The sequence below is a fragment of the Onychostruthus taczanowskii genome, unplaced genomic scaffold, assembly GCF_017590055.1.
Source record: "Onychostruthus taczanowskii isolate IOZ18803 unplaced genomic scaffold, ASM1759005v1 scaffold3, whole genome shotgun sequence".
Lineage (NCBI taxonomy): Eukaryota > Metazoa > Chordata > Aves > Passeriformes > Passeridae > Onychostruthus > Onychostruthus taczanowskii.
In genome coordinates, this window is record NW_024500349.1 from 2,470,759 (window position 1) to 2,614,937 (window position 144,179).

Sequence of the window (144,179 nt, forward strand, 5' to 3'; positions counted from 1 at the left end):
AAAAGAACAATCATGATGACTCTATGAGGCAACTCTCTGTCACTGCATTACTGCTGATATTCACTAACTGCTGATACCCTCATGTCTGAATTAATGCACAATGGCAAGTGTGAATCCTAAACTGAGAATTTAGCATGCTGTACACACCAGTGCATTGCAGCCTATGTAATTTATTTTACCTATTAGCTCAAAGTTTCCTTTAAAACGGTCTGAGAGCACTCCAGAAAGTCAATTGTGCAATAAAAAAATAAAATTCCTGAAACTTTACATATTGAAAACCAAAGGTAAACCTGAAAATTTCAGTAAAGTCAGTGATGCCCTGACAAATCAATTTCTAGGGCATATATGTAGCAAAGCCATTTTACTTTGCTCAAGATCACTCAGGATGCCTACAGCAAAGCAGGAAACAGGAAGATTGCCTTACTATCAATCCAAAACTTCAGTCAGAAAAACATTACTCCAGTTCCCTGGCATTATTGCTGACATTTTGCACTGTTGAATTGGAAAAACAAAGTCTCACAAACAAATCATATTAGCATACAATGTTTATTATCATCTATTAATCTGAAGTCAATCATTTTGATATGACTAAATTAATTCTGAAATAAACAGACATTTTTAAATACACATGAAGATGATGGGCTTTAACATGAGAGTACTTAGTTGATCTGCACTCTTAATCCACATGCAGGATACATAGATCAAATTATTGTACATATCTTTTCACTTGACACTGAACTATAATACAGCACAATTTCTGGAGGTGAAAGCAGGGAGGAAAGAAATAATATTTCCAAGTAGCTCTTTTATTTAAAAAGAGTATCAATGATACATTAAGCCATTGTGTTTCTCTCTGATTTTGATTTTACTTATAGTATACACTTTTGTAAAACATACAGCTCATCAATGATACACAGTGGCCCTTAACTAAGGGCAAGTAACCAAAAAAAAACAAGAAAAAAGAAATATGACAGAAAAGAATTCTACAGATTAGAAAAGTCATATTTTAGAACATCGTCACTTCACAGTGCCCCCAATGTTGCCAAGAAAGGTCATGCACAACATTTCTAATGTTGTCATTAGTCCATGAGAGAAATGTCTGCGTGCTTCACGTGAACAGAGAAAGGTACAAGTCAGAAAGAAAGCAGCTTTCTCCAGTTATCTCTTAGGCCTGTCTGTGTCATCAATGGTAGCTAACAGCTTCTGTCTTGCCTTTTTGTTGATGTAGGTGCCCAGACAAATATTCACCAGATTGGTCAGCTGCTTAGTGGAATATTCCTGGCAAATAAAAACAGATCATGTTAAGGCAGAATAAAACACCAGACAAAGACAGAAAATTTTAAAACACACAGACATACTCAGTGTGGATTTCACAATTGATAGAAGCATCAGTACACAGGGGAGATTTAAAGCTATAGTTCAGTCATGTCTGGATAGTTTTCACCGTTGAGGCAGAGGACAAAACTGTATTTTGCTACATGGTGGCTTATAATGGAAAATGCTTATGACTTTAAAAGTACTGGAAAGAGTTCACATAAAGTAACTCTGTGAACATATATATAAATCAATTTTTAATGTATTTTCCATTCTTTGCGAGGCTTGGTGGGAAAACATATGCAAATGATTAAGCTTTCAACACAAAAACTTTTTTTGTTCACAAACTGTGATAAATGATGGTGATCTTTTTTATTTTGACTTCCCATTTCCAATAAGCTTCTAAATGCTTCTGTCTGCAGAGCCTCCAAATGATTTTGATTTCAGTATATGACAAAGGAGGAAAAAATGTCAAAAATGTGAAGAAAACAATTCTTAACACCTGTGGAAATACCATATTTTCCAGTATTACCTTTATGTCTTAACACTATCCAAAACATAGCTTCCACCAATGTGTTTTAATAAAGGTTTTCCCTGTAGGTCATCAAACCCTGTAGCTCACAATCTCTCTCGGGGTTCCAGGCAATACAAGGAAAATTCAATCAAAGACATATTTCTTTCCTCCATTTCTAGTGGGATTTAATCCCAAAATACAGATTTCAAGTGCTTCACTTTAAAATACTTTTTACTTCAAAGATGGGTGTCAAAATTAACAATACTTACACAGAACTGTTATAACTGTTAGTTCATGGTAGAGTGAAAGCATCTGAATGTTTTCAAAACACAAATATAGACTTATCTCAGCAAGAAATGATGATTAAGCATTATCAAATGAAGAAAGAAAAAGCAATGACTCTTCTCCATTGTGCCTTACAACTTAGTTTAAGCAATCTACTCCCAAAGGCAATACAAAACCAAATGGTGTTATCCCAAAACGTAATTCTTGATGATCAAGTTGTGCACTGTGGCGAATTCTGAAGAGCTCACAAATGTTTTCAATTTCTCTTTTCTCTAGTTATCTACACTTTTTGATACAACAGGCAGATGTGACTGGCTTAGTCATCCTCCCCAGTCATCACACGATGAACCAGGTCAAACACATCCTAATTTCATTTGATAAAAATGAACACATACATACACACATACCTTTATATTTATACTGCTTCCATTACAAAAAATAGTATTATAATAATATTTATTATAATGAAACTTGCTGTAAGTTTCATTATAATAAAAGAAAATATAGTTATATATGCCTATATTCATTTTTAACACATAGAAGGATTGATTATTTATAGTTGTTAGCATGTTTTTATCATCAGAGTGAATTTTCTCAATAGAGAGGAAAAGAATGCAATTTTAACTCTTACCCTATGTTCTTTTATCCAGGATTCCATGTCATTTTCTGTCAGGTAGTATGCTTTAATGTAGGTCTCCACAAATTCTTTATCTGGAATAGGCCTAATGTCTGTTAACTTTTCTAGTTTCATTAAGAACTGTTGAAAATCCAGTTGCATCAAGGCACGTCCTTCATTGCTGCACTTCTTTACATTGGCATAACTAAAAAGAGAAACAGTGCAAAGCAGAACTTAGAGAGAAATAAAAATTAATTTTGCTTCTCAAAGTTAACTTAGTATTTTGAACCTTGAGGAGGAGCAAAATTATGGTTTTAAGTCAAAAGCAGACAAGAACTTCTCTTAGGAGCAGACAAGAACTTCTCTTAGGATTTCTGCTGCAGAGCTTTATTTGCATTAGCACAACACATTTTAGCTCAGTTATCAAACAGAATCCCACTGCACCCAGTGATGTTTAGAAAAATCACACCCTCCTCTCCCAAAAGCCATAAAAAATCCCACATTGAACAGCTTACTGTAATTTAGAGGAAATTAAACCAATGCTAATTAGCACACTGGACTTTTCAAGTGATCACAACCACTGGAGTCTGAAAGGTACCACAAGAGCTTTAGGAATGGTCACCAGGAGCTTGCTGAACCAAGTGGGAGCAGCAAAGATACAAAGCTACTTGTTCAAAACCAGCCACAGCAACCAGAGGATGAAGGGTGGCAGCACTGGCTCATGTCTGTGAGAAGTTGAGGATTTAACAAGAACAGGTTGACAGAAAACTAGTGACAGGTTAGAGGAGACAGTAGATGAGTTTAAGGGCAGGGTAATACTAGCAAGGATCACAGTGGAGTGATAGGCAACAAATGAGGAAAACTATCTTTGCAGTTCCTCAAATGGATAAGGAACTGCATTTGTCAAGATCAAAGGAATTGACACTGCAATGCCCTTAAGAACACCAATTTCAACTGTGTACAGGGTGGGGGGGCACCATGACTTGAGATACTTAATCCAGGTCATCCACCAGTTGATCCCACAAGTGACAACCCTGTCTCACTCTTCCCCTCTACAAAATCTAAAATAAGCTCAGTTTTTCACTGGTTCGTGAAGTTGATCCTAATTATTATACACTCCCTAGATGATTAGGTTTGATGCGAAATAGGCAGCAGAAACATGCAGCTGGAAGCTGGATACACCGCAAGGTCAGGTTAAGAATATGAAGAAATTTCACACTTAGAGTTGGTACACAGAAAACCTTTGCAGAATGCAAAAGTAACAGAGGCAAAACAAGAGAGGGCCAATGCAAAAGTCCTCTGGAGCTTCACAGAAGACTAGCAGATGATTTTCAGTAGGCTTAAGAAGCCAGCTAGGAAACAGGAGAGAATACAGCACTAGGAGATAGGGAAGGACTAAATTTAAAGAAAGATACAGCTGACTGCAGTGGAGGTAATTCTTCATTCAGTGAAGAGCCTGATGAAAGCAATTTCAGTTGACTGGATGAGAAACATCTCCTTCATGGCTTTTAACTCCATACATTCATTGAATGCAGAGATAAAAGAAGTTACAAATTCAGAGAGCCAGCTATTCAGAACATCTCCCTTCCATTTCCACAGTGGGAAAAGCACCTACAAGATATGTAAAAATAACAGAACTGGCCAAGATTAAGAAATTACAGGCAAATATTTGGGAGAAGATGATAACGAGTACTTTTTACACTCTCAGAAATGGCACAGGACAAATTATATCAGGAAAGTATTCCTAGTGCAACCTGCTTAGGCAAAAGTAAAGGTTAAAGTTTCATGCTAAGTCACAAACACGAACCTGAACTGCAGCATGGAGCAAGACATATGAGTGATGATCTTCACAGATAAGGATTAAATGGTTCAAAGCTAGGAGAGAATACAGCACTAGGAGATAGGGAAGGACTAAATTTAAAGAAAGATACAGCTGACTGCAGTGGAGGTAATTCTTCATTCAGTGAAGAGCCTGATGAAAGCAATTTCAGTTGACTGGATGAGAAACATCTCCTTCATGGCTTTTAACTCCATACATTCATTGAATGCAGAGATAAAAGAAGTTACAAATTCAGAGAGCCAGCTATTCAGAACATCTCCCTTCCATTTCCACAGTGGGAAAAGCACCTACAAGATATGTAAAAATAACAGAACTGGCCAAGATTAAGAAATTACAGGCAAATATTTGGGAGAAGATGATAACGAGTACTTTTTACACTCTCAGAAATGGCACAGGACAAATTATATCAGGAAAGTATTCCTAGTGCAACCTGCTTAGGCAAAAGTAAAGGTTAAAGTTTCATGCTAAGTCACAAACACAAACCTGAACTGCAGCATGGAGCAAGACATATGAGTGATGATCTTCACAGATAAGGATTAAATGGTTCATGAACACTGAAGCCACAAAAGATGAATGAGATGTGATGTAAGAAAAGGAATCAAGTTGAAAACAAACAAACACAAAGGCTGAGGTAGAGGAGTTTGATAGTGACTGACAGTGCTATCGACTTGAAAGGTAAGGGGTACAGAGAGAAGACAAGATAGGCCTTTGTTTCACTTCCTTTTATTTGAAAGTAGAAAATAAATTTAAAAAGGAGAGCTAGTTGTATAGGCCGTATGTTATATGAAGGAATTGAGAAGTCAGAGACAGGTCATGGATAGATTTAGTTACCCTGCACTTGAAACTGATCTCTCTAGAGACTGCAAAAGGATGACAGCATGAAAAAAATGGGCAGGAGATAAAAAATGATGACTTTATTGAAGCAGTGGAAGCTGATGATTCTCAATAGGCAGCTAACACTTGCAGAAGAAGGGTGGCCTTTTTTGAGGTCCTAATTTAGAACAGACAGCAGGAGAGTGGGATGGAAAGAAGTAAAATAGGTAGTAGGGAGTGAATAGGCTAAAGATAACCAGGAAAGAAGTATGGAAACATATAGAAGGAGTGGAAGACAGCACATATTCTATGATGCAGAAGAAGTTCTGGTAGGAGCCCAATCATATGTAGCAGGGGGACAAAACCATAAAAATAAATGCAGGGGATAAAAACACTACAATACTCAGGTGACAAAATTGAATCCAAAACCACTGGGACACTGATTACAAGAGTAAGGGATGAGCAAGGTGTAGGTTCCTGACTAAGGTGCTCAAGCAAGCCAACTAAGACATCTCTCTGTTCTTGATGAATTTGGAAAAATCATGTTCCATGGCTACTTTAAGAAAAGTGATAGTGTTGATAACTCCATCTTTCTTCCTGGCAAAGATAAATGGCACCACCATGGAAGTACTGACTATTATATTGTAACTTCCTTCTTTGCTTTGCTGGGAAATGATAGTTTTCATACCAAAGTTTCTCTGAAAGAGTACTGTATTTTCAAATGCTTCAGTAAAACATTCAGTGTCATTCTTCAGCAGTATCTAGGATCAAGACCACCCTCTTTAGGCTTAATGCTGCACCAGACTGTGAAACAACTGCTAAGGAGTGTGTTAAGCACTGATAATTTTTAAGGTCCCCAAAAGCTCATGAACTCACAAGGACACTATAAAATTAGAACTTTTAACTCTATAAAATAAACATTATCATTACAGACATACCTACCCAGAAGCAAGACTTTCATAAATACTTACCCTTCCACAAGAGTTCTATTGGCCAAGCGTATGCAGTGCTCCCAAAGGATGTTGGAGACTGGCAATGGAATACGGACTCTCTTAGACACATCATTCAACCTCCTGTTAAATTCTTCAAATTCCTAATAGAACATAAAAGATGTTTATTCTTTAATGTAACAATGGATCATAGTCTATATATCCAACAACAGCAACAACTAATTAGAAATGCACATGAAAGAGTATACTGAGAAGTAAGAGCAAAGAAGAGAGGCTTAATAGGCACAAACTGTAGACAACTCAATGTGTAAAGTAGAAAACATATCACTTTCTAGTATATCACTCACAACATTACCTCAGTGATTTTTTTAAAGGAACTGTTGCTCTGTTCCCCAGAGCTGTAGTTCTCTGTGAAACTGACAGCTCTGAAAACGAACCAAGTAGCTTATTCTTCAAATGCTATTTCCATTGCCTCACCCCCTAAACTCATATTTAACTTCTTTAAGTCAAAATATAGCCACTGAAAAAAATCCAGTGATGATCTCTTTAGCCCTCTAAATACCTACCCCACCAGTTTTCAAAGAGAGGCTCAGAAACATTGTAACCACTTTTCATTCTTCAACCTTTCACATTAGGTAATTCCTCAGTGCTTTAGAAGGAGCTGAGAGAAGCCAAATCTAACAGTTTAGGACCACATTGCAGCACTAGATAACAATTCAGGTCAAAGGAACGCACCTATTTCCACATGAATCATCAATGGCCTGGATGGATTCCAGCTGATGCTTTGAGTGAGAAACTAGTCATAACTGAATGCAATTACTGCTACAATGATTTCTGTGACTTAAAAGTGAAACAGAAACCCTCTGCCAATGATTCAAGTATTTATCATATAAAAAGTATCAAATTACTTCAATATCAAGCAGAATGGTAATAAATTCCTCTGTATAACCAGCAAAAGTCATTTGCTGTGCAGTCTTTTAAGACCATACTTGCCCAACAGAGATTTTATTTCCAAGGCTGTTAACATAGGTTTTTTTTCTCTTTTCTTACAGACCCTCTCAAAAATTCAGTAAGTGAAGAAAGTCAGAAGAGAACTTCAGTAACTGGCATTTAACACAAATTTTCTGAAAGATGAATTTGGCAACAAGATGCAGGGTACCACAATGTCATGCTTTAACTGCCATACAACTCATTCTTCTAAAGATAAAGATGCCTAATGCTCTATAACCTATTTCTTCAACAATCTTCTTTCCCCACTTTATCTGCTTCCAACATACTGTGACTGAATATGGAACTTTGTGTATGTATGACTGAAAGTAGTTGATTATTACTTTCATCACTGCGCTCATATCTGATGTTCCTGGAGTCCCAGTGTACACAGAAAACTCATTGCTTATCAGTTATTTAAAAGCTTTTGTACCAACTAGTACTAGCTATAGAATAGAGAGACTAAAATTGGTTTTAAATGGTATTAGCTCTGATTGTCCTGAAGCAAATTCATCAGCAGCTGCATACTCACAGAAGAAAAAAGTTTCGCCCCAGAGATCAACTATTTTAAGCACAAACTGATATCAAAAATTCACAGTAACATAAACAAGAATAATCATAAAGATTCCATCAAATTCAGTGCAATGATCTATCCTCTGTCAAATTCTTCCTTCTTTGCCTTGATTTTTTTAGCAGAGAAGAGCTACAAAGTATGAAGGTGTTATCCAAACCGTTATTCCACACAGATGTGTAGCTTTTTCTGTGATTCACACTTCACACATCTTTAAAATAAAATTTTCAGTTTCTCTGAAAATAATTAGTTATTAATATAGTCTAATTAATTAGCATAATTCTACCACTGCCAGAAATTCCCTCTGAAGACCTTTAGAAACATTAATTAGGCATATATAAAAGGATGAGAAAGGGATTGTCCCAAGAACTAGTCCTGTATGCCATAAGACATGGCAATTGTATAATGACACCTACTGAATGCAATTGACAAGTTGGGTGAATAACTTCCCTTTAGCTTCTTTTTCAAATGTTAACTTCTAATATAGCAACTTCAATTAGATACTGCATGATCATTATTGGTGCTGATTTGACCTACAGTTCCTATGATACATCTCAAAGACAATCAGCAAAATTATTCAGAACAGCAGGTAGTGTGGTTTGGAGTTTTTTTAAATAATATCTCTGGCCACAGAATTTTCCTCAGTGTTACTCTATTTACTACACATTTCTCTACCAGTCAAGACTTAGACATGAGACTCATTAAACTTCTTCGGTCAATTTCATCACCATGTAGTCAAAAAATCATCACTGAAAATAATCCTTTAGAAGCAAGAATAATAACGCTTCTGGACAGATCTCAGGATCTTAGGATAGGAAATTACTATGAGAAATTTCCCATTACAAAAGGGAAATTACAATTTCCCATTTGTAAGGATAATGTCTTGTCCTAGCCATTCTACTTTAACAGTTTTAGCGAAGTATTACAGCAAATTCATTGTTTATATAAACTCTAACACACCATTTCCCATAAACTATTCACCTTTAAAAGAGCATCTACATATACGTTGTGCTGCGACATGATTTCCTTCACATCCCATTTCACATTAGCCATGAGAAGAAGCATTTGTTCATAATCAATGGCTTTAGCAGCAACAATCCAATAAACTGGTTTACGTAGTTCACTGGCAGTTGACACTGTCTGAAATAGAAAATAAATAAAATTCACTTCAGTAAATATCTATGATGTAGAAGTATTGTCACCATAATGTACAAGTTTCAAATCTTCTGTAGAAAATCAGCTGTGAATGCCACAATTCTGACCTGAGAATAGAACTGCTGAAGAAAAGGCTTCTTGGCAGCTGGCATCACTGCATCAAGATGAGGCTGAAGAAATTCAAACTGCTCAGCCAGAAATACCCTTTGAAAGCAAAGAAAATTTACTGTGAACTAAGTGTAACATTTGGCATGTCTCTTTACAATTTTTACTCTACAGCTGACATATCTGGCAATAACAATATGCAACCTTGGAAAATTTAGTCCTGAGAAGAACTGTATCAGTTGTGTGCCAGCATATCAACTAGCAGTCTCAATTCTGACAATTTTAAAATGTATTTGCAAATAAGAAAATATTTAAATAAAGAGACTAAGACTTGAATATCAAAAATTCATATTTCTATTTTTCTGAGGATACACTGCACAAGTCTGGGCCAGGGTCTAGTAAAGTCAGTGACCAAGAGTCACATCATTTACACTGCAGGACAGTCAACATCAATATTAATAAATCCATCTTAGAATTTCAAAATAACATTCCCAATTAATGTTATGCTAGTGATTCTCTAAAACTGAACTTGATCTCATGTTCCTCCTCAGGGGTAGAATTTGTTAATAACTACATTACAAGGAAATATATTTCTAACTAAGCATAAATGATTTTTTTTTTTAAATTAACTCCTAATCTTGAAGTGTCATCCTTGTGAGGAAAAAATAATTCCTAGCTGACTCTTACTATTATTTTTCTCAAATAAAAATAATTTTGCTACAGTTGCATTAATTCATTATTATGTCCTCTTCTCCTGTGGTATGATACAGATACTCTTCTATCCATTGCAAAGAACATGGTGATTCAAGCCAAACTGATATGAACTAAGGAGTTCTGAGGCAAGTATTTAATATAAGGTGAAAATGAACCATACAGATTAAATATTCCCACTAGCCTCTTTGAAATTAAACTTTTTTTCCTAATAGATTTGGTCATGTATTGTCAGAAATTACTGGATCATCTGCAGTAAAATTTCATTTCTTGTGTTTACATGTTGCTAGACCAAAGAATTAGACTCCAGTACCTTCAAGAAAGAAACCACCTTTATCACTCATATTTAAAATCACATTGAGAGGTAGGAATTTTTAACCCGTCAAGAAGGCTTTGGATTATAACCACAATTTCTTAAAGAATCAATAGCTTTCAGTGATCACAAATACAGTGTGTACAGTAAACAACCTACAAGGATTCTGTGGCCACCACTCTCTCTGCCAAGCCATACAGCGAATTGCCAGATGTCAAAACTACGAGATGACTGAGATGTGGGCTTGGAACCTTCTCTTTTCTCTCTTCAGCAGCTGTGAGAGTTCCTGAAGGATCAGCAGACACCTCCTGAAACAAAGAATTAAACAAATTAAACTCCACAAAACCAGCAAGGACGGCTCCAGCTGAACAGTTTCAGATGCCAGACAAGATGAAAGAATGTTTCAAACTCTAGGGTGTAATTCAAATCAAGCTTATTTCTATTTAAACAGTATAGTGAAATGGGTGAAAAAAATCAGATCATGTAAATCAGTAGCCAAGGGAAAATAAGTTAAAACAACAAGGCAGCAAACAATCTTCTCACTACACAACACTCAAACAAGCTTTAGCCCAAATGCCTTTTGGGAGACTGACTTCTCATCCTTGGAGACAGTATATCTTCAATCTGACAGCAATCAAATAAAGAGACATATCAAAGAAATGTTACTTCTGCATGGGCTTTACTACTTATACGAGCAGTGACTAACTTAGGTAAAAAACAACTGATGTTCTCAATCACAGAATCACTGGATTGGAAGAAACCTTTAAGATCATCAAGTCCGACTCATGCACTAACACTTCAACTAATCCATTCCATGAAAACTTCTACCCTGAAGACATCTTGATGCTAGAAAGCAAGACAATATTCACAGCAAAGGAGTAGAATCTGTAGCGAGAAACAGGTTATACCACTGCCTTGTTCCAAAATTAAAGGGAAAAAAAGAGGAAAAATTCTACCCCCACATTTAAGGAATCTAACTACAGGGTACAGTTAGAAGAGGAACCATAGAAGGAAGAAATTCCCAGAGCAGGTGTACAAAGAGACACCCTCTGAAGCCTGGCTATTTCCCAGTCTTCAGAGGGTTTCAGGGCATGAAAACATAAAGGTAGTTCTGCTTGGCTTGAATTAATTATTCATACCATGCTTATACACAAGAAGATGAGAAATGCTACAAAGGAAAGGCACAGCACCCAGAACAGGTAAGAAGACAGGAAGGATATGGAACTGATTTTAATAAGAGCCTTTCAAGACCCTGGGGATAGAAACCCTGGCCATGGTCTACAGTCTATGGATGCTACAACATATCAGCCTGTAAGTATGGAATGAAAACAAATAACAGTAACAGCAACAAAGTAGTGGAAAAAATAACTTTTACGAAAGCAAAATCAGTGGTCCAACATGGCCGCTGTAAACAGCATAGGAGCAACCAATCATTATGACAATAATAATGCTTAAACATAACATTTATGTTTGGACTCAAAAAAACAAATTAATGTAATACTGAAATGGTGGTTAAACAAGGGAAAAAGATAAAGACAAAAACAACATAATGAAAAAAAGCAGCTTTCAAGTTTGTGAATTGTTTGTTTGTTTCAACTAGAGAAAGAAATAAAACCAGAAGAAATTGCAGTGAAGTAACTATGGACAGAGGGAGAAAAACAGACTCAAGGTAACCACAACAATAGCCATGAATTTCTTCTGGGCTCCACAACACAGAACAAATGTGAGAAGCGACCTGAAATAGAAAGCCTTTATTCAAAAAGGTTTCGTTCAGACACTTCTGCTTAAGGAGAAGAGGAAAGCAGTGAGCACCTGAAACAATTGTGGAAATTAGTAGTAGTGTCACTTATTCTATATGTCAGGATTGAGACAAAGAGGAGTATTTCATTGCAGACCTTGAAACACCAAGAGAAGAAGTACTGCAGATAGCTGAAAACTGGAAAATCAACAGGGCAGTTATTCTGATAGCAAAATATCTGACAGACCTGTTGAGGTAGTGTTGCAGCAATTAAAGGTAGGGCAGGTGAAAATTGATTATGTCAAAATGTGTAAGGACCTGGTGAGAATTTAAGTGATACAGGATGAGCAGAAAGATCAAAACTTTGCTGCTATAGACAAAGCAGCACCAGAATGTGTTTACTGTTTGGATGAATGCCAAACCAAAAGTGACATTAAGAATATAAGACAACTGAGAAGATAATAGCAGCCAAGCTGTTAAAAGTGGTTTGAGGTGTGGAGGAACAAAAATTCACAAGTTCCACTTTAACTCTCTGAGATTTTATTTGGCAGTTTCCTCCTGTGGTGTGACGGCCCAAGGCAATAGGAGGTGGATTTGTTAAATCAGAAAGACTCTTTCAGTTCTGCATCTCCAGAGATGTCAAACACAAAATAAAAATGGCCTACAGCAGATGGAACAATGCACAGTCTGGGAAAGCAGAGTTCTCACTAACAAGGATGAGGAAGTACCTTCAGACTTATTAAAAAAATATTGTAATTAGGTTACAGATGTAAAAAGCCAATAAAGCAGGGAACCTTGATGGTTCCCCACAGAAATTCTGACACTAAAAACAAGGACTGCTGAATCATTTGTAGCACTAAAAGATCTCACAGAAATACATCAATGAGCAGAAGATAAAACTTCTAAAAGAAGCTTATGGCAAATGTGATCAGATATACCTGCACTGAGCACAGGAACAATTATAAAGGCTAGCTAAAATGTTATGTCAGAATGTGTTTACTGTTTGGATGAATGCCAAACCAAAAGTGACATTAAGAATATAAGACAACTGAGAAGATAATAGCAGCCAAGCTGTTAAAAGTGGTTTGAGGTGTGGAGGAACAAAAATTCACAAGTTCCACTTTAACTCTCTGAGATTTTATTTGGCAGTTTCCTCCTGTGGTGTGACGGCCCAAGGCAATAGGAGGTGGATTTGTTAAATCAGAAAGACTCTTTCAGTTCTGCATCTCCAGAGACGTCAAACAGAAACATAAAAATGGGCTACAGCAGATGGAACAATGCACAGTTTGGGAAGGCAGAGTTCTCACTAACAAGGATGAGGAAGTACCTTCAGACTTATTAAAAAAATATTGTAATTAGGTTACAGATGTAAAAAGCCAATAAAGCAGGGAACCTTGATGGTTCCCCACAGAAATTCTGACACTAAAAACAAGGACTGCTGAATCATTTGTAGCACTAAAAGATCTCACAGAAATACATCAATGAGCAGAAGATAAAACTTCTAAAAGAAGCTTATGGCAAATGTGATCAGATATACCTGCACTGAGCACAGGAACAATTATAAAGGCTAGCTAAAATGTTATGTTATTTGAAAAATTAATTTTCATTGCTCTGATCTGTGTTCACACTCAGCCAGATAAATCTGGAATGAAACTGACTAGATGCTTCACAATACTATGAAGTTTGCATTCTGTTGAGGTTATCAGAATGGATAAGCAAGCCAAAGGACCTGGATATTTACTAAAGATCCTGTGACCTCTTTCAGAGAGCTCTAAAGGTACTTCCTGAGCACATCCACATGGTCACTGCAGATAGGCAATGACATCTAACCATCTAGCCACAACAATCAATTCTCTAAAAACATTAACTAAGGCAAAGACAATAATGATTAATTACTAAAATTCTCTCTTTATCTGTCCACTCTTTTTTCACTTCATTCCATTCTCAAAAACTCAACTAAAAAAAAAAAAAAACCAAAAAACAAACAAAACAAAAAACCCAACCAATCAAAAATTAGAAAAAAAATTTTGAAATGTTTACACATGACAAAAGTAGCCAAACCCACAGCTCATCAAGCAATGCTGTATCCTTGGCAGTGCTGGGGAAAGAGTATCAGTAGTAAACATTTACGAAGCTTTCTTTCTTTCTTTCTTTCAAAGACTAATTACAAATTATGTAAAAACCAAGTATTATGGAGACTTCATTTTCCATTTATCTCACTTCAAAGTTGTCTGCCACTTCAAACACATTTTAAACATTTTTTTCTTCTGTTTTGCTTCCCATGAAGGTAAATAACATCTTTTAAATGCCAAAATTTGTCTTGCATCTGAAGAATACAAAATGTACGTGAGAACTGGCTAAGTCCAAGACATGCTACCTTCAACTCGGGAGTCAAACTCTGGTTCACATATCATGGCCAAACAGCATGAGCATTTCATTCTCCCAATTTGTTCTAAAAAGCAGGCACTGCAAAAGCATGTTGATAGCAAAAGGCAAACAGCCAGTGTGCCAATACCCCAAAGAAGCACAGGATCACTCTAAAAGGCCCTCAGTGATGCATGTGTTTTTTCCTCCTGCCTTCATTAACAGAAATGATCCAATGACTGAAAGAGGAAAATAAAGGGGCAAAACACACAGGCTGGAACAGGAAAAAAAGGCTACAGACTATTTAAAGAAATCAGATGTTTTTCAGTGTACTGGACTTGTTAAAGTTAACCCTTCCAGTAACAAAGAAAATCTGCAAGAAAATGTCTGTTGCCAGAGATTCTCTTTGTGTACCATAGCAAACAAGCAGAGACCTGTAAAACTGCCAGCCTCAAGAGGAAGAGGAGAGGAGCAGAAGCTAGAAAATTAAATAGCAGCCAGTCGAACTTTAATTTCAAAAAATGTCAAGTTACACTGAGAACATCTTGTAGCACCCAGCATTAAGCATGCAGAGAGCAATACTAAAGCAGAATAAACTTGCTTAGCTCCTCCCTGCATCAGAGTAGCAGGTCTTGCTGATCCAACAGAACTGGGATATGTCAAAGACCGATCACAGCCCACACAACATCCGTGTAAGAAAACTGCACAAAATAGACAAAATAATTTCAAGGTATACATGTACGGAATGGAATGGTATGGAATGGAATGGTATACATGGAACTGGTGCAAACTACAAGATGCTCTTCTCCTTCCTTGCCAAAAAAGAAAAAAACCCAAGGTGTTAAAAAAAAATTTAAAAGAATATTAAAAGCATCAGACTGATCTGAACAATAACCACAGCAGGACAGGTTAACCAGTATTGCCTGCAGACACCTTACAGTAGGTCTTACCTATTAAATTTTCTCTAGTTTAATTTCCTCATACTGTCAAAGGAAAAGAACTGCACGTTCTAATGCTATGCATGAAAGGCATACCCAACTAGCAATTATTTTTAAAAGCTGCTTTGCTACAAAGACCTGAAAATATCAGGATGAAGTGTTAAAGCAGGCTTATGGCTGCTTTGCCTATTTAAGGGTTGCTAATAACAGTAGTATGAACTACAGTGTATGCTTTGGGAAGTATCTTTGCAAGATACCTACAGTTGAGTTAAAATTCATCTGGAACATGTTTTTACAACAAAAAGGTATGTATTCGCAAATAACAGGTATCAAATGAATGGGAGTGTGATATTGTTTAATTGTTGGGTATTTCACTTGATCATTTAATTCTTTACATGCAAGAAGAAAATTTTTTATGAACAGGTAGAAAAATAAAATCTATCTGTGTAAGGAACAAGCCTCTTCTTCAATCTCATCTAAAGATGTCACCTGTAACAAGCGAACATTTACATTTCAAGTTTGGCTGAAATCAGTGGCAAGCCTCTGTTAAGCCTTCCATCTCAATGGGAAGAGGAGACTGTAAACTAATTACCTAAACTGGAAGTATAAACTATCTAAGACAATTATCTAAGTTAAAAATTTGACATTCAATTTGCAAGAGACATTTTTATAGGGCTGATCTCATGAGAACAGAAACACCTTTGTTTCAGTTATCCAAAAGAACTTATGACTGAAGCAACCGATTATCTGCCAATTATGGTGAAATAGTTGACAGTTAATTACAATCCTCCACCTCCACTAACTTTAAACAAAAACCAGTAAACTCCACAACCCGTCCCCAGCACACGAAGTTCTGCAATCACACTCATAACTAATAATCTTTTAAAATTGCTCTTCTTCTAGCCTAATACTTTTTGCATAAGATTTCAGTTTCAGAATTGTTTAAATATACATACACAATAGCAAAAATTTTAGGTTTGATTTTGCAATAACTCTAAATGTTACTGAAGAAATCCCAATTTTAAAGGAGTAAGTGGTGTTCAAAAAGCATTGGCAAAACTGTACTATCTGAAAAGGCTCTGGCAGTAGAACAGTCTACAGCAGCTGCGACATACCAACACTTCTGGCAAGACCTTGATGTGTGCTGATGGACAAGGAAAAGCAGAATAACCCCAAACATTTATGTAAAACAGGACAGCTCCATCATCTCTGTTTTAAAAACTGTAATTAATAGTTTCTGTAATATCATGAGCATCGATTACAAGAAAACAAACTGATCAAAGAAAGCATAACTTCTTATTGTATTCAAAACCTGATAGAAAATAGTTCAACTAACTCCAAGTTGATGCTTAATATACAAGAATTTTTTGTCATAAGAAATGTACTGAAAGCAACCAATCAGGCTTTTTTTTTCTCCCCTTTGAGTTTACACATCCCTAACTGTTCTTGAAGCTGAATGCTGAAAAGTACAGGTAGGGCCAATTGCAAAAGCAAATTGCTTTCAAGGTAAAAGTACTTCTTGAATATGTTGCAATTGTGTTAAGGTTTTAAATGGTATTTTATAATACTCCTACTAGGTTTTAAGTTGCAAGATCAGTATTTTCTTGCTGAGGGGCACAAAACTTACCAAGCAGGTAATCTTGCCTCAACTTGCAAGAAAGTAAATCAAACATAAACAATGTAATCGCCCCTCTACAGGCTTTAAGAAACCAGATCTTTAAAAACCAAACTACAAACCATCTTGAGAAACCATGCTATTAATTTTCCATTATTTACAATCCTTTTCAAGCAAATGGTATCTTTATAGCCATTGCTATATTGAAGAGCCATTAAAGGGATCTCCAAACTTCCCAACATTTACAGTGCACACATTTCACATTGTCCTCAGGGTTGAATTGATAAGCATTGCCCCACAGCAGGCATGAGGTTCTAGTTTCAAGAGTGGGGATCTTCCATGCTCTTTGTCACAAAACAAGGATGTCCCAAACCTCATTTGGGTCAGTCCCACTGACTTCAGTAAAACAGTTCAATTAAGTTTGCACCGAAACTTCTGGGATCTTTGACATTGATTTTTTTTTTTTTTTCAAAGGTAAATGGCAGACCTTTTGCATAAAAAATTTACAAGAATTTGGAAGGTTTATTTAGTACTGGTTGTCTCAACCAATGCAACAATGTCTCTATGAGAAACCACTGTGTGCTGACAGACAACTGAGAAAATGAGTCATGAACTATGCCCTAAAAAAATAAATAAGACTCCATAGAAAACCACATGCACAAGCAGCATTAGAACCTGAACCACTACCTTGCAAAAAAAAAAAAAAAAACATAAGCTGGTCTGGTCTGCTCATACATATTTTTACTGCACCACTTTCTTGTACAAAGAAATTTTCTCAGGAAGAGCTGCTGCTGATTCCCAGGTGCTCAGCTTTGACTCTGTGGACACCTGCACCCCTCTGGAAACAGCCCATTTTTGGTGTCCAGCAAGAAGAGTCTGAAGTGACAAAAATGAGATGCCTCAGAGACTGCTTAAAGAGAGACCAAGCAATTGCCAAAACCCAGAAAATATATCCAATTAAATAAGCTCAAAAGCTTCAGTAAATTACTCCAGTCTACTTGGTAATACAGTCAAGTAAACAAAAAAAAGCTGTATGAAGAACTCTAAATGAATAACATGAGGAAGTAAAACACCTACTGAAGTCCTAGCATAATTTCAAAGTGCTTGTTGTGTCAGAACTTTGTATACACAGAGTTCTCTTCCCTTGACAAGCAATTCATACAATGCCTTAAAAATTGTCATTATGTACACTTAGAAATCTCTTTTAAAGAGGGGAAATAGAAAACTCACAAACTGTGTTTTATTCTTTGGTTTTTTTCAGGTTTTTTTTTCCTTTTAAGCAGCAGGAGACCAAGCATGGATTAGAAATGTTGCACAAGATCTTCAGCTAAATAAAACCTCACCAAGAATCACAGCTACCATTTCACTGAGGACCTTAGCTGTGCCCTTTAGAAGCTGCATCCTGTGCTAGGCACAGCCCTGTCAGGTAAACAATTCCACAGCCAAGAGACTCCAGAGATTGCCACTAATATTTTGCCAAACAATACATAACAGGGAACCCATCCACACTATGTAATGCAAACCTGTGATGTGACATTTTAAGTAAAACCAAGCTATTTGTTTCTGCAACTGAATTGTACCATTCCACAGGATAAAAGAGTCAAAGCCAAAATGGGATGGGAAGTCAGATAAGAAGAAAAAGAAATTATTCCTACCCATCTTTATCTTATTTGTATATCTGAAAAACCTACATTTTCAATCTCTGCACCATCAATCTCTAACCTGACTCTGCCAAAAGACTCCTCCTGGGGAAGGAGTCCAAAAGCCAAAGTAAAGACAGATTCTAAAATACACTGACCCATACTCATTTATATTAGTAATTCCTTCCATCTACTCTACCATACATTGTATTGCAATGCTTAGATACTTTACTACAGTGATTTTCTACTGCTGTAAGACACAGTAACTTTAAGAAACTTCATTCTAAATTTCAGTTTTGCTTGAGCAAACCTGTTTGCAATTAATTATTTATGAGTATTCCATGGTTATTTGGTGCCCAAATCTCTTTTTGCAGCAATATCACTCACAGCAGCTATTTACATACACGGGACATTCACAAACAAGATAAAGGAAACGGCAATATCACGATTACATTACGTTTTTTGAAGATAAGGAAGCTGCTTAAAAACAGAAAAAGCAAGGAATCAAAAGTATTTTCCTTCCAAAGCACTAATTATTCCTACCAAAGCACACAACAAACTGATTAATGCCTTGTACTCAGGGGCTTAAAGCTCACAGTGAACTAATATGGACATCATTACTGTGTAAAAACACATTCCTGTTAGAAATTACAAACACAAGGACATAATGTGTATAGGTACCTCTACACACTGACTAGAAAACTGCCAGTGAGGAGATACAAGCCACTCAAAAAAGGGGCTTGTTTTGATGTATTTAGCCTAATCTAAGCCACATCTGAGTGAGGCTGAAAGAACAGCACATCTTCATCCCCTTTTCAGTCTTCTCTTTCTGTGTTTTCTGTTTAATACAATCTGCTTATATGAATGAGCAGAGTGTTTGTAGAGTGCTACTTCTGGAGGATCCAGAAATAATTATTAAATTACTAACTCTGAAGCTGCTGCATAGCAGAAATCTGTATGAAAGCTATTCTGTGCTAGATGTGCAAAGACCCGACGATGAAGTTCAGATACACATATGAAGTTCAGTATGGTGTGGCCAAATAAATCTTTGAAAGTCATACTGTTCTCTTAACGCTCAGAAATTAAACTGGACCCTAAACTACTTTAAAACAAATACTCACAGTGCTTTTGTTTCTTATACTTTTGATTTAGCCTAGAGGTATTTCTTTAAGGTAAAGACAAGGAGGTTACATACAGAAAACAGCTTACTCAATCACTGTAAGCTGTCAGCACACTTCCACAAAACTTACTATAAGAAAGCAAATAAAGGTTTGCTAATTGGTAATCCCCTTTTATTTGTTTTTAACTAAGTCTGTTTACCAAAATAAAATTCAGATCATACTTAAACCAGTATCTGTACTAGCAGTACAGTGTTTTAAAAAGAGCCATAATTGGATTTCATTATTATTAAATTTGTAACAGTCTGAGATTGGAAGCACATCTAAAGCACTAGTGTTTTAAGAACCTGCTTGCTCAATTGTAAAGAGTTAAGTCCTTTTATCATTGTCATAATGAAGACCTTCATCACTGTCATTTTGATTACACCATACAGAACCTCCAAAATTTTAAGAAAAGTTCAAATAAAAAATGATTTTGCATCCCAATTACGACCAGCAGGAGCACATTTACTACCAACTGAAGCGGTTTGGTCATTGTTTATTGTTTGGGGGTTTTTGCTTACTATAAGGTGGTTTATCATTTATCAGTGTAGGAGAGACATACTGACATTGAATAATATGTATCACAGCTGAGGTCACATCATTGCCTTGCAAAGAAATTAACAGGACTAAACACATGTTCACATTTCAGCTATTTCCTGTTCACTGTGTCAAACATTAATCTAAACTGCAGGAGAACTTGCTGCAGTTTATAGAGTACAGTTGGTTTTGCTATGAAGTATTAGACTGCAAAAAAACAGTGGAGAATTGATTCAGCTATAGTTGAATCCTGCTCAGAGGGGACAAGGACCCCCAGCAGAAGCAGGAGGCACGTGATGCATGAGAAGGGATGCAGGGAAGAGTAGAGGAAGTGCTTCGGATTGCTGCAGCCTTTTCCACACTGGCCACAAGTCAGAAATCCGACTTAGTCGCTCAGCAGTCCAAATAAAATCCGGGATAGTACTTCTTTTCCAAGTATGGTTAATATACTGTAAGCACAGTATATATTAAAGGACAGAAACTTCTTGCACTGTAATAATGGGAAAATAGAGCAGCTCCATAAGGAGTTACAGGGAATGCCTCCAATCAACCCCATACTCTTCGTACTGAACACGCTACAAAAATGCAAGAAAGAACACTTAGTGCTTTAACTTGCCAGAAGTGGAACTCCCAATCCACATCACTTTTTCCTTAACAAAGGAAACTTAAAATCCAGCTGAATAACAACAAAAGTACTATTATTTTAAAAAAAGGTATCTGGTATAAACTAGATAGCATTCATTCAATACCAAACAGAAATTACCAGAATTCCACACATAGCTGGAGGGGGTGGCCACTCAATCCTCCAATTATTCCTCTAACTCCTGACAATAAATTTGAGCAAAGAGGCCTTCATTCACTCAAATTGAGAAAGTCCAAGAGGAAAGCTAGAAATGATACAGTCTAAATTACTGAAGAGTCTTGATATAGATCATGTAGCTCAAACTTCACAGACACTGACAGATTTCTGAAATTCTGATCTTGGCAAGTCTGGCCAAGTTTTGGTCACAGACTCAGAATTGTCAGATTCAGACTATCTTTATGGAAATAAAACATTGATGCTGCCATCAGGAACTGAAATGTGACAGAAATTAACCTCTTAATAAAGCTACCATGGGTAGAAGACAAGGCAACAACCCTAAATTCCCAGGCCATGAAACCAAATGCCACAACACAAACATGAATACTTTCAGAAAGCAATTTACAAAAATTTAAAATAAGATAGGGGAATCCCTTGAGCAGTTCAGAACCATCCATACAGTCTTGAGAAATGCCCTTTTTATGACACAATGAAAATGAACCTTGACTTTCACAAACTCTTAAAAATAAGCAAACAATAAACAAAAATATCCAGACTACTTTTACTTCCTCATAAATAAAAAAGGGAAAAACTTCCATTTACAGTATAAGATTGGCGTAAGTTCATAAGATATTCATAAACCTCATGAAATGTCTTTAAGCAGTTAACTAAGATTTCTTTCTTCTTTCAAATCTTACATTGAACATAGCTACTAATTTCAATTGGCAATAACATTATCTATTACAGTACTATTAATGACTGAGGAACAAAACAAACTGCTGTTATTTTTCCATTTCACTCCTAGAATTTTGTTTTCAATTATTTAACCTACTAAAAAAAATGAAGTCTGTAAAGTACTGTCAGAAATCATCACTACAGAGAAATTTAAAGAATTAATTCCATAACTTGCCATTTTTCCATAATCTTTAACTGATTCATTTGCAAGTACTCCCTGTAATTAATTTTTCTTTCTGCATACACTGCCTTTGAGAAGAATATCAAGAAGCCTTTTTCTCCTTTACAGAGGCCTAGGGTTATTAGTTATCTTATGCTCCCTCTACTGACTGTATAAGAAATGGTCTCCAAGCCTTTTAAGATGCTTCTCTGAGAGAACAGTTTAGGACTGGATATAATGATTCAAGGAATTAAAAAAGCATAAAGTACATTTCTTGGAGTGTCAAATCCTTGTGCAAGTCAGAGTAGAACAACTTTTTCTTCTTTCTAAGATAGAAGCCTCAGAAAATAAAACTTTCCTGTAGCATCCATGGTATTAACTACAACACAAGCCATTTATGATACCCTGAGGAAATTTCTTCACAACATTTCAAGGGTTTTATATTTAGGTAGAGTATGAAAACTTCAAACTTCCATTTCTGGTGTAGTTTTTAGCAATACTTCCTTATAAACTTTGCTGTCCAGCTGAATCCACAAAAACTACCTACAGTCTCCTTTACCATCCTCCTGTGCAGGACAGTAATCTACTACCAGTGTGACAAGAGCACCATATTTACTTTTCACACTTTGAAAATAAATCACAAAATGACCAATGGGATGTAATCTAAAAAATACTTTTTGGAAAGTTCCCCAAAATTAAGGAAGGTCTTAGTATACAACCTCACCCTGAACGGTGAACAATCTTCAGGAGAGCTTACTTTTTTGCTATTATTTTACTGAAGAAAAATGAGTCATCAATTTCTTTTTATAAAATGTCTCTTGGTAAGGATAATACTGAATGTCTCTCTTTATTACATGAATCATAATAGAAGATTTAAATATCGAATTTCACTATTACATCTAGCAAAATCTATTTAATTCATTTTGCTGTATATCGGAAAAAGTGATTTCATACAATAATAACCTCTACCTCAAGAAACTAAGCCTTTTATGAGACAACTTATTAGATACATTCACACTGAATGTGAAAAGAGGAAAAAAATCAAAAAGCCATGATGAAATACAATTCCTGAATGCCGTACACAGACCTCTATCCCACTGAGCATTAACAACATCCAGGTACTTACCAGATCAATCAGACTCTCCTGGATTCTGTTCAGCGTGGTGCGTAATCTGCTGCTACTGAGGCCCAGTCCTGTTGATTCAAACTGGAAGAAATACATTCTACTTAAGTTGGGAAAGAAAATCTCTTTGGTTTAAACTTTAGTGCTATACAGCAAAACTTCAGCTTGCAAAGACTAGCTACAACTTACTTACATTAAAATTTTAGCACAGAATCTTAACCACACAAAATTAAAAGAAAATCAACAGAGGTCACAGCACTCAACTCTGCACTGGTGTGAGGAATGACCAAATTATCTTCCATGAAGATGACAGTGTATCATTCATACCAATAAAAGATCCAGTATCTTTTATTGTTATTATGTATTTATCTGCAGGACTCTAGATTTTCTCATTTGGGTGATAAGCCTGGAATGGTGCCCCCACAACACCATCTCTGAGCCTTGCATTCACACCACACCTAAGTCAAATGGTTTTCACTCCTCTTTCTAGCTATACAATATCTCGTAATAATCAAATATATATCTTGCATATGTAAAAATTATAACCACTTATATTTATAAACAGTCATTATTACTTAATGTCTACAAAGATCTAACTCAGAAATGTGCCATCTTCATGTTCCCGGCTCAGGAGTGTATGGGGCTGATGCTCAGCTGGGATATATAGTTATATACATACAACTATGCTATATATACGTATTTATTTTATTTGTATATATATACACACACATATATATAGCTACACTAATTTCCTGCTGAGTGCAATGGATTATAACAGCTGAGGGTCTGATTTAACATGCATAATTATTGTAACTTCTTATGTTCTACTGTTAATAAAACCCCCCAACAAACTAACACAACAAAGAAAGTGGATACAAACTTGGGACATGTAACAAACACAAATTTAAGTCAACAACCTGGAAGGATTTGAATACAGTTCTGGTATGTGATTCACACCAAAAGGCAACTTGCTGAACAATATGTAGGGCACTGTTGTATGCTGCATTATTAGACTTCTTTTCAGTGGGCTGAATCAGGAAAGGAAGTATTTGAATTTACGTGACCTCCTCCCCTCTGTTTGAATACAGACAGGTATAATTTAGGTCCCCATTTACTGCATCAAAAGTTTCCAGTTTAAAATGTCCATCTGCCCCAGTCCTTCTGTATATTAAATGACAGTTTACATCTGAGTTGAAGTCCCACTGGAAGTACACTCTGATGAAATCTATAACTTGATCTAGGAGACATGTTCTTAAGAACCAAACCTCATGGCTCCACCATGAACATTTCACTCATCAGTACAGCTGACTCAATTCATACAATTTTTTGCTACTTGATCTAGGAGACATGTTCACAAGAACTGAACCTCATGGCTCCACCATGAACACTCATCAGTACAGCTGACTCAATTCATACAATTTTTTGCTATTTCTATTTGCAGAACTATAGAGTTTTAAATTCCATAAATTGATGACCTAGTAAGGCTAGTAAGCAGAGCATTAAACAATTTGCAGAATAATTCTGTTCATCACCAATTTCACCTCTTATCATTAACCTCTTATTGAAATTACCTCTTATAATAACCTCCTATAGTTATTTTTAAAAGTAAGTTTATAAATTAGTGCAATGTCCTGACAAAAAAAAAAAAAAAAAACCACCTCAATTTGTTTCTGCTAAGGAAAACTATTTTGTGGCATGTTCATGAATGTCTTAAATTTTAGTGAGTAGATTTTAAATACAGGCATTCTTTTAATCTTTTCTTGCTCCATAATTTGAGACAAGGCAGGCTTAATTTGCAGCCCACAAATAAAAAAAGTTTTGAAAGCAATTCTTGTTACAACACTGTTTAATTTTTGGCAGTGAAGAAAGCTAAATACTGATTACATAGGATAATGATTTGAACGAGATCTGAAAGCAGCAACAGCATCATGAACAGACATAGAACTCAACATATGTATTTTGAAAAAAAGAAAACCCACCTCAATTTGTTTCTGCTACGGAAAACTATTTTGTGGCATGTTCATGAATGTCGTAAATTTTAGTGAGTAGATTTCAAATACAGGCATTCTTTTAATCTTTTCTTGCTCCATAATTTGAGACAAGGCAGGCTTAATTTGCAGCCCACAAATAAAAAAAGGTTTGAAAGCAATTCTTGTTACAACAGTGTTTAATTTTTGGCAGTGAAGAAAGCTAAATACTGATTACATAGGATAATGATTTGAACGAGATCTGAAAGCAGCAACAGCATCATGAACAGACATAGAACTCAACATATGTATTTTAAATCCCTGGTTTTCACTGAGCTGGCAATGAACTCTGTATAGCCAATCACACTCCTTATGCGTGTACTAACTCACATATACCAAATAACCATAATATTCACAAATAATTTTAAACATTTAAGGAAGTTATACCAGCATACTATAAGAATCCCAAAGATCGGAAAGCAGCAACAGCATTATGAACAGACATAGAACTCAACATTTGTATTTTAAATCCCTGTTTTTCACTGAGCTGGCAATGAACTCTACAGCCAATCACTCTCTTTATGTGTGTACTAACTCACATATACCAAATAACCATAATATTCACAAATAATTTTAAACATTTAAGGAAGTTATACCAGCATACTATAAGAATCCCATTTGACATTATTTTCTGAACAAAAATAAAACAGGAACTCTCTGAGTGGTCTAAATCACATACCATCACCCATCTCTAATTTCTAAAGGTTTAGAAACACTATGGGGAGTGAGGACATTTAAGCAGCATTACAAACAAGAGGGTTTCTTCCAATCATAAACCCTTGTGTTTCCCATGGAAAACAATCTGTCAAAACAAATACTAGGCACAGTACAAAAACATCACAATTTTACCACCCATCTGCTAGAACATTTACCTGCCTAGCACTGTGCTGTTCTCTGTTAGAAGCACAGAGTGAGGAAGCTGGTATGGGCTTTAGAAACACAAAACAGAAGGTGTAAAAAAATAACAATAAATGCAACACAATGTGAATAGCACAGCAACTAAGCCAATGGAAATCCATTATCTTAAGAAAACAAAACAAACTAGACCCCAAACAAACAAAAAAAACCAAAGCAAAAAACCCAACAAAAGGAAAAAACTCTCCACCCATCTTGTAAACACAAATTGCAAATACAGTTGTCCTGCCAAACAGTTCAAAGCATTTTAGAACCATATGTTGAGTTTGAAAATTCATTACAATTTGCCAACAAATGATGATGAATTTGGAACCCCTCGACACTGTTACTTGTGCAGTAATTTAGGGGCCAAGATATGAGAAAGTTGTTTTTACATGCAGCTATTGACAGCTGATCTATGTTAGGTAAAGACATTGCCAACAAGCATTTTTTTCAACTACAAGATCACTCAAAAAACCACTGTTTTCATTAATGCAAGTAGTTTGGCAGAAGAATACTAGATATGAAAAAGTGTCTTTCAAATTCCTTAAACTTGAGTTACTACTTAACTTTCATGGCCCCCTTTTCCTAAATTTGCTGTTCTTATGTAAACTAGAGAAATACATACAGAAAAATTCAATCACCTTACACTGTCTAGGATCAAACCACCCTCCTTCTGCAATCTCCTTTGCTACCTACTCTTTACCACCACTTCTAGGTATTTCACATTGTCTTTCCTCCTTTTCAATAGTGCTGGATATAAGAATAGAGAATCTATCTATTCAAAACATACTATGATTAATGTCTCACTAACAATAATGCTCCCAGTACTTCCTTCCCTTATTGCTGATCTAATCAGCCTTTTCTTACTCCTACATTCAAATCCATTTTATTGCCACTAATTTTTCTGGGAATTACGTATTTTAAGCAAAGAGATCTCCTCTCTATTTTCATTCTCTGTGTACAGTGATACTTGAAAATGAAAAATGCTTCTACCTACCATGTCATTTCGGCCAAAAAATGTATAGACTGCATACAGATAGTAATCAAAGAGCTGGGACATGAAGTGGATCACATCAAATGCAATAGGTTTCAGAATATTCATCATCTGCATGTATTTCCCTTAAAAATCAAATACAGAAGATCAGTTTCCTCAGCACAGGTGCTACAAAGACAGTTTAGACAAATTCAAAGCCAACTTTACCAAGGGTATTATGTAGCCTTCACTGTTTATTAACAGCAATTAATAATAGTTTACAGATTGGAAAGGTTTAAAAGCAAAGCTAAAACGATGGCTTAAGACACCACAATTGTTCCAAGACTTCTCAAAATATAGATGTTAATCCATATCAAAATGTTTTCAACTGTTTTCAGCCTTCTGGTACCAAATTCAACACACAACTGTCTGGATCCTCTAAATGAAGTTTCAGCTTCATTTAGGTAAAAAATAATAATCTGCTAAAGCAGTGTCTGGCAAATGCTATAGAGAACCACTGAAGATTTTATGCTTGAGTGTGTTTATGTATGCACATACAGATATTTTTCAAGAAATAGAAAAACACAGTATAAAAATGATATGTCCAAGGTTGGATTTTACCCAAGAACTGTAGGGTTATGCGCTTCACATCAGTGATACAGCATTTTCTGCTCTCCTTCCCTTCTATCCTGTGGTAAGAATCTCAAGTAGTTTTATGTTTGAAATGTTTCCAAGAGGAGAGACTATGAGTAAAGAAGGATGTTGGTACCCTGGCACATCCAGGGAGAAGAATAATTCCTTCTCTTCCTTACTATTCTCTGTTGTAACACATTTGACTTAGGAAAATTTATTTTTTTAAAATAATTTAAAAACCCCACCCTCAGGATCTTCATCCATATGTTATCTGAATCAAACTGATCATAGGATTAGGTGTCCAGAAGGGGTTTTTCCCTACCCCTACAGACCTAGTTCACAGGGCTTGCAATATTCACTTATTTCTGTTTCCAGCATAGGAAATGGCTCTTCATTGGGTCATAAAAGAAGCACACTTAATGAAAACCCTGATATTCCAGAGACCACATATTTCCTGCTGACTACCTCAAAAATGACATCCTGCTTGCCCTTTTAGTGTTCTAAAAACATGACATATAACAAATGTTATTTTGTTACCAACAAACTGTTTGGTTATTACAGTACAAGAGAGACAGCAATTTTTAAACCAAAATACAAATGTAGTCCACCCCAGCACGTAGGATACAGCAGGTCATTTCACAAATTGTCATCTTCCAGACATGTTTACATGTGACAAGTTGGAAAAATTACAGGAAGGTGCTAAAACAATTTCTTTTTCCTTTAGTCAACAACACTCATCTTCAAGTTAATACTATGCATAGAGAAGTAATCTACTAATAGACAGAGAAAATATTGGTTTAATCAGAGAAACTGGGTAGCAAAGAAACAAAAGCTAGCTTTTAATAAAAGGGGAGTTATTTGAATTTTTCAAGGAAGTAATTGTGTAGGTCAGCAAAGATAACTAAGTTGAAACATGCATGATACAGCTACATACCTGACAAAATGGTAGAACACTAGAGTAAGAACCAAACAATAGCCTGACATTGCTACCTTCCAGGTTTCTATCTGATTTAGACTCCTTATTGAATACTACATGACTGTTTGCTAAGACACACAAGAATATGTTTTGTTATTTTTAGAGATTTGACACAGGTTGTAATAATTCATATTGTCACTTTAGCCCTTTTGCTAACTCTATACTACTTAACTACTAATGCTTTGACCCATAGCATTATGAACAAACTGAAAAGTGGACTTAAAAAATTCTATTTGACTTCTAAAAGGGAAAATCAAATGCACAGTCCAATGTGTAAATTTTTGCATATTTGTGAAAGGATGGTGATGGTACCCTAATTAAAGCAAGTGCCACCTGCATCCATACTATCTGAATATTCTGGATTGGACAGGCTGACTTCTTCCACTTACTCTGCGATAAACATTTTTTGAAGTTGCCTGCAACCCAATGTGAGTGGTAAGTCACAATCTGGACAGTTAAGATTTCCAAGCATCTGTGCAGCTGGCATCAATACTGGAGGTAATCTCTTGGGCAGTGTCTTATACTTTTCCAAAGGGCTATGCACTACACACTGCCCAAGTACTGTACCTATAAAAATCTTCCAGTGCCAAGAACATTTCTCTATTACGACATCACTCATCATCTCGATACAACAAGTGTTCCAAGAACATTTCCTCCTCATTGCTCTCTCCAACAGGACACCAGTTTTTAATGTCTACACATTGTTACCTATACTTGGGCTGAAGTTACTGCTCTGGGTTAAAAAGGGATATATAAGAATATTTTCAAACAGCACACAGTCCAAAGCCATATCAAAATATAAATTTCCAGAAATACTTGAACACTTAAAGTTTCAGCAACTGAAAGTAGCTTGAATTTCTAGAGGCTCTAGACAGCTTAAACTGCGGGACATTTGCCAGGTTTCTTTTGAAGTATTGCTTGCAGAACTCCTTCTGTCCATAAGGATAGCAAGTAGAGAGCATTCTTTACCAGACTAATCTATACAAAACTGATGCACCTCACAGATTAGCACACAAAAAATTTTGCAATAAATCTTTACCAAGCCAACCTGGTAAAGTGAGCTTTAAACTAGGAAAGATGGGGTAAGGGGAGAGTTACAGTGACCATGCACACAGCAAAATAAGGTTTAAGTGGGGATACCTCCAGCAGGTACAAGCAGCCAAAGACATAAGACAGGACTATGGGACACCCCCTTGCACTCCCCCTGAGATACTGACACACTGAAATACCTCTGTGAAGTGCCTGTAGACAAATGCACACAGTAGGAACAAACAGAAGGAATTACATGTGTATGCAGTCACGGGGCTTTGACCTCCTTGCAGTTATGGAGGTATGGGATAGCTTGTGTGACTGGAATATTGTCATGAAGGGCTACATGCTTTTAGAAAAGACAGACCTGGAAAGCACAGTGGTGGATTGGTGCTGTATGTCAGGCAACACCTGGAATGTATCAAGCTCTTCTTGGGGTAGATGATGAGTGAGTCCAGAGCTCAAATGTTAGGATAACAGGGCAGACTAGTAAGGGTGACACTGGGGTGTTTGCTACAGGCCACCTGATGAGGAGAAGGAAGTGGATGAAATCTTTTAACAGACAAGTAGAAGCAGCCTCATGGTCACAGGCCCTGGTTCTCACAGGGAACTTCAGTCATCCTTACATCTGCTAGAACAACAAAACAGCAAAGCACCAAGAGTAAAGCACTGACAACTTCTTGACAGAGATGGTGGAAGACATCAATGAGGAATGGTGTGTTGCTCAACCTTATACAAATGAACAAGAAGGCCTTCTTAGAGGTGTGAATGTTGGGGACAGCCTTGGCTACAATGACCATGAGATTGTGGAGTTCGGTATCCTGCATGAAGGAAGCAAGGCAACAAGCCAAATTGCAACTCTTGGCTGCTGGAGAGCTAACTTTAGCATCTTTGGGGATGTTTTTGGAAGAATCCCATGGAGACAGGCTCTGCAGGAAAAAAGAGTCCAAGAGAGACGGTCAATATTCAAGCACCACTTCCTCCAGGCTCAAGAATGGTGCATCCTGATGAGCAAGAAAGTGGGCAAAGGGGACAAGAGACCAGCATGGATGAACAAGGAACATCTATCAAAACTCACTAAAGCAGGACATATACAGGAGGTAGACGTAGAGACAGGCCACTTGGAATGAATATAGAGATGTTGTTGGAGTGAGCAGACATTAAGACAAAAAAGCTAAGGCCCACCTGGAATTAAAACTGGTCAAGAATGTCAAGAACGAGAAGAACTTCTTCAAATATATCAATAATAAAAGGCCTGCTACTAAATGGAGAAGGAACCCTGGTGAGGGGACACAGGAAAGGCTGATATACCAAATGCTTTCTGTGTATCAGTCTTCATTGACAAGACCTTGGGAATCCCCGACCCAGGTGACTGGGAAAAAGACCTCCAGGTGGAAGGAAGACACACATTAAGAGCCAAAATGCTGCTTTGAAGGAAGAGGTGCAAAGTCCGTTGAAAGACCGTGTGATTTAAGGTTTTTAAGTCACAGGAGGTTCTACGTTATCTTATCAGTTACTCACTTCAACTAACTTCTGCTGTGAGGTTTGTCATCACTATTATTATTTTCTTGCAAGGTAATGGGGTTTAAAGTAAGCACAATCTAAGAATTTGTCCTCAAAACACATTCCTAACACAAACAAAAATAAGGCCAAAAAAGCATTAAAACCCATCAATATAATAAATACCCATTAAACTATTTCTTAGGTCAGAATGATATTAATTAAGAGATCACTGAATCAATATACACAATGACACAGTTATTATTAATTACTCTTGTTGATATATAGTGCTTAGTCAAACTATTCCATACAAATTTAACACAGGTTTATTCTTCCTTTACATTTTAAGTCAACATGCAATGGCTTGATAGGAAAAATTAATCTTATAAATTAGACTAATGAAATTAGAAAGAGAACTAATTACCTTAATTAATATAAGAGAAATCTGATAAATTGAACTGTTCACTTGAGATTCAAACACAATTGTAACTGCTCCCACTTCAATTACACATTAGCAACTCATTTATGTAGTTTATAAATCTTAAACTACTCTTTTTTTTTTAATTCATTTAGCCTCCATACAAAGCATAAAGCACATAGAAATAGTTCAAAATGGTTAACAAACACTTCATACTCATTCAGTATGGCACAATGGGCACTACTACTTTCCTAATAGTGGGCACTACTACTTTCCTAAAAAGTAAGGCAATTATTTCTGTTATTTGATTGGGCAACTTAAATCTATGTCTTCATCACTATGACTGAAAAACAGCAAAGAAAAACATATTAAGGAGGGAAAATAGTAATCCAAATAACTACTGATCCACTGTTTTAATTTTTAGGATGCAGAATTTCAGATTGTTTTGAAAAAAATTATGGAAATGACAGAAACAGAAATATGGAGGCAAAATTAAGAAAAATCATGGATCTAACAGAAGTGAACTGTACCAGACACTGCACATGAGCCAGAACTCACGATTTTCTACACAAAGGACACAATACATTTCATCTATCTAGGATTTGGTAAAAGTATTAATATAACAACATTGCACAGTAAATAAATGAAGCTAGAGCATGTTGAGTAGGAAGGTAACTAAAAAAAGCTACCAGTGGACTTCCCAGCAATCAGCAATCTCTTTAACATTTTCTTTAATTACTCTGGCACAAAAATAAGAGTGATAATAGAAAAAAATAAAGAGACACCATCAAAAGAGAAAAGTACTAACATAATGTACAGGAGCACTTGATGATTGTAATAAAAATTGGACTAAATTCAGTAGCACAAATTGTAAATACATGCATTTAGGGGACAATTAATTAAAAAACATGCATCTTTCTACTATTAGCTAGCAGCTTATCTCTTGGAAAAAACTGGGAAAGTGAAGGATCTGCTGGCTATACAAGATCATCACACTCTACAAGGAAGCTGTAAGAAATCTAAAGAGGTGCAAAATGGAAGGAATTTAGGACCACGATGCAATGATATAAGAATTGGACAATGCAGCAAGATCTCATCCAAAGTACTGCATGATTTTGGTAACAAGAGCAGAAAATTTAAGCTTCTAGTGGATAAATACAGAGGACACTAGAAATCTTGGCACATTGTTTAGCACATCAAAGACAGAGAAGAAATAGGACCACTTCCTGTGAAAACAGCAGAACAGTATGCATTGAAAAAGAAAATGATCTGTTAAACCTCAAAATTTCTTTTGTCATAAGATCAAGTCAGCAAAAAATAGGAAGATAATTTTTTTTTTATTCTTTGGGCTGACAAGGCTTCTGAAATAGAATTCCTGTTAGAAACAGTGCTGGGAATAGAAGTATTTTTAAGCTGGAGCTCAAAGCAAGCATATTTACAGGCAGTACTAAATGATATCTTCCTCCCACAGGAAGTCCTTTCCAATTCCATGTTTTAAATAACACTACTATCACTCATTACCAAAACAATATAAAACACCCCAAACAGCAGGAAATTTTCAAATTAATAATAATTCCAGAAGGAGATGAAAGCATACATATGAGCTTTAAAAATAATGTTTAATTTTGGGGTTATCAACATAATCCTCAAATAGGATTCCTTACGTAAAATTGGAAAATCAGAACTACTGCCTCTCGTACTGGTACAGTGTTTCATGGCAGGGACAGAGGCTGGAGTTTGCATGAAAGTGCCATGAGTGGTATCTATATTCAATCCTCCATTTTCTCAGAGCAAAACCTTATAGCAGAAAGAGCAAACAAATCTCTCCAGCCTAAGTCACAGATCTATCACAGAAAAGTTACAACTGAATGAACTCTCATTTCAGGTCTATATTGTGAATGCTTAAGGAAAAGAAAGGTTTTAGCAAATCTGCCAACAAGATTTAGAAAATTAATTCCTGACTTTTATGCTGCCCTTGAAGACAGCAAAAGGTGCTAACCAGGTGTTGGAGTAACCTTTTTTAAAAGGGCTTACTCTGAAGTGCAACAATCATTTTCAAACGTTGAAGGCAAACCTCATTAATGCAACACATACAGAATTCCTCTATCTCCTGCCTACTCAGATATATTTAGGCAGTTACTTCCCCATTCCCTATAAATAAAACAGAAGTCAGTAGCAGAAAATTGCTATCGTAAATTCCATGTTTTAAATAACACTACTATCACTCATTACCAAAACAATATAAAACACCCCAAACAGCAGGAAATTTTCAAATTAATAATAATTCCAGAAGGAGATGAAAGCATACATATGAGCTTTAAAAATAATGTTTAATTTTGGGGTTATCAACATAATCCTCAAATAGGATTCCTTACGTAAAATTGGAAAATCAGAACTACTGCCTCTCGTACTGGTACAGTGTTTCATGGCAGGGACAGAGGCTGGAGTTTGCATGAAAGTGCCATGAGTGGTATCTATATTCAATCCTCCATTTTCTCAGAGCAAAACCTTATAGCAGAAAGAGCAAACAAATCTCTCCAGCCTAAGTCACAGATCTATCACAGAAAAGTTACAACTGAATGAACTCTCATTTCAGGTCTATATTGTGAATGCTTAAGGAAAAGAAAGGTTTTAGCAAATCTGCCAACAAGATTTAGAAAATTAATTCCTGACTTTTATGCTGCCCTTGAAGACAGCAAAAAGTGCTAACCAGGTGTTGGAGTAAACTTCTGCAACAATCATTTTCAAACGTTGAAGGCAAACCTCATTAATGCAACACATACAGAATTCCTCTATCTCCTGCCTACTCAGATATATTTAGGCAGTTACTTCCCCATTCCCTATAAATAAAACAGAAGTCAGTAGCAGAAAATTGCTATCGTAAAATTATCTAGATCATCACACAGAAGTCATGATCACAGAAAATCAATCCCATCACATCTAGAATTGGAGGCCAGTGTTTTCACAGAAAAGTCTGGCAAGGAAAGACCTCAAGAAGTGGCCTAGTGCAACCTCCTGCTCAGAGCAGGCCTAAAGACACAAGGCTGCTCAGCAGCCTGACCAGTCACATCTTGATGACCCTGCAGCGACAGAAATTCCCTAAACTCCCTAGGGATTGCTAGCATGTATGAGAGCTCTTTTCTTCTAGTTGATTACTCTGTAGTAGAAACAGTTATTCTGACTGTGAGAATTTGAATAATGAAACACAAAAAAAAAATAGTTCTAAAGTTCTTATTTTTGCAACTATTCTACTTGAAATCATTTCATAAAATACATCAGCAACATAGAGCATTAATCTTTTTGCTTGCTATATCCACTCTTCTAACACATTCAATATTTCAAACAAATAAACTACCATTACTGGTTAAAACCAACATATGCATGCAGATTAATTTTCCAAGTAAAAATAACTCACAAGATATAAACAAATTTGTCTATTTAATTTAATATTTTTTTAGTGTTTTATTTCTATTTTATTAATATTTTCAAAGAGCAGAAATAGCGTCCAACTAGGTATATTCTTTAGGGTCTTAAATATCATTTAACATATTTGCTATAATCCGTAAGTTTGCAGAAAAATCAAAAACACTTATAAAAAACAATTATTCTACATACCAACTAGCCTTATTACATTCAGTGTAGTGTTGGTTAGAATAGGTGCATTCACTTTATTGAGGTTATAATCTGATCTCTTTCTGCTCCTCAGAGTTTCTCGAGAAACACTTAAAAAAAAAAAAATACAGCAAATATGAAAACATTCAAAGACATACAATGGAAATTTAGTGGAAAATGTATTATTCCTCCCCCGTTCTTTCACATGACAGTATGCCTTCCAGTGTAGAGTTTTATTTATGCCAAAGCACAACAAGGTTAGGATTCTAACATTTAAGAAAGAAGCCTGATCTAATTCACATAGAATTGTGCTAGAGAAAGAATTTTGACTTTTATTCTAATACTGGAGTTATTGGCCTCTGTCTTGCCCCAACAGTCATTTTAGTCACTCTGAATCAAATTCATAATTCATTAAGAGAATAAAAGCAACACAAGTCACAACAAAACAGAGGCAGATTTGCCAGCTACAGCTGAAAGTTACTACCTAGAAATAGAAGCAATTTTGAGGAAGGTGAAACTAAAAAAGTCATTAACTTTTTCATAAATTTTAGTCCTGAAAGAGTCAGAAAGTTGGACTCGATATTTATCCAACTAGATACATTTTAATTTTCTTTCAGATAAACCCTCTGACAGCTGCCAAACCCTCTGACAGCTGCCATACCTCAAAATTACATTCTTCCAAAAATTTCAATTTCACAGTACAAACCTATGGACAGCAACTCTTGTTTGCTCCAATTAAATTATTTTTAAGTATATCTCCACCACTTCTATGAAAGGAGGCAGTTTACATGGTATACCTTATAGAAAGAATCATGCTAACAATATTTTATCCTAAAAAGTTATTTTGTAACTACTCTGCTACTCTGCTTTGATCCAAGCGATGGCATTCTACTTGTCCTGCAAACCCTACATAAAAAAATGTTAGCCTGCTTCACAAAGTCTGAATGCACATCTAAGTTGTACAGTGTCCTAGACAGAAACTTGTTTTCAGACCCTTTTAGAGGACACAAAGTTGGCTTTTTTAATATGAATATATAAATAAAATACTTTTTTATATACATCGAAATAGAATATGTATATTCATTTATATGTGTCTATGTGTGCATTAAAGAAAAAGAGAATTTAAAATTCAAAAGTACCATCTTCAAGCTATGGAATAATCTTATTTTTTTTCTTAACCTGTAGAAGTTTATTGTTCTGCAGAAGCAGAAGCCCAAAACTCAAAGCATTTGTCTGCAAATTTTTGAAACAACAGAAAATACACATATACACAAGAGCTGCTATAGAAGGATCTTCAGTTAACATCTAGTCCTTACTAATCAGTTTTCCACTACCTGCTTCAGAGATCCTTTATTTGTTTTCAATATGTTCCTTTCTTCAGGTTTTCTCTGCAATAATCATGAGTGGTTTAATGTTCCTCCCCACTCTGGAGATCTAAGTGCTGAGCCTTCTAACTGTGCAGGCAGCATAATGTTTATTTGATTATTATTCCACAGTTGTAGATTACAGAAACTGAACTAATTAGAATACTGAAATGAAAAGCATGTGAATTAGACCAAGGACCCACACAGCCTACTTACCTTTTTATTGGGGCATCTCCTGTCTGCTCATCCACATAATCTCTTTTCAACTCCTCAGGAACATCACTGTCACTATCATACTCTTGATATGCACTTTTTTCTTGTTCATCTGATTCATACTGGTAAAAAATAAATAAATAAATAAATTGACTACCATTCTTTTTCTTATAATATTATCACCCATTTAATGTTGCACTTGGGTCACTTTTTGGCTTTTACCTTGATTGAGATACAAATAACTTTGCTGGTTGAAAGGCTGCTGTCAATGTTCTTTAAAAATGCAGCAGGCAAATTATATTATGTTGATTAGTTAAATACCTGCATCATTCTATTTCAGCTACCAATAATTTGTATTGCTTTCTAGTTGATGTATAAAGTATCCACATATTTGAGCTTTTATTATTTTCTTATAATCTGAAAAAAAACAGTAATAAATCCTCAAAATTCATCCCTACAGTGGCAGTAAAAAAAATTAAAAAAAAAGAAAAGAAAAAGCCCTGGCATTGCATAATAGCTAATTATTATTGCAAAAAGAACTAAACTATTGCTTCACAAAAATACTTCTTTATATTGCACACATTTAACTAAGAAAATAACCCAATACCAAAAAAATAACTTGTAGCTACGCAGAATGCACCTGCATTTGAAGAGAGAAACTTTTCCTTAATACACAGACTGCTTTGAAGCTACTGTAATCACACAGTGACACAGGTAACACACTCTGGCTCCAGGATACTTAAGAAATAGCAGCCAAAACACACTAGGACATGTATTTTTTCAGTCACACGTGCCTTGGCCCCCAAGTTGCTGAGAGTTTTCAAGGCTAGCACAATGTATAAAAGCAAGAACCCCACAGTACAAATTCAAAACAAAAACAGCTCAGGTGGAAAAAAAGAATGTAGTATGAGACACTTGAAAGAAATGTTTAGACCATTAGTACTCCCAGGCAAAATATCTGCATCATGAACATTTTAGACAAAGGAAAGTTGTAAAGACAGCAGCTCAGTTTATTTCAAAATAAGCCGAGGTCAGCCTTAACTAAAGACAAAAAGAACCACAATTTAACTAACTTGGCTGGAACATTAGCACAAAGAATTACCACCACTTATTATGCATTAATAACGTGCTGATGTGATTAAAACTTAGTGACAGTAAAAAGATAAATTTACCACAAATTGTTAACTACAATTCATATTGATGTAAGAATCTGTCAGTTGACATTAATTAAATGCCTTAACATCATAGAATAAGAGGGATTTTGAGAATTTATTTTTTTAACATGGAAAAACACTTTTATTAAGTCTCCTTCAATCTAATGCTATTACTGATCTGGAACAGCTATTTATAGGATAAATGCATTTGTATTTTAAAATATGCATTAAACCACAACTATTAAATAGTGACCTCAATCTGAAGAGACTTTATAAATCTATTTTGAACATACACAGTCTGCAGTAAAATTTTGAAGTGGTAAAACGAATTCAGGTATCCTGTAGCAATAACAAGTTAAAGTGTTAAGGCAATCCACTCAAACCAACTCACAGGAAGCTGTAAGATTCATCAAAGCTGGAGAGTGTTACAATACTGGAAGTTAACTGTATCACAACGGACACATTTTAAGAAGCTACAGAAAAGGGGCATAAAGCATCTCACCAAAGCTCAAGACACAGAGCTGAGCTAATTGGGTCCACGGGCCCCATTTTGCAACATCTAAGCACTTGAAAAGACTTGAAAATTCTCAAAATAAATCCTGACAAGTCTTCCAAGCCTACAGATAAACTGACAAGTAAATTAAATGTTTATGTCCTTATCGTGCTACTTCTTTCTATATTTGGCAACATGTCTATATTCTCTGGAAACAAAATTTTGCAACCTCCATCTGAAATAACTCCAATTTTCAGTGCTAAAAGGTGCCTCCACCTTAACCAGTCAGTCAAGACACTGAAACACAAAACCTTAGTAAAAATTTTATCCTGCATTATTTAAGTAGGTTATCTATCTTTCCATGGCAAATCACATAGGAGTGATCAAAGACAACATAAGGAGCAACCCACAACGATTCTTTCCTATGAAGCCAGAAAGCAAGTCGTAAAATGATAAAATTACCTCCACAACGAAAGCTAACTTCAATCCCTGGAAAAATACTAATTTAGGTGGAACATGTCTTGCTAACCTTCAGGAATACTTGACTTGAGTGGAAAAAAAATGCTCATTTAGTGCAAAACAAACTGAACTTTAAACAGGAAGCCTGGGTTTCTGGCACTTGTAAAAGCAGAGCAGCACAGTATTGCAGGCAACAGAATCTTGTAGTAAGACACTTTACAATCATTGCCTCACAAAATAAATCATCATTTACTGAAAGCATTATTTGATTTTTTTTTCCTGAAACACTCCATACCCCATTGGAAGCTAACACGTCTTCTGTCTCATCATCTTTGCTGTCGGCCTGGATTTCGAAGGGGTTTCCTCCGGCGCAGTACTGCTCAAACAGCGTCACCGCCGACGCAACTGCAGAGGCAGGCTGCTTACTCGGCGACACGGACGGGGAACGCGACTGCTCCAGGAACTTAAATTCCTTTCAACAGAAAGAAATCATGTTTTCATCAGGCATTTTCAATATTATTATGACTCCAGTTCCATAAAAACAAAGGATAACAACAAACTTGTGGACAATTAACTTTTAGCCAAAGTTTGCTGCTTATTTAAACATGCTTTTCACACTGGCTCAAGTTAACCTCAAAAGTGACAACCTTATGCTGTTTGTTTATGTACTTTTAGGAGTTTTCTGCTACAACATGCAATACATCTACATTCTGAAAGTATTTACTGTCTCAAACTAGGTGAAAACTAACTGTGGCTTTTATTTCACGAATTAAGGAGATAAAAAAGACTAAAATTCCATCCAGAAATGCGGTTCTCTTTACACAAGTTACCTAGCAATTTACTAAAGCTGAAATTTTCTTGTTGATATTTTATTTTTTAAAAATTGTCGAGATTTTTTACTTCTCAAACCCACTACACAGTTTCTGATCACTGGGTGAGTGCACAAACTTTTGCAAGTGTATGGACCAAGTAGGATCCAAAAGGTGTATTTTTTTTTCCTAACCAAACACATCATATCTCAGATGACATACCATTTTTACCTATTAAACTCTAGCTATCAACACTCATAACGGTAAAATGTACATTTTCATTTAACTAAAGGTTCAAACATTAAAACACATGCAGCTAAAAGGACTACAATGTTCGATTTCTGTTTGCTTAAACAAATCAGTAACTTTCTGCCATTTTCTGCTGCTCCAGTCCCTTGAGCAGTATGTAGGGATTTAGAATCCCATTTCTTTATTAAAAATATTATTTCTTTTGCTGCTGGATGCTGCTGAGAGTCCTCCCTTCCTTATCCTCCATACTTTTAGTGACCCAGTAGCCTATTGCTTACTTCTACAGTTAACTCCACAGAGGCTGCAAAATGATCTTGCTCAACACTGGTGTGCTAAAACATTTCTGAACTTCACTCATAGCTTTAATCACAGGCACTATGTTTTATTTGGCAGAACAAGTTAATTTCATCCACCACATGCTATAAAATAAAAAAATCACTTCGGATGATTAGAAGGTAAGTACAGTAATTACTTGCTTTCAGTTGGACTTCACCACAGAAGAATATTTTTTTTTCCTGTCCAAATGAGGCGGTATGACCTATGTTTCCAGAAACAGATGCCAAGTTGGTACAAGCCAGTGAGTGCTCATGCAACTATTTTCAGGCACTCATGTTTTAGCATCTTACTGTCAGATAAATAATTTAGAAATTAAAAACAGACACATTACCAGTACATTGAAACAGGAAAAATAAAGGCTAACATTATGCTTACAACTCTAGCATCTTCCATAAAAACCTCTGCCTGCCTGAAAAAGAAACACTACTCTTTCAAAACTCCTAAGTTTCTAATATCATGAAGTAAAACCGAGGAGCTTTTAGAAGCAATTGAAAACATTTGTACAGTAGTTCATGGATCTTACTACTTCTTAGAACACCGCAACTCTTAGTTATTAAAGTAATAATACACTTGTGCATTTTATCCATAGAACGTACATGAAGCTGCAAAATACTAAAGCTTGATTTAACAGGACAAAGTTCCCAGGTCTCATTCTCCAAAAACATTCTTAGCTCTTCAAGACGGGTTCTGAAACACAAATGAATACTCTTAATTGGCAGAAAGAGTAAATCACAAAATTGGCAATTACTTCACTTCTGCAGTGAAGTAATTCTAAAACTGAACAAAAAGTTACACTTTAAAACAAGTATTTAAGCAATGCTTCCAACCGACAAAATACTCAAAAGCTGTGGCTACCAAAGCAGTGTATTTTTTATGACATCTCTGCAGAAAGATATTCTTTGAGACTATCTCCATAAATCTGTAAACTAGTTCTTTTAGTCAAAACTATTACAAATTATAGAGGGACACCTACAATTATGCAGAAATACTGGATCTTCTTCCTCTGTAAACTGTAGAAAACAATATAATATACACAAACTCTCCACTAGCACCACAACAGCTTCTGAGAGCCCACATAAGACATATGCTTCTTTCAAACACACTGAAGCCAACAGAGAGCAAAAGCAAGTGGAAAGAAATAATATTCTACAGACATACCAGCCTTTCAAAGATAAAACTTAAATGGCTATTAGTCTCTAATTTTCCTCACAGCTTAATTTTACTTTGGTATCAGTAATACAGTAATAAGGAAAAGTAATCAAGCCATTACATCTCTGCATTTCTTCTGTTGCTTTTAATCACCAGAAAAGCCTCCACTCTGTCATAAGCAGAAACATCTTTGATAAAGAAAAAAAATTTGTCACATAAATGGAACATATAGGAAAAGACAACAATGAATGTTTTTTGGGATCATATTGCTCTATATTTTCCTCTTAATATAGGGCATATTGTTTTGTTTAACAAGTAACAGTTGGTAAATTATGCACTGGGTTTCTAATTAGGCAATAAAATATTCTAGGAATACCATAATTTCAGTAATAAACTACAACCATCACAACAATTAAAATTTGCTTGCCATGATGAGATAAGCAATATGTTGAATTCTGACTACAGTTTGCTGTGTCTATTTAAATTCCTCAGTTAAATACAAATGGACTTTAAGTGCTATTTTCAGGGCATTGAGCACCCATACCTTGCAGATCTTCTCACAGTAAAGCCAACAGAAAAAACAGACAGAGATGCTGTGAAAACCAGCATTAGAGATTAAAAGTGTTTGTGAGGGAGACTGAGGTGAAAGTCATAGAAAAGCAAATATTCAAAAGCCACACAACAGGTTTTGCAGCATTTAGAATCTGAAGCTCTAACAGAGTACTTGAACAAATCCTCTTAATTTTTACCAACATACACATCTAGAAAGGGGAATGCATGAAGACCTGATGCATTCATTCTCTGAAAAGCTTAATTGTATCAGACACACTTTTTTACAAGTGTATCAGTACAAAAGCAAATTGCATTTCAAAAATCACCTTACTGATGCTTTTGCCAAAAGCCCATTCTGATTTATCAGAACAATCAATTGCAACCAAAAAAAGGCTTCCTGTATGCTCTAGTACTATGTTCTCTCCTATGCTTTTTGAATCACACAGCCAATTCCTTTAAATATTTTCTCTATATTGGCAGTGCTCTATAACATCACACTGCCCAGGAGGCTACGTATGTCAAACTACACAAAGAACTGATTACTCCCGGACTCTAAGCATTCATTCAGCTTTCATGTACTAATGCATCCTTAAAAGCACTGCTGCTTTTTTTTTCCCCCTCCAATTAAATGCCCAAGAGAAGTGAGAGCCACATTAGTTTGATCTGAAAAGGCAAGATGCGTAAAGCTTTATATAAAACAACCTAGGGGATATAGCTGTGTGACAGGGTTTTTAATGTTTTTTCTTCTGAGAATGAAAACATCAGCCAATTAATCTTCACAATACCCATGCAGCATAAAACACATAGAAATTATTAAAAGTTCTCATATAATTTAATTGATGTCAATAAATATTTAATTTTATTTTCACAAGAATTACATTATCTTAAAAAACACAAGTTATTACAAAAAATTTATATTTCTATCCATATTCCAGCAGTGTTCCTTAACCTTTTTTTTGCTAAAAAATAATTCAGAAAATTTGCCTGTAATTACTTAAAGCTGTTAAACATACACAGAACTGTAACAGTCAAAATTATGTTTACTTGACCCAACAAGGCATTATGTGGTAAGTCAGTGTAGTAAAAGATGGTTAGTTAGACCAAAATCAGTTCACAAAATTCTGTCTAGGATTCAGAAAAATTTCAAGAAATAAACAGGTGGCATCTCCTGACAAGACATAATGTGGATCTGATTAAAGCTCAAGTTTTTCAGACAACTGGAACTGAGGTCTTCATCAAATGACAAGAAAGAATTCCTAGCTACAAACTACCAAAGCTGGAAGAAATTCCAAACCACATTCTCATCTTCTGAATTTAGGCACTGTTTCATGTTCTCCTGCCCTAATTTTCATACTTCATGGACTTTAGGCAGAAAGTCTCTGACTTTTCAAATGGCTCTGGATGTATTACTTGTATGATAGCTCCCAAACAAGAGGACAATAGATCAAGACTAGGAAAGTAGGCATTTCCTAGAGCATGGAAGGCTGTATTTCTTCTCATATCTTAGGTTTTACACCCAGAAAGAATATAATGCTAGATGACTAGAATTAAAAAGTTGTCAATCACCCAAACCAAAACATTTCTAAAATCAAGACAATTAAAACAAACAGAAAGATAAGTCTTGATGCTGTTATAGCCATATATCACACCTCAGTCCCGAGAATGCCTGTCCATGACAACACATGACTGGCCTCATGGGATATGACATTAGAGCTGACTGAAATGAATTACATCCTGCCAACGAACAAGCCATGAAGACATGACTCAAAAAGATGGACTCAGTCCTAAATATCTTACTTGATTCAAAACAGAATTGCATATTGAAAAAACATTTCATAGCAATATATAATGAGTCTTCTAAAGCAATTGCATTGAAAAAGAAGACACAATTTTGCTACAAAGTACGGACTTCAGAGGCATTCCTTCCCAGGATGCCAGGAGACAAGAGACAACCTAAAAAACAACTGAAACTCTACATTAAAAAGTTGTTTGTCTTTATCTGACTTGCCTGCTGCAGAACTACAGTTTTCCACAAATACAGTGGAAGCCAAGGCTTCTCTATCCTCTCCCCTTCTCCAGAGTTCAGAGACCTTATTCTCATCAGGAAATATACTCTACAGTCAACCTCAATGCATGCATGATGCAGTGGAATTCCTTTGGAAAGGAATCTGTTTACCCAACAACAATAAATGGCATTAGAATCATCTACTGCACATATAATAGTCTCACCTGTGGTATGTTTTGAAATAGTTAACACTTTGTTTTCTGATAGATTCTTGCAAAACTTCAGACTTACTGCCACAAAATTCTTCTCCAACCTGCATCAGCCTAAAGTAATAAAACAAAATTTAGACATATTTATTGATTTCTTAATACTGCTGTTCTAACTGTGAGTGTAGATTTATCTTCATAAACACAGAGTACCAATGTTACATTGCAACGTTAAGGCTGCATTTCACAAAATTCAAATCCTACCATTGTGTGCCATATGCATAGAGACAAAGAGCCATAAGCAAAATAAATGTATTTTTAAGAGCTGTCAGTTCATAGTCTCAATGTGCCATTTTATTGTCACAACAGAAGGATATAATATTGTACAGGCTGGCAGTACCACAGTATTTTTCTGCTTGACTCAGACACCCTTTAAAAGCTCTTAGAAAAAAAATTACTAGGCCTGCACAGTCCATATCTTAAAAGGAGACAATACTGAAATCATATCACACTTAAGCAGCAAAACGGTTCATACTACCTCTCCTAAATACATCCTCATAAACTCTCACATATAGAATTGCTCTTCAAGCTATCAGCACATTTGAATGAAATTGGCATCAAAATGCAAGTATCAGCCTTAATCAACAGTGGTATCTGATCAGAGCTCATCTGTGGACATGTACTTAAAGCTCTTACAACCACACCAGCATACCTGCTGATAACATCAAGTACAAATATGAAGTCATCATATTTGAAGTTAGACAGATCTGTTCCCAGAAGATATGTTTTCACTTTCAACTGAACGTCCTACAAAACACAAACAAGTTTTTAACAAGTATAGTTAATACACTGAAGAAAAGTGAAGGCTTGGATGCCTGGCTCATTAACACTTGTTGGCTGCTTGCACTTACAAATAAATTCTTTTTTTGAGACTAAGAATAGAATTTCACTTTCTGTAACATGGGTAATTTCTCTAAATCAATTTTATAATCAGTTTCTTTAGCACTCTATAACACAGACAGAGTCAATCCTAGATGCTTTGTTGTCAATAAAAAACAGAACTCAGCTTTTTCATCATACATTTTGGGTGACACTACACTCCAAACTGATCAAGCAATCACACCAGGAATACCATGAAACCAGCCAGGTTCAAAAGGCTCCAGGTTCTCCAGAGCTATGGTTATACCAGAAATATAAAGCAGTATACAGAGAAAAGCACATGAGAGGAAAATAGACTGTGTGGCAGCACACAGGTTGAAAGAAATGGGATCAGACTAAAAGTCCTATTACTATGTTTTGGTATCTTGACTGAATTTGGAAGCATTGCAACCACTGAGTCATAGAAATTAATTTCTGTGGTCACTTAAAAAAAATCTGGAGACATTTCTTTAAGAACATTAGTACAAATATAACCATAATTAATACTGGAGAGGTGGAACAAGGGGGAATAAATACCTAGGGGGAAACAAAATTCAAAACCCATACCTGCCATATTCGTGAAAGCCCATGCTCCAACTTCTTTTTTACATAGTTGCGGTCAAAACTGTTCTCTTCAGTTCCAATCACATTGTTGCCATCTGAAACTTCAGGTTAAAGGCATTATAAGTATTTCCAAAAGCTTTGAAAGTTATCCTACACAGAATTACATTTCCTTAGCTATTGACATATTATTATTATACAAACTCCAGAAGAGCTACTTTTCTCTAAACTTTTGAACAGAAACGAATAACGCATATATAAGCATGTAAGCATTACGTGCAAATGCAGACCAGGAGAGTTTCATCCCCTGCACACCAAACACCCATCCCAACAGTGTTCCTTAGGCAGTAATGTACTGCAAGGATCACAGTGGGAGCCAGTCCTGACTGATCCTTGCAGTTGTTCATTACTAGGCTTCACAGCTTTTTCCAGAGAAACTCCTGGCTTAGCTCCACCTTCCTTAGAGAAAAGAGCAATTTTTCATGTCTAATTTTGTTGTCTTCTGAAGAAGAGTCTAGAAACATAAGCGTACATATGTCATCCATCTGTCAGCACCAAGAAATTTTTATCAACAAAGTAAGTGCTCTTGCCTTGTCATGACTTGCTCTTAATCCAGACCTTGCAGTCTAGATGAACATTATGTAAATATTGTGAGCACCTTACTAAAGAGGGCAGTAAGGAATGGGACACTGGATACAAGATTTTTATCAGCCTTTTCAGATGTATGCAGAACAGACCCTGCAGCATTGTCTGAAATACCACATATTTAAGAGAACAAAAGAAAAAAACATCCACTAATAGGAATTGTTATGATTTTATTGGACACTGACAATTCAATTAAACCAAAATAACAACAGAGCACAGCAGTCTGACCATGTTTTGATTGTATCTTCTTCAGATCATCCAGTGCTCACTGTCAAGTGAGCAATTTCCTTCTGTAACAATCACCAATTATAAATACCACTTATCAGTGCCTCATTCTCCCAGTCCTAGGCCAGACTTCTTGTAAGTAGAACAGTGTCATGTACATCATCCTTCTCCTCATCAACCATCTGGTTTGAACCTTTCCAGCGTATGATTCTCAGAATAAAAACTATTGCCTATTATAAGAATGTTTAAATAAGCTTAACAGGAAGAACAAAAATATTTTATCTTCTACATCTGTATCTCCATTTAAATTCAAAAAACAGACATGGGGAATATGAAAATTGAGAAGGATGCTGGCCTTGCTTGATTTCTTTCAGATGGAGCCATAAGGTGTGGCTGGACATGTTATTAAATTATGAACTTAGTACCTAACACTGAGAAAGCTTTATCTGTACACTAGGGATTACAGCAGTGAACATACAAACACTACCAAAAACTAGTGGCAAGCTAGTTGAGCTAGTGTGCCCACAAAGTTGGAACTCAAGAACACAGAACCAGAACAATAACCAGCCAGAATGTGAAAGCTCTAGTAGTGTGAATTGAATAACTCCTCATCAAAATTAAAAAACATAATAAAATACAGTCCAGAATTTGGATTTATATTAGGGATATTCATTTATCTATGATATTCTTCATAGAGACTGCTTTTGCAAGTTAACTGAGAATCTACCCTAATAGCTCAAAATAAGATGATAAAAGGCTGTTTTATGTGCAAACAAGACATAAACATAATTCCATAGTATATCTACTGTTGCAAGGCATGCAAAAAAATGTTCCTTATGAAAGAAAAATCACAAAACAAATATCACCCACTGCCTACATAAATCAAAATTTACTAACTGTACCTAAATATGCTCATCTTCTGAAAGCAATAATTCTGACAAATGCATTTTCCTGATCTTCCATGGAACATTAAATGAAACGCAAACAGAAAGAATCTAAGAATCTAATTTCTATGATCAGAAAACATCAAAGTGGATTTAACCTTTCCCAGACTATCAAGGAAACAAAACCAGCAATCACACTCTTTGTGTGTTTCTACAAGCTCCTCTCTTTCGAACATCTGCAGACTGAAGGCAATGCTAAACAAGTCAGTGTCCTTGACCTGTTCTCTAGATTAAAATCATAGTCCCTGTACTCCCAAACTGCCATTCATGAAGGAATGGCTGGACAGATACTGCAATACACATGTTATTGTTCACTAAAAAAACCAATGGAATATTCTCTGTCTTTCTCCCAATGGTCTTGGTTTATGGACACCCATGATAAGAGGTCTTGTTTCTAGTCTTTTAATGAACTGCACTGCAGCTAATTTCACACATGCAAATGCATTAATTTAGGATAACTTCCTTGAAAGTCAAGGACTGCACAAGCGTTTACACATTTTGTATTGAGGAATTTGGAACAGGCAGAGAACATATATATTCATAACTACACATAAAAATAAGGATCAAAACCACTCAGGAGTTATTATTCTAGATGCCTGATTTACATACAGTGATTCTTCAGGTTTTTCAGTATTTCTCAAAATTCAAAAAGGCAGCTTTCAGTCATAACAAAAGGTTTTTGTTTAATCCCTGCACGGTAGAGGAAAGCAAAAAAAGGGACTCAATCAAATCTCTGTCTTCTAGCTTCGCTCATTGAATACTAAGCAGGTCTTTCACAGAATTTACAGAGAACTATAAAGGAAACATTTTGAAAATTAAAATGGTTGAAATTGAATTTATATCCTACATCATTTTCTTCTCGCTTTTCTTTGAATCTTTTATAGATACTAGAGCTGTTACCAACTTTTACCCCTAGGATTACACATGTGAAATCAGAAGTTTAAAAGCTATAGTGATCATTTTACCACTCACTTTCAGGTCTTCTGTTAAATCATTGTCTCACGAATACATGTAAATTACACCAACATTATAGTAAATTTCATGCTATGTGAAAATCCAGCTGAACCAGGAAAGCCCTCACACAAACCAGAGTGACTTCGAAGATCACTTTGCTTTGAGCAGGGAAGACAAAAATTATCTGCATAGGTCCCTTTAAAATTAATTTTCTGTTTGATACTTTACTAAAACATAAACAATGCCCTGACCACAACAAAACAGTGTAATGGAAAATTTTCCAGTAAGCAGTTTATTTAGAGGGATGAAACCCCATCTTACAGCAATTTGCTGTTTAGCATACAAATAACAAAATCATAGACTAAGCAGTAGCTCATTAAATATGACATAGATATAGATAAACACGACATTCATTTCATGTTATGTTGATAATTTTAGTTCACTAATTTTATCTTCAGTTTGATTAAACAAGTTCAACATATAATTAATTCTGTCTTTCCAAGGACTTCTTCTGGATAAGTTTCACTATTAAAATATAAAGAGCTTTATAAATAATGTCTTTCAAGTCCAACTTCTCACTTCTACAGTTATACTTGTGCCCTAAGATCAAGAGTCCCTTGACACATTTAAGGTACTTTCTAAGAGTGCTGAGATTAACTGGGACAACACTGGGACAGCCATGAGTTCCCAAAACTATAAAAGCCAGACATAGTGGTACATCTGCTGCTCCAGTCTGTGGGGCTTATTTAAGGAACAACTTCAGCATAATCTCCTGAACTGCCTCCCTCGTTCCCTCTGACAGACATATCCATTTTACAGGAATTTTACTCTTTGACTTTACCACATATCACAGTCATCAAATCAGTAAGTATGAAATAAGAATTCCATGTACAGTTTTAATAATTTTAGTAGAATAAGTAATGAGTTTTAGAAAAAAAAAACAACCAGTAGATACTTACAGTCCCTATGAAATTAAGGTGCACTTCTAAAATTCCCTTCTGTGTGCTTTATCGTTACTGAGGTATTTGAAAAAGTGATTCAGCAGATCACTACATTTCAGCTGTACATTGTAGCTAAGCCATATGTCCAGAAAATTAAAAACTGAGTAACAGAAGGCTAGTAGTAAACATACCAAAATACTCTGGCATGCATTTAAAAGCAGTGCATCTAAAATTATGCATCTGACTGTATAGATCACTTTATTAGGCTTAATGGCTCCTGTAGAAGGCTTTAGAGTGCAGATTCTTTTCTTTCCTCAGGATATCACAAGTAACAATTCTAAGGGGAGCGAGGTTTATAAGTGCATATGTGGCTTAATTAGGAGTATACTGTGATCATTTTTCCATAAAGTAAGTTCTTTATGGTACCTGCTTGATTTCATGTCTGCAAAAACCACAGCAAAACGGACACAAGAGAAGAAAATGTAACTATCTTATTTGAACTGTAAATGTAAATATTACTGAGAATGGGCAATTCAACCAAAACTCTAGAATCTTTCTTCACATCACAAAAGCAAATATTTCAACTCTGAATTTTACATCTGATACAGCTATAAAAACTTTCAACTCAAGCAATGGCTTCAACTCAAAAACAGCTCCAGCAATCCAAAATAATTTTTTTTACTGAAAAATATTTTTAATGATCTTTTTTTAAGATAGCACACCATAGGGGAAGGACATTTCCCCTAAACACTGTTTGAAATAAAATCATTTATATCTGCAAGACTGGCACATACAAATATTCATTAAAAAATTAATCTTATACTGAAGAGTAAAAAAAAACCAGTGAGTGCTTTAGTCCTTACTGCACACTATCAGCAAAAATGCTAAAGGCACTGAGTCAAGAACACAAAGATACCAACACATAAATTCATAACTTGAGCACCAGAAAAGTTATTTCCAAATACCAGAAGTTTTGTTCCCAGAGGTTTCTTACCAGAAGACACAACTGCTGCCTCATCTTGGTCGTGGTTCTCATGCCACTGCATCGTTCGGTAGTAACTGAGCATGACTTCCCAGAGGGCTTTGCAGAGATCAGCAAGGCATGGAATGTAGCTGTCTGATGTAATGTGCTACAGAACAACAAATAGCATTGGGAAACTTCAAAATGGTGTTCATTTTTTGCTGCAGCAACACAAACCATAAGAAACTCTAAATTCATACAGCTGAGCTGACATACATCAGTTTCATTTTCAAATGTATTTTAAGATGTGACAAATTCCTGATTTTGGTCAACTAATCAAATGCTGTCCAAAAGCATAAAGTGTTTTTGTTAGCATCTTGTTTTTAATTTTCTCAATTGGCCTGTATGCTAACTACCTCTTACGTTTATTTTACAGTGACAGAGATGCAGAAGTAAGGCCATCCCACTATCAGAGGGATGCAGCCACTCCTATGTGTCAGTTCAAGGACACAGACTTTTGTACAAAGAAGCCTTCCTGGCAAATATCCCATTGGGTTAAATGATTTTTAAAACAGTAGTTTAAAAAACCCCAAAGTTGCTGATTCAGCAATTTTCTCTACTAACTTATCAAGAAATGTTATTCTTACTGGATTTCAGGGCTTTTAGTATCTAAAATCTAAAGTTTTCTTGTGCAAATCACTATACTTGAAGACATATTGACTTTCAGGTGGACAGGAAGAAAGGATTACTTACTAAATACCAAGATAATTCAATTTAAAGTAAGGAAACAACTGAATTTCTTTGAGCTTATACTAGAATAAAGAAAACTAAAACTTGAGACTGAAGCAGCAAACCTTTGCCCTGCTCCAGAAATATTCAAAAAGAGAAAACATGAAAAAGCATGGCATATTGCTAAGAAAAGAAAGACTCAACAATGAATCAGTGACTCTTAGTAGACAGGCACTAACTTTCATAAAGGCTTAAGAACTTCTGAAAACATTACTCTTTTTTTAAAGATTGACATTATTATAATATCCATATCTGACTTCCAAAAAAAATGCAAACAAAACAAAGAAAAAAGCCACTATAGTCCCTCACTACCAATGTACAATGGAAATAAGCTAGATGAGTTCATTTTGACAGATTTTCAGAAACACACAGCAGCATACCTGCCTCAAAAGGAATACTTCAATTTTACACTCCCTTGCTTAATTAGAGTAAGTACTCCATAACCCTTCACAAGTTAAGGGCATCCTGGCTTAACAGCATAGGCAGCCTGACGAGGGCTCTCACTTCAACTAAACGAAGAGAAAATGGGCTCATATTTCAGTCTTGAACAATTTGTTCCTCAACAAATGAATGCTTGAGATGAAAACCTGCTGTTTTTTCTACAGGAAGTTAGAAACTGAATTGCTATGATAGCTCATCTTATTCAGCACCCTGATTTCACAAATGTATTACAACAGGCACCAACACTGAACAGCATGGTGAGACCAAAATCTCCCATCTACAGCCTGTCCCTAAATATCTAATGGTTACCAATATAGGAATGAAAAATTTTAAAAGTAAATTTCAATGCAATTGCAGCAATACTCACAGTAGAATAAAATCTCAACATTTGAGTACCTTCATTTATACAGAATGCCAGCTATTGCAGGGTCACATTAACTTAAGCATCATGTCAATAAGACTTTGCATAAGTAAAGACTAACAGAAATAATGAGGTAATAATTTTGTAATCATGCAGTTAAAGCCACCCTCCTTCTGTGTATTACAAAATGTGGTATTTCCAAGTACCTGAAAGATTCCTCCACACACTCAAGTATAAGGATAAACAGCAACACACAACCTGGATTTTCGAACTGCTCAGAAGCAACTCAGTAGTAGTTTCTTAGTGTAAATAAGTGGGCTTATTTTCATTAGTATTAGCAGCAAGTTAGAAATGAACTGAAGGATATACAGAAGTATAAAAAAAAAAAAAAACAACCTTGGAAGAGAAGTTCATTAGAAACTAAGAAACAAAAATAAAACCTCACTCTGAAGGCTTATAGAAGAAAGATGAAACTCCAGACTACAGTCTGGAGAACACAGATCAGGGTTTGCTGGCTTTCTGCAACTAGAATTCATCTCAGTGAATTGGAAATACCAACTATCCAGAAACTTACTCATTATGTTCATGAACACTTAAGTCAATTATTCCCAATAAATTTATTTTGCTTATCACACTTCTACTTATATGAAGGTTCTTAGATAATATAAACTTTTTAAGTCAAAGAGGCACCTCTTTACAATGAAATGGTTTACAATGCAGACGTGTTGATTACTAGTGGCAGTATAATCCCAGGAGATAAGAGAAGGGAAAGAACAGAAAATGGACCAGAATATGAACTTTAATCTCCTTGTGAGTGTATTTCAATTTAATAAATTGCAGCTGATGGGATGGGTCCTTAAATTGATGAAGTATGAGGGATTCGTCTGTGACTGACAACCAACATCCTAAAGAACATTCAAGATAGAAACATAATTTCAAATTGTAATTCAACATTAGAACCACCTAAAATACCTCACATTCTTCTTCCCCATCACTGAAGTTTTAGAAAATTTCTCAGGATGTAACAGTAAAATCCCAAGTGAAAAAATTAAGAGAGTGAATTAAAAAATGCTACATTCATTCTAAAAACATTACAAAATATGCAAGAAACTGCACTTAAAATTTGCAGTAGAGGAAAACATATGTATATTCCCAGCCCATGATCTGCCTATCATCAGGCTTTCATATCTCAATATTATAGCTGTCCCTTATCCTGTTATCAAAAGTGCAAAAGTACATGTGAGAATGAAAAGTGAATGATACAAAGCTAGGAATAATGAGAAGACACCAATTAAATTAGAGTCTTTACAGGAGTTCTTACTGAAATGCAGTATCAGAGAAATTGTGAATACTTCCTAAAGGCACTGGAATAAAGTTCAAAGATAACAGTTATTCCACTAACAAGTATATCATACTGAAGACACACACATTTTGAAATGTTGGTATTTGTTAGATGGAGTGCACAAAATCTCCAAGGTGCTAAGATTTATGCAATCAAAACCAACATTAAGTTATGAGTGACAAATATCTCAAATAGTCATAAGCTGTATTAAGAAACTAGAGCAGCTATAGGGTTAACAAATTAGTCCCTACTGACAAAAGGTACACCTACAACAGTGAAAAAATTCAGATTAAAAATAATACATATATGCAAGAATTACATACTGTACAGAGGTCTTTGTACTGTAACTTCTGAAACTTGGTGTCTGTGTTTCCAGCACACAGCTCCACATACCCAAGGACTACTTGAAACACAGTGTTGTGAATGGCTTGGGTGAAGTGCATGTGTAACTGGTCCATTGCTGTCTGAAAGAAATAGAGTAACATAAAACCAAACAGTAAAACTCAATTTGTCATGTGCCAAACCATCTTTTAGCCATTTTAGCCATCATCTTTTAACATACATCTTTTTCAGTACTGAATACTTGTAAGCATGTCCTCCAATCTCTGTCTCGAAAATACCTAACACAGATCTTGACAATATTACAATATGGTCTCATAAAAGAGTTCAGGTATTGCAAGTAAAATCAGTTTCCTCTGCCATCTTCCCTCTTTACCTTTTTTTGTACACTGTCACTACATATTAATATAATATAGCTAATTATAGAATTTACTCACTCATTTAGCCTCCTCCCAATCACTGACAACATGTCAAAAATAAATTAGTTGGGATTCATGCTCTTTCTCCCACTGGAAACACTGCCAACTAAATCAAAAATATTGCCTTTGCAATCATTAAAATTAAAAACACAATCACAAAGGCCTCATCCACTTGCCAGAGTGAAGAACCAAAGTACAATTAAGCATTACAGAAAGGCATGCACATCATATAAATAAATTTCCTATAAAACTCTTCTTTTTGGTAGGGAAAAAAAATACATTTGTTTAAAAAAAAAGGACTACCTTTTCCAAGGAAAAATAACATGTACTATGGACTAATGACTATGTAACATATTCATTTTGCCCTAATCATGTCTGAGTTTCAGGTCAGGACATTTCCCCAGTGTCCCTGTTCCTAATAAATTGTAAGTAACATTATTTCATTTCAGAAACTGAATTTTCTCACTGTTTTCACACACATGTAATCAGCAGATTTGAAAGTGCTCAGTTTCACTACTTCCTATTTGACATTTTTAGCTACCAACTAAAGCTGAGAACTCGACCACTCCACAAGAAATGAAGAAGCAATTCTACTTAAATCCTATTGATAACAGCCCATTTTCTACAGGTAGTCCAAACCGAATTAGCTAAAGAAAACAGAATGACAAATTAAATAATGAAAAGTACTGAAGATACTGAAGGACCTTGACATTTTGTTTACTGAGAAGAAGTCAATATGGGAGAGATTTCAATAAAAAATGCAACTAAATTATTTTCAGGAAAAGTTCAAAATACGTACTTTACTAGTAATAAAAAGAATGCCAAAACCAAGTCTCTCTATAATGGAAAAAACAAGCAAAACCATGCAGTAACAAATAACATATATGTTCTGTCAGAAACTTCATTCCTCTCCAACAAATATCTGCCTTTCTCAACGTGTCATGTACTTATTTTTCTTCAGTAAATGAGAAACTGAATACAGAGCACTAAAAAAATGACAAGTCTAATTAAACTTCTCCCCTGATTTTAAGTTGCAGTCTTTAGGCATCTCAATAGTTCTGCACATTAACAAAGCATGGAAGAGAAATCCCTTTCTATCCTATTGCAGACCTCCACTGGTTTTACAGTCAAGCCAAGAAAAAAAGAACCTAACTTTGCTAGAAAGGTTCTAATTAGAAAGAAGGAAAACAAACAAACAAAAATTTAAAACAAGAAAGGCAATCTTATATCAGATATTCTCCTGAAATCAGGAAAGAGCATTAAAAAAGCCAAACATAATAAAAAATTATTTGGGTTCTTGTCCTGTCTTCACCAGGGGACAGGTGCTTTGACTTGATCTTTAGCAACTAAAGCTTTCTGGGGGAATCTCTTCCCTAAGCAAATCAATCCCTGTTACACTGGCATCGCCACATTCAGCCTGTATTATGAGCACTGATCACTGACAAACATGCCTCCAAGACTTTCATGTCTCCTTATCCCCCTTACTCCACAGGACCTTGATATTAGCTGCCATACTTCATACCTTCTGAAGGAAACTGTCTAATTGCCTCCTCAGAGAAACAAACTAATATGAAGCCTCAAGACAGTGCACCAAACAGAAGAGAACTCCATCCTATGGGAGAACCTAGGTCTACTCTTATATACACATAAAATGCTCTAGGCACACACAGATGTAACTTTCAGGACATGTCCACAGTATGTGTTTGACATGCCATGGGATGTATTTTGCTGCAAAAATATATCTCCTCACATGTTACATTGCCATCATGTTAACAGTACAATATAAAATGGAAATCCTCAAGGCAGAGGTAGTGCACAACCCCAAAAAACAGACTTAGCTATAAAAAATAGTATTCACATGACCAAACAGAATGGGTAGTGCAAACAGCAGTATAAACAGAGCTGAAATATGTAACTGTTACTCTTATAACCTGTCCAAAAATTACATTTTGCAGTAACACACAGCTTACCTTTAGCAAATACTCTTAAATTACGTGAGCATTATAAAAACCTTTGTATACATATATTTGGCAAGACCCACCAGCATTAGTGTGCTGGTTTTGGCTGGAACAGAGTTAATTTTCTTCACAGTAGCTAGTATGGGGCATGGGCTATGGTTTTGATTTGTGCTGAAAAGAGTGTTGATAATTCAGGGATGTTTTAGCCATTGCTGAGCTTACACAGGGTGTGCTTCTCACCCCAACCCTCCAGAGTGGGCTGGGGGTGCACAAGGAGCTGTGAGGAGACACAGCCAGGACAGCTGATCCCAACTGACCAGAGGGAAATTCCACAACATGTGGTGTCATGCTTAGTAATAAAAGCTGGGGCAAGAACAGGGGGATGTCTGGAGTGATGAAGTTTGTCCTCACAAGTCACTGTTACACATGATGGATTCCTGCTGTGCTGGGGATGACTGAACACCTGCCTGCCCTCTGACTTTGTCATCACACCAAGGACGAAGAAGCAAGCAGCTGTGTGGGGCTTAGCTGCCACCTGGGATTAAACCACAACAATTAGGAAAATAAATTTCCATCACAGTACTCAAAGCTTCATGCTATGACATGACTATTCTTTGTGATTTCCTCAGAAGAGAAGTACTAACCTGTGTTTTTCCAAGCAGCCTGTAAGCCTGCTGAACCTTTGTATAATGATTGATATCAAAATTCTTGCATATTTTGGAAAGCGCTACGTCCAGTTGTTCCTATAAAAATGGAAGAAAAAATGCATTAAACACTACAAAAAACAGGCCAAGTAATGCATTACTTAAACAACAGCAAGTGAGGAAGATGTTTATTTAAGCAGTGTGATAATTATGGTTGTAAAGTAACTAAGACTTTGTGTGACTGGACTGCTCTGAGGTGCTTAAGTGTTACTTCTTGCAGCGTAAGTACTTCAGTGTCATCCAAAGAGTTCCACCACTCCCAAGAACAAGCAACTAAACAGAGAACATTAATCTTTTCTGTTACACTTGTCAATAGTTCCTTCCATTAAAGCCATCCTGTATTTGTAAAAGCCATCATTATTTGTAACTCAGTATAAAAGTAAGATCTGTATTAAAACCTAAATTAAAAAAATATTTAAAAAATGGGAAAAGGAATGCACTTAAGTAGAGGCACTCAACTATTGGAAAGACTCATTATGGAAATCCTAACTAGCAGAATATTATTGTATATTAATTAGACCATGTATTTTTCAGCAATACTCCATGGACCCCAGGATGACTTATGTTTCTTCCATATGCACAGGCATAACTCCAGTAAAAAATAAGATATTTTCACAGGAAGAAAGTATTTTTATAATTTCACAAGTAATGAATAAAAATCTTGAGCGTGATTATTTAGTTAGCTGTGAATTGCTTTCACCAACCAATTTGGCACATTTTATCATATTTTGATAAGATCAGATTTGCTCTTCAAAGCTGTTACTGGAAGGAAGTAAAAATGCATGTCTCTTTTTAAGCAACATCAGTATTTGCTCACAAGGGAAAAATGAGTGCTCATTCTCACACGGCCTGTGGTAATGTAGGAAGAAAACAGTCATTCACCATTTGTGAACCAGACATGCTCTGAATAAAGTACTATCTGAGAATGACTAAAGGAACAAAAAAGTGCTTTGCATAAAAGCTGAAGTACAAAGACATAACTGAAGGAAATTGACAACATTTTAATTTTACAGGGAATTAAATAACAAGGTAGGATAAAAGAAGTGGTAGTCTGACTTTCTGAACAGCATGTAACAACAGGTGTAGACAGCTACTCAAATAGCTAATTCAGGTTCCTGCTAGACATTACATGTGTATGCATTACATGCATCACATACACATTATACATACCTACATTACTAGACTTCCTACACAAAGTTTGCCAAGTTCCAGCTCAAAATTACCTAGTAGTGGAGTTCAAAGCATTCCCTTTTTTTCCACCAGTTTCCAGGAAGAAACTTAACATTTTATATTCCTTTCCTTTTGTGATACTATCTACGAACTTAAACCAGCCTTAGTCTCTTCCTTCAAGAAGAGACTTTCAAGTCTTATTTCCAGCAGCTTAGCACTGGTCCTATCCAGCAGCTTCCAGTTTGCTGACCATACACATTCTATAATTGCTACCAACACTTTACTAGAAAGCTCTAGTACTTAGAGATTAAATACTAGCACATACTCAGACGTTAAATATTAACATATACTAAACATCAGTATATTAATTCTTACCTCTATTTGTTCCAAGGTGTCTTGCAGTTTTGAATTTAACTCACTATTGATGAACAAAAAAATGTTCAGAATAAAATTACTGATTATATAAACATTTCAGACCATTTCTTAGTTCCAAAAACCCTGCTACTGAGCCACAACATAGCATTTCATCATAAACCACTAAGCTATTGCTGCTGTGTCAGACTAGCACCATCACACCACTGCTATGTTGAAAAGTGCATTATTCTAGGTTTATAAGACAACAGTGTTAAGAGGGTCTAGACAAAACTCCATCCTGCTAGGATTTAACTAAGAATTCAAAGACATTCCCAACACCCAAGAAACTTGCTTTAAATGTTTTTGCACTGTGGTCCACAGCAGAACGTACCCAGAAGGGTCAGGGCTGTCAAGTCTTTGCAAACTACAGTAATTTTTATTTGTTGCTCAGGAACCCCTTGCAGAAATGCTAATGGAAAAAGAGAATTTAGGCCTTCTCAGAAAAAAAATTGAAGTTGGTATAAAAAATTAACTGAAACAGCTACCATAAGAGAAACTATTTAGGACAAAGAAAGGCACCACTGCACCTTTGCAACAACCAGCTTTAAAGATTTCATAACAGCAGGAATAAAAAAAGAAAAAAAAGACTACTATGTTTTTGTTTGGAAGGGTCAAAGCAACAAAGAAATAGGCAGGATATTATCTTTTTGCACAGAAAGCAGTTTTCATTAAATAATCACCATATCTGATTTTAGACAACTACCCTCTGTGCTGTGAATGTTCTCCTTAGGAGCCTATATTAATTATCAAAAGACGGATTCTAGCATCTCTGCTTAGTTCTTCACGCTTAAACGATACAACCATCACCCTCCTTTTTCGTTTCCTTTAGACAAATAGGGTACAACACCCTGCAAAAAAAGCTTAAATGGAAAAAAAGACATCAAAAAGAACTGCCATTAAACACTAAAGAGAGTAGCCAGTATTGCTTTATTGTTTCTCCACATGCAATGAACCTTCAAATAGAAGGGCTTCCATAATACTTACGCTTTTATAACTGCCTCAATTTTACTATTCTAAGCTGAAAATTGCTCTTCAATTAAACTTTCTTTAGAGAATGAGAATCAATGATCACAAACAAAATCATAAGAAAGCTGACATCTGCACAATGTCATCCTACCTTATACAACTGTAGTGTTTGAAAGTGCTGGCAGCTTTCTGGCATTCCAAGCAGAGTTGAATAGCTCCTGGATAATCCTCTTCCTTAGGATAAAATACAATTGAAAGCTCATCTGAAGCAACAGCGCAATACCCATTTTTCTTGCATGCTTATGTATAAACATTAGGAATAAAACATTTTACCTCTCCTATCTCCACAGTAAAGTTAAAGAGTGAGGGTCTACTGCAGCACTTGATGTGCAGGTAGATTAGAATTAGCAACATCTGAAAACACTAGGTATTACATTACCTCATGCAAACAACTTGCTGTATTAAATACATAAAAATACATCACCAAGTTTTTATTACAGAACAACTAACATCTTCCCAGTAATCTATTAATGGGCATGGAAAGAGGTTAATTCAGGCACTGGCAGCCTATTCCCATCCTTTATAAAACATAAAAGGAGACAAGGAAGACACTCCCAACAATATACCCAAATAAACACTATTTAAATTGACACATCCAGCTCATTAGAAATTAGCTTAAACACAATTGACTCACAGAAGGCCTCAGGAAACAAAGAATACACTATGGATGCATTTTCCTAATATATAAGAATTATATAGGTAGACAGCTCAATGAGGAAATATTATGAGGATAAAACAAAAACATACACACAAAAATGTAAAACCCAAGGATCCTACCAACAAGACATGGGCATTGCCTCAGATATACTTATTATTTTTGTATTCTATTAGACATGAGACCAGAAAGAACCTTGGAAGAAGAGAAACTATCTTTAATAGTTAAGAGCTTCTGGGTTTTGTCATAATTACATCTGTTATATTACGTGCTTTAGAGAGCTCAAATGCAAAGCTGTTACTGGAATTTCAATCATTGATTGAAGAGCAAAAACGCAAGGGTAATCCATATTCAGCTATTATCATAGAGGAGTTTCTGAAATGAAATTGGTTTTACCAGAAATGTTCTAATGCAGATCAAATTTAACTAAAAAACATTAAAAAACCCTAAATACATTATCCATTAGATGAAAACAGAACAGCACACTAGTCTAAAAGGACTGCTGCATTTTTAGCTCTTTATATTTCTCTCCACTGGAAACCTAGTACTTGCTCCATTAAGTCTAACATGGCTCACATCAGAAAGCCTGCTTGCATAAAATATATTACTAATATATTCCAGATGCAGCTCAGCCCTGTAAGCTACCATAACTTCATTCCAGGTCTTTTTTTAATTGGGAACCCTTTCAAAATGCTCTTCTCTGAGTGGCTACTAATATCTCTCATGCATATTCGAATCAACCTACTAACTTCTAGGAGTACAGAAAATAAATGGGCCAGTAGCTGGAATAACTTACTGGGAGCAGACACTGAGCACAGCTCTACAACCACACTCTGCCAAAACAGCAGTTCCAGCCCTTAAAAATCACTGAGCAATTATGGTAATCAGACATTAGGGTCTGTGTGTGAATGTAACAACCACACTTCCTCAGGACAACTCCTGCCAGTAGACAGTGAAGAGTTAATTTCCTGGGAAGCAAAACACAGCACAGAAATTAAAAGAAAATCATCGTACAGAGCAGAAAGCCTTTATGCCACCTGAAAATGAGTGCCATTTTGCTTGGTAAAGAGTAAGAAAGTTTGCTGACACAAGGTGACTTACTCAAGATGGAATTTAATTCACAGAATCTTGAAAGCTGAAACTATTAAGATTCCATTTCCAAATTTAATAACTGGGGATTGTCATCATGACATTCCTTCCAGTATTAGCTGAAAATATCTGGTAAACTTGTAAGTCGAAATTGTTACACTACAAGTACTACAGCTGTCAATAAAATCCTGAGGCTTCCTTTCATACAATTCATCACCTTAAGACAAGATCCTATTTTCCTCTGTACACTATCTACTGCATTTTTAGCCACTATATATAACAGCATAAGAATTTTCAGTGTCATGGCCTGCATGTTGCAATGTTTTCTACAACTGAATTAAAAAGCCAACCCAATGAATAAGGACAAAAGGCTACTGCATTTACAAATAAAATGCTGAGCAGGGAGCCCATCTATAGATTTACATTGTAATATATCAATAGAAATTCTTGATACAGACCCAGCTTATCAACAATCAGGTAAATCTCTCATCTTTTTTTCTTCCCCAAGTATCAAGCTAAAGAAAACAGGTATAAGTTGAGAGCAGAGCTAAGTGAAGACCGCACAAAATTTTACTGAACTAACTCAAGCTTCAGTGCCCAGACGTAAAGGAGGAATGAGTTTTTGATAGAAAATACTGTCCCCCGGCAGCAGGGCTATCTAATTTGATATATAGGTTTTCTCAGTTTAAAAGAAGAATAAAAATATAATTTTATCCCATGCACACACCCTGTTTGCAAGACAAAAATTAAGATGACTACAAATGTAGACGTAGAATAGCTTCAAATTATACCAGTCTGCTGGGGACTTACCTCCAACATCTCACTCAAACGCACATCAGTTCTTTGCTAAAAAAAAAAAAAAAAAAAAAAATCCAGTCATTACTATGCAGGAATTAAGAAAAATATTTGCTACTGAACTAAAACAACTGTACATACCAGTGTTTTAATTGTTCTCAGAGATTTCAGCAGTCCAATAAGCAACTGTCGTTTCCTCTGATTTGCAAGGAGCCCCAAACTAGTTTGTGTGAACCCTTCCTTTGCTATATTCAGGTGTCTGCAAGGTAAAAATTAACATAATCTTCAACAATTCATAAAATAAAACTTACTTCCAATCAATTCTAACAAGTCCAACAAAATACATGGTAGAAGATAAGGCTGTCAGCATTGTTAGGGGAACTCAGAAAATGAGATTGTACCAACAGAATGGTACAATAAATGTACTAAGAAGGTACATCCTCCCTTCTGCACTTGTCTGTGTATCTCCAAAGCTTTCTGCTTCAAAGAAAACTACCAACTGCAAAAGTGAAAGCTGCAAGAGTTTGCAACTGTTTTAGTATCTCTAACTACTACTGCTAATAACATTCAGCACATGAACAGGAAATGTCATCAGCTAGCAAACTTCCTGGGTTTACAGATTTCCTGTTAAATACTTCCCCACTCTCAATCTCTGTAGTTCCTTAAGGAAGATACCTTCTTCCATTTGTGCAAATAACTGCTGCTAGCTGAAGGCCAGTCTGCAATGACGTAACACGTTCAAGTTCCTACAGAGAGACAACAGGTTAAACAAATATACAAGTTAAACAAATACAAAACAAGTTACACACCAGTGAAGACTACTGATTAGTACATTTCTCTTGAGATATTATAATGACTTTGTGGAGTTACTTCATATATTATTTGTTTCATCATTTTATATACACTAAGTACTGCAATGTAACATTCACATAAACTATATTTTGAAATACAATTCTCTTTTGAAGATAAGACAGTTGAAATATGTTTTCATTGCAGTGGGGCCCTCTACATTTATATATTGCACATTTAGTCTAAAAACTTCTATACCATTAATGCATCACAACAGAATGATCAAAGCTTCAGGGATAGAACCACAGGGTTTAATTTGCATTAATATGCCTGAGAGCAGCAAAACAAAAAACTCAAATTATGTTTCACACAGCATCTTCTTGTTTAGAAGCACTTGTGTTCCACCAATTTAATAGATGTCACATCATAATGAATGTTAATTGTATCTTGTTGACTTTCAGCTGAAAACTCTTCAGCAGAGGTGACCTGAATTTAGCTTGATTTTGACTTAGGGAAGTGCCTAGCATAATCTCAACTCCTTGAAAAAAATAAATGTTTTAATATAATTATTAGGATTTCTTTTGTTAGAACAGCTCTGCAGAAAAATGCATTCTTTCCCCAGGCTACAGAAAAAAGAGTTTTGTTTGTTTGTTTGAGGGTTTTTATGGTTTTTGGGGTTGGTTTTTTTTGGCAGGGGAGGTTTATTTTATCTTTTAATTCTGCTAATCAATTCAAAATATATCAAGTGCTTTCCATGAGAAGCGAGATTTTCACTTTGAAAACTCATTTAATTCTAATAATATGACAAACAAAAATGAGTTCAAAGTTCAGTTCAGCTTTAGATCAGCTCCCAGTCAGTCTCCAAATCACTAAGCTGCATCTTCCACCACAACCTGCTCCTTTATGTTACCAGTGTTGCCTTCTTATAAATGACAGCCTCGTTGCTGATATGCAAAATATCTTAAGAAACCAAACTTGAAGATTACTTTCCTCAATACCTACTTCTCCCTAAAAACATACTTTGCAAATACCACAGCTACTCAAAAAGCCATTGTTCCCATGTTCATGAGGAAACACATACAATAAGGAGCAACTCCACTCCAGTCCTCCTTCTTGCAAAGACTCTGTAAAATCTCTTTTTCAAACACAACTGGATGAAGAGGAATGGGAAGAGAGTGCAGTCTAAATGTTCCCAAAGAGGGAGTCTTCTGCCCACCATTTAGGGCTGAATACAATTTTCCTCTTCTCAAAAACAGTCTTTCATCCAAGAACAGAAAACTGTAAATCCCTTACCCTGCCTCTGTGCCATGCATCTTGTGGCCACAGGAGTGCCTGTTAGACCAGTACTTCACATTAGGCATGGGCTTCAAACCATAATACCCCTAAACTACATTTTGCACAGTGAAAATGTGTCCAGGATATGTGTTCAATTGCATTTTTGGTTCTTATAATGATTTGTTACTGTAGTTGAACTGGAGCTGCCATTGCAAGTTCACACAGCACAGCAGGAGGTTCATTTAGTGAATCAGTGGGAAAGTGATTCACTAAATGCCCACCAGAAATCTCCAAAAAGTCTACTGACAAGAATAATTCTGTGCAGGTCTGTGCCTGTAAGTAACACTGAAGGATTATTGACTTAATCAGGCACAAAAGCATTTAAGGAAAGGTTTTTTTAAGATTTTTACTGGCACAAGGGATTTTTAACTGTCTTTTGGAATATCTGAAAGCACTTCTAGGTATGAAATAGGTTCACCTCACTAAGATGTCTGCAATAAGAACATTAGCATTACACAGCAAAATGCAAGAACATTTGCTGCAGTTCCATTATGCAGTGAGAGGTTTTCAAGGTGAAGCTGCTGGATTCAGGAAAAGCAGCACTCACTCAAAACTATCAATTCCAAACCCACACAACAGTGAAATAATACCTGAATATTTTTATACCATACAATTACCCCTTCTTCCCCTTCTACATGATCTTGTGAAGACTCAACCAGTAGCTCTTACTGTACAGTTGCACTTACCAGCCTCTTTCTGCAATAGCCTCCCACCTCATCACCCTTTTAACTAAAACTGAAACAACTTTACTGTTACAGCCTTTTTCTTCCACCTGCTATCGAAGGAGATGATGCAAGCAATGGTCACTTCTCCCCTCCCCACACTGTTCTTTAAACAGCAGCACTCCTTTCCCCAGGTAATGATGCCAGAGCACAGATGGCAACTTCACTAAGGCTGGATGCACTGGCCATAAGAGCAAGAGAACAAAAAGGATGTTGTGTCCTCTGGATTATGAGGAAAATTACTGCAGCTCCATGACATCTACCACAGGTTAACAGCCAGGAAGCCATCTTTGCTCTTCCACACTCTCTCCAGCTTCTTGCCCAAAGAATTGCCATAATCACCAGTACAACAATGGTGATGTAAGGCGCTGTACACAAACAAAAGTATTCACCATTCTCAGACTAACTTACTAACAATCACCATTTTCACTTTGCAGAATTGTTTGGACATTACTCCCGGGTACACAGTGTGACTTTAGGGGATGGTTCTCTGCAGGGACAGGAGTTGAACTTGATGATCCTAGTGGGTCCCTCCAACATGACATATTCTGTGACTCTGTGATTCTCACAACTGCCTGTGATTAGTGGCAGGTAAGTGATCTTAAGAAAGATCACTACTGCTTTCTCTTATGGAATAAGATGTGACACCACTCCTAAACAGGGGCAATAAAGCAGCTCCTGCTCCAAGTCTGTTACAGGTATTAGCTAATCCTGTGAATTCCTGAATTCTTCAGAAGGCCTTGTAAAATGACCATATTACAGAATCTTTATCATCTTAAGGACTTTCAACTCAATACACCGCTGGTTTTCACTATAGAGACAGAGCTTTAGCATACAAAAGAGCTGGTTCTAACCAGGCACTAGCACCCCTACTACAAATCACTGTAACGACAAAACTGCAGCATTATAACAGCACAAAATTGAGCAGTTTATTCTTGAAAATTGTTAGTTGTCTTACCTCAACATATGCAGGCTGTTTTTCAAGGATTAAATCTGCAACTTTTTTAGATACCTTAAAAAGAAGAACACTCCATGTGATACATAGCAATCTCAATTACATAGGCCATGCCCACAATAAAGTTCTACAAGCTTATGATTCTCTACCATTACATTCTGCATTTATTAACATTCTGCATTTATTAACAAATATTCCACAACAACATATAAAAAAATTGTAAAAGTTATGATGAGCTTTCCTTAGAACGAAGATAAGAGAAATGTTCACAAGTCCATCTAGCAATTAGTGCGCATTTTTAGACTACTCACTTAACTCTCTACTTGTTAATGAACATGCTAGAAAAGCAAATAGAAATAATTTGGGGTACTGCAAGTGTTTACATTTTGCTCATGCTATTGCTACACTACAAATTTAAGCTAATGACACAGCATGGTGTGCTGGCTTGGGCTGGGGTATTCAATTTTCTCCAAAGTACTTGAGCTGAAACCATTTTGATAACACAGAGGTGTTTCAGTTGAGCAGTGCCTGCAGAGAATCAAGGCCTTTTCTATTCCTCGAACCACCTCACCAGCAAGTGGGGTGGGGGTGCACAAACCTCTGAGAGGGGACACAGCTGAGGCAGCTGACTCAACTGACCCATGGGATATCCTAAATGTACGGCGTCATGACCAGCACATACAGTTTGGGGAGAAGAAGGAAGGGAAGGATGCTCAGAGTGATGGCATTTGTCTTCAAAAATAAATGCTACACATGATAGAGCCCTGCTCTCCTGTAGAAGGCTGAACAGCTGCCTGCTCATGAAAAGCAGTGAATTAATTCCCTGTTTTGCTTCAGTTGCTTTTGCTTTACCTATTTTTAGCTATTTCTTCTGCATTATCTACCTTTATCTCAACCCATGAGCTTTTTCACTTTTACTCCTCCCATTCTCCCCCCATCCCACTGGTGGAGAAGTGAGTGAGAGGCTGTGTGATACTTCATTGCCATCTAGAGTTAAACCACAACACATTTAACATAAGAACACTTATCTTTGAGACCGATACTGCATTAAAGTAAAACTATGCCAAAATGAATATGCATCCTCTACATATTATACCCTTTCTTTAGAACACAGAATATGTATATTTTAAAATTTTCTCCATTCTCTGAGTATTCTAAGTAGAACACTCCTGAGAGCTGCTGTCTGTATTGAATTTAAAAACTGGGCATTGCTACCTTAATCAATCTCTTGTCCACAAACACAGAAGCTTAAAAAGAAATCCAACAGTAACAGTCTTATAAACGCCAGCTTGAGAATAGTGTATTTAGTTTTGTTTTCCATCAGGGACTAAACATATTTAAGAACTGGTTTCATACATGACAAAGGAATTATTGGTATTGCTCTATATCCTTTTGGGGGAACAATACTCCCAGAAGTGGAAATAAAATAAAACTGGCTATGACAGCCAGCCCACAATGCACTACTGGCAGAGAGAAACAAAGAGGTTTTTGTAAACTTGACTGCTTGACTGCTATGTTTGCCTAAACATAGCACAGATTTGAGCTCTTCAATCAGCATTCCTGAAACAATCTTATGTTGGCTCCACCAGCTCAATTCCCATCCTCTGGAAGAGCACTTGCACATAAATACTCTTTGCAATATTCCAGTGTCATCAGGGACAAGGAGCATATACCCAGCTATGTTTTCCTCTTTCCATATCAAAAGCAAGCCAGACGCACAGAGCAATTTTAAAACTGTTCAGTTGTTCTTAACCTTTTAGTTGTTCCATAACTAATAAATCCTTCCTCTGCAGGACAGCAGAAGAACCACTCCAGAGTGAGGTGGGGTCAGGATAGGATATTATCAAGCCAAATGCTACACAAGCCAACATGACCCTGGGTCTCTTAAGAAAATTTCTTCACTCCAGTCTATGCACTGTGAAATTTTCACCTTCTTTTTTCAACGTATTCTTCATTCTAGTCCTGTACCTGTAAAAAACTTTAGAACATGGATATATCTGCTAGATAGTCAATGCTCTAGTACTGTTAAGCAACGTTCAAGCAGTATACATGAATAAAAGATACATTTATTTTCAGTTTCTACACTCTTTTTGTTTTGCAAGTCCTCAGTTACCCTTGACTAATAACTACCTCAACACTAACAAGCACCTGCCACAGGCACTTTTTTTTCTTTCCCAGTACTTAGTGATACTACTTTTCTTTCTGAGGGTCCAAGCCCTCAGATACTTTTTCAGATGAGCAATACTATCGCCAGATACTTCATTTATTTCCAAGCTGTCACACCCCTTTTGGCATCTTCCATACAATTGTGTTGTGCTCAGTCTTGGAATCCTGAACTGCAGCTGCTAGCACTGAATGTGACCGTGGTTATCAACGCCTGCCAACAACGTTTGCTGAAGGGACAAACAATTTTCTCTTTCTTAATCACATCAGTAAAAAGTATTTCATCTCCTAAGGAAAAAACAACATAGCGAAGGATATGAGACCACTAATTAAAATGAAGTCCAGCAGACATACAACTAAAAAGCCTTTCTAATCCAAATTGTCTGTAACAAGACAATTACAAATTAAAGTTGTTATGATACATACATTAAAAAATGTTTGAGCAAGTTGGGATCCTTCCAGTGGAATGGAAAACTATTGAGAAAACTACAGAAAATAAGTCTATAGTGACCCTGAAAACAACAGGATGACCAAGATCAGCTGTGCAAAAGCAGTAAGTTGTTAAAGATCAGAGCTCTAGCACCTGTAATTCACACTCATATAAGTGCTTTGCATTAGAAGAATTTAGAAGTTGGTATTATCTCCAAACTATTATTGTAAATTCCTCTGCCAGCTGCAGGTACAGACACTGAAGTGAAAAAGGCAGTATTTAGTTTTTTGCAGAAGCAGAGCCATTGCGTAATATGTCAACAGGCTTCTTGAATCCTCTACCTAATAATCTATTCACCATTAAAATATTTTTAGGACTGAACTAACAACATACAACATTCTGCAGTTTTGTCTTCCGTGAAAGACACTAACGTCCTTTAAGGCAGACAGTTCTCTAAATGACCTATCACAAGATAAATGTATAATAACTGAGACACAAGAAACAAACATGCAACAGTCTCTCACACTCAACCTGAAAATACGACATAAGGACACAAAACACAGCATATAAGAAATTTTAGCACTTTGGCACACGCTCAAGGAGGAAATAATTCCTTCCTATACCAGAAACACATTTTGATGAAATTAAGAAAGAAACAAGCAAGGACCAATCCTGACTGGGGGAAGTTGGTGAGGGAAGAACTGGGCACATGTTTCTTGTCAAAAGTTTTGGCTTTGAGAGCTTTTGCCTGTTTGTATTCTAAAAGACACATCTGGCCATATTTACTGGAAGCCTTGTGCTCAGTTCTCTTTCCTATTATTCATTAGCTGCATGCACATTTCAGTTCAAACATTTCATGGCAGCAGCCATGCCCTGAAACTACTCCCTCAGCTGCAGCCAGTTCGCATCCTGCAAGCAAAAAATGGCCAAGACATTGACAACACATATCAGGATTATGCAGCATAGCTCACTCAAGTTGTCTCAGTCTTGAGAGCACTTTCTTGCAAAAAAAGGTCTCCACATGATGTCCTCTTAAAATTAAAAAAAAAACCCTACCACCATCACATAGACAAACATTCCAAAAAAATTACTACCTCTCATGCACTTCCAATTTCTGTCCTTACAAATCTTGGTGAGAAACACAGAATATTCATTTCCTCAACTTCTTACTACTCTTTCACAAAACTTCATAGGTGTATTATGGGGAAAGCAGTTTAAGGCAGAAGGCACTTGATTTATGTATTGTTAACAACGCAAGATTCTCTATACATTTCATTTATTTGAAGACATGAATTAGGATTATTACTTCTATTTTACTTGCAGATACTCTCCAAATGCCACAATTAATAGATTTGTTTCCTGCACCATGTTATTCATCTCAAAAGAGTAACAGAACAATTAACATATGAATAGAAAATTTAAAATTCTGCAACATAACAAGCACCTTTCAAATGCTGCAACTCCAATTTTGCCTCATACCTCACAGTTACTACTCATTACATTTCATTTGGTTTATTACATAATAACTGTATCTGTGTTCCCTAGAAACCCTTGTGAACAATTAACATATTGGCAAATGAAAAGTAAGAGAAAATAGCATCTTCAAGGAGAGAGTTTTTAAAACATTTTAAGTCTTACATTGCCAGAAATCCCTCATTGCCAGAAGTCCCACTAGTCCACTATTCAGCACTGTGTTGAACATTACAAGATAAACTTTCAAAAAGTCAAGTTTCTAAAGAAATTTAGCACATTTGCTCTTTGTTACAATACTTAACACTAAGATTTACTTTCATCATTTCATATGATTATATGATTTAGTGATGATTTTCCACTATAAAAGCACACAACATGATGTTAAAAAAATACTTAGTTTAAAAAATCTGATGTGTTAAGAAATCAAATTTTTTTCAGTTACATTTCTTGCTAGACTTACAGACAAGACAACAAATTGTGTAAGAGTACAGAGGAAAAAACTTTTACTTACAGCAGCTTGCTGTTGTTTTAGTTTATCTCTGTACTCTTCCAGTTCTTGAAGACTAAGTACTGGAGGAAGCCTCTGCATTTAATAAATTAAAATCAGTGAGAATTAAAGGTTGTTAACTCACACATAGCATTAGCTAGGCAATCAGTTTCATTAAAGAAACATTCTTGTGGCTTCTGTAATCTAATTTGCAGAATTAATCCATTTTTTTCAAATGATGGATACTGCAATCAATTAGTGTTAAAATATACAATATATGATCATAATTGCTTCATGCAGTATTATAATTATCTCAAAGTTACTCTATTTTACGTCATATATGTATACACACAACCACCCAATCACAGAAATTATTGTCTCTGTCAGTTTGCTAAAAAAATACACAAAATATAGAAAAGATTTGTTTCCTCACCTATCTTGACTTTTTCACTTCAGTTTAAATTACAATATGCCTGTTAACACACTCTACTGCATTAAAAGAAGAGACTATATACTATATATGTGCACCAATAGTCTATGCTAGAAGCTGCACACAACTGCAAGATGACGTAGGGGAGTACAGTGTTGTACTCATACAAGATCTAAGAAACAAAAAATAGCCCATTGAAACAAGCATACTTTTGGTCTTCATTTTTTGTTATGTTACCATTTTTTCTTTCAAGATGATAGCTTACCTCTAATTCATACTTCACAATATCAAAGGAGTCATTGGAAAAATAAACTTCTTCAATGCTGTTAATTATTTCCTGTTGTGCCTGAGGATCAGTTGGTTCTTCATGTAGTTCTCTGAGCTCCTCCTGCATGAAATAAAAATAATTTCCATAATGTAATAACACATCTGAGGAAGAATGACCTTTTAACAAAACTAACATCTTCCAAAAGCCACTTCCAACATTAGCACAAGAAGCAGTGGCAAAATACACAAAAAGATCAGCACACTGTGGCTTGTACTTCCCATTAGGGAGAGCAAGACATCCAAAACTTTTCAAAAAACATAGTGTAGACTTCAACGTTGCAGCTCACTTAAACACTTCTTCATTGATTTATTGCACCAATTGCATACTGAGTTCAGTTTTTTCCTCCTCACCTTTAGAAATTCTCATAATAAACTAAAAATAAACTGGCAGACTATTTCTCCAGAAGGAGAAAAAAATTGCACAAAACAAAACAAATACAACCCGAATTTTTAAAACAGAAGAACCCTCTTTGTAAATGACATGTAGACAGTGTCATTACAAATGCATAACTTTTCAGTTCAGCCCTTACATTCACTGAAATAAAAGTCATGACATTAAACACTTCATTTCTACAGGTAAAACCTGAACAGATCTGCCTTCTTTGCACAAGATTAACAGCTCTCAGATTTTAGCACAGTGGTCTAAGCAGAGATGTACTGTCAGCTCTCTGAAAGCTAAGATTCCAGAGATAAGCATCCCTGTCCTTGCTGTCACGATCTCCTCTGGAAGCTCTCCCCGGCAGCCCAGATGCTTCCAGTGGCTGAAGCAAACCAAGGACTCAGCCTGAACCTCCTCCTCCTCTGCTGCACTGGACACTGCAACTAACACTGGCCCTCAACTGGCCCTCAATTCACTCAAAAAAAAATGAAAAATCCTTTATCAGAGACTCGAAAGCGAGAAATGTTAGAATATTCTTTTCATTAAAAGTAAAGATAAAATGGATTAAATTGCTTGATAATGAAATTAAACTCTGGTGAAGCAATCCAGCAGACTGAAGAGTCCCATAATGACCCTGAGCCTCCCAGCAGTGCTGAGTTATTCCAGAGGGGCAAGGTGCTGGTATTTTCAACCCAAAGAGATCAAAGGTTTATTTCACCAGCTAATGGTATCCAATTTTAGATTAAATGTCTGAACAACCACTAATTTGCTTATTTTGCACGTCAGCTGCTGAGATAAGGTCAATGTGCAGGCGTCCCGAGGCAAAGTGACCCTTACAATACACAGCTATGCTGTAAGAGGCAACCAAGGGGTCACAAGTGGGCTGTTCGGAAGAGCATCAGAGGAGCCGCTGCTCCTCTGAAATACTTCTCACAAGAAAAAAAAAAAAATAAATAAATAAAAAAAAGGAAAAAATGAAAATAAGAAAAAGGGGGGGCGGTGGGAAAATAAAAAGCAACGACTCCGATACAGAAAAAAACGGGTTTCAAGCGTACGTCGCGTCCCCAAGCGGCCACACGCGAAGCCGAAGGAAGGCTCCAGGCGCGGCCGCCGCGGTGCTCGGGCGCCCCCGCTGGGCCGCGGGCCAGGCCGCAGCCGGGAGGCTCCGAGCCGTGACGGGCCAGCGGGGAACGGGAGAAAAACCATCGAGGAGACAGCGGGGAACCGGAGAAAAGCTCTCTAGCAGCCACCTTCTCCCGCCCAAGCGCCTCCGATCCCCCCCTGAAACGCCTGATGCAGTCACTGCCACCAGCGCAGGTGAACGCAGCAACCCACGCCCAGCCAGAGAAAGGATATGGACTGCACCCACAGACCGAGAGGAACAAGGAAATAATACAGTTATATCGTTATATAGCTGTAATGGTAGCTTTATAATGTACACCTCACTGTAAATCAGTTTCACATCTTACAGTACACTGAGTTTTAGCTATATGAAACTAAAATTAAAAATTATCCAAGACAGGCAACGGGGTCCACTGAACCACTGCAAATGGAATAACTGAATTTATCATCCAATATTTGCCTACAAGTTCCTGCATGACTGTTTCCTAAAAGAAAAAAAAAAGATGAAAAACCAACCAAAGAAGAAATGCTTAGGATCATTTGAAATTCTGGACTACTGATACCTTGTCATGTTGGTGAAAAAATATCTCAATACCATAGGTCAGTGGTGATTTACATCTGCTAAAGATGCATTAAGAAAGCCATTACGGCTCAACATATTCTGGATTTGGAGTGCCTAGGAAAATTGCTAAGAAACCATTTTATTCTGTCTCAGAAAGATCACTCATCTGAGTGTTTCTTGTCAAAACACTACTCAGGAAAATATTTATTAAATTAGAAGGTTTTTCTTTACCTTGTTCATTTTTTTCTAGAAAAGCAGTCTAGTTATAACTCTCCAAGATAAACTGTAGCTCCCCCATAAATTACATTACCTGACACCAGACTTTCTGCCATGATAACCTGCAGCTTTCAGCACATCACGCTCCAGAAGCTTGAAATAACCAATATAGCGAAGGAAAATTTATTCACTCACCACTAAAGGAGGCAACTATCCCTAGCTAAAGTTTATTTGCTGATATTCCATTTTCCTCATCCTTTCAATCAGATATACAAAAACAATTTACTATGTAGAAATAAGTCCATAGTTTCAGGGGTCTTGGCAAAGGGCCAGTTTAGCTCTGTAGACTTGGTACTCACGCACTTAGTAGAAGGAAAGAGAGAAGATCTATTAAATCCCTCAAGGTATTTTTCCACCCCAAAACTTGTCTAGCTATTGCCATATAAATATCCTCCTCAAAAAGAAAAAAGTAAACATTAAAACACACTTATAATTTTACGGTTTATGTTAATTCAGCAATTCCGAGTGCTATTCTGAACAGAAAAACCTGTCAAAAATTTTGACAGCAGGGATCTCATGATAATACCCTTACAGAGAACTTTGCCACTGCTAAACAGAATTAACTAGATACACAGGAGGTCAGAAGGAGCAGCATATTGGCAAGGGGGACCCCACAACCTTCACTTCAATCCACCTGTCCAGGTTAACACATGCATCCAGCAGTAGAAACTCTCCAATAAATAATGGGCCAACACAGCCTGGTAAGACACTGTTTCACAGGATACTCATTTTCCCTAAGTTTTATTCAGCAAGCGGACTCATCTCCTACCTAAAACTCGTGCCACTTGTGGTGCCAATTGCATCTTTTTTTTCCCTAGTACCGTGGGATCATACTTTCATGGAAAAACAATTTATCCTGTCAGGTTACCACTAGTGCAACCTTCAGCAGCAGGCCTCATTATGTCACCTAAACAGTGAAAGACAGCATCTGGGAAGGAAAAGAAAGAAGGAAAAAGAAGTCTGACAGCTTTGCATGCTCAAAGAAGCCATTGCTAAATAAAACACAGTGCTTGCATCCACACACATCTCATATCATTTTGTCTTTCTGTCCTATGGAAATAGGAGTTTACAGTCTAGAAGCCTGTGGCAATTCCTTGAAATGTATTTCAGAAGAGTCATCTCATTGCAGACTCATCTGAAATGCAGTTCAGCAAGTTTTAGATGTCTACCCAGCTATTTCCCAGTGCATCACACTCCCACTCTCCTTGGATGCTATGTTGCCTGTAGCAGCAAAACCAATATTGCTCTGCTGAATGAAGCATTGCTTGTAAGGAGTAGAAGCAAACACTTTCTGCACTCCAGTCACTATCACCTAAAAGACTGGGAAATGAAGACATTGAAAAAAGTTAACTGACACTACTCAGGAAAAAAAAAAAATCTAAACAGTTTCTAATCTAGTTAAAAGCTGAAGTTCAGCAACAGCCTATGCACTTTTTTTTATCTGGAGACTACCAGGGGCCAGGTCTGCACTATACTGATTTGGACACAGCCTCCCTTTCTGTCATGAACCAAAAACACACCAATGAATATCCTGCTGCTTTATATCCCTCCATTCTGAGCATGGATAACACCTGTGCTAAAATCCAATCCTAAATATCAGGATAAGAGCCATGCTCAACAAATTCAATCAGCAGCTATACTGCAACACTGCACCACTGTGAAATAAAAGTATTAAAGCATTTATATATGTATCTGTATACACACATGCAAACACAATCTTTGAATTCTATCTATACACAAAGATATATTTAGAGATTATATTTGTCTTATAATCACAGAATCACAGAATACACTGAGTTTGAATGGACCCACAAAGATCATCAAGTCCAACTCCTGGCCCTGCACAGGACCATCCCCAAAAGTCACACCATGTGCCTGAGAGCATTAGCCAAATGCTTCTTGAATTCTGTCAGGCTTGGTGCTGTGACCACTGTGGACAGCTGTTTCAGTGGTCAACCACCCTTGGGTGAAGAACCTTTATCTAAAATCTTATCTAATGTATATACTATAACAGTATATATTTAATATAGCAATATACATATATAACTATATATATAAATCTAATTTTCTCTGTATGTTTTATATAACAATTATTGTCTATAATACCAAAAAATACAATGTATAACTATATATATACTTTGCTTTTCCCCCCTGCCCCTCCCTCCCCCTTCCCTAGCTAGAAAAGGAAGTACCACAGGGAAGTTGGTGGTATTCCCTATCTTTCATAGAAAATGCTCAGAACCTCCTTTTGATTTTCCCTTGTTCAATATATGCAGAGAGTACCTACTAAAAAGCTCTCACTCTACCAAAACAAATATTATACTTTGAAAACCACTCTCCTAATGGAGAGAACAACAAAGCCTATCCATAGAACACATGTTAGCCACACTACTACTTAATGCACTCCTGAAAAGCACTCAGCTACTGCTGGGGAAATAGAAACCCACACTCCTATGTCTATATGAAAAAAACATTTTTAAAATAACCTCAGTGTTATTTACCATGATAAGCTACAAAATCAAATAATATTTGTATATTGCATATGAGCTGATTATCATCAAAATAGCATAACCTAATTCAAAGTCAACTCACCATTAATCCAACACACCTGAATTCAAGCATGCAAAATACCTACCTCAGACTTTTGTGACAAAACTGTTATCAGCTTGGGAAACAACAATAACAGAATGGTTCAAAAGAAATTAGTTTCCCTGGGTAATCAGGGTATGCCAATGAAGTAAGGTATCTCAGTCAAAATAGATGTTATGTCCTTCTACAGATGACTTTCTCTTCCAGATATCATAGAATCATCAAAGAATCATCAGAGAATGATGGAAGGGATCTTGGACATCATCTAGTTCCAACTCTCCTGTCATGCACACCTTTCACTAGACCAGGTTGCTCAGAGCTCCATCCAAGCTGGCCTTGAACACTGCCAGGGATAGGGCATCCAGAACTTCTCTGGGCAACCTGCTATATCCAGCCTTGCAGTTCAGATCTGGCTTCTCTACTTTATGAGACTTTATCAGACTCAAACTATTATACACTTACTTCCTACTGAGATACTTCCCTATGTGAGTGAGTTGGCTGCACGAGTCTGTATTAACAAGTTAAGCAAGTTTGCTGGTGATTTGCCTTCATATGATACGAAATTTAACTTTTTCGAAATAGTTGCAGAACTTATTGAAGTACCAGTTAACATGAGTGAATACACTCAGGTACTCACTAAAATGTCCAAATGCCTAATAATTTCATTGCCTGAAAATAAAAAAATGAGGGGTACAGTCATCACTTCATCATGCTGGCCACAGTCAGCAAACAGTCAGCAAATTAACAACTTTCAGATATCCAGACCCAAAAGAATTTTGCTGGTTATGCTTTCAGGGGATGGAATGTCAGCAGATTCTTCTTCCTGTCCTCCCTATTTCCCATTTGACCTCCAAACTAGTGTGGTAGTCCGTCATCCCAAAAAACATGGGTTTGTACCTAGGGTTGTCTAACAAATGGCTTGTCCTTTTACCAGTAACTCACACTGGCCCTAATTAATGCTGACCCTGCAGCCTTTCATTATATATACTTCTGTATAGCTTTAATGCAGCTTTTGAAGTTTTCAGTATCATTTGCCCTAAATCAGTCTGGAGATACCAATTTAAATGTGGAAGTGTGACGATGAAAGTGCACCATCATAACCATTCTGCCATCAAAACAGCTTGAGACTTTCATGATTCAAGGGTTAAATAAAAACAATTATTGCTACACAGTGTAGACTTATGAGACATATAACATGAAACCATTACAGAATGGAAATCCAGCCAAGATACCCTACATCTGCTTTTACCTGGAGAGCCAACTTGGCAAAAAACTGGTTGCTCAGGGAGTGGCAGGAATCTGCAATTGTGAGACTTAAGCAATGAAGATGTGACAGGTTTTTCAACATTGCTGCAACTGAATACTTCTACTCTTTGATATCAACATATTGGCCACTGTTTTACAAAGTATAATGTACCAATTCAGAGACTCTTACCTGATTTTTCAAATATATAGCAGTGCTAATTTTCTGATCTGTCTCAGCACAAGCAACATATTACACAGTACTTATACAGAGATAAAGAAACACAAGGGGTCTTGCGGTCTGACTTTTTAACTGTTGCAAAATAGGTCATCTAAATTAAAGTCAGTAATTTAAGAATCTTATTGGTTAAAGGCAAAGACCAAATTCACAGAAAATAATAGACAACAACCACAGAAGTCTTGTGAATCCTCCCCTCAGATCAACAGGGAATAAGGAACAGCCAATTATTGTGACAATTGTACCCTCACACATAGATTACTCAGCACGACTTGTGAGATGACAGTGAGCTGGCTTCATTTAAATAGTGAGACCCAAAAAAAATACCAAAAACTATTGCTATTATAAAGAGCTAGCTTTTAAAGTAGAACATGAAGTTAATTATATATGCTGAAGATTAAAACTATGAAATTTCAAAATATACTTACAGCACCCAAACCATGAAGAAACTAAATGTTAACACTAGAACTATACAGGCCATCCACACAGCATCTACTTTCCAAAGTAAAACTCAAAAAGGCTTTTTTTCTTTTTTCTGCTTTTTTTTTATTCACTCCAGCAAGAAACCTAAATAATATTAAGATCAACATCCTGTGACAACTGAAAAGTTTCAAGAAAAAATTTTCATGCAAATTCATTTGGAGTTGGTGAACTGATTTTTCTCACAGCTCTTAATTCTTTCATTAAAACACTCTAAAAGACTTTCGGCAAGAAATAAAACTGAAAAAAGAACAACAGTAAACCTGGTGTTAAGGAAGAAAAGAAGACACAACTAAATGTCATTCAGCTATAAAATGAAAAACTAAAAACAAAGAGAGTGGGAGGGGAGGAATGTTGTATCATACCTTAGTAGGAAACCGAAAGTTTTCAATAGGACTGAGGTCATTAACACTCTCCTGAGGACTTCTTAGACCCTTTAAAAGAATTTTAATAATCAGTTAAGTTTGATTCCTTTATGTATCTTGCAATCAAGTCTTACCTGATGTTGAATAGGTATCTACAGGTCCCTTAATAAATACTCTGACATGTTGCTGGAAGGCTAAGACCTCATTCTAGAAACATTAAAGCAAGATCACTGGTATATAAATTATGCTCCACAAACATCTAAGCATTTCCAGTTTTATGCTGCAATATGTACCTTTTCAGTACAGTTCACTAACATTTTCTTTACAAAACTCACTCACATCCTCCTGTCAATATCCAGGTGTTATCTTAAATTTTAGAATGAGCATGTGTCAAAAAAACATAGCATACTTTGTTCCACTAACATAATGATTTAATGGAATCAAATAACTGAATTCAAGTTAGGTGCCACCTAATCTATTGCAAGATTATTTCTGATTGATAGTATACTTTTCTACTTACCATATTCCACTACTAGGACTGGCTTTCCCTATGTGTAACTGAACTGAAAAGGTTGCATATCCACACTAGCTGCTTTATATAACTATTACTCCTTAAAACACGTATAGCCACATAAATAGCATGTATGTTTGTTGAATATCAAACATATTCACAATTTTCATAGAAAGGTTTGGGTTAGAAAGAGTCTAAAGATCATGTAGTCCCAAACCCCCTGCCATGGGCAGGGACACCTTGCACTAGATCAGGATGCTCAGGGCCCCATCCAACCTGGCCTTGAACACTTCCAGGGATGGGGAATCCACAACTTCTCCTGACAACCTGAAACAGCATCTCACCATTTCAAACAGCAATACCACAGAACAGGCTGCACAGAATATTTTCTGCCAGCTCCCTAGGCAGAAATTAATCTACAAGTTCAGGTTTCAGATATGGTTCTGACTCCAGCTTCCCTTGAGACTTCAGTGTGTTCCTGTGAGTCAAAAGTTTCAGGCAGATTTTCTTCCTTCTCATATGATCAATGTTAACAGTATTTTTTCTAAGCCCTTTTCTGGTCCTGGGTACCTATATTTCTAAAAGGACCTGTGCAAGTACTATATTAGTTTATGGTGAGAAAGTTTGTATTTATTCCTTGAAACTGACAAAGTGTTGTACATAATTTCAGTGCTAACTACTACATTTTACAACTGTTTCATCCTCCCAAGATGCAAAACCTCTCCATTTTGGTTTTGATTCTCAGATTTTGTCACACATCGCTTCAAAACATCCTCCCTCTGCAGTTGCCACCATCAAAGATGACTCACCTCTGCGCATCAGAAATTCAAAGTAAGAAACAAGCACAGCAACTGCTGCAGTTTCTCATACTTCACACAAATTCATCCCTACGTCCTCTCCAAAATATGTAGTTCTAGTGACTTACCTCCAGAAGAAATAAAATGTTTCACTTATCAAATGGTAAGTGGAACCTAATCTTTCCAAATGACTGAAAATTGCCTAAGTTGTTATTATTTGCAGAAAACATCATCTCCACACCGGGCAGGCTTCCCAGCACTCCTCCTAGTCAATCTGAAAACGAATTATGCAACCCTCTACTGAAGTGGAACAGAATATTATTTTGGCAATTCCACTTTCACACAAGTGTTCGTTTTTAAGCCCTGCCTCCTGCATAAGGATCACAACTCTGAGAGCATAGTTTTAGGGAAGAAAAAAAAAAAAAAAAAAAAAAAGCTTCTGACTTTCTACATGATTTTCTATAACTATCTAGAATATCTGATGTGGGCGACACAAGTGATTTTTTTTTTAAGTTCTCCAATTAGACAAAAATAAAGAGGCTTTTTTTTAGGGATATCTTTTATATGTGAATAACTGGAATGTTCTGCTGATACACTTCCTTAAAAGGACTCTCAATCTTAGAAATATTGGTCCAAAAGTAGGCTTAGATCTACACAATCCTGGAGACAACAGGTACAAGTGGCCCACGGCAGTGAGCTGACAGACATACCGAGTGCTCTGGTACACACTCACTATGTGCCCACCCAGATATGTCCCTGGCACCTTCTCAGCCTCGCCTCCCTATGGACCAAAGGCATTTGCTGCCAGACAAAGCCATGTTACAGAACCACAGCCCGGCGCTCAAAATTATATGTCAAAAAAACAAACTGACACGGGCCCAGCCCTGTCATCTTCAACAACGATTTCTCTGTTGTGACATGAGCTACGCGGTGGCACCTGCGTACGCTTCCATTTCTCGGCAGAGAAAACAAGGTGGATGCGTGTGCAGCAGGAGCTCGCACGCCCCAAGCCTTCCCTCCCTCCCCGGCAGGACAGAGGGCGATGTCCGCGCACAGGCGGCTCTGCGGAGTACCCCGGCACGGCGGCCCCGAGGAGAGCCGGGGACGGCCGTCGCGGTACCCCGCCGCCCCCCGAGAAGAGCCGCTCACCTGGCGGGTCATAAGCGACTTGATCTTCTGCATGATGGCCCCGCCGCCGCCCCGACTGCGCTCAGCGGCCGCGCAAGGCGCCGGGGCACGGCGCAGCCATGTTGGGCGCCACCTGACCGCGCTCGCCCGCGGCTCCCCGGGAGCTGTAGTTCTCCAGCGGCCGGCCCGACTACAAGTCCCGACAGCGCGGCCGGCAGGGCGGGCCTGGAGCTGCGGCTGCCGGGGCGGGTGGGGTGTTTGAGTATTGGGGTTTGTTTGTGTAGGTTTGGACGTGCTTAGCTCAGAAGGTAAAACGAGGCTCTGTGTGTGGAGACAAGCCGGGGCGTACACGAAGGCGAGGGAAATTTCCTGGTTGTCTCGGGTTCTTCCTGGCGTTAGGCACACAGCGCGTCTGGCCTGTTCGCGGGTGATGAATGTAGTTTTGCATCAGCAAAACAGGCTTGTGTCACTCTTATTTAGTTGTATTGATAGCAGCTTTAAAAAAACACACACACCAAGGCCCACTAGATAGTTTTTTAAGTCTATTTTATATCAACACAAGGCAAGGAAGAATTTATCCTACAGTCTTTGCTGAAGCGGAGACAGCTTTCGAGGGTGGGACCACCTGCACCTCCGCTGTGGCACGGTTGTGCCTGTAGAAAAGGTTTTTTTTCCTTGTCGAGGGCACGTAGGTCAGCCCCGCTGTTTCCTGCTCCTGCTGTTACTCAGCGCCGCAGCTGCTGCTGTGTTGGGGCAGGGCCGGGCAGGTGAGAGCAGGTGCCTTTGAAACGGCACTGACAAAGGAGGGTCGGGAGCCATGGCCCCTCCCTGCTTCCTTTGCCAGGAGCTCATTACTTCTGGCTGCCATTGGGAATATCGTGTGATTGTTTAGTAGAAAACCTCTAACAATTTTAGCACATAACAAAGTTACTTCTCATTAATAAAATAACTAAAAGTTGCAGGATGTTGGTGCTGCAAATAGTGTTGCTTTAATGTAGTTGCTTCTATTCAAAAGGAGGGAGGTTTGATTTGTATTAAGTTTAAATGCCATTTAACAACTAGTACAAGCTACAAGTCTGCTGAAAAGAAAATCCATTTTTCACGTGCACGACATTTGTGTGGGTTCATGTAAAAACTTGAAGTATATTAATAACATCAAAAATATGTTAAAATGCTGGAAATAACAGGGCAGAATTGAAAAACGTAACTCTGCTTATCTCTTTTTTTTATTATTATTTTCCTAGCCCATATGGGGCATTTGAAGTTTTATTCCAATGCTAAAGGTCCCATTATTTCATTTAGAACTTAGTTAGAATCTATGACCAATATTTTGTTACATAGTGAAATCAAGTAGATAATTTCTAACCTAGGTTTTATGAAAGGTTGCAATTTGATATATCAAGCATACAGTTAGGTGGATTAAGCAGCTTCCAAACAGCAACGTTCAGGTGGACAGGGCAATGGAGTCAGAAAGCTTTTGGGAATATGTGAAATACTCTCTTCATCTCCTGACATATGTCAGGTGGTGATATTATTTCTGGTGAGATCACTGTACTTCTGCTTTATTAATCTGTTATAACCCTTGTGTTTCTTATATTGGACCTGGAAGCATCTGGGTGTTCTCACCTCTCTTTAACTAAGGTAAAAATTGAGTGCTCATTCCTCCTGATGGGGGATTAGCACCTTGCTGGACCCCTGCTTCTAGCACACAGTGAGGGGGAGGCAATTTCTTCCTACAAGTTGCTCCTGCACAAAGCAGAATAAAGTCTAGCCTAATGTTTGTTAATCCATAATAGTTTGTCTAAGTGCTGTTTAGTGAAAAATACTGTGTGGTTTTGTATGGATAAACCATCTCTGTCACTGCTAATATTTGCTGTTGCAAACTGTTACTGCACAGCTCTGGGAGGGGTTGTCCAGTTTGATGCTGATTTGTATGGTGAATGACAGCTTTGGACAAAATCCAAATCCTACATTAATATTAATTTAAACCGATGTAAGTTAATGGAGAAGAAACAATAATCAGCAGTTAACAACTGTAGTAAGCTCTCCACTCTAGCCATAGGATTTTCATTTCAATGATGTGTCATAGATACTTGACATCACATGTTGTTTAAAGAAAGGGAGTTAATTCTTTGCTGAGTTATACTTACTTTAAGGAAAAAATACAGAAAAGTTATGGGCTTGAAAGTGCTAAGAAAAAAATTAGAAAGGCTCTTTAACAGCTGTTTTATGGGGGGTTTTTTGTAACAGAAAATGAGAGAATGAGAGGCTGTCGGAAAAGTTCTGAAAAAATATTCTGACTACTAATTTTAGTTTGAAATAAGCATGTAGCATCACAGTATTTTTATGAAACTGTAACTAAAGGAAGTTAATGACTGTATAACCTGTTCACTTGATGCGTTTACTTACTTCTATTAATTAAATGTACTTTGTATTGTGTGCCCCATTTATTACATTCTGTGTCATATTTGCTATGACTGCTGGGGATGGGTTATGATAAAGTCAGAGGCAATGAAGATGGGTCCTCATCTAACAGGTGCTCCACTCCCTTTGTTCTTTGTATACACATATTCAAATCACATAAGGCAGGGGACAGGATAGGACCTGTTAACTCATTGCTGATTTCCCTAGCAAATAAACCAGCAGCTGCAGGTCCAAGCCCTGGTTTAGTGCTGAGAAGGTGGCCTTTGTGTGGGACAGGATGCTTTCATGGAGCCCTTTAGCCAACTTCTTTTGGGACTTACAGTGCAAAATATATTTTCTGCTTGTAGGTAAGATACAGTATGAATTATATTTGATTGTCATCGTGGAAATGTGAATTGGTTCTATAAGATTTATCTTCATAAATTTAAAGGTATTTCTGTTGCATTATTAGATGTTTCATTTCAGGAAGGTAGCCTAAAAGCCTGTCATCAGGTAGTGGCACTTTGTTTTATAAATGAAAATAAAGTTTTAGCAGCTGAACAAAAATGGGTGCTATACATAATCTCTGTGTAAAACTTGGCATTCATTAAATATACGTAATCTACATGTAAAACATAGTTATTGATTAAATAAATACTATTGCATTTTATTGAGTAACATATACATTGTGCATTCTTTTTAACCAGTAAGGCTGGACAGGTTCTAAACCAAAGATTATACAGAAGCTGTCTAATTTGTTTAAAAATTTGAGACAGCACTGATACATTATTTTTCACTTCTTTATTATTAATTAGTTTATATATAACATCTAAATGTAATTGGTATTGAAACTAAATTAAGCTTTTAGTCAGCTGAAGAATATCTCCCCATTAGTACTGCATTTGTTTGGTATCTGGGTGCAGTTTTTGTAAGTCTGCTTTTTTTATCTATGCAATGAATAAAAAATCGATGTTCTATGTACTTTGACAGAAGTATCCTGTGATCAAATGTTAGATAAGCTTATTTCTACAAACTACTGTAATTACCTTTTCTATATTTAATTGTTTTTGTGAATGTCAACAGAGGAAATATATAATATTACAAACACAGTGCATCCTCTAATCCTTCATGTATAGAAACAACTTTTCTTTTATCTTTTTTGTGAACCTCGCAGTTCTATCTTATTATAGAGTCACCTAGTTTTCTTGATTTTGAGCTCAATACTTTTCCAAGACTTTTGGCTTTATAATTATTGATGTTTTATATGATGATGATTGGATCTCTTCTTTAAAAATGAAAAATATTTGGTTGATAAAAAGCAGTGATTTTGTGCTTTATCTGCTTTACCACTTTATTGGATATTTTTCATTACAATCCTACAAGGGTTATTGTCATGCAAGCAGAGTGCTCAGAGTACAGGTTTATTCACTATGAAGCATTACATCCTTACCCAGATATACACATTTTCTAGTAAAGGAGATGTCCTGCCCATACTTCATATCATGATGATAATCAGATACATTGGAGACATGACACAAAGGCAACTGAAGACGTTGACTTGAGCAAATAAAATTAAGTCCTGTAACAAAGCTCAGTGGCACTTTTTCTTGGGCAAAAAAATCCCAATCCAGGGAAGAATATTCCCAAGTTTTCCATTATATAAATGGAAGTATAGAAATTGCAGCTTTCCTGGACCATTACATCTGGGTTGTTTGGGGTTTTTTGTTCCATAAATGATCATACATGTAAAAAAGGAAAAAAAAAAAATTTAGTGATCTAGTGACATTTTGCATCAAGTTCAGGAGAGCTGAAGGGCTAAATGAACAGTCTGGTGAAAAACAGTTGAGAATCCAAACTCACTTTGACAAGGAGATGTGCATGTTAAATTCAGAGAATGCTAAAATCTCGCTAAGCAGGTTTCAGTTTATGCCATAAACTCAAAAGTTATGTCATAGTTTTTTATTTAAACTAAAACTGCAGCCCTTGTTTTATGTCAACAACAATTCTGTTGTGCTTGCTAATACTGGTGATAGCAATGTGAAATGGAAGCAAAGCACAGATCACTGAGCTCCAAATGGAGGTCGTTGTGGTACAGCCCTTACAATCATTGTGCAAAAGTTAGGTCTTGGAATTTCATCATCTTGGGGAAAAAGTGTATTATATTTGTGAAGCAGTAGGGATAGGCTTGAATTTTATGGAATTTGGGCCTGAAAAATATGAATTTAGTTTGACACATTGGTTTGATTTTTCTATTAACTTTAATTCAAGGATTAGTGATAACAGTCTCCAGTTTAAATTAAAAATCAAGATTAGTCTAATAGAAGTGAATCGTGGAACCCTTTAGGTTGGGGAAGACCCTAAAGAGCATCAAGTCCAGCCATAAACCTAACGCTGCAAAATCCTCCATTAAAGCATGGTCCTGAGTGCTACATCTACACATCTTGGAAGTATCCCCAGGGAGGATGACTCTGCCACTTCCCTGGGTGCCCCATTTTAATGCCTGACAACACTTGATGAAGAGGATAGCCATCTCAATAAAGAATATTCCAGACTGTAGAAGACATGATCTCTGCTAAGACTGGAATATTTCCATCACTGCTCCTGTAAAACCCTTGCCTTTGACAGAACACTGTTAATCTAATAACTTGCCCCAGTCTCAGCCTGCCTTCTCCTTTGCCATACCAGCCATGGGGAAGATCCTATGGAATGTTGGCACTCCACAAAATCACCCCAGCAAAGCCAGAGAGAGCAACAAGAACTGGAGTTATCCAAAGCCACTCCTGAAGGGGGTGAGGGGAAAATGGGGTTTCTGCCCTCACCACCTCTGGTCCCAGCTAAAAGAATTTCCTTAATTGCTGATCAAAATGTCTTTCCAAGACACTACACAGAGCCAATTTTCCCTGTAAATCGAGTGGAACAAAGTTTATTTGCAGTTTCTATTCCAACAGTTTTTAGCTGCTACTAAAGTACGTTTTCCAGTCCTGATTCTGTTTTCATTACTCTATTATGCTGTTACCTTCCATACTGGTGGTCCCAGTTATCCTGGTGCTCACAAGACCTGCTTAGTTACACTAAGTTTTTGCACAAACAGATATGTGAGAAATATTATTTGTTTTCCATATTTTGTTTTCCATATTTTATGATTGCACTGCTTCTGTTACTGGCATGTTGTCCAACAGCACAATCATCTATTGACAGCTAAATAAACTCAAAAATTGAACAGCATCATAAATAAGGAGTGAGTAAGTATATGGACAGATCTTTTAATTACAGATCTCTGTTTGTTTGAGAGATGTTTGACTTTAGTCCAGTTGATCTAAAAATTTAAATGGGTGGTTATGTAATTACTAGGTTATATGAAATAGGTCTCTAACATTAGATATTTCATTAAGGATTCTGCTGAGGAGTTATTCTCTTTTTCAAGTGGACAACAGCAGTTTAAATCTGATTTGTACTGTGATGTTGTCAGGGAGCATATTAACATCTGAGAAGTGTTAGAATAACCAAAAAAATACTTAATTTTCCTGTTAACCAGAGTCTATCAAGCCTTGAAGAGTTGTGTTAGAAAATTGCAAGACTAACAGGCTATAAATGCTGTTTAAAAGGGGAGCAGGTTTCAATTTGATGTGCGTCATGTGGTTTAGGTTTTTCATCTAGAAAGTTAAGCATGTAAACATCTCTGTACTATGTATCCTCCAATTAAGCCATTCCACATTTTTTCTACACTCTTCCTTTTTTTTTTTTTTTTACCCTGTTCTCTTTCTATCTCAGCTGAACCCCAGCCAGTCCTTTGCAAATTAAAGTTCATGCAGCCTGAAGCCCTCTGTCTGCTTCCTCCTTAGCCCCATTAATGGGGGCTTGCCAGACTTTCTGTCAAAGGATTTCACTGTCTTTTTGTATATTTCCCTGTTAGTATTCTGCAATGTTTTCCTTTGGCTTCCCTGCCATGCCCTCAGAAAAGCTGTAAGCTATCTTTAGCTGAGTGTAATATTGCTCAGCTTTATGAAAAGGGAAGCCAGCCACAAAATTACTTTTTTGGGGTAGATTCTGTACAGCACTGCTGGCTACACATGAGCCAGTCCACTCACCCACCCCAGAGTACCTCTGACATTAATTACTGACCTTACAGCTGCATCTGTAACCACCACTCCCTTTTTGTGTCCCCACCCTCATCCCCAACAAGTTTGCTTTGCCATTACCTCATAGCAAACAACTGTGCACTGAAATTTGATGATTCTAATCCAAAAGACATGTACAGCCACCACATTATGCTACTGAATTGATTTTTTTCTGTCACATAACCTAGGAAATTAGACATAAATGAACCTTTAACCATTTCTATCATACAGAATAATGATATGAAAATAGGACATTTAAGAAACAAAGTTAACTCTGCATTATATTGATGAGCAGAGTCACATCTTTTTCATACATTGCTCCTTCTGCTCTTCCCTACCCACCCAGCTCTTTCCAGGTAGAAATGCATTCCATGTACATCAGCTGGGAAGTTACTTTTTCATTACAGGTATTTGGAAGCCTGTCAAGAACCACAGAATCTCAGGTTTGAGGGACCTCAAGCATCATCAAGTCCAACCAGAAATGATTAGCAGGAAAAGGATAGATGGTTCATGGTGAAAGCGTTGTGTGTTATCCAGGGCAGTGCATTCTCAGGCAGTGTTATCCAGTCCAGTGTGTTCTTATGCAGTAGCAGATGGATTACTTACATCACAGTTTTTACATTTCTTACTTGTAAGAGGTTGCTTTTTTCCTAGGGTTTTTTTTTACCACATGCAGTGTACTTTTTAGCAGTATTGAATACAAATCTGAGCAATCAAACCTGCAGCTAGAGTCAATTGGAGTTGCATCTTTAACATACCAAAATGTTTTTATATGTATTTTGAAAAATCATATCCTTTATATTTCAAATTGATCATCCAAAATGCGTCTGTATTTTTGCTGTTAATTTTCTTTGGGCTTAAATTCTTCATCTCTAAAGTCCTATCAGTAAAAATGGTGTTGTGAGATCGGTTCATTAATGTTAATTCTTTACATCATTGCTGTTCTCTTGAGTGCCATGGAAAAGTTAATGTGAAAATCAGTCACTTAGTTCCAAGACTAAAGCTTTAACAGTGTTAATCACTTAGTTCCAAGACAAAAGCTTTAATAGTGTTCTATAAATATGTCTTAGGCCAACACAAGGAAAAATTATTTTTAAAAATGTATGAGAAAGACAGTGATTAACCAAGGAGTGGCCTTTTTGCATTGTAATGGAGACAGAATTCTTGGAAAACAGAATTAATCATGTGGCTGAAAATTTCACTTTTTTGCTTATCAACAGCAAGGCTTAATTCTGGCAATCTCCCAAGACTGGAATTAAACAAAGTTTAATTTAAATGCTTGAATTTTGCAAGCTTTGTAATGTTTTTTGAATTTAGTCTTATAGGTACAGAGCAGTCAGCAAATAACAATTATATATAGTTTTAGTCAGAATTCATGATAGTGCTTGTTAGATTTTTAGTCAATTCCTTGGTATAAGTATATAGTATAACTGGCAGAGTACCTAAGAAGTCCTCTGCAGCTGAACAACCCAGAAAAAATCCTAAAAACTGAATTTACAATCCAAGACTCTTAGACAGTGTAAGACATAGAAATGCAAACTATTTTAAAGGGCAGATATTTTATACATAAAGGTAAATGTACATTATCTCATTTTTGTCAAACTTTCAACAGTAAAAGATCCTTCCTTTTCCTTTTTTGTATAACATGAGGCTAGAGCTCTGTAGTTAGATGCAGCACCAAGGTAAATGAGCTCTTGCCCCTTTTGTACTCAAAATCTGAGTTATAACCATGCAAAAAAAATGTGAGTTTTAGCCTTGAGAGTTTTTTCACTCTATGAATTTCTCATTTGAGTTTTCTGGGGTTTGCATTTGTGTTTTTGGTTTGTTTATTTATTTGCTCTTTCGTTTTTATGCAGGGATTTGTTCTGCCTTAAAGTTGACAGTACCATCTCATACCGTCCATGGTATTGAGGGGCAACCACTTCATCTTTCTGTTGACTACAATTTCAGTGCTACAGCTTCTGAAATCCAGATAATTTGGCTTTTTGAGAGGTCTCAAAGTAATCCAAAATACTTGCTTGGCTCTGTAAATCAAAGAGTAGTTCCAGACTTGGAATACCAGCACAAGTTTACCCTTATGCCACCGAATGCATCTTTGAGGATTAACCCATTGCATCTCAGTGATGAGGGCAATTACATTGTAAAAGTCAATGTCCGTGGAAATGGGACCATAGCTGCAAGTCAAAAGATTCAAGTAGCTGTTGATGGTAAGTTAGTAAAAGATAGTATCTTCATTTTGAAAATAAAATTACAATAGTTTTGAAGTCCTGGTTCTTAGTATCCCATTAGGATGGTGTCTCATTTAATGCAACCATACATGAATAAATGCAAACACTAAGTTATGTTTTTTTCTACTGCTGCTGGAGGGAATACTAAAATATGTAATCTTTAAAGAAAATTAATATATTGATTGGTGTTTCTATATAATAAATAAAATACTGAAGAGGCATAGAAACATTTGACATTATATTAGACATTAGACAAAAAATAAGATTTCGTAAGTTTCTGCTGTGCTATCATGAGGATGCATTGAATTTCAAATAGTCTTTTTCCCTGAACAACTTTACCTCCTGTAGCAAAGAGGAGCCATTTAACTCCCAAGCCCATCCCAATCTGCAGACATCCTCATGACAGGTTGCCCAGATTTCAGTGGTGCCCAGTGTGGGCAAAGCTGTGGGCAGTCATGCTGAGGTCACACACGGTGGGCAGTGTCATGCTTTGTGCTCTTTTCTTTTCTGTGATTTGTATATGAGGCAAGAGGCCATGGTACACAGACTGCTGCCTTTATCCTAATACCAGTAATATAAACAGTCTGGTTTTATTTATGTCCCGTAACAATTCTTACAGTCACCAGCTGAGAATATGGCCTTCTTTTTTAACCTTTGAGTGCATTTAAGAGAAAAAATTTGAAATATTAGTAGTTTCCAGAAAGAGTGATGATTTGAATCATCTTGACCATGATGACTGTAATAGAATGGCTTGTCACTTTAACAACTCTTCATTTCTCTTTATTTTACAGTTCCAGTCACAAAGCCAACTGTACATACTGAACCATCTTCAGGAGTAGTGGAGTATGTAGGGAATATTACCCTAAAATGTACCGTGGATAGAGGTACAAGGGTAGCTTACCAGTGGATGAAAAATGGGAAGCGTCTTCATGCTAGCCCTAATTATATCTTTTCATCAAACAATGCTACACTACTAATTGTTCCTGCAGTAAAAGAAGACATTGGGAATTACAGCTGTCTGGTATCAAACCCTGTCAGTGCAATGGAAAGTGAGATAATTGCACCAACCATATATTGTGAGTATATGAAATATTCATTATTATCTTTGTATAAATTATTTTGCTGGAAGGAGTGCCTCCAAATATGCAAACAGGCAGAAAACAGTGGAGTCAACATTGTATGTGAGCTTGCATTAAAAATGAGCTTGTTTGTAATAGCTCTAACTTAGGATAATAAAATTATACAGTGTTGTGTAGTTGTGAAGAGCAGTCTCAACTGCAGAATTCAAATAGAAACTTCAAAATCTCCACAGATATCCTCAGATGTGACTCAAAGGAAAGATAATGAGATCATTATACATGAAAATGTTGTTATATGTGAAGACAAAAATAGTATCAAAAAGCTAAGCACAGGAAGTACCAGGCTGAAGAACTGGTATTAGTGGGTTCCCTCAAGATCATTTGAAGTCCAGTCCTTTTTAATACTTCCATTAATGACACCAGAAATAAGACAGGGAGTATCTCAATGGAGTTCATTCATGACATTAAACAGGAGGATTGAATGACTTTGACAGAGTAATAGGGCTGGGATGAGATCTGCCAGTTAAAAAAATAAATGGGCATGCCCTTTCAGAGAATAAAAAACATGAACTTCTGCTGATAAGATTGAGATTTATTAGAAAATAATCAAGGCAGTGACCCTGGGATGGTTGAGCTATCACAAGATGTCTATGAACTGACAGCATGATTCAGACATGAGAAAGACATATTTAATTCTAGGGGAGTGGGAAATTAATTTCCAACAAGGAAACAAGGAGAATGCTAATGGCACACTGAAGATAACACCACATGTGCAGTAATTCATGCAGTCCCTGCAGATCCCAGAATGCTGATCTTGAACTGGAAAGAAAGAAAGACAGGAATGAAGAAGAGACAGAGACCTCAGTCAGGCTTAGCAAAATTAGAGCTGAAAGTTATTGCATTCCACATCAAATGGGAAACATGAGGGAGCAAGAAGAATTGCATAAAGACCATTTTTGACAGAAGAATAAAGCATAAGGTAGCCAGGTATTTGGCTGGAAATTAAAGCACCTGAGAAACTGATTGAGTTGGAGGAAACAAAAGATTGATTTAATCACCATTCAACAATTATACAATAAGTCTTAGAGCCTTCTCATTTTGGTCCATGTCAGGACTTCCCAGTGCCTCCTCAGTTTTCAAGTAGCACATGCTACACATATGTCACCTGCTATGCTCTAATCCTCATGTTCTCAGGGGTCTAATTAGCCTTCTCAGAGGAAAGCTGAAATTTGAAAGGCCAGGACCTACTTTGCCACCAGTCCTGTTCAGATATAGCCAGTTTACCCAGTGGTCCGATCTGCAAGGGGCACTGCAAGGACTGAAACTGAATTCCTGTCCAGCCAAGGGCTGGTGCTCATTTCTGCTTTCCCCAGGCTCTGGCAGCTGGTAGGCAGCCCATGCTCAACTTGTTATGATTGCACTACCAACGTATTCAGAACCTACATCTCTTATGTCTCTACCTTTTATATTTTCCTTCTCCATCATCTCCTTTCATTTCTGATTGTCTGTTCTGCTAGTTGTTCAGAGACTTTTATTATAACTTGGAAGAATTCACTGGATAAGGGGATGATTTTCATCGAAAGTATTGGGGGAGTGGGGTCTCTACACTGCAGCAGGAGAAGAGAAAAAGACTGCCTAAATTAGCAAAGATTAATAAGGACATTGTTAGATATAAGCTGATATAAGCTTATGTGTAGCTTATAAAATTGACAACAGTGCAGACTTGAAGAGGAAGAAGCAGTTGCAGAGTTCTAAACAGGGCAAATATTAATTGAGCTTCCATCTCATTGGACAGAGGAATAATGATAAACAAGGAAATTACCAGCACTGATAGACCTTTAACTTATCATTACTGTAATTAAAAAAAAAAAAAAATCAATCACATTCTTTCCTCAAGGTAGCACATTATTATATGCCTGTCACAATCTCAGCTCACTTACGTGCTTAAAGTGCTAAGAATGAGACCTGAAGGTGTATGAATGCAGCTCCTCTACTGCGTTTCTCACTTTAATGAGCTGTGAATTGGCCTTGTACAAGTCTGTCTTCAAAGAATACCTACAGAACTTGGGACACTGTATCCAGCCTGACAGTCCCTTCCCATGCAGTGAAGTCAGGCTAGAAAAACATCTGCCACCCTTGCTACCTTTCAGACATCTCTGTTTGTTGCACAGCCCGTGTGAGATTTGAATTTCTGGCCTGTTACACATGGGATTGTCTCCAAAGCACTAACGGCACTCACAGGTGTCTGGGACACTTGCTCTGACAACGTGTGTGCCCTTCAATCCCAGCTCTGGTACTGCTTCCCCCCGTCTTCCTCACTCAACTACATGCGTTTTTCAGTAAATTTGAAAAATCTTTCTAAGTTCTAAACTAGAAACCTGTTTTTGACCAACTGTTTACCAGAAATTTAAAATCTCAAAGTTACTTAAGTGTCCACGTTTCTTGAATCTTTTGCTGTTTAAATGGTTGTGATATACAGCTTTATCAAAAATTGAGATTCACTTTTTCTCCATGTGTGTAAATTATTGTATATGCATTTTATGAATGTCCTTCATCAGAACTGAGGGTTTGCTTTGTGTATAATATAAAATCTGAAATAAGGTGAGCAAACAACAAATGCTGAAAGACTGTAAATACCTGTGGTATTCTCTATATCCAAGTCAGTGATGGGGGTTGGGGTCTTACTTCCTGAGCTATATGAAGTCACCTAATTTGGTTCAGCCTCTGCCTGCACAAATACTTTGTCTCCTAGCTCCCAGTTGTCAATAACAATCCAGACCAGGCCCTGGGATCTCTCTCTGCCATATGTCATTGCTGTGGGGGAGTTACTGGAGGTGATAAAGAAAAGGTCACTCACGGTAAATACTTGCCATCTGCTTGGAAACTAACAGTCTTGTAGTGATGGGAGCAATTGGAAATATTCCCATGGAGCAGTAAATTGTTACTCAGAAAGATTGATTTATTATTTTACACGTCATTTAGTTAACTGGTTTTACTGAGACAAGAGGCAGTCTTCTGTAGAGAACAATACTGGAAAGGGAAAATAGAGCTGAGGGACCCATGCAGGCTATCATTGTGGGTTGTTACTGAGTATAAAAGTGGTTTTTAATTCATGTCTTATTAATATTATCCTTCTTCTCCATTAGTTATGATGATAATGCAGCCTGGAACATGGCTATTGCAGTCACGTGACTCAGAAACAAATTATTTCAAGAAGCTGCTGTCCTGTAGGCTGCAGCAGACACTGTTGTACTGTGTTGACGGAGTTGAACTCAGCAGACTAAGTGGGATTTTCTTCCTCAAGTCTTCCAAAAGATAGAATATACTTAGTTCTAGGGAGGAAATGGTTAATTGGCTGCTTTTCAGAATCACCCTTGAAGCTGTGTATAACTGTCAGTTACCCATTGTTTAGGGACCTTGATGTACACTATGCCCAGGAGAGGCAAAATACTGCTCCAGGCAAAGCAGAAAGGTTACCCAATCCTTGTGTTGACTTCAGCAGGAGTGCCGATTTTCCAATTTTGCCAAGATTTTGCTATTTCTTAAGATAAGCCCTCTGGTTTTATGCAACTTACTTCCCCAGCCAGTGTGTGTCAGTGTTTGTATAATGATTTCTTTCAACTTGCAGCTTCCATTAAAATATAGTTCTCAGTGTTATCTCTTTATGCTGCACAGTTCTGATACTGATAGAAAAGCAGAACTCAGTTCAAATTCTTTTGCAGACTGTGGCAAACCACCCACTACAGTAAGGAGAGCATGGAATTCAGTCAGCTATTCTTACCAATAATTTCTGTTAACACATATCAAAGTCATATTACCTGCAAAAATAAAAGCTAATTCTCCTAAGAAGGAAGAATTGGATTGGAAGAACCACTGAATTGCTCTGCATATACATAGTTTGTAAGGGACTTTTTAATTCATTTAGGAAAAATGTCAAAGGCCAGTACATCCCTTCTCCTTTCAGATCTGAAAAAAAGGGAAGTAAATACCTATAAGAGGTGAGCCCCTGTGAAAAGGTCCCCTTTCACAGAAACATGCAGCCTGACTGAGGCTAGCCAAGCCAAAACAGTGGGGTATAGGTCTGTACTTCACACAAATCATCATTACAGGGTCAGCTGGCTCTGGGAGACAATAAAGCAAGTGACTCAGGAACTGCAAAGCCTGTGGGGAAGTAGCCCAGCATCTAGAACTTAAAGAAAAGCCATGATTCTTCAGAGTGGCTGCTGCAATGTAGGTGGGAGCAGCACTAATTCATGCTGAAGTTAATTTGTATTGCATTTCTCAAGAAAATATTATGCATGATGTTGGCCATTCCTTAAAATGAGACTGCAAAAAACTTACCACTAGGAAATGAGTAGAGAAAATTTAAAGATTGACAAGTTTAAGTTGTGAAGTATGGACATTTACTTAAAAATGGACTAAACTGAGGTCATATGTGGTGGTCTATAGTCTCTTGTCTAAGCCTGAATAAACAGAAAAAAACACAGAGGCACACAGAAAATGGCCTGGTTTGTGCTGGTGGCTTAGGTGTTCTTGAAGAATAAATGAGTCTCATTAAAAAAGGTAAACAGTAAATAGAAGTGTGTATTAGAGAATGTTGTAACATGGTCCTGAATTTCCTCGTGGGAAATAAAGTCTGAAATATACAAGTGTGCAGCTTCATGTAGGAGAGATTTTCCCATTCAAACCCAGCTACATTGTCTTAATTCTTCCAGACAACCACAGGAAGGTGGAAATATTGTTAGATTCCACTGTCTGGAGTGGGCACAGCGCTGTGCCTGTTTTGTGCTACACCATTTTGTATGAGGCAGCTTTACTGATCTTCAGGGATCCTACCAAAAGGATACTCTGCATATTTTCTTCTTTTGCTCTGTGATATTAGGTCTGTGCATTTTTGATTATTCATGCAAGTCCTCAGGGAATTAACAACATTAAAATGATTAGGAGTTTTTGTTTTGTTTTGTTTTTAAGTAGAAAAGGTATTTAATAAGGCACACTTCAATTATTATATTCTCTACGTTAATTTCTATACTTAAATAACTGTAAAAATAATTTTAACATGTAAAGATATAAAAGCCCCAATGATCTGAAATGTTCTAGTAAAAACAACATGAGAAATATTCTTATAATATTTAAGTATATTGTTTCCCTTCTCATTTTCCTATGCAGGTTGCACTAAAAATACTTATCTGCTCAATTTTTTTGAGTAATGAACACATGACTATAGAACAACATATGCTTCTTCTAATTATATTCAGAAAAACAACTTTCAGCACAAGAACTTGCTCTTGAAAAAAGCATAATTACAGTAGTAATTATTTAACTATTTCAAACTTTTAATCATTTAAAGTATTATTTAGTAATACAAATCCACTAAAATAGGGGAAAAGTTAAAATTTATTCCAGCAGTAATTTATGGAAAAATTTTTCTGAATTCGTCTAAGGCACACCCCACTCAACATGATACCTGTAAGTTAGTTCCCTGAATAATTTTTATATTGTAAATTATTGCAGTGAAGATAACGTTACAAGGCCAATTTGTTCACTTTTAAATTTGTAGGGAAATTACTTATGCCAGTAAGTTTGGCATTGAAGTAGAAATCAAGTATGCTCCTGAAGAAGACATACTCCTTTACTTCATAGAAATCCAACTGATATCAGTTTTCATTCTTTTTATCATACTGAAAAATACCTAGATCCATGCTTTTTCCTGAAACAGCAATTAGACCAGTATTAAGTGGGTGTAGCCTGAGCTAAGCCTAGCACAGATCCAGGTATTGAACTGAAAGCCTTTTCATTGAAATGACTGAATGCCAGCCATTCTAAATATTCTAACTTTAGAGATACACTTCTGATTAATTTTAATTATCTACTTTGATTTTCATTGTCTCACTGTATTTCCCTTTTTTTCCCAATGCAGATGGACCTTATGGACTTAGAGTCAAATCAGACAAAGGTCTGAACATAGGGGCAGTGTTTACAGTGGACGTGGGGGAAGTTGTACTGTTTGACTGCTCAGCAGATTCAAATCCACCAAATACTTATTCATGGATTCAAAGGGATGACAATAGCACTCAAGTAATCAAATATGGACCCCATCTGGAAGTTGTGTCTGACAAAGTGGCTCAGAAGACAATGGATTACATGTGCTGTGCATTCAACAACGTGACTGGGAAACGAGATGAAACTCACTTCACAGTTGTTGTTATGTCTGTAGGTAAGAATGTAACTTTATTGCTGTAAAGTGTAACGTCTGCATGGATGCTCCAGAAAAAGGAAGTCATTCTTAGAAAATGTATTGAAATTTAGGTCTTGCTAAGAATATAGGAAAGGGGCTTTTGGACATTCTGTGGGATACAGGTTTTACTTGCTGTATGGCACAGCTTGGAACGCAACCCACCAAGACACTGAAGTTTTGTGGGATTTTACTACAATGTTCATGTAAATTATTTCCTTGTCATATTTGTGAATGTCTGTATTGATTGCTGCGTTCTGAAAAACACATACCTTCATTGCTCCTGCAGTATAACCTCAGCTCCTGTATGATTGTGTTCAATAGCAACAAAGCAGTTTTTCAGAAAATCTCCAGAAGCACAAAGCAAAGAACGGGATATCAAGGAAGTCTGATGTCTCTTCTCAATACAGATGGATACAAGTATTTCTAGATAAGGAATATATGCCATAAATGTTCAACAAGAATTGCTAGATTGCCTGATAGAAAATTTAACAAGGCAATTTCACGTGGGCTGAGCAAAGAGCTAACAAATTTGTTAGTCTGGTAAACAAGAAGATATGTCCATGATTCAGGCTACTTACTGATTCATCATGAATCCAGGGCTTTCAGTATGCTGGGAAAAATATGGGTTGCAATTTCATAGTAAAAATAGTGCACTCAAAAACTAAATATTGTGGTTACTAGTGAAAGAAAATGCAACCAGAACTATGTGTTTATAGAAATAAACATGACATTTCTCCAGGAAGTTCATGTAAGATATGATATTCAGCTAGGATTTCCTTTCAAAGGCCAAAAAGGAGGGAAGACTCCACAGCTTCATGGTTGGTTGCACTTAAAATAATAGATTTCCTAATTACAAATATTTTACTTATGTCTTATTAAAACACTTTATCCTGTGTATTTAAAAATCTTAACTTGCACTTAAAATAATAATTTCCTAATTACAAATATTTTACTTATGTCTTATTAAAACACTTTATCCTGTGTATTTAAAAATAGAATAATATATTTGCCCCCCTCTGGAGCCATTTTCTTTTTGATGAGTGTTTATTCAAATAGCACTACACTAAATGGAGTTGTCAAGGCTACGCTTTGCAGAGCAGCACTGACTGATTCTAAGAGGTATGAATTCACACACAATTCATTCTCAGCAATGCTGCTTAGGCTAAATTCTCACTGCAGGTGAATAAACATACTAAGCAAAGACTATGAAAATTGTCCATATTCCTTTTCCTTACACCCCCTAGTCCTTGTTACAGAGGCTGGACTATGACATTCAAAATACTGAAAACCCCATTTTCAGTAGCAACAGGAACTCTGATGTTTCAGAAGACCTTACACAACTTCCCTGTGGGACAGAAACTCACCTATATGGTGCTAAAGACAGCTGCCTAATGAATCCTAAAAATTATCTAGAAAACAGTTATTTTAATAAGTTACAATTATATCAATAGTTGTACTAAGCTGTTGCCATTTTCAGCCAAGATTCTAAAATAAGATGAGGTACTCATGTACACCAGTCATTGCTCAGTTTTCAAGGTTAGTCAGCTTGAGTGTGTTAAATGCATGCAAAAAGCATGTCTTTGTTTTCTGCACTGATGCATCTATGGAGATGTGATTTATTGAGTCTACATTTGAAATTACTCACTTTAAGGAACAGTTTTAAGGACTCATCTGATTCTTCAGCGTTTGGGCTTTTTCTTCCTAAGGAGAGCAGTACACTGAAGGACTACTAAAAATTTTGTGAAGTTGCAGTGATTTATTTTCCTGTATCTTTAGGACACATCTGTCTAAAAATCCTCATATTTAATCTTCATGAAAACCACTGCACATGTAGCCAGCACAATGCCAGTGAATTACATGGAGGTGTAAGTAGATATAAGCAGCCCTCTGCACAGGAGTTCACTGATTATTGGAAACACAGCTAAATAATACACATTTTAATTGTACTAGTAAATCTGGCACTAGCAAATATGCAACATTAATTTACCTGTATGGATTGTGACTTATCCTTTAATGACATGAATTCTGTACAATTCAGAGCAAAAGGAGGAAAGAGTGCACAAGTAAATATGTCTGGCATTTCCTATCTTTCACATTCTTGTCTTTGCAAAATCATTACAAACATTTTCCATGTGCTTGTAGGTATGTAATTATATGCAATTTGTGTATGTGTTGTATCAGAAAATCCTGCTGGAAAAGTTCTGCTAATGCATATCCCAGCAAAAGACTTGAAAAAAGGAAAGTAATATTTTGAATATATTTAGATATGAATACAAACAACGTGGTGGGGTTCCATCCTTGGAGGTATTTAAGAAAAGACTGGGCATAGAACTTGTTGATCCATGCCATGTTGATCTTTGGTCACAGGTTATACTTAATGGTCTTAGAGGTCTTTTCCAGCCTAACTGACTTTGTGATTCTTTGAAGATGTATTGGTTTCAGATGTGGTTTGATAAATAACCAGACTGTCAGTGATCTAAAAATCTTTACAAAAAGTCAAATGGATCTTTTATCTTCTCCTGCTTTATAGCTCCCAACTACTAGGAGGATTTCCCTCCAGTCGAGCACAAGTTGTTCTCTCACCCTCCTTTGGTAGTTCAGCGTCTCTATACCACAAGTTATAATATGCATTTTCTTTGTTTGATGCTGTAATTTGTGGCTTACATTTACTGACTTCCATTTAGCTCCAGGCACTAATCTGCTTTGGAGTATTTTCTGATATGCATATCATTGCTTTTTCAGTTCAGGAGATCTGTGGGGAAAAATAAATGTTACCCATTTGGAAGACCCAAATTTTGCACCTGTTTTGTATCTCTATGCAGGTTTACTACTTTCAGAATAATTTTTAAAGATGCATTTCTCAGTGTCATTGTAACACATTGTAAAGAACAAGGAACTAAATACAGTACTCATCTTCTTTGTCACAGGGTTGGAAAAGCTGGCCCAGAAAGGAAAGTCTTTGTCTTCTCTTGCAGTAATAACAGGAATCTCATTATTTTTGATCCTAGCTATGGCCTTTTTATTCCTATGGAAAAGATATCAGCCACATAAAGGTATGTAAAAGTTAAGCACAGTCCAGCTCTTCTTTTGGACCCTTGGAGCAAAAAGAATAATTTTTTTTTTCTTCTTTTCAGTGATACAACAGAAGCTACAGAGCAGGTAGAAAAACAATTCATCTTACATCTAAAAGTACTTTCCATCCAGAGAATTGCATTTTATCATATTAATTTTCTTTCCTTGGCTTATGATGTCAAACTGAGAAACATGTTTATGTTTTCTAGGGCAGAGACTGATTACAGAAAGGCACAGGCATTTTCAGGTAATGCTAATGAAGTAAGTGTGAGCATAAGGTCAAAGTCCATTCCTGAAAAAGAAAAATAACATCAAAAATACAGGAAAAAAAATAAAAGGAAAAGAAGAAAAGTGTGGTTTTATGTTGGTTGCACACCTCTATGATAGCTTAATTAAGATCAGCTAAGTCAGCCTGGGTTTAGTTCATGCCTGGAGCTCATAGCAGTATGTACTGTTGTCTTGAATTCTGCCTATTAATCGCAGTATTCTGGGATTGGAATGCCTGTATTCCACTGTTGTCACCAATATGACTTAAATCAGTGTTATTGTGGGATAGCAGTAAGAGGTGATACACCGTGGGAGGATTACAACTGAAAATGTTCATGGCATCAGTTGTTATCAAAATCATGAGTTAATGGCATTGCAGTATACATACATAACCTTCTGTCATTCTGTACTGCCTTTCTCTGTGTTATCGGGACCCAGAGTGGGTTTTTTTACTGCCTCTTTTCCCTCCACAATACTTCCCACCTGATCCTATGCAGGAGATGATAGAGACCAGCCATCCTTTGGAAGGATATCACTTTTATTCCCATTCCTTTCTGCCAAAGCATCAGAGCAGGCCATAAACTGCTACATGCACAAGTAGAGGGAAGTATATGAAGCTTAGGAAGGTAGGACATTCACCTGAGCACAGAGGGTCCATCAAAGTCATATCAAAGGATAGAAATTCATCATTGCTTTTAGTGCTGCAGCCTTTGATGTGGAATGGTGCCCAGGAGACAACCAAGAGCCTCACATCTCCTGGACAGTGGGAGGGTAGACTAACTACACCTGAATACAAGCTGTATCTGAAGTCCCAAATAATAATGTGACATCTATAGGTACCATGTTCCCTTTTATTTTTCTCAGAATTGTAAAACATTCAGGTGATACTGCTTCACTACACTGTCAATGTGCTGAGTTTATTTATTCAGTCTTTTTTTCTATGGGAAATGAAAGCAAATTGGTCATTTTAGCCTTCCAGAATAGAGAGTATGAATGTCTCTATCAAAATTGTTGCTGAGGTTAGCAAGAGGCTCCTCACTTGGTACAAGGTGTGGGAAATCACCAAGTACCATGCACACCAGCTCTGCCGCTGTCCTGCCTCACTCCACACCAGTTTAGGAGCTCAGCAGGGAAGTGGTCTAAAGCAGGTCACACAAGCAGTATTCAGGTGTTTTAAAAATTAGGGCAAAATACTTTGCCAGTCATTATTTTCCAGGTTCACATTACATCTCTTTTTTAAAATCTTTGTTCTAACTTTAGGACATGAAAGTGCTTTGGATGACTTTGGGATATATGAGTTCATCACGTTTCCAGATCTTACCAGTGGCTCTAGGGTATGTGACTTTATATCATAAACAGACAGTTTCTCTTCCATTTCTCTAGGTGTACTAAATAACTGTACCAGAATCCTTCTGTAGGTTTGCTTCTGTTGCTTTTTAGAGATGTGTGCATTACATCATATTCATGGCTATTGTTCACCCAATACTTGCTCTTTCTTTCCTGTGTTACTAGTTCAGTACTTTGTAATCAACATAGTGAAGTAAGGAAGAACCAAGCTCTAAAGACAGCAATCTCCATTCAACTACCCTATATTAAAAGAATATTAGTAATGTCGGGTAGTTGAGCAGCACTGAGCCACTTGTGTCACACAGGCAAGTGTACTATTGTGATGCCATTTTCTCCCTTGACCCTAATATTTCTGCTCACGCAACATTCAGCCATGGCAGTGCAGAAAAGTCTCAGGGGGTTATTTAAAATGTAAGGCAAGTCTCAGCTGTATTTCACAAAAATTATTTGGTTGGTTTTGTGTAGGGTAGGAGTTAAGCATAGGAATTTTGCTAGCAAAAAAGAAATCCTGCAACATTTGTGTCTTCCTTGCATTGTGTCTTTGCTGACAGTACTGCATAGCAGCTGTAGACCATTCTGATATGACGAAAAAGGACAGAAAAAAAAGATCAGAGACAGGGCCACAAAATTTAGGGACAATGGTAAAACTGGGAGGAAAGAGAATAAAAACTTTGCCTTTGCTAGGGAAAATTGCCAGCAATGTAATCTTGTAACTTTGGAGAGCATCAGTTTGGTCAGGTAAGGGAGAGCTCTTAAAGCATGGTCACAGGGTCACATTGTCATAACCTAATTTGTTCTTATGATTAGTACTCATAATACATGATGTCAAAAAACAGTCATAGATTAATTTATCTTCTCTGATGGAGTTAGATGTTTGAAATATACATTTATAGTGCTAAAGTGCTACTGCAAATGTTAGTGGAGAGGACAGACTTTTACAGCAGCAGAGATAAAAGAATCTTAGAAAACAGAGCAGCTGAACTGCTTCTTTTACAGTTTGTGCCAGTAAGAGGCTTATTAAGTTTAAAGATCAGACCCTAGATCATTACAGCCTTAAGCATACTAAGATATTATACTAAAGAGGGTATATTTCGATTAAATAAATTCTTTACTTGTGAGGATGGTGAGGCAAGTGAAAGTTGCCTCATTTGCAGATGCCCCATCACTGGAAGTGTTCAGAGTCAGACTGGACTGTGAGCAACCTGGTCTAGTGAAAGATGTCCCTGACTATGGCAGAGGGGTTGGAACTGGATGATCTTTAGGGACTTCCAACACAAACCTTCTATATCCCTTAAGCTGATCATATCACAGTCTTGCAGGATTAGGGCCTTAGTAAGTCAGGAGGGAGAAAGTAGTGACAAGAACAACAGGATGGATGTACAAGCAATGAAATCTACTATAATTTCCAGTAAATTTTCAAGGAGCAGGAGAAACTCCACTCATTTATGTTCAGCTACTCAAATGTGTAGCATTGCAGGTAAAGTCAGCATTTGATCCACTGATTCATTGTAGTCAGCAGAGAAAGGGGAAAATAAGAAAGTGTAGATAATGAAGAATTGGAGGTTGCATATAGGCAGAAAGACTGGTAATTCCTTATGGATGTAGAGTCTAGGTAAATCTGTTGTCATAACATAAGAGGAAACTAATATACTTAATGTGCTGAACAATCAATATTACTTGATTTACAAAAATTCCATGCATGTCTCTCTCTTTGACAGGCTGGGGGGGAATTTTATGCTGATCTCATGCCCTTAATATTTACTGCTTTTTTTACTGTCTGTTCTCCTGCTTTTCTCTTTATTAAATGTTTCTTTTTTGACTTGTGGTACCTTAATATAAAGTATTTGCTGTATTAAATGCAAAAGCTGCATCCTAAATCTTTTAAGGGGCTAAATGAATTTAAAACTAATACTTGCCTGACTATTAATGTGACAAGAATGTACTCAAAATGAAATCTAAACTAGCAGAGATTACCCATTCAATCCACAAACAAAGCTTTGACAAAAAGTTTTAAAAATAACAAGTTACATTAACAGTTTAATTTCTCTTGAATTTTTCGTATTTGTACTTACAGTAGGAATATACTTTGTTGGTTTTAGGTTTCAAGTCAATCTGTACCTGGCCCTGACTTTGTCGCAGGCCAGGATATGCTAAGTACGGTTTATGAAGTTATTCAGCACATTCCTGAGCAACCAGAGCAAGACTACCAACAGTAAGTTACAGACTGTGTTCACTCATGTGGTAGCTTGAAGACAAATACTTTTCATCCAAAGCAATTTACATTTTTTGATTCCACTGAGAGGATTATGGAAGGAAAGATAAAAGCTACCTTAGTTCCTCCGCCATTTCCTATCCTAATCCCCCGCTTTTCCTCAAGGCTCCAGTCTGTAGTTTCATTACACCAGTTTTGTTAAAGTGTAAAAAACAAAAGGTGAAATCTTCAAATACAGCTTCAAATTAAAATTCCCACTTAATTTAATCGGACACTGAAACATTAGCACCTCCTACTGAATAGGTTAAATATTCAATCAAAGCAGTTTAATTGGTAGCACGGCCTCCAGACCACTCAGCCATGTGCCAAGTAGAGTTAGAGTGGGGGTTTTTACAATGTTGAAACTGGTCCGCTGAATAATAATCAGTGGTTGTTAAAATAGTCACTGAAATACTAACAGACTACTACTTAAGTAAGCAGTGTCTCTATAGCAAAAGAATTCTTGTTGTGTGGTACCCTGGCTGGGAGCTCCACAGAAACACTTTTGCTGAGTTCAATACCAGGAAGGCCACAGCAATTTGTGTTTATGTCTCGTAGACCTGGTTTTGTTCAAATCACCTCCTGTATCTCACTTCCTAGCATAAGGGTGAATACACTAAATTTTTTGTAATTGTTGTATAGCTGCCAAAAATCTATTGTGAATGTAGTCTTTCTTACAAATTAAAAACAGCGCACAAGACTTTATTTGGTAACAAGTCTATTATATCTCATTTTCCATGGTTTTTAATGTGTTTGGTTTCTTATATAGTTGAAAAGAAACATACACACTCTTAACAATATGCTAATCAGTTGGCTGACAATGTTTATGTGACCGCATTAGCATGCAGTACTTACAGTACAAAAAATGTCGTTATATCTTAATTTATGTCTTCAACTGTGTGTCCAAGTTATGTATGTAAACATGCAGCCATGCTTGTCAAAACAAGCTGGTCAGTGAGAAAGCAACACTGAATTGCTAATGATGTTTTTGTTTTGCTCAGAATTTTTCACTTTGAACCCTAAGATTTTTAAAGCCAGATGTAAAAAATACCATTCATAAAGTACATATTTTCTTACTCTTTCTCTTACATGTCTTTCTTCTCAACTTTCTCACTGATACATGACCCCCCTGAAAAAAGAAATAAATACAACAAAAAGGTAACTTGAACTCTGTGACAGTTCAGATTTCAACTTAAACTTTGCAAAACATATTCTGTAGTTGTAAAGGACTCTTTTGCATAAACCAGTTTTGCTGCTCTTTTCATATTTTATATTTTAAAAAGGAAACAGGAAAAAGTTTTCACTAATAGCACAAAAACTGCTAAGCATGATACTGGGCAAACTAGTTAGATTAGAAGGACCATGTTAATGAATTTTCCAATTCCTGACCTGCTGAGAAGGAGCACTCTGAGTGATAAATAGGGATGACTAAGTCAATACAGGTGCTTACAGGAGGATGCTTCCATTTCAGTATAAGGGAGAAACAAAACACCATAAAACAGAGAATGAAGCTGGGAAAGTAATTGCAAACTCCTGTAGAGCAAAGTAATGATTACTTATGGTTGAATCCCACAGACTCAGTATGCAGTCATCTGTACAGTAATAGCAATATTCTCTGAAAAAATGACACAAAACTTGCCTGCACTCTCTTTGTGGCAGGAATCTCTCTTTGTACAAAGCAAAAGAATAGATATTATGGGAGCCAAACAAATTTGTTAGTTAAGTGATCACTTTATTCTTATGCCCAGTTCTTCTAAATAGAACTGGTGTGATTTCACAAATTTATTAAAATAAATACGTAAAGCAAAATCAGTCAAAAGCAATGTTTAATTCTCAGATTTACAGTTTTTTGAATCTTTCAAATCCTGTCTTTGAATGTATCTTCACCAGAATTAGCTGGTGTTCTCTTTCTTGCTCTCAGAAACCCCAGTGACAGTACCAGCAGATTTGCAGACTAGCCAGTGCCTAACATCTGGGAATAGCTTTTTCCACTTTTCATCGTACTTTTATCAGCCTTTTTATCCTTTCATCCACACATGCACATATGCCTTTGACAGTCTAAATAATTACAATTTTTTTAAGTGCCCCAGCTCTTAAAAGGTCAAAACTACTACTTGAAAATAATTAAATTCTTTACATCTCTTGCATTTGGACTGACAGGCTTATAACTTAATTGCAGTCAAAACATAAGGTGAGATGATAGCTGGCTTTGCATTTTTATATTCATATGCTTCCATTAGTTGCTTTTCACAACAGTCTTTTTCAGACTCACCTCTTCTGCACTTCCAAAGAATCAAAGGGAAAACACAAAATCAGATTTTGAGGCAACTGTTCTGCTCCATCTCTGGGATCCACAGTTACAGGCAGTTACAGGATTGTCACATAGTCCAGTATTTCATTAAACAGATTCTTTTAAGCCATTTTGGTTTGATTATTTTCCCACCCTTAGATTTTTTTTAACTAAATATAAATCCTGTGACAAACTGAACAGGAAGGTTCTTCCACGTATGGAAGAAATCCAAAGACGTCTGTCAAAGCTAATGAGCGAGCAGCTTTTACAGATAAGTATGGACAGTTCATAACCATTCCACTAAAAACTGTAACTTAGGTTTCATTTTCACTCCACAGGAAGATAATTTTACATCACCTTCCTCTCCTCTGATCCATACTGTTTCTCTCATATCAATTGTTAACCATTTCACAGATTTCTGCTCTGCCAGCTGTTAAAGCAGTAAGGGTACAAAGCCTTGCCAGGCATTTCAGCACAGGGTTGTGCTGTGGACAGCACTGGCTCAGTCCATGGTTACCACCACCCTTTAGCAGGTACATTATTGTTATACAATATGAACACCTATATACATCATCATATTGTATGATATTGTATCATACAATATGATACAGAAATAGCTGTACAGAAAGAGCAGCAATGCAAGATGCCATACAAGCCATTATGTTATTTATGGCTCAAACCTGGGCTGTCTTTTAAAAACTAGACACACTATGCATACTAAAAATTTAGTCAAAAATTAGTGTTGCAAATTTGTCCCCACAGATCTTATTCACGCTGAAGGATTGTGTTTAGAGCTGCTGGTTTGCTTACATGTTTGCAACAGTTCTTTTAAAGAAAAGAAAAACAGCACTGTGGACAAGTGTTAGATGTATCTATGTATATGTTCTTTCCTAGATGTATATGAAGATACAGGAAGAGGAAATCAAAGCATCTGAAAATACCAAAGTTACTTCTTCTTCTTCTTTATAACATATTGAAGGAAATGCCAACAATTTCAAGAGTAGCAAAGGCTTATGCCACCTTGTCTTGAAATAGAAATTTTTCTTCAGACTGAAAAACTTCTCTTGGGGTGGTCCAAATTGCCCATTTTTTAATTATTTTTTTCTTTTTTTAAGTAATAATTCCTCAGAAAATAAGGATATTTAAATTCTTTTTTTTTCCTTATCAGTGAATACAAAAGACAAAGGAATAACTTAAAAAATGCACCATAAAACCTACAATTTTTTTTCAAAAACATTCAGCAGAAGCACAAGAAGGAACCAGGCCCAAGGTGCCATCCATGCTTGTTTTATTTTAAAAATAGCAAAAAATATCAAACAGAAGGTTTTCTTATTTGGGTTGACTTTCACAAGAGAAGACCTCCATACTCAAATGAAAAGTAATAAATGCAGTATGTCATATTGCAAAATACATTTGGGGTTAAGAATAAAGTAATTCTTTTAATTCATTTAATGTGGCATGATTTTCAAGCATAGAAATGGATTTGTCAGGCAGTTACAAAAATGTACATATGTATATTATTTAGAATAATGTGTTCTCATTAAATTCTGTTTCATTTTCATTTGAAATGGTTTTCTATTTGCTGCTGAAGAACCTGTTTCTCATTGACTAGGAGAGTAAGTAATATTCAAGTTATTTCCAAAAGCTGCAGGAAGTTCAGGCTATTTGTACATTAAAATAATTCTCCAGTGCAAATGAAACCAATCTTACTCTGTTTAAACAGTGTGCTACAAGTCCCTTGTAAATAGAAGAATACTCTTCCAAAAGTTTCTCTTAGCTGGCTTCTGAATCCTGCAGGAAAATTCACTATTATTTCCACAGGGTTAGCTATTAGTTGGTGTCACTTAGTTGCAGTCAGGGAAAAGAGGAAATATGAACTTAATTAATCTACAGGGGGAAAAAAGTTACTTCAGGGACAGTTAATTGTGCATAAAATCATTACTGCAAGTAATGAGAATGCAGACAGTGAGCCCACACTTTAAGACAGGCTGTATGGTATTATTTAAAGCACTCTGTATTAAGAAAAATAATTTACACTTATTTAAAATACCTCCCTAATCCATATTTACTAAACATTCTTCCTGTCTCCATCTTTCAAAGACAAGGAAAAAATAGCATGGTTTTCAGTCAGCATTCTGATCTTGTGAGGCTGAAAAGCAAAAAAAGGAATAAAACAACTGCACCACTGCATGTGAGAAAAATAGGCCTTGGTATTACACAGAGGCAGCACGTGAAGCCCAAATAGGCAAGTAGTAGTGATATGATCTCAAAAATAACATAGTCACCAGATTTGCTCCCTAAGAAATAGCCATCTGACATGAGGGCATCAGGCAGAGGCTCTAAGTAGAAACGTTTGGGCAGAACTCTGAAAGACTGAGAAGCTTAGTGAGTTCCCCATAAATTCCTCCATTGTTCAGTCAAAACAGACTTCATGTGTGTTTCAAATCAGGACAGCTCTGTGGGATTTGCAAAGTCTGATTTTCACCCTCTTTTCTCCTCCTCTTATTGCTGGAGCAATAATTTTAATTGCTCTGAAGGGAGTATGCTGATTAGTGAAGTGCTTGAGACCATTCCATCTTACCCCATTGGATGTCACTGCAGGCCACAGGGCAGGAAATGCAGATAAATTAAGAGAAAGTTTCTCCACCTCTGGGCCCTCTGTATTTAAAGCTGCCAATTGTTTACATTTTTTAAGCTTTTGTGAGGAAAGAAAAAAAGAAGTCAGATCAACATCAGTTCCATTCTACATTCTTTTAAGCTCACTGAAGCCCATGCCTAAGTGCATTTTAAAGGTCCCAAAACATTTTGTTTCAGAACCTGTGCTCATGTTTCAATACCAGAGGGGAAAACTGTTTTGGATTAAGCCATTTGTCAATAATGGGAGATGACTTCAGTAGTCCAATATGAAAGTCCACCTTAACAGTCTTTTGAACTTCTGCAAAGTGCCTGTAAAAATAACTGTAACTTTAATAAAACAGTTTTGTTTATGCATCACATAATGCCTAAAAGCTCTGTGGGTCCATGCATTTTCACTGGAAAGGACACCCATCATCAGGTTTGTAAATAAGAAACAAAAACCTGCCTGTTGTAAGTAGAATGTCCCCTAGAGGCTCTGTATGCAAGTCGTGGCTTTCACATTCCTACTCTTCACTTACAACAAAAATTTACAGAGAAAAACCTCAAGTGGAAGGGAAATTTATTTTACTATAGAAAGAAAAACAATTGCGTAAATAATTCTTTTAGTTATGGCAGCAGAACCAGCTCTGCAGATAGGAATATGTTATTGAAACAGACAGAGGGCAAACACAGGCAAGTCATCTTCTGCTTATAATATATTGTTCTCATCTGTTTTTGTTTCATTGTGTCTTGTGTATTACTGACTGTTAACCAAAAATACACTGGCATAAATTCCTATTCAAACTGTGCTCATTCTTTACTGTTGTTCCAGAACTTGCACAGTGTGTTGAGCTACTTATGGTGGGGAAATCCATTTGGTGGAGGTATAAAAACAATAAACTACAAGGAAAAAACAATTCTGAAATGTCACAGGAGCTTAGTGGATGACAAAGAAAACCTTTGCATAATGTACTCTTGCCTCTTTCTCACTGTTACCAAAAATTTCAAAAGAGATTGATAAGCTTTTATTTATTGATGTAAAATCTATTCCAAATTTTGCCAAAACCAATGGAGTGTGTGTCCATTTAACTAGATGATGTATACACTGGGCAGTTGAAATATAAGATGGGGATAATGAGAAAGCAGTGTGAAATGGGACAGGGAGGAATTTTTTAAATCCTGTCTTATTTTTTTCCTCCATTCTTATTGGTGGAGGCTTTAGCCATTTCATTTGCCTGCTGATGAGGGTCAAGAATGGCTTTCTTTGATGAAGTGAGGCTGTGGACCTGAGATCAAAGGTAGGGAAGATAAGCCCTAACTCTGTAATCTGAAGTGTAGGAGCAGTAACAGCAGTCACAGCACCTTCAGGCACTTGTACCATATCACAAAGTGGTGGTGTGTAGTACTTAGTCTTTCTTACTACATATCTTAAAAGCAATTCATAAGAACAATTCATAACACTGAGGAGTATCATCTTTCACCACTGCTCGTATGGGAATGCTCCAACTCACACTTCATTATGGCTTTGAAATATTAACCCCTTCTTACAGGCCATCAGGCTATATACCACACTCCTTTGAAGACTGCAGGAAGATCAAGGAGGACAGCAGTATCCTTGGCAGCATTAGGACAAGCACTGCTAGCAGTGATTCTGCCCCTTCAGGACTGCTGAAGCCAAACCTGGAGTGCTGAGTCCAGTCTGTGTTGGGTTCTTCCATACAAGACATGGGCACACCAGAGCAATCCAGCAAAGACCCTTACTCATCACTGTATATCACTGATATACAGTGGTAAGTTGAGAGAGCTGGGACGTGAAGAAGAAATGCCTCAGGGAGATGTTACCAATGTTCATAATACAAGAAAAACCTTTTACACTGACAAGGTGGTCACAGACTTTTGCCCAGAGAAGCTGTGGAGTCTCCGTCCTTGGAGATACAATAAACCCAACTGGATGCAGTCCTGGCCAGTCTGTTGTAGTTGACATTGTACTAAATTTTGCACTGGACCATGCCATATAAGGAGACAAGCTGGGATGCAAAGCATAGAATTACAAGCATAGTTCTTTTATTCATGCACATGAGGTGTCCCCTTCAAAGCAGGGCAGGTATTCAGGTGCACATTTCACTTACTGCTGCCTAACAAACACACACTAATATTTACTAATCATAGTAAAACTTTGCAAAGCAGCTACATTTCTATGACGTCATCATCCACCTGCTTCTCTATTGATCAGATGCACCCAGAGTCAGTCTTGCTATACTTACTTATCTATAGTTACAGACGATGGGAGGGTTTCAAACACATGTTAGAGGGGCTAGAATGCTGGCATTATCTTGGTCACCCAGGAGTATCTTTTATTCTTCGTGGACAGTGATTAAAATTCCAAGAAGCAGAGTCCTTATCTTGGGAACCAGGTTGTCCTTCTCCTTACAATAAGCTGGGTTTCTTTAGTTTGTTTGCTTAAGCATGACTGTTCAGTATCCAGTGTAAACTATACATATGTTTTAAAGAAAGTTAATACCATTTTATATTACAATAATTAATTGGTATAATAGATAGGGAGTGAGATTTTCCTAAGACCTCGCTTTGAGCAGGAGTTGGACCAGATTATCTCTAGAGGTGCTTGCCAGCCTCAGACATGCTGTGATTCTGTGAACTCAGGTAGGGAGATGATCAGTAGGTACATCTCAGCAAAAATGGCACTGGCAGTTAAAACAAAATGAGGTCCTGTTATTGTAAAGAAAATATATGCTTCCACTAAACACTTCCTTAAACATGCATGGCCAGCTAAGCAAGATAAGGTGGCAAAATACAAGCACAATACTGTGCATGTACTTCCATGCTTTACCTGTAGAAAGCTGAGCCTTGAAAAGGAGACGTCACATTTTTTTATGACCTCAGGTTAAAGCACTTTTTCAAGTAGCTTTATTGTTTTTATTACTTTTTGTCTTACTCAAATAAAATACAATCAGATATTTTCTATGGACTTTCTTCAGTCTTAGCACAATTCCTTTGCACTTATCAATGCATTTATATCATACTTCTTTCTGGGAGCTAGAGGGCAATGGCTTCCCACAGGACATGGCAGGAGTTTCTGGGAACTATGCTTGAGACAGTGAGAAAGAGAAAGGGAAATGACACAATACCAGTAAATATTAACTTTCTGACAGGTGTGCAAGTTGATCATGTCCATTTGAAGGGGGACTGTTTCCTCAGTGCTGTGTCCTGCAAGAGACTTCCTGATTAATAGAAGTTACTTTCTAGGTATATAAATGGCAGTATTGAGAATACTTTTGCATCCAACCAAGTATTTTTAATGCCCTTGAACAGTCAATCATGATGTATTTTTGCGTATATTCTCTACTCACCCACAAAAAACTTCAGAACATTGTTTATAAGCATCTCTTAAAAACTTCAGTGTTCAGTACCCAATCTTAACACTGGCTGACAATATAAAAGGCCGTGTCAGTATGTACAGAAATGCTTTTCTCAACAAGTAGCTCTTCATAAAGACTCCTAAGTGTATGAAATGAGCCCAACTCTTCCAAACGAGCCCAGCTCTGTCACTGCCTTTCTGTGGAGTCCACAAGGCTTTTGTAGAAAAAAAACAGAACTGTGGCAAAATTTCCAAACATTTCACAGAGAGATTTAAAAGTGTCCCATTATAAGAAATGAAACTGATGCAGCCTTGCAATGGAAAGTGACAGTTGTGCTGTGTCATTAAATAATAAGGAAAAAAAGTGGAGGATCGTTTCTTGATTAGAATCTGTGGTAAATATACAACAGACAAGGAGCAAAGAAGATAAATAAAGGATTAGACATCTAAGGAGTCCTTTCAGGTATAAATCTCTATCACAGTTCAGTTAAACATGAAATGTAAATATCAGCATGTTGGAAATCCTGCTCCACCTAAAAAGATAATATGTATGTATCTCCTCAGGCTGTGCTGTGTTCCAGGGCAAAGTACAAACTGCTGGTCACAGAGGATGTTGTGACTCAGATACAATTAAATGTATGATTATTAGGGCAGAGCTTCTCAACTGGAGTACTTCACCAAAATACAACCCAACCAAATGTAACATATGTTCTTATTTAGGAAAGTATTGTCCAATGTCAACACTGATGTCTTCATAAAGCTACAGCTTTTATATTGTAGGGCTAAAAAGTAGCTTCTATATGACTTGTTTTCATTTAATAATAATTGTGTAAGGATGTCTTGCAAAGTCAAGACCCATGCTTATTTGGGAGAAAACAAAAATTGTATTGGGCATCATTCATGTGTTTTCCGCAGAGTGACACTCTCTTCTTTAAGTTCAGCATGCTGATTTTTTGTATGCTGACTTATCAAATCATATTAAATTCAAAACTTGGCTTTCAATAATTTTTTTCAAGTCCTTTTAAGTATAACATGCTTAGTCCCATACAGAAGTATCTAACATGTACATTTGAATATTCTGGAGCTCTATTCTAAACAGCAGGCTGGGACACTGAAAAAAAACTAGATTCCACTGGAAACTCTTCTCAAGTGTGTCTGAAAGATACAGCCAAATGTGGAAATGAGGAAAAAAAGTTTAGAACAGGCCTGAAAAATATTTTGTCTTTCAGACAGCTTCAGCACTGAGGTGAGCACCTTGTCTCCCACCAACCTCTGCCATTCAGGGGAGCCCAAGGAAATCCAACAAGTTTGAGAAAGTGTAGCAGCTGTGATGGGAAGGAGGAATGGTGGGAAGAAAGGCATTTCCCTATGTTTGCTTAGTTGTTTGTCTTCTTGGTTTCTTAATACCCCAATCAGTATTTAAAGGTTGCAATTGGCAATAAACGAAGTCAAACTCTCCAAGTCAAGACTGTTTTGCCTGCAATACTTGTGTATTTACTAATAACCCTTGGGATCTGGCACAGTGTATTACCTGTGAAACACTATGCCTATTTTAGTGCATACTGCACTCTATGCCTATCTTAGTTTACAGAAATAGAGATTTTATTATTTGTGTACAGTAGTTTGCTTGTTATAAAACTGTATTTTCAGCAGTAGTGCAATAGTAAATGCATGTTTAATAACAATCACAATTGCACAGTGTGGAACTGTATTTAATTATATATCACATAAAAAGACTGACAGAATTGCTTTTTACAAGAATCTCCTATTTTCCACTACTTTGTAAGACATTTTTACATGGCTTGTGAATTTATTGGGTTTTTTTAAAACTAAGCTGTCCCACACCAAACATCTACTTCAGATGTGTTTCATGTTAATTAAAGCCAAAAGGCTCAGTAGCCTCCAAATGTGAGGTCAAGGAAAAAAATATCTTATATTGCCTATGTTAAACAACTCTACCAGCTTTTCCCAGCGTGCTAAGGACTTTTTTACAGCATGTTCAAATAAGGCTTCACTCTGCTAGAAGAAAAAGGGGATGTGCTAGGGGAAATTTTTTTCTGCACAGGCTTAATATTGTCAAGTTGCAAGGCCAGAAAATACTGCCATTATTTTGCAGGCTAGGTGGGCATATGCAAACTCAGGATGTAACAGCAGGGTCTACACACAGGTGACAACCCCAGAAGTCACAGATCTGGTCTGTGATGGGCCAGGTGAGTGCCAAGAGCTCAGCCCTGCGCTGTCAGTCCTGAGTCTAGAAACCTGGAGGAGACAACCTTACACAACCTGGTTGTACATGAGCCAGGGGCAGATCTGCAGGAAGGAGGAGAGACAGGGAGGCCCAGGAAGCTGTGTGACTTTCCCAAACCACTGTGGTGCTTTGTCAGCAGCTCCCTCCACTGTGCTGGTGGAGCAGTCAGGGTCCCCATCGTGCCCAGTAGCATTTAGGGACTGTGAACTCCTGCACAGGAACAGGGACTGAGGAATCCTCTCTTGGAAGAGTGCATTGAGGGGATGGAAGTTAAAAGTCCTGGGAAATCTTCCCAGTCTAAAAAGAGTTATAAATGCACAACATGGTGGGGGCTTCACAAGCAGTAACAGAAAGGGAAATTTTCACTAAGAAGAACTTAGGGGAAACAGACTGGAGCATGGCTGGTAAGAATTAGGATGGGAACTGTGGCAGGGTCTAGACTAGGCAAGAAGGAAAATGAGCTGAGAAATATATACCAGAAAATGATGAAACAAGAGGCAGATATGGAGAGCTGTGATGCTCAAGGGAAAGAAGAAGAAGGGAGGGGAGGGGAGGGGAGGGAAGGGAAGGGAAGGGAATACTTATTTTGCTGAAGACTCTCAAGATTGCAGCCAGAGCAGGGACAATAGGACTCATGAGGTAAGACAGAACAAAGAGATTTTCAAGAAAAGAGAAAATGGAGGAGCATATGGTGTCTCCTAACAGATAAAGGGCTTCTGCAAAGAAGTGGATAAAAAGGAAGGTAGAAAAATATTCTCCATGCCCAAGGTGGCCATGGACTGAGAGCAAAAACACACTATAGGAAAGATTCAAGCTATACAACAATAACTAAAAAAAAAGGTATCAGTAAAAGTGATAGACTGGGATAGGCTGGATATTCCTAGGGAAAGCATCCACAAAGGACATCTCCGAGCTGTTCAACACCAGAGAATAGTCTCTTAGAGGCAGAGATGAAACCTGTGCAAAGAATGAAAATGTTAGTTAATTCAATGTCCAAGTACGTGGCAAGAGCATGTCTTTTCTCTTAAGAAGCTGTTGTGATTACAGACTGTGACAGTCTTGTTACCAGAACCTCTAAAACTCCAGCTATCCACTTCACAATTTGAGCATATCTCTCTGCAAGAGTATAAGATTTGAGTAACACATATTAATATTTTTGTGGATATTTCTTTACAATTACGATTTACATAACCCTCTTTTCATAAACTTTAGGTGGGTAGCCAAATGTACCACGTGTTATCTGTTAATGCCTGAACTGAAATCCCAGGTGTGTCATTTAGTCTCCATGTAGGGGAGCATAAAGGAAGCAATTTTATGCCAATATTTCCATCTGTGAAATGAAATATATTCCTATTTACTCATACTACAGACATAACAATAGTTTAGTATTTGTATGTGAAAATTTTACACACTGCTGCTGCCTAGTCCTCCCCTCACCTCTGCCTGGTGCAATGAGCAGTGTTTCTATACTCACACTTCACACTTCCATTTCAAACCAAAATTGTATGGCCCAAGTTTTTCTATAGAACAAATGTGCTTCTGCTTATTTCTGGGTTCTCGGGGCTTTTTCTTACACAAATGTGTATAGGACCCAAAAGATTCGGAGACTGAAATAACCTGATACATCCGTGGAAGGAGAAAATAAGGCAGGAGAAATTTGATGGGAAAGGAACGCTAGGTTTCTGGCAGGAGGAATTTGGTGAGAAAGGAGCGCTAGGTTTCTGGCAGGAGGAATTTGATGGGAAAGGAGCGCTGGGTTCCTGGCAGGAGGAATTTGATGGGAAAGGAGCTCTGGGTTCCTGGCAGGAGGAATTTGATGGGAAAGGAGCTCTGGGTTTCTGGCAGGAGGAATTTGGTGAGAAAGGAGCACTGGGTTTCTGGCAGGAGGAATTTGATGGGAAAGGAGCGCTGGGTTTCTGGCAGGAGGAATTTGATGGGAAAGGAGCGCTGGGTTCCTGGCAGGAGGAATTGGAATTTCCCTCCGGAGCAGCTGCAAGGCCCGGGCCGGCAGGGGGCGCTGCTGCTCCGCGCCATGGCGGGGCTGAGGCGACGGGCGGGGACAGCCGGCGCTGCGGTCAGCGCAGCCCGTACAAAGAAACACCAGTCAAACGAGTAATGTTTTTTACCCAGGTCTTAGATTCTTGCAAAGATATGGTCCAGCTATATGGCTGAAGGGGTGCTGATGGCGAGACTGTCACAGTCTGTCATCACAATGGCCTCTGGAAAGACGCGCTCTTGCCACGTACCCTGGTCGCTGCAGCAAGAGAGCCCCTGGCCCTGCGGGGACATGTGGAAAACGCCATCCCCACGGGGGAGTCCCACAGCCGTGCAGAAATCGCTCCAGAAGCTGCGCAAGGGCAACCGAGACAGGGCGGGACAGGGCCCTCCCCTTCTCCCCTTCCCGGCAGCGTCGCGAAGCCATGTGCGAGTAAGCAGCCGTGGTACCGAGAGGGGTCTGGCGTGGAGCTGTGTGTCACCTGTGCCAGGGCCGTGGCAGATGGCCCTCTCCATCGCTGCCACCGTTTGGGCAAATGCTGAACAGGAGCACCAGAGACCGACAGGGCTGCAATGACATGGACTTTGTTCAACCACAAACGCCCGTGTTGGGAAGTTTCACACGGGCCCGATCCAGGTGTCAGTGGGGCAAGAGTTAATGCATCCTGAGCGGTGAGAGTGCCTGGGCTCAGCTGGAGGGACTTACCTTGTCCAAAGAGAACGAGGAGAGCCAGCACACCACAAGCAGTTTCTCACTGGGCTGATTCCAGCTAGAAGCATCAACCCACCCTTCCGTGAAAGGAGTGTTGGCTGTGACAAATCCATGTTATTTGAGGAGTCTGCTGCAGAAAGCTTTTTCTGGTTTCCCTTTGGCTATTAGAACCACAAATCTTCACTTTATGTAACATGTCACAAGACAACTTTTGACTTCCCCTTTGTAGGCCCTTGCTTGTTCCTCACTGTTGCTTAAGAGCTCGGAATAAAAACCATTCTTTTTCCTACTCAGCAGCTGTATTCCCTGAGAGCAGTTCAGGGCTCCACCACTTCTTGCTGAGCCAAATTGTAGCACCAGCTTCAGTGCAGCTATGGTTGCATTGGGAGAGGTCTGGCTTCACAGCACATGAAAACTAACGGAGAAAGTTACAATTGCAAAGAATATAGTAACAGTTATGAATTAATAATGGTAATGAGAAGTGAGGAAGGAGGGGAGAAGGGAGACCTGGTTTTGTGCTAACTTCCCAGTCTTCAATGATAACTCCTGTGTGCAAATCTTTTAACTAAGGGAAATGAGAGAAGAACCCAAACTGACCGGTCTAGTACAAGCAGTCAAGATGAATCCAGTTTATGCATGCAATGGGATGTGTGTGCTCCAATGAAACAAAACCTAGGAAGAGTTACATACTTCAGACATGGGTTACCACCTCATGATAAACTGCCCAGTGGACTGCAGAGAACAGAAACAAGAAAAAAACAGCTCAAATCTTTCATAAAACTCCTATTGGCATCGGTGTATAGATTTCAAGATAATGATGATCAGTGATGATGATTATTTGTGAGTTACATGTTAGTATATGGACCTGCTCTCCCAAAAGGCCAAGTAGAAGGCAAAGATAGAGCAGGAATGACAGTCTTGTTAGAGGGAGGGTGTTTTAAAATCCCGCCTAGTGAAGCTGTTTATAACCGGTCTTAAAAGTAGGGTTTTTACATTGTAACAACTAATCTCTATGGTTAAATTTCTTCAATCTGCAGTTGCCATGAAAAGGGCAGTAGCAAAAGAAATAAAATAAGCATACTAGCAAAGAGAAATTATCTTTTTTGAGATCAAGCTGAAATGTCAAAGACTTAGGGTCTATAGCGTTCTGATAAGATACACCGTTGTGTGAACTTTCCCTCCCAGAGCCATCCATCCCTATTATCACAGCCTGGAGATGGTTCTGTGTCAACTTTGCATCTGCATCAGTAACTCATTCTGTTCAGCCATCTGTTCCACAGACATCAAACTGTTAAGAAGCCCCAGTATGGCACAATCTAGTCCAGTAACACAGAAACAGAAAAGAAAAGATCTCATTACCATTTGAATTCACAGGCTCTCCTGTGATACACATACAATATTTTCTTATATTGACATGAACATGGTAATTTGGTAAGTAAATTCTCAGTTATAACAAAGAAATTAAAATCAAACACTTAATATGCAACAGCTTTATTCAGAGGCAAAATAGTTATTAAGTTAAACTAAGATTTAAGGTAGTTGTTTCTCATTTTGCAGACTTCAACAGAATTAAAAAACATTCATGTTAACTAGGATGACTATTACATATTGCCCATTTTAACTTCTGAAGATTTCACTGCTAATTTATAGTCAAAATGAAATAGGCATTTAAAAGCTAAGGTCTCAGAAGAAAATTATGACAAGAGATTTGCTGACAGTGCAATTTGAGATTTCTTGTTTTATTTCTATTTATTCCAGCCCATATATGATTGAAACTTAGTATTTTTTAATTGCAATTTGCCACGTTGTCTTTCTAAATTAATGTGTCCCAAGTGCTTGTAAAGTTATATCTGCCTAATTCAGTGGCTTTTGATACTTTTTTCCTAGTTTTTTTTGTACTATAGAGCTAGGATAATTAAAGGCCAGAGAGCTGGATTCCATTCTGGCCTGTAAATCTTCAACAGAACTGGTGCTGGAGTTTCAATAACAAAATCATTATTGTGAATGATTACTGAGCCAGAGAAAACCATTGATTGACATTCAGATTCTTAACTGAATTTGCAGATGCTGCGAAGTGAGATTTGGTGGGAGGTCTGTGACTCATTGAGAGGGGATCTTAGTCTCACAGTTTTAGAGAGCTCTCCTTCAGAGACGCACTGCACTCCAGCATTGCTTTTGGGTTTGGGGAGACAGGGACTGAAGAATCATGCACTAGCAGTGTGCTCAAGCCTCGTTCAAAGGAACATGAATGCTGTGTTTAAAACAGTAATCCCTTTTGCTAATTAACGTGTGATCTGATTGGTAAATTAGCCTCTATGAAGTTTTTGCTACCACAGTTCAAGTATTTTGAGAACCTAAGGGCTTTTATTTTTAAAAGGAGCTCTCCCAGGAGAGAGGCAAAGATACATTTGACCCTCTTTTAACTCTTAACAAATTATGAAATGTAATCATCTGTTGTGACATAGTCTCCACTGAAGAGCAGGATATAAAGCCTGATGCTGCTTGTACTGTGCAGCATGCATGCCATTAGATATACTATACTCTAAGCCATGTGTTAAATTCTATTATGTTCTAAAGGTTTAATACAACCTTTTTGTTTTCACGACACTTTGATCTACTCACATATTTTTAGTGCACAGACCCTATCTTTGGAGCTGAAACTTGCTCAGCCTTGTGCTATAGCTTTCATTTCATCTCTATCTTTGTTTTATATAACTCTCCCTACACTGTCTCTGGGGAAGAAATACACCAGACTTGTGTCCCCCAACAGAGCCGTGGTCTCTAAGGAAACTCGTGCATTAATTAAGGAATAGTATAATGGGTATGGTTTTGTTTTGTTAACCAGTGCCCCAAGGAGCATCGTTTCACTTACATGAGTATTTTACCCCCTCCCCCCGCTAGCAAATATCAGCGTATTTTTGTTAACTGTTCTGTGGCTATGTTCAAAACAATACTTATGAGATAAAATTTTGTCTTTTGAAATAGCAAGGAAATTGGCACATGAATTTAATTTCTGTAGTAATTTGGCACCGTCTTCTCTGGTTACTGGTGTTGGCCTCCCCCTCAAAATGTTCTAGTATTGAAGCCAACACCCATGGCCACACACTGGGTGTGCTTGGCAGCTGCAGGACCCAGATGCCAACCGCTGGAATGCATTTTACGTACCAGTGTCTCTGCCTGTGGCTTGCTTTCTTGGCCAGCCTTTAGCAAAGTCTCTTCTCTGGACTCATCTGACTCCAGCGCCTGCTGCTCTTGCAGCTGTGGAACTGAAGCAAAAGCAGTTTACAGAAGATCTGTCTCACCATTCCAGGAACCTCTTGCCTGCACCATCTCCCAGCGAGATACATTCACTGAGTCCTTTTAGCATGTGAAAGAAATATATCCCACTTGTCTGTACTTGTTGTGGAGGACCAAGTGTATGGATTGGCAGGGGTCTGAAAGGACAAAGCACTCTGGTAAACCTGACAGACACCACTGAAAGCTACTTTTTAATGTCTCACAATTTCTGTATCAAGTAGCTATTTCAAGTTTCTTCTAGCTAAGGCCCCTGAAAAGTACAGTACTGGCTCAGCAGCAGATCTTTTGAATATATGACTTGCATCACTTTCTCCAGCAATAAGTGGTGATCTAGGTATGATCTAGGCATCTCTACAGGAAGGGAGGGAGGGAGGGGGAAGGAAGGATGGAAGGAAGGAAGGAAGGAAGGAAGGAAGTCCACCTGGCAAGCAAGAGTAAGCTGTTCTGTTGTCTGGATATATTTAGCCAGAAACAGAGAAAATTATATTTCCATGGAAGATCAGTTAGTGTAGTAAAAATTAAAAATACAGCTTATTTCCATAAGTTATTGACTGGGTAGCTTTTTGTAGAATAGTTATTAATTTTTTATATTTTGTAGTATTTCTTATCTTAATGCTTTCACTGTAGCATTCCGCTGTGGTTTCTTTGCTACCCTCTAGATTCCAGACTTGCCTGGAAAGCTGGCAGCTCTCTAAAGACGTGCCAGGCTGAGCACTGGAGGTGTTTTGCTGCACACCCACAATACAGAAATTGCCTTAGCTTGATTACATGCCTCTGACTGCACTAGAGGAACACAGCTTCTGGTAGGAAGCTGCAGTAAGCAAATGTGGAGTTATCAAATACTGAAACACTCACCAAGCTAATACTGAATTGCAACCATTGACTGAATTACTTTTAACTATCTGCAACACTACAGAAATTAATTGTACACCCCTAATTTGCACTTGCTTTGGTGTGTGCAAGAGTAATTGAAGGATAATCTCAACTCCCCACATTGTATTTAAGAATGGCTGTAGCTTGAGAAAGGGGATGTTTAGTCCCACATTTGAATTGTATTTAAAAACAATTATGTTGACTGTTGATCTACTGGAATACCTGCTGAGTCAGAAAGCCTTGCAGTATTTTTTGTAGAATTGTTCAAACATTTATTTGTTTCATATAGATGTTTTCTATGAGGTCAGTTAGGACAAAATCCATCAGATGTGTCCACCTTTGTAAGAAACACAGAAGCTACTTATGGGGTATGTTAGTCAGAAAGGTCTGTTGTGACACATCTCCCAGTCATCAGTGTTCTCCTTCTATAGAATTTGATTTTCACTGTATTTAAGTATTTTGCCAATACTGTGAGCCTGTTTATCAAGATTCACGTTACACACTTTATTTTAATGCCTGTAGAAGAAAAATATAGATCTATATGAACATAAACTTCTTTTTCACCAGATAAAAATGAGCTCAATATAAAATTACTTGAGGGGGCATTACTTCTGCTTGAAGCTAGTGCCAATTGGTGGCCCAATCCCTTTGACAAGAAGAATAAAAAAATTAAAAACTGAAGAGTGAATAATCTCAGGGAACTTTTTTTTAATTACTCCCTAGTAACAGAAGAGTCAGACCTTTCATTACATAAGCTTGTTGTGGTTTGACAACATAGTTCATAGGTTCCCTCTCATTAAATGCTGAAATGAAAACTTCAGTGTCTCCTTGCACTATTTTTACTTCTGTGAAGGTGCATTATTTCAGTGGAAGCAATCCTGGTTTCATGCTAGTTTTCATCCTTTGAATTAGAAAGACTAGAAAAAAAAAAAAAACCAGGAAGTGCATTTCAACTATATTTAATAAAAATTAAAATGGATATCGCTTTATTTTTCATAAAAATTATTGAGGTATACAGTACTGTTCATATTTGAAGGTGAACATTCTTTTTTCTTCTGAATTAACATGAAGGATCCCCAGTGACCTTCTCTTGCAGTAAAATTTTCTTGTGATTCCTAGACAAATTCTCCTTCCCCAGTAAATTGCACAGGTATCCATAGGCAGTTGCATATTCATGCAAGGTAGATGTAAATATTCATAGATATTGTATATGTGATGTACCTTCATATACAGTTTCCCATTATGGGGATAGATACTGTGTATACATATAGTATTATCTTCACTGATGTGTGTACAATATCTTGGTACTATTAGCTAGTATGGACAGAACATAGTGTGTAAGTTGTGTAATGAAGAGATGGTATTACATGGTGAATATGAAATTTGTTTGACTTACAGCACAGTCAGTTGCAGCAGGACAGCTTGGATCCATCCCGGGTTTCTTGGAGGCAGCAACAGCAGTGGGAGTAAATCTTCCGACAAGTCTCAGTAGACAAAGATTTTGTTCCCATTCCTTCTGCCTCATCCCTGCCCATTTTCCTCCACACTACTTAGACAAATTACTAGTTTTTCACCTTGTCACTTTATCTATTCCTGCCCTGAACCTTAACTGGTTTTTCATCTTCTCTATGTGTAAACATTTGTGGGTATATGTGCAACTGCTAAAAATGTGCCTTTATATTTATTACATTATTGAACCTTTGAGATAAAATGCCTGTTAAAATTAAGGGGCCTCATCTAAGTGCACTTTTTTAGAGCCCAGCATGGGTTTTACAGCTCACAGAACTATGCAGTCTGATCCTTTTTCTTCTTTCATGGAGTAACATTGCCTAGCAATTGGTGGTTTTGTTTACTGGAGTTCACATCTCACAAAGCAGTTCAAAACAGAATGCAAAGGAAATGAATGTGCTAGTTGAGAAAAGAATTTGAAGAAGGTTAAATAGTTAATTTTTAGTAAGCACAAATCACATTTCCATCAAGTGCAAGCAGTCAGCTGTTATTGTAGGTCACTAAGATACAATGAATTATTTTCTGCAGTTCGTGGAAAACATTAGGCAGCTGTAATAAAGTCAATGGCATTTCCTTCCTTACTGAAACATTACTGCAGCAAATCCCTGTTTTGTTAAAACACCATTTCATGCTTGATAAAGTTTCATTGATTTCTTCTTTTATATATTTTTTTAACTTTCTTTTATTGATTGCTTCAGATTGAGAAAACACTGAGGGAAAAATATAGGAAGTGACTTTTCATGTTCTAGTGGATGACAATTTATTTAAACTAAGATTGTAAACGGAAGGGGCAAGGGAGCACTTCAGTGGCCTTTATATAACATAGATATGCAGTCCAGGAAACATACCACAACACAAATGTCTTTTTAAGACATTAAAGCTTAGCTTAAGCAACAGCTAGAGTATTTATATCATAGTTCACCACACTTTTTCTTCCTTATATGTTTATCCATGGTTTATCTGTAGTAACATAGAAAACTATATTTTCAAATTTTATCTTGCTTTATAAACATCTATTTAAATCCTGCATGAAATATCTTTAATAAATCCCTTTTGACCAGATACTAATATATCTTTTATTCTTATTTTCTTTTAAGATCTGATGAACACGAACAATTGAAGGATTCCTTGGAGTTCTGAATTAATAGAATAAGTGATGGTAAGTTTTCTTTTGGGACACTAATCAGTGGCAAACATCTCACAACATGTGAAATGAAGAGTAGACCTTGACTGTACGTATGCAAAAGCTGTTCAGCCAGCTGGTTGCGCATTATCAGGAAACACTTTTAATTTCTACAGGGAAACAGCAGCTTCAGTGTTTTAAAAATATGCACTGTCCTATGCATTGGCTCACAAACAGTAGCAGCTGGACATCAAGTTAGGTACCCACACTTTAGTAAGGAAACTAACACTACAGCAGAGGAATGGGAAAAATGTAGGAATTAGTAAGGGTTAGAGCGGCATGTTTGGACAGGAGGTTATAGCATTTTCACTAGCTGGATAGGGACACAGCTTGGATAAAACCTGCAAGGACTTTAGTAAAAGGTTTTATTAACAATTTCATACTTGCTTTTCTTCACACCACTGTATTAATAAGATGGAGTTTAATTCCCCTCCTCTCTTTCAAACTATTTTATCTACCACAAACATAAGTCCAGCTGAATATGAGTTTAAATACCAGATGACATAGCAAGTCCTCCAGAAAATTCAGGAACTGTATCCTTGATTCTGGAGAGCTAGTTATGTTTTATAAAAGTTTTAAAACTAACATTTCTGAAGTGGATAGATGCTGGCCCTTTCTTTAGAGGGATTGGCTAATTCTCTAGAGGGATTGGCTAATTTAGAAGATATAAAAAAATGGTGAATTGTGCTGTGAATTCTGGACTAGGCATGCATCAGGAGCTGAACTGAATTAAGGGTATATAAGTGTAGGCATCATATTCAGATATGTTTTCTTCTGGTCTTTGTACTCACTGCTGAAATATCCATCCCCTGCCACCAGAGTTCTGTTCATGTTTATTGGAAGCGATAGTGGTAAGTGGCTCACTCTATGTTAGTGCTACTTTCTGTGTGCAGTTCCTAATTTGTTGCATATTTTACAGGGCCTTGAAAGTATATGTGATGAAGTTAGCATAACCAAACATACTTCTGCAAATCTTTTCTTCTCTTTTCTTCTATACACCATTCAATTTCTTACTACCTCATTGATGATTGTATATATGAATACACCTTGCTGCAGTTTCTTAAAAAGAGCTCATCATTGGGAAGTTCATCTGCCAGTAAGGCAATAAACTCAATTGAATTGACCAGTTTTAACATTGGAGAACTAATAGGAGCAGACTTGAGCCTAGTAGGGGGTCTGCATGGACATACACATACTGTGCTGTACCCTAAAGCAAGCTGAAGAGGTACACCTGTAGGTCTCAAGGCACAATTGACAAAGCTGTGCCTTGGTAATATGTTCATGCATTAACAATACAAAAGACTGCTTATCTTTACCAATCATTTCCAGAATATAGGCAAGGGGTTACTAGTCAAGTACTTAGTTAGGTTAAGCAAACTTAGGAATTATCTGACCTTTATTACCACTTGCCTTCCACTTACGTTCTAGAAATTATTTTTCTTATTCTCTATGGTCCCCCTACCCCATAATTAAACAGTTTGTGCCATAGCTTTAGCACCAAGCAAACCCACAAAAAGCTGACAAATTTACCTCTATAGAAAAAAAATGTAAGTAATATATAGTAAACTTTAAATAACAGGTTTGCAGCTTGTTTGAACAAACTTTATTTGCCAATAAGCGTGCCTCCATTCTTATACTGAGAGCATTTCCATGTCAGAGTCTTATCTTTCCTGCAGTTGAGAAACTCATTGTCCTGTTAAGATCACTAGAGATCATTGAAACATATAGTCTAATCAGTATATCACTGATATAAGAAAGGCAAAGGCCATTGCTTTTCACTTCTTCACCAGTGTCCTCTGTCTTGTCTTCAGATAAACCAGGTATTCTAAGATATCTGACTGTTCTTCAGGCAGATTTCTGAGTTTCCCTTAGTAGTTTCCTCCCTGTTTAGATACCACCAATGCATATTTTTGTTATTCTTCTTCTTCATTCAAAGAAGTAATTCTTCAGCTAATCTAAATTTTTACATCTGATTTTTTTTTTTCTTTTTGCCGGTCAGAAGGTGGTGTTGTCATGTATTTATTCTTCTTCTACGTACATTTTCTGTGGCCTGTAACTGAGCTCTAATCTGGGAACTACAGAGGACATGCATTCTTTTACTAGCTGTCTATAGATGTTTTCACATTGAATGTCTTTAGAAGCAATCCTTATGACTAGTCTTGGTTGTAGGGGTAAGCAAATGGTGAAAGTTAATTTACACCTTTTTAAAAAATAGCCTCCATCAAATACTGTGCTTAGAGCAATGAATATGAAATGAGCCTTTGTATAGATATGTATGGATATATGTGGGATACCTAATTTTATTTTTTCCTTTGAGAAAAAAAAAATCCAAACATAACCACACACATACACTTCATTGTTCTTCAACAAAATGCAAAATTCAAAATGTTCCACCCTTTCTTACTGAGGGGTCAGCCTGAAATGATTTCTTCTTCAGTCACCCTTGCCTACAGGGATACTGATATTACTGTAGTGTTCTTTTAGTAATGGGTTTTTATATAGAACTTTATCACACAAGATCATTATGCACAGTAAAAAACAGTAGTAATTTTTCAGGAGTTTACCCATAAAAATCAGCTGTTAGACTGGAGATCCCAATACTTCACCTCACTTTTGTTGCGGAGGCTGGGTTTTAAATTCTCCAGTTTCGGTTTCTTAGGTACCTGGACAGTGTCCTAGGGCTTCCTAGCAGCTAGTGAAGAGACAGCCACTCTCAGAGGAGTCAAAGCATGTATTGCAGTCACCATTCTGCTGTGATCAGCTTCTAAATCCTCCCCTCTCATCCAGTTCTTGCTTACAACAAGAAAAACACAAATCTGTGCTGAGCACTGGCTTTGGCAAGGTCCTCCTTGGCCTGTGAGTGAGTCAGTCACAACTCCATTCAGTCACATCAGTGCAGATCTGATATTGGAGTAGCAGGAAGTGGAATGTCCTCTGAAAACTCCACAAAGAGAGAGTGGCAAATCCCAGAGTTGTTATTTGTGTTCAATACTCCTTCAGACAGTTTGTTATCAGCACTATAAGGTCGTTTGGTCTAACAGGTCTTTGTGAAGCTTACTTAAACAAAAGAGAGAAAACAGCAAGTCCCCCATGTGGGGACAGACCATGCAAGCAAGGTGTTTTGTTAGAATCAGTGCACGCTCCCCCTCACACACAGCCCTGCAGTCAGCTCTAAAGGTATCAGAAGACCTGTCAGCCAGGATAAATGCATTCAGCAAATCTAAACAGAGGGTGACCATTATCCAAATGCAATAATAATAACCTAAGGACTTCTAGAGAACCAGAAAGTCTTTATTATTTCAATTATTCCTAGAACAGGCTGTTGACTATTCAACAGAAAACAAAAGAATAATGTATTCCCCCCCACCCCCACTCCAAAAATAGGGCAATGAAGATTAAAAATATGCCTGGTTAGGAAGCAGAAATTTTTAATGTTCCTAAAACCAAAAAGTTTACTATGGCAATCTTTAATAGGGATGTAATAGTCCAGGTGTGTATATGTTAGTCACACTGCCTGAAAAGTACTTGTTTGCACCTGAAAAGAAGCTAACTCAGAATTGTGTGTTCCATCTTCTGTACAAACACTTTTTTGTGCTATTTTTCTTCTTTTTTTGTCCTTACAGTTTCTTTCTGAACATATAGGGGAAAAATAGTCTCATATACCAACAGGTAGAACAGGTATTTTAGTATAACAAACCATGTTAATGTTATTAGTCTTAGGAGGTTTTAGGTTAAAATATTCACAAAGAGCATAACAAAGAGAGAGAAAGAGAGAGAGAGAGAGAGAGAGAGAGAGAGAGAGAGAGAGAATGAACATTTAACATTTTCGAGTCATAAAACCAGGAATCAATCATGTCTCTTGGTTGATAGGCTGAGGTTGATAGGCTGAGTGCTTAACCTTGAATATAGGCCGCAGCAGACATTTTAACTTTTGGATATTCTCCATTTGAGAGAAAGGCAGGCTTAGACTGTTACCACATGAGGTCCTCCACAAACACAGGGAGTTATTTTCTTTGCAGCATTCCTGCTGGAATTTTACACACATCCTTTCACTGCAGCTGTACTTGGTAAGGCTTGTTCAAAATGAAATGAAAACCATACACCTATTTCAGCTCACATGTAACTGCAGAAACATACTTCTTGTTTTGCCTCTGCCTATGACTTCAACATAACTCTCATCACCACTATTGCAACTGTTCAGGAAGCACATGGATGCCATGCAACATCATAACACAGATGTGTCTTATCTCCTTTGTATGTGATGATTCTGTTCAGTTGTATAAATTGTGTCACTCTGCTTACAACTTACTGCAGGAGGAAAACTGGGAGTCAAAGCCCCCTTCACCACAGAGCTGCTCCAAATATGTGACAGTATTTGGGGAATAGGGAAACAAGTCTTGCATTTAAGAGGTGAGAATCCCACAACTGCAGAATTGACATGCTGCAAAGAGATGGACTACCTTGAGCTAAGGGTGGGCACTGAAATATGCTTATGCCAGCTGCAGTCTGGCACTAAGGCTCTTGAACAAAGCATGGAAACTACCTCCCTTCTGCTCCATATTAAGACATGTTGCAAGGATTCTCATGGGTGTTTTTTTCTTATTCATACCTGTAAAGAGAAACTTGGACCTAAGCTGTCCTTGTGCAACTTGGCTAACTCATCAGCTACTGTCTCAGATGGGGTATTCAGAAATCACCCCAAGTCAGGGGAATTTGCCAAAACATCCATTTGCATTCCTTATGACCAGTGCCAAGCAACTAAAGCCTCCACTCACCTCCAACTCATCTGTACCTTCCAGTTTATTCCTACAGAAACCAGTTAAGCATTCAGGTCCTCAAGCATTATCAGAGCTGTAAACATAAAATGCAACACCTTAAACTGAAGTTCTGGAGATGTGGTTACCACGACTTGTGCCTTCTGTGGACTAGGTTAAAAGATTTTCATTTTGGCATTGTAGAAGTATTTAAGCAACTAGAAATAAAGGGCTTTTGCACATGCTTTTTCACAGTTGTGTACATTGCACAACTGTGTACATTGCTGAAATCTTAGTTATATGTGGGAGATATCAAATTCTCAGCAGATGTAATGAAAAAATAGAGAACTTGTACAGAGATCACAGTTCCTATACTCTAATGAGGGAACAGCTTATAGTGTCAAAATACAGGTCAATCAGAGATTCTTATGTTCAAAGCTCATACCAACAGTGAATGTTTTAAGGAATTGCTCATTTTCTTTAACCATGGCAATTCAAAAGATTTCTCACAAATATTTATCATCCTTCCAATATGAATCTTGGAAATAAGTGCTGCAAACAAACTTGTTGTTACCAAGTCTGCAGTATTAGGATTATTTTTCCTCTTTTTATGTCATCCCATCAATCCATATGGTTCATCAAATGTGCCAGCCTGTGCTTTCCAGTTATCTGCTGCTCTCCAATCTGTTTTCCATGCTTTCCTCCCTGGTGTTTCCTATGTGTAATCTTCACAGGCTTTGTTCCTCAGCTGGGTCACCGAACCTTTATTTTCTCCACTGTAACTCTGCAAGACCTGTTTCCAGAACCTTTTCTATATCTGCAATAAACTAAATGGTTGAAAGTAGCAAACCTGAGGGACACATTCTCGAAATTGACATTGTCAAGATGTATTTGTTTGCTGTTGTAGCTGGTTTGTCTTTTTTTTCCTGTCTCTTGAATCTGTACAGGCAGTCTTTAAAATAGGATACCTTCTCTGGTGTTCGTAGAGTATCCATGAAAAAAAAACGTTGTTTGTTCTAGTAAATTTGAAAAATAAATAGTTATTATAAATAAATACACTTCTGTAACAACCCTAGAAAATGCAAACTCAGTCATTTATATGGAAGTCATATAAAGAATAATAATTCAGAACCTTCAGATCCAAATGTGGTTTTACAGACTTCCATATTACGTTTTATTCTGAAAGAAACATGAGCACACACAGGATTTGACCTTTACATTAAATCAACATGACAAATTTATGTTTGGCCAAAGTTTGTGAGTGGAGTTAGGCCAGATACAGAGTTGGCTCTCTGTCTCTAGTCCTAGCCTGCCTGGAACAAAAGTTAGAAACCATAACAATTTCTGTTAAAGGTCTTGGATTTGTCTTACACATGTTCAAAAGCATCAAGAGGCAGCTATTTCTCTGAAATAAAAAATAAATTATGTCACCATTAACATTTCTTCCTTCCAAATATAGGCCTAGGATTTTGTTGACTTTATGCCAGTTAATTGTGTTGACTATTATAAATAACATGAATTTAAAAATCATTACTCTACTAGAGGGAAGTTATACTAAGGACTCTACTATACTAAAATTTCTTTGAGACACATATATTGCTAGTTTACTTACTCTCTGTGTTATTTGATGCTGTTAACAATTATTACAGCAAATTTCATTATTTTGCATATGATTATTTTTGAAATTGTGCATATTTTCTGTGTCCATACCTCTTAAACCATTTTCATTTGCTGCCATAAAATCAATGTTTTGTCTATGTGTTGTAATGCTAGTTTTTCATACTTGAGGTTTTTTAACATAAAATTTAATTGCACTGCTGAAGAAAAAATCTTCCTTTTACATTACACTTTAGGAAAGAAGCTGAAAAATATGGCTGTAGCCAGATCTCTCTAACACTGTTAATTGTTGTTTGATTTGACAATGCAAAGGAAAATTGAGAAACTCTCAAAAAATCTCACATCATCACAGTTGGTAGTTGAATTTAAGGAATCTTTCTTTAATTAACTATAGCGAAACCCATATCCCTAAAGTTCTATGGACATCATTCTTCTAGGTGTAGCCAAGTAAATGAAAATGCTCCTATTTTATTCTCATGGGAAAATTCAACTGAAAGCAAATACATGCCTATTGTAGCTGTGGTTGAGTTGTACACATTAGAATTGAGTTGGGATTATTTTTTTTATTAGCATTCATTCACAAGAGCTTTCCTGTCTCTGTTTGCTGTCAGAAATATGCAATCAGAGTTCTGACAAAGCTGTCAAGACTTGCAGTTGAGTTTTCTGGGCAGAGCTATGTGGTTTCAAACAGAGAGCGAGCTACTTGAGTTTCTTCTACGTTAGCCTGTTTTGTAAAAATATGGTATTTTAATTTGGTTTTGAACCAGCATTCAGCCAACATGTCTGTTAATACATGAATCTCCTAGAACAGCATTTAGGAGCAGATACTCAGCACATATACAGCTCATGTTTAGAGAGCATTCAGTTTAGCAGCACTTTGAGCTTGGTACCCTGACACAGGTTTTTCAGCCTACATATGCTTCATAGGGACTTGCATCTTTTCCAGACCATTTTTACACAAAACTCTTCTATATGATAAACTGAACTTGAAGCACGTAGTCAAAAGTTGAGCTGAGCCACAGTTGTGATGTCATCTCTTGTCATTTGATTTTTGGCTTCAAATGTCAGCATGATTATAGAGGATGAAAAAGTGTATGATAGGAACCTGGTGACACATATGAGTATTTTAAACAACTGATCAACTGCTGAGACGTTAAGCATGTCTGTCCTACTTCACTGGATGATCTTCTGAGTAATTTGTATTCTTAGTCACCATTGACAACAGCTACCTCCTCACACTATTACAGAACTACTGTGTGTCTTTGTCTTTTTGGTGCTGTGTAATTGCATGTAATGGCAAGCTATCTAAAACACAAATATTGCTCAGCTCTGTGTGAGCAGGGAGGTTGGACCAGATGACCACTGTGGTCCTTTCCAACCTTATGCACTCTGTGATTCTGTGATTCTGCATAACCTTCTACCATCTTTCTCATACAGAAAATCACACTGGTCTAAAAAATCATGATCACCTTAGGCAAGAATGAACCTTTGTCAAACACAAAACTGACTTTGGGCCTGGCAAACAACAGAGCAACTGCTAAAATGGATGGAGCAGACACAAGATGGAATGGTACATGCCTTTTTCACTGAGCTCCACTGTGTTTAGAGACAGGGGAGAGATGTTCAGCTCAGCTCCAGACGTCGTAAGGAAGTGTGAACACACCAGTACGCTGTGTGCCTACACTGCCTGCTTCTGCACAGTGTTCCTCATCTCAATAAATAGCCCATCTCCTCTCTTCCTCAATCCATTGTCTTTCCCCATCATTCCTGGTATGACTCCCAGCTGTCAGCCCCTGCTTGCTCAGCTGGTCCCAGTTTTTCATTATGCTTCTAACCTTCCTGATTCCCAGTCTTGGTCTTATAATTTCCTTCAAAGGCTACTCCTATAAGCCATGAATATTTTTTTTTCCACTGTGGTCACCTTTTCCAGGATGTTCCCTGAACAGTATAGGCAGAACCATGGGAGGCTGCTTGCCTTGGTACATAGCAGTGAAAACTTGAATCTGGATATTGTCTGCAGCTGTGGTCTAATTAGTATCCAGGTAGAAGATGCCCATGATCATTATCATGGGCATGATTTCAAGCATGAGAAGGTGAGGGAGATTATTTCAAAATTTAAATAAACAGGCTCCAGGTTGTTCAAGTTCTTTCCAATTGGCATCATTTGATATGTTTTTTTCTAGATTCTAAAATTTGCGTTCCTCACACATCCCTGGTACAAAATGTGGCACTTGGATCTGTTCATAAAGTCACTTTTAGGTATTTATAATGCAAAGATATACTGCTGGTGAATTATTTCTTGGAAATATCTGAAATGTTTCTGCCACTGCATAGACTAACCAAACTGAAATAGAGGATATGGATAGTTTCATTCCAGAAGTCATATTTTAATGAAATTGTACACCACTAGTAGCAGTCTTATAAAGCATCAGAATAACTCAGCTGTAGGTGGTGTTGTTAGTTTTGCCTACAGCGACGACACGTCTTGCTGTAGTTCGGTTCCCATTAAATATCAGCAAGACCGCACGATGTAGTGTCAATAAAAATTAAAGTACTGCCTCAGAATTATGACTTTTTAATTGCAATTACTTGGTTACAGAGATGATGAAGCTTTAAATCTTTGACAATTTTTAGTACATTGAAGCTGAATTGCAAAACCAAGTAAGTTTCTAATAAAGGAATTGAGGTTTATGGTATTTCTTCTAACTGTGTATAACATTTCTACTGCTATACTTAAATCCAGGTGTAGCACACATCATTCAAATCTGTAGCATGCATATAATAGTCATTATTCATTTGTTAGTCATTATAATCCCTTTATGAATGTTCCCTATTATGCAATATGTGAAGAAACTGAAGGCTAGATCATGAGAAAGTTTACATTGCTTCCCCGTCATGGGTTGTGTTTGAAGAATTGGAAGTGACATGAAATTTTTAAGATCTTTTTAGAAGATTTTTGCGGTTATTCTCTCCAACTGTTTACTTTCATCTTCTGCTTTTGTGTGTCTATTTTCACTTCCCTTCCTTTTAATTTCTGTCTCCATATCTCCTTCCCACTCTATTCTAAATTATGCTAGAAGAGGGATAGTGAAGGAGTCTGGAAAGATTCATGTCAATAGACAACTGAGTTTTTGTTTACTTTTGAAATACTTGGGCCATTCTTAAGAAGTTGATCTTGCAGAATCTTAGACATTCTCCTTAGACTCCCAGATAGGAGTTTGTTATTAAATTGATTTTCAATATGAACTAGAGTGCATTTTTTTTTTTTAAACTCAAGTTAAAAATAGTACTCTGTTGTGTTCTCTGATAATAGCAGTCACCCTGGAGACAGGCAGCCAGGTGGAATTGAATGGGCACCATCCCTGCCCCCTTTTCATTTGCTGCATCCTCTCTATTCCCTTCACAGACCTGTGTCCATTTGCATCTCTTTCCCTAATCTCTCTGAAATCAGATCAGGTAAAGCAAAATAAGGCAGAAATGTCAGGCTGAGTGCCACCTGCTAGTTTCTCAGCAGAAAGCTCTCACATGATGAAAATCACAAGAGCACTCTCAGAATGGGCCCATGTAGGAAAAAAAAAAAAAAAGTCAAATTATATTCTCCTGCCTATCTATTCAGAGAAACTTGAGAGGATCATATTTAGGATTTGCATCAGGATGGCCAAGGTCAGAATCAGGGTTTTACTGCACTCTTTGTAGCAATCACTGTCCTAGATTTGCTTTCAGTTTCTTGAGGGTAAGTAATTTCCTGTCCAAAAGCAGTTCTTTCTGTAACAACCCAGTCAGCTGCAGAAGGAGATATGAGTGTTGAAATTCACAGATTTTACTCATATGTGTGACACAGAGGAATTGTGAGCTCAGTTGAGGGATTGGGCCTGTGGTTTAAAATTAGTAATAAACAAGTAATAATATACAAGTCCATTACCACTGAAACTGGCACTGTAGAGGGGAGGGCGGAAAAAAACAACCAAAAAAACCACTGATAACATTTAAATATAACTCCAAACCACAAAATGGGAGGTGACACCTTTCTCCTCTTCCACATAGTCCAACACCTAGTTTTCAGATTCTGGCCTCTGAACGTCTAACTCTAATACTTTTATTTGTTTTGAAAAGCAGGAAAAGAGAAAGAAACGATACAAGTTCATGGATACAATTTAATTTACACTCAAATATACATTTATTCTTTGTCTAGACTTTGAGCCAAAAAGCCCAAATTGAAATGTATTGCCACCATAAGCAGTCTGGGACAATTGATTCTTTTCAGATCATGGAGAATAAAAATAAGTGGTTATTGTTGGATTCTCTGCAGTACAATATGTCCAACACTACACTGAGATGATGTCAGAAAATCTGCATTTTTTCCCAATTATGAAATGAATTATGGGGAGCTAGCTTACCACAGGCAGAATTGTTAAACCAGCTATTTTGGCTGACACACTGTTGTCCAGCCGGAAAACACAGGTGCTTTCGTTTTAATTTTTTTTAAATGCTTCAAGATTTCATTGACTATCTCTTCCTCACTCTCTTCAGAATTTAAACAGTAAAAATCCCATATGTTGAGAAATATCTGAAGAATTCAATCATCTATTATTTTCTAAAAACAGATCAAAGGAAAAGTAACAATGCTTAAGCAGCTGATAATACCTGTGATGGCCAGAGTAAATTTCTCCGTGTTTGAATGAGTTGTCAGTGTTATATAACAGATTTTAAGTGTTCTTTTTAGTGAGAGATATGAGGTGTATTTCCTCCAGTTTGACTCAAAAACTCCTTAAATACATGGCATAAGTTTGTCTAAACACCCTCAGCCATGTTGAGGCCACTGTAATTCCAGGGACTGAGAGCTTTTACTAGAGTTACAGCAGAGATGAACTCCAAACTCAGTGCTCATTCAGATGGTTTCAGATCAGCAACTTCAACTAGTTTCCAAAAAACTGGTGTGCGTGTTCATTGGGTTATTCTTTTAAGTTTTTTAAAAGTGGAATTTTCATTTTTCATTGGCTTTAAATCATCCTTAAATGAGACGGATGGGTAGGGTTAATCCATTTTAGGAATTTGCTTAGTTCATCCAGCTATGTCATTCTGAATCACAAATTAGTAGAATATTCAGGGAATTTAAATATTTTGTTTTCATCAAGGAGGTAAGTATGTTCTGGTGTCTCCCTAGGCAAGAACCTCTGTTCCAAGTCCTCTGATGCTTTAAATCAGCACTGATCAGGATCTAGTCTACAACTCTGATTTGTAGTACTATCTCCTTCTTATCATTATCAATCATGCCAAATACCACAAAAAGAACACAGAAAGTGGAGTGGTTGTCTCTACTAGCAGATGGTGACTGCTGAGGATGTAGGCTACAGACTGAGACACCGTTCTGCAGCCTCACAGTGAATGAGAGACTGCACACACAGATACTATAAAAGAAAGACAAACTCCAGTTTCAGCACTCTTCTGTCTTTCTTTAGTCTCTATTTATGACATGTGAAGATCTCTCAGAACAAAAAAAAAAATTCTATGACCCACAAGTGCTCCTCCAAAGAAAATCACATCCTTCTGGTTGAGTAATGCATAGGATTGAATTCCACTGCTCCTGGGGAGAAGACCAGCGTCCTGGTCAATTAAGAGAAACTGGGCTGAGGTGAGGCTGCTTTTGGTTGCTGTCTCCTGCAGTGTTGTTTTTAAAAATAGAGAATTGTCTTGTTCTTTTTTACTCTTATTTTCTTTCTTTTTTCATTTGGCTGTGAGTTTTTTAGTTGTTGGTGGGGGTTTTTTTGTGGGATATTGTTTATTTTTTTGTTTGATTGATTGATTTGGGTTTTCTAATTTGTTTTCATCTTTCTGTGTTTCCAAATGGGCTGTATATTTTCCTAAAACTGTGCCATTTATAGAAATAACATGTAAAACATTTGGTCGTTCCATCTTCACCAGCTCAAACCTTCCTGATTCACATTTTACTCTGTGTAAGGAGAACAACCCCTCATACTTACCCCAGTTCTCCCATTCCATTACAGTGAGAAATACAATGAGTCCAGCACCAGCCATAGGGCCAAAAAAAAGAGACATGTTTGGAGACAAGGAGTTTTATCTAAACTGCACATTAACTCAAAGTAACAATCTTAGTAACATCTGTGAGAAGTGGAAGACTGAAATCGGTGTAAAGCTCCAAATTTGCACCAGCAATGAACACATTTGATGTCTGCTTGTAGATACATACAGGATATGTTTTCTGACCTGCCCCAAAGAGAAAAACTGTGTGCCCTCCTTGTGAAATAGGGAACGAGGTATCTGAATCCTATCTATCTCCTGATGTTTTCCATGTCTGAATAGGGTATCTTGCTCTAACTGACTAATATAGCAGTCCGTTGTGGAATGAACTGAAACAGCAGATTTCTCATCCCTTCCCTGAAAAGATGGTGGCTGAAAGAGATGGCAATTGCCAATGTTCCTGCAGGGGGCATTGTAATACATTATTTATACTTTTCTTGTAGGATAAAAGAAAGCCATGAGGATTTCTGTTTATAAATGAAAGTCATAAGGATTTCTGTTTTAAACCAGAAATTTAAACTCAAAATAACTTCTTTTTCTATCAACAGTGTAAACTAGTAGGAAGAAAAAAAACATGAAAAATTTAAAACTTTCAATAAAATTCATCTAATTCTACAAACCACACAATCAAACCCCAGATACTGAAATTCTGTTAGCAGAATTGGACTGTTTTCACGCTTTGTCAAAAAACAACCCAACTCTGTGACTTACTGGATTATAAATATACCCCTATTAAGACTGAGTTGTTCAAAGATAAGGAAAAAAATGAACACTTAATACATTATCTGTGGAGCCTACAGAAGAATATTGCTAAAATGCAAAAGATTATGGTTTATTTACTTTAATTTAGTAGAATTTCCATGCTTAAAATAAGATTAAAAAATACCTTTTGAATGAAGACATAGCAGAAAAGGAATGAAATTAAATTCAATAAAATCAGGAGCACTTCAGACTATATGGGATGCCAGTTATTTTTTATTGGAGTTACAAATTGATGGTAATGGCTGTTCTCAGACAAATAAGCAAATCAGGGTTGAATGAAGCACCTTTACAACCTAAAATAAGAAAAATCCTGAAATAATTATAAATACTGGAGAAATAGGACAGGTATTTGCTTAAGAAAATATTGAGTGCCATTAATAAATGTGTACCCCAGTCTACTGGCAGATAACTTCACAGTTTTTAAATATTCCCCATTAGCTTTATTCATCTTGACCAAGTAGAATTAATTTATAACAGGCTGTTTTGTAATGCTGTAAAACAAATGTGAAAAAATAAAATATAACTCATAAGTTTTGTTCCTTGATCCTGAAGAGGCATTTGAATGAATCAACCTAAAATTTGTCTTCTACATTTTAAAGTGGATACACATCTTCTGGTGCCTAGTTTCTCGCAAGAGCTTCTTTTATAGGATTGGGCTCCTATAAAACAAGCATGTCCATATGTATCTGTAAAGGGGCTAACACTGAACCCTTTAGCCCTTATAGAAGAACATGCCAAAAATGTCAATCCTTCATTATCTTGCTCTACATAGCCATCTTTTACATGTGAATAAAATTATTGACTACAGGAAAATTACTGATATACTTACAGCTTTGATATTAAAAAGTGAATGTAATATAAAGGCGAAACGTGGTCAACAACACTTAAGAAAGCAGAACAAATTCCTGGTTCCAGAAAACCAGATGTTTACAAATTAATTGGACTGTATTAGGCATTTTAGCAGTCTCCAGTACTTAAAGATACAGATTCCAGCTCAGTTTGAAGTAGTTTAAGATATCCAGTTTCTCAAAAATTATAAATATTTACTAAACTAAGTTGTTTTTAGAGGATTTCAATAAAAAATTCAAGGATCTGCTAAGGCAAAATTTATTATGATGTAAATAATTCTTAGAGAGGTGAATTCTTTCCATTTTATGGGACTGGTTCCATTTTGCCCTAGATCTGCACCTGGCTAATTTATATAGTCCCAAGTAAGCTGAAATCAAATCTCCTTTCATACCTCTTTTAAAATCGTGCATTATTGCATGAGGAAACTTAGAGTGGAGAAAAACTGACCAGAAATATTGGATGTGGCAACTCCGCTGAATAATGTGATTATAAAATGATCACATGCTAATTTTACAGTAGTTTGGTGCTTGGAAATGATTAGGGAATGAAACTGGACGATCAGTGCCTTTCATATTTACTTGAAGGGTTTCTATGAAATAACAGAAGTTAGTGATACCTTCAGAAAATCTTCTGACAATTCAGGAGTCGTAAAATTATCTTTGGGTTAACAGATTATTTTTTTTTTCTCTACTACTAAAATGTCTAATGATTCAGGAAAAATTGAGCCAGATGTCAGTTGGATGTCCTGCACTACAAATTCCACTCTTGAATTGACAGTCAGGCTCAGGGAGGATTCTGCTGTGAGGAACACCAGGAGGAGCCTTTGAATTAAGCAGCTAACTGCAAATGGATAGCACTTCTATTCGCATTTGTACAACACCAGGCCAGAAGCCTGAAACTGAAACAGGGTAGAGAAAAACAAAACCCAGCTTGTCCTTAAAAAAAAAAAAAAAAAAAAAAAAAAAAAAAAAAAAAAAAAGTCGACTCTTTGGAGAGGGTTATGAACTTCATAGTTATTTTCTGATAGCCTTTTTTTGTGATTACTAAAGAAATATCTGTTAATTAAGTGACAAAGGTGGATTTTTTTCAGCAGGCACTATCACTACAGAAGAGATCTAAGATCACTACATTCTTGTGAGAAAGTGGCATTCCTGAAATTGAGAATTATGTTGCATCAAATAAACTACCAGCCAGGCTCAGTCATAATTTGCTTTGCTATATCGTCACAATCAGTGCAGTTAAACAGAATCAAACCATTTTTATATATAAAGATAGGAATTTTCTTATATAAAGATAGGAATTGCACATGAGGAACCCTCTCTTATCAACTGGCCTTCTCAGATGAAGTCTTTACATACATTAATATGCTTTTTTAAAAAATTTCAGATGTCAAATATCGCTGTTCTTTCTCACAGTGTTTTAGCTTCATTCCTGCTGAAATACATCTATCAGGATAGAGTGCTGCTGCTTTTGTTTTATGCACAGATGAGAAACCATCTTTTCTAAGGCCATGTAGACACACAAGGAAAATTGGATATGTGCACTTTACAATGTAGGAATAAGGAATACAAAAAATAACATAGTTAGGAGCGATAAAATCAATACTGGAGACTAGACCATGGATTTTTCACTCTTGCTTTATTCCAAGAGACACCCATTTACCTGGCTGGTGAGTAAAGATTTACACGGGCTGCATTTGGAGCCTGCTCTATGGCGTGTAACACATAGCACAGTTTTAGAGGATCATCATCAATGAATCTAAAGGAGAATAGAACAGACTTTCTTTGGATGCCTTCAGGAGACAGTGTTAACTACAGGTTATTGAGGAGATGGCTTCACTGTCTCCAGAAGAGTAACAGTTTTCCAGGTCTAAAGTACTGTGTGTAACTTTGTATCTCAGAAGTTGGAACAATTGCTGACTTGTTTGGGAAAGTTGAAATAATGCCAGTGATTTTGTTTTATGAGTTTTGTTCTAGAGCTGTGTGCTAGAACTGTATACAACAAGCAATTAGGAAGACAAGTTTTTTTTGGGGGGGGGGGGCCTTATCATATGATACATTTAGTTTTAAGGCAGATCTTATAAATTAATGGCAACAAAGCTTGTCAAAATTAAATGAGAGCAAACAATACCTATCACTCATGGCTAGCCACCTCTTATTTTAAAATTAGGGCCATATTCTTACTACAAGGATTGAGTGGTATAAATTATTCCTGGCTTACTTCTCTCTGAAACAACTGCATTCAGCAGAGCTTGCAAGACAAGTGCAGAAGATCTAGCATGTAACGAATGCAGAGAAGACAGAGATACCTTTAATTAAAGATATGGAAATATTTGTTGTCAGTGTGTGGTTTTGACAGCTCTGCAAAAGTGGCTACTGCTTCCAAATTCACACTGTTAATTTTGCTATTGAGCTGTCTATAGAAACCACAGCACAATGTAGCACTGCATGACTTGACTGGGAGCTGAACACAATGGACTAATTGCTAAATGCATGTGAGAAGAGGTCCAAAACTAGAAGGCCATCTACAGACATTTGACTTGAACTGTTTCATGTTTCTGCTTTATGTTTCTTTAGCAACTATGAAGTTACCTTAGGAAAAAAAATTGGGAAGAATAGCCTAAAATTGTTTTTATAAGCTAAAACATCAGAAAAGTGATGTCTGATGGACCTCATAGCCACGTATACAGAATAACTCATTTGCAACTATTAAGGCATTTAGACTACTGAGATGAAAAATGAGACAATGTTTGATCTACTTGTAAAAAGTTTAAGTAACGATGACAGAAGTATCTGTCTCATATATCACTGTCTAAGGTGCCTTAGATTTTGCAAGTCTTATAAAATAAATCAAAGAAATATATCACCCTACCCATGATGAGGAAATTGATATGAAGAGTGAAAGAATTAACAGGGAGGTTTAAAGGACCTGAGGCTGAGAAAAAGGAAAGGGAAGAGCAGACTTGTGTCTGATAGGATTGTTTTAGCTTGGCCAAAGATGATCACCAGAGATTATGTAGCTTGGAAACCTGGTTAAAGTAAACTGCTACTTCCCTCCTATTTTGAGGTCCTTTGTCTAGAAATGACAGTCTGGTGCCTGTCTAGGATTTTGTGCATAGTTCAATGAATGCACCCAAACTGATGAACACAGAAGTGCTCTAAGAGCCTCAGCTAGAGTTAGTCATCATATTGCTTTTGGTTTGGAGAAGTTTGTTGAAAACAAGAAGAGTTTCTCTTTTTAAGTTTTTTAATGTCCCAGAGAATGCAATTTAGGCAAATGTGATTTTTTTTTTTTTAAATATTAACCAATCTAAAAATTAATCCAAACTATTTAACAGGCACTATTGTTCCCACATGCTTGAGTCATCTTACTGGGGCACAAGGAATTTCCTTATGAAGGTTGTCATTCCTCTCTAGGGAATCAAAGAGTGCTTTGAAGACTCTCTTAAAATAGACACCTCACTTGGCCAAAGTCAGGTTAAATAAAATCTACCCATGACTGCTGAGACACAGGGCAGTGAATCCATTATAAAGATTCACAAAAACCAATAAAGCCAGCAGGTCTGCTTAAATTTAATCACCTGGCATAAGTTTTCATGGCTAATTTTAAAGGCAAAACTGTTCAGCACCTTGTAGAACCAGTACTTGGTTTACACCTGAATCATACATAAAAATGTAAGTACATGAATATTTATGTGCTGAAGAAAGATCAGATCATAAAGACTTGTGAGAAGTGCTGGAGCCCAGCTGTCAGAAACTCCTGTTGAGCTAACCATCTGTCTGTAATCACACATCTATCAGTTTTCTGTCTGTAATTACATGTCTGTCAATGGCCTCCTCTTCTCAAATGCAGACTTCAAAGAATTCAGGTTTTTTCCTGAAAATCTGATCTTTCCTCTGCTTCCCCCAGCTTTGTGTACCTTGATTAGTTCTGCTTTTTTTCTGCTTGAGATGATTATGCTGACGTATTACAAATGGAGAAATCTCTATTTATTCTAAGGATTCAGGATGCCAAGATAGCATTTATTGGAAGGGTGACATGGACCAAATGCAATCTCTCTTCTGCTTGAAAACAAACTGCTATGAAAGTAATTCTCTGTATACCTAATGCCAGATTCTCAGCAGTTCTCCAGAGTTTTGTTACATTTTACTAGTACTTTACAGGCTCTCAGATTCACATTAGTCAGAAATGTGAAGGTACTAAACCAGCGCAACACAAAGGTGAACTAGGAGTGTGCAGATGTAATTCATGTAATCTATACCCTTCTAGTGCTGGCAGGGGGTTATGCCTCATAAGATAAATATTAAGGGAAACCATTGAAAATAATCAAATAAAATCCAATATATGCTGCTTTATTTTTACTTAAAATATATACTGTTTGGAGACAAGACCTTCCAGAGGTTTTTCTTTTTCACCTGGTTATCTCCAGCTTGCTCAGTCAGATTAGATTGTGTGTCTCTCCAATACATCATTCGTACTGCTTCCAGGGCCACTGAAAAATTTGAGTTTGCAGCACCTACCATGTTTTCTCATGCTCTTGCCCAGTAGTAAGGATGTGATCTCAGGACTCAGTTTCAGGTCTCCCAGAAGACTCCTTCTGGCTTGTCCAACATCTCCTGGCTTTTTTAAAAGAAACTGAAATAAACTTCATTTCCTAATGATTTACACAGGATTCACACTGAGAAATCTCATTTCTGTGCCCACCACTTGGATTCATTGTATCTTCCAAAAATGCACAAAAAAAGTCCTGCTTTCCTTTGATCTAGATCCACACCCTTCATTAGCTTCAAACTTGTCTATGTCCTCCACATAGATGTAGTTCATTCATGAAATGGCTGCAAATGTGACTCTCTCTTCTTCAAGGAATACTTTCAGCTGTACTTTCAGCTTCTTTTTAGGGCCCCTCTAACCCTTCCAAGAGACACTTTAACACTTCTACAAGATGTGTTTAAAACTGAAAGAACTGAGGAAATAGGGGGGGAAAAATGAAGAAAAGTCTCAAAATGTTAAACATTATCTAGTTAGGGGTAGAAGAGCATTTAGAATGGAGCGTAAGAACCAAAATGAAAACTCCAATGGTAGAGTAGTTCATTTAGAATAAAAAGTTGGAGGAAGTACAGATCAGGGCTTTATAGTGTGGTAATGTGCTGAAAAAAAAAAAAAAAAACTCTCTTAAAAAGTTGTATAAGGCTTATTCACTCTTCAAATTGTACAGCTTTATGGTGCTGCTTAGGAGATATGGGACATAAGTTTATATTGTATACAATTGAAAAGATTCCTGTCCTTTCCCTCATTTATTCTCTCAAAAAAGCGAGGAGAGATAATATCATTTCATTCTTTACTTGGAGCTGAACTTCAGCAATTTGAACAAGGAGGTACATGTGCTTGTACCAAGTGACATCTACCCCACTGACAGGATAAAAAAGAAGCTTTTTAGAGCTAGGCACTGAAAAGTCAGTGTGTGGGTTAAAAATCATTTAGGGTCATGTAGGAGGGGCACTATATACACCATACCTGAATAATAATGTTGTTTTATAATGAAGCTACAAAACATATTCCCAGTATAGGTGCAGGGCAAAAAAAAAGAGGGAAATATTGCAAAAACAATTTGTAGAAGTGTTGTAGCAGGAACTTTTGGTTCCTGGAGTACCCCTCCATCCTCTCAGTATCTATCCCTCTTATAGGATCTGAGGCTTCAAGTACTGTTACACAAAATGTTGCACAGTAATGTTACAGAAAATTATAAAGATAAGTAAAACGTCAGCTCTAAAAAAGTATATATTTTTAAGAACACAATAGATCATATCCTGATGATGCTATGTTTTAAATCTCTCTGAGAGTGGGATTGTCTAGCCCAATTATTGATTTAGATAATGAAGGCAGTGTTTTACATGTGCACATGGTCAGGAACTGCCAAATTACAAGCTTACTGTCACTCCCCACAGAACAGGGGTTATTGTCCTTATTTCCTGTCTAACACTGTACATGTTTGTCAAACTACCAAACTGATCGCCTTGACCCCAGATTGCTGCTTTAGGTTTGAGTTACAGCAAACTTTTTAAATCAGGTTAACAACTGGAATGCTCATGATGGAATACATTTGTCTGGGTGTATGTGGTTCACCACACCTACATGTAGTCACCTAGGAGTTGTGTCTAGTCCAAGCTCATCCTTAACACTTTCTCTCTGGGGAGCGGAGAGAAAGAAGCCCCCTAAGGTGGTGTGTAAGGTGGGCTGGATAAACTACCTTCAGGAGCTACTCATGGTTGTGTGTTGACTGTAGAAGGACTCCAGTTGCCTGTAAAAGGACTAGATGCCTTGCTACAGCCAGGTACAGCCCTGAAATGGCTGAAGTTAGGCATGATAAATACCATTAATCTCTGCATGGTAGTTGAAATTCATTACTGCTGCTCACTAGGAGGAGGTTCACCTCACATTTTGCAGTTCTGCTTTGTGATAATTAGCCTTTCAGACCCCACTCCTGCTATCCAAAAGAGAAACAAACAGACAAAACCCTCAAAAATGCGTGGGTAGCAGCATGAATAAAGAGGTATTCAGAATGTAAAGA

The 144,179-nt window shown here is 37.0% G+C and overlaps 2 protein-coding genes across 2 annotated transcripts; one reads left to right on the top strand and one right to left on the bottom strand.

Annotated features, from left to right (window-relative positions):
- Positions 1-535: 535 nt before the first annotated feature.
- VPS50 (VPS50 subunit of EARP/GARPII complex) lies at positions 536-80,621 on the bottom strand. Its single transcript, XM_041408816.1, has 28 exons — positions 80,510-80,621; positions 78,053-78,121; positions 70,738-70,860; positions 70,067-70,138; positions 65,493-65,546; positions 62,364-62,434; positions 61,830-61,947; positions 61,704-61,739; positions 59,241-59,323; positions 58,085-58,127; positions 56,480-56,578; positions 53,443-53,583; positions 50,220-50,355; positions 45,523-45,620; positions 44,750-44,844; positions 44,056-44,154; positions 40,722-40,812; positions 39,027-39,203; positions 36,629-36,747; positions 35,052-35,158; positions 26,905-27,026; positions 22,987-23,067; positions 10,334-10,482; positions 9,153-9,249; positions 8,872-9,030; positions 6,354-6,475; positions 2,745-2,934; positions 536-1,278 (listed from the first exon to the last, which is right to left on the bottom strand). The coding sequence occupies exons 1-28, from the start codon at positions 80,540-80,542 to the stop codon at positions 1,159-1,161; spliced, it is 2,904 nt and encodes a 967-aa protein (XP_041264750.1). The 5' UTR covers positions 80,543-80,621; the 3' UTR covers positions 536-1,158.
- Positions 80,622-83,169: 2,548 nt separating this feature from the next.
- On the top strand, positions 83,170-103,456 carry HEPACAM2 (HEPACAM family member 2). Its single transcript, XM_041408770.1, has 9 exons — positions 83,170-83,259; positions 88,866-89,216; positions 90,029-90,313; positions 96,237-96,533; positions 99,482-99,607; positions 99,689-99,713; positions 99,836-99,873; positions 101,154-101,227; positions 103,340-103,456. The coding sequence occupies exons 1-9, from the start codon at positions 83,190-83,192 to the stop codon at positions 103,454-103,456; spliced, it is 1,383 nt and encodes a 460-aa protein (XP_041264704.1). The 5' UTR covers positions 83,170-83,189.
- The last annotated feature ends 40,723 nt before the right edge of the window (positions 103,457-144,179 follow it).

Excerpts from the sequence above, each read along its gene's own strand:
- VPS50 (XM_041408816.1), bottom strand. The coding sequence starts at position 80,542 with ATGCAGAAGATCAAGTCGCTTATGACCCGCCAG. Across the intron at positions 70,861-78,052 it reads ACTTTCGGTTTCCTACTAAG|GAGGAGCTCAGAGAACTACA; the intron begins GTATGATACAAC and ends TATTTCATGCAG. Across the intron at positions 53,584-56,479 it reads GGCTGCTTGGAAAAACACAG|ACAGCAATGGACCAGTTACA; the intron begins GTTAGTACTTCT and ends TATTTCTTTCAG.
- HEPACAM2 (XM_041408770.1), top strand. The coding sequence starts at position 83,190 with ATGCTTTCATGGAGCCCTTTAGCCAACTTCTTTTGGGACTTACAGTGC. Across the intron at positions 89,217-90,028 it reads GATTCAAGTAGCTGTTGATG|TTCCAGTCACAAAGCCAACT; the intron begins GTAAGTTAGTAA and ends TTTATTTTACAG. Across the intron at positions 99,608-99,688 it reads AAGATATCAGCCACATAAAG|TGATACAACAGAAGCTACAG; the intron begins GTATGTAAAAGT and ends TCTTCTTTTCAG.